General features: G+C 45.0%; 2 protein-coding genes and 1 pseudogene across 5 annotated transcripts; 1 reads left to right on the top strand and 2 right to left on the bottom strand.

The window, feature by feature from the left end:
- The first annotated feature begins 401 nt into the window (after positions 1-401).
- Positions 402-8,176, top strand: Casp6 (caspase 6). 2 transcript variants are annotated; one of them, XM_003468049.4, is made up of 7 exons: positions 402-504; positions 2,354-2,396; positions 3,032-3,182; positions 3,587-3,663; positions 4,844-5,019; positions 6,934-7,093; positions 7,564-8,176. In XM_003468049.4, the coding sequence occupies exons 3-7, from the start codon at positions 3,040-3,042 to the stop codon at positions 7,845-7,847; spliced, it is 840 nt and encodes a 279-aa protein (XP_003468097.1). In that variant the 5' UTR covers positions 402-504; positions 2,354-2,396; positions 3,032-3,039; the 3' UTR covers positions 7,848-8,176. The 2 variants fall into 2 exon arrangements, with proteins under 2 accessions (XP_003468097.1, XP_013006058.1); XM_013150604.3 differs by having other exon boundaries at positions 424-508.
- A 503-nt stretch (positions 8,177-8,679) lies between these two features.
- Positions 8,680-105,430, bottom strand: Mcub (mitochondrial calcium uniporter dominant negative subunit beta). Of its 3 annotated transcripts, none has more exons than XM_063260622.1 (8): positions 105,301-105,430; positions 33,855-33,930; positions 33,431-33,601; positions 28,407-28,511; positions 12,604-12,764; positions 10,898-11,101; positions 10,448-10,564; positions 8,680-9,175 (listed from the first exon to the last, which is right to left on the bottom strand). In XM_063260622.1, the coding sequence occupies exons 1-8, from the start codon at positions 105,352-105,354 to the stop codon at positions 9,116-9,118; spliced, it is 948 nt and encodes a 315-aa protein (XP_063116692.1). In that variant the 5' UTR covers positions 105,355-105,430; the 3' UTR covers positions 8,680-9,115. The 3 variants fall into 3 exon arrangements, with proteins under 3 accessions (XP_063116692.1, XP_063116691.1, XP_063116693.1); XM_063260621.1 differs by having other exon boundaries at positions 8,680-9,120; XM_063260623.1 differs by lacking the exon at positions 105,301-105,430 and adding an exon at positions 61,652-61,904 and having other exon boundaries at positions 8,680-9,120.
- Positions 50,351-52,634, bottom strand: LOC100712819 (pescadillo homolog; annotated as a pseudogene).
- Positions 105,431-119,565: the final 14,135 nt, after the last annotated feature.

The following is a 119,565-nucleotide window of genomic DNA, read 5'->3' as shown; positions in this document are numbered from 1 at the left end:
GGACCCCAACACCCTCCCCAGACCCGCGTGTTAATTCCAACTTCTGCACAGTTTCCTTCCTCAATCAGTGCTCTCTGTGAAAGTCCGATCTCCAGTTTATGCCCCTCGTTGTAGCCCGAATCTCACGCCGCGCTCCTGGGCAGCAGCCAGCGGGTCCTCAGGCCGGATCGCCCCTCCCACCCCGGGCAAGGAAAGAGACCGCGGCCCTGCCCCGGCAGCTGGGTTCCGGGTCCCGGGCTCCGGGGATGCCTGAGGGGGGCGGGGCGGGGCCGGAGCGCGGAGGGGCGTGGCTTGGCTGCCAGGGGGCGTGCCTAGGGCGGTGGGCCGGGGGCGGAGCCCGGGGGGGTGCTGAGCCGGGGGCGGAGCCCGGGGGCGCTGAGCCGGGGGCAGGGCCGGAGGCAGGGCCGGGGCGGGCCGGGGCGGGGTCGCGGGCCAGAGTAGAGGAAGCTCCCCTGCTGCCGCGGCGCGGGGCCGAGCTGGGCGCGAGGCTGCGGTGTCCTGCGGGTAGGTGAGAGCCGGGGTCCCCGGGTAGGGAAGGCTCGGGAGGCGCTCAGGCTGCGGGCAGCGTCGCCTCGGCGCGGGAATCCCCGGCGCCCCCTTCAGAGCGCGGTTCGCAGAGCGCCCAGCCAGGTGCCCGGTGCCGCGGAGGCCGGGCCTGGGCCGCACCGCTGCCGACCCCGGGGCCGCAGCTGCCTTCGCGGACTTCAGGACGCTCTTCCGGTGCCCTGCTGATTATACCGCTTAGAAACTGAGCCCGGCGGCCATTGGCCAAATCCCAGCACTCTGGGAGGCCGAGGCGGGAGGGTGGAAAGTTTGAGCTCAATCGCGGTGGGGGGGGGGCACTTTTACAACTTAGTGGGACCCTGCTTCAGAGAGGGCGTTGAGGACGTAACTCAGTGGCGAGTCCCTAAAGCCTGGTTGCGCTGTTTTTAAAGGTTGAAACGCTGACATTCGGGCGCCTTGATACCCAACCACAGTCCCTGCACCTCGCCCCCACCCTACTGGCCGAGCCTCTTCCTCACCTGCTCCTTTCGCCTTCTCCCCACCGCCTTTCCAGCGTGCACAAGGACTGGGGTGGGTCACCCAGGACAGGGTCACCATATAAGTGGCAGCCTGGGAGTCAGGAGAGGTGTTCACAGAGGCCACCAGGAAAGGTGACAAGACTCTCCAGGGGCTTGGTGACGCAGCGTTCGGGGATTCAAATCCATAGGCAACCTGGCTTTCAGCCCCAGCTCTAGGTCCCTGACCTTGGACAGACCTGGCCCACTTTATCCCTGTCCCCAAGGTGAGACACTGAGATAAGCTATCCAAAGAGCCAGGCTATCCTCAAAGGGTTATCTGGAGCTATCAGGAAATTAGAGTGAGGAGACAAAATGAGTGATAGATTCTGTAGGAATTATACTGATTTAAAGAATAAGGAAATGGAAGTTACATTATAGGGGAACAGAGAAGTGAGAGATATTGAAGAGTTAGGTTGAAGCTGGGCATGGTAGTGTCTAGCTGGGGGCTGAGACAGGAGGATCTCAAGTTTGAGTTCGATCCCCAGTGCCGATTTAAAAAAAGCTTAGACCCACCTGGACAATTTAGCAAGATTCTGTCTGAAAATCAACAGTAATAAATGGCTGGTGATGTAGCTCAGTGTGGTGTAGGGTTCAGTCCCTAGTGGGGGGCATCAGGTTTAATGATCCATACATGTTTGATTAACTACAGGTTGCTATGGTTTGGGTCTAGATGTCCCTCCAAAGCCCACTGCAGTCCTGGGGGCTTTTTCAGAGAGAGCTTGATCTAGAGTGTATGATGCTGAGATTGATTCATGTAAAATTCGAGGATCAAGGGCACTAGGATTAAGGCTGTGTGTGCTACCCGCTGTCCATAACCTGGGTAAGACACCAAGGGCAGAGACAGCTGTGGGGTCCCTCGTTGCTTTGCTCCCTTGGCCCGACGTGGCTGCCTTTGCCCAATGCTCCTCTGCCCTGCCTTCCCTGCTGTGGACCCTATCTCTCCTCCCCAGGATCTCCGTGGCTTCTGTTCGACTCTCACCCACTTCCTGCGTCTCAGAAAGGCTCTGCCATGACATTGTCTGCATCTGAAGCCAGTGTGTGTTTACACTGTGCAGTCGCAGAGCTTTGCAGTGCGTACACTTGTGCATTTTTGTTTCTGTTGACGATTTATTGTCTTGCAGGTGAGAGCTGGGGTGAAAAAGTGCTGATCTGTTACAGTTCCTTGGTTGCCCTGCATTTCCCACATCTTAGAGATGGGGCTGGGAGCCCCTGTGGCGTTTTTGCAGTCATCGGTCAAAAAGTAAAACAGTTCACAAAATCAACTGTTTTGTTTTGTTTTGTTTTTTAAACAGGTGAGGGACAAAGAATAGCAGAAACAGATACTTTCCTGACCAGGTAAGTGTGTGCTCATTTCTCATAAAGGTCTCTCCCTTTGCTGACTATGTCGTCCCTAGGACAGCGAGAAGGGGATGCAGGAGTGAGGGAGGAGCCAAGGAAGTCAGGTCTGACCTTGGAGGAGTGGATTTGTAGGTCGAAGGGCTCCTTCTATCCCAGCAATGTCCAGACACTGTTTTCTGAATTGATGCTGCATCGTGAACTTGGCCATGGGGATATATGGCTGAGACAGCAGAATCACAAGTTCAAGCCCAGCCCGGGCAATTTACGGAGACCCTATCCCAATAAAGAAGGCTGGGTATGAAGCCCAGTGCAAAGGTCCTGGGGTTGATCCTCAGTCCTATAGGTACAAATTCAAACTGATACAACTTGGGCACTATGCCAGGGCTCAGTGGCAGGATCCAGGGGACCAGGGTAATGTGTCTGTGGGGAGTGGCTGGGAAGGGCTCTCCTGTGTAATCTGACCAATTCCACCTGTGGGTGACTCGTGGCCAGCATGGCATTTCCTGACATCTGGGGGAATCGTAGCCCAGTGCCACCGCAAGCAACAGACATGTATATGCCCTGTGCCTAGTGGCCTGGAGGGTACTGTTACCTAATCCCCTCTAAGTGATGGCTCTACAAACCTTCCACAGACACAGAGATGGTTGATCCGGCAGAAGAGTACAGAATGGACCACAAGAAGAGAGGGGTCGCGCTTATCTTCAACCAGGAACACTTCTTTTGGCACCTGAGGCTGCCGGAAAGGCGGGGCACTAACGTTGACAGGGACAACCTGGCTGAGAGGTAGCACTCCTGAGCCCCGGATGACCCACTGATGGCTGCAGACACGGTCCCCGGGACACGCGTGCTCGGCTCTCTCAGTCCCTAGTGGCACAGAACCAAGACCAGCCGCAGCACAGAGCCTCCCTAGAACGCGGCGGCCTCCCCTCCCTTCCATTCTGCATTAACTGCCTCACGCCCTCACTAACGCACTTGTCCTGCCAATGGTGCTTTCTAAATTGAATCAGCGTCATCGTGGCTACTAAACCTTCCTTAGTGTGGGTGATCAATTTTTGTCATTTTTTTTTTCTTTTCTCCTAAAGAAAAGTAGATTTATGGGTCATAAAAATGGGTGTAGATCCTCAAAAGTAAGGATATATGACTTTGGAAAAGCTCATCAGCTAATATTCCATTTACTGTATCACCAGGCTTTCAGAGCTAGGATTTGAAGTGGAATGCTTTAATAATCTTAGAGTGGAAGAGCTGCTGCACAAAATCCATGAGGGTAGGTGGATCCGCCATCCTTCCTTTCCACCCTGGGTCATTGCTGTGGACTCTCTGCACAGACAGGATGCGTAACTACTGCACGGGAAGGCGAGTCAGCAGCGTAGCATGGGTTGCAGGTTTTTGCCAGGCCTGTCTGCTTCTGTTGCCAACCAGAGCTGGAGAGCCAGGCAAACCATTGTGCAAATTTACCGTGTTCCTGTCCACAAGAGGGGACACGAGCTCCACTGCTTCACGGTAGAAGTTGCCAGCATGAACCCCGTCCATGCCGGGCTTCGATAGGCTCATTCTCCCACTGACGCCTTTCATATCACATTTCTTTCTTTTTTTTTTTTTTCATACCACATTTCTTCATTGACTTCAAAGTTGTGATTTGCAGATAACAGAGCTCATTTCTGCACCACCATTGGCACTGGGTACTGCAGTGATGTCTCGAGCTCTGGTCACTCCCACAGGCCCAGCTTAGCAGGCTACTGCTGGGCTACTGTGACCTTCCTGTCAGTACTCTAGACATCTTCTGATTCAGCTGCAGGTCACTTTCCTGGCTGCACCCCAGGCTTCTGCTTTGCTTGTGCGCTGTGCAGGGCCCGAGACCTCGGACGCTCATGTGCTCAGGCCTGCTCAGGGCACCATGCTGGCTCCTTTCTGTCTGCTCCAGGAAGCCTCTTCGATTCAGAGAAACTTAGTTTATTGCCAGACAAGCTTGGCTCTTACAGGAGGCTGCCCAGCACAGTCTCATTCATGTTTGCACATCGTCATGCTAAACGCAGACAAGGGCAGGGATGTTGCTCAGGGGAGGCCAACTGCCTGGGTTGTGTGAGGCCCAGCTTTCGTCCGAGGACTGGGGGTGAAAAGAGCTGGTGAAATTAGGTTAGAGTCTATTACTCTGAACTTTTTTGGGGGGTAGGGATTGTGACAGTCTTGCTGTGTAGTCCAGGATGGCTTCAAACTTGTATAATCCTCTTGCCTTGGCCTCCCAAGTACTGACATAGTCCCATGCTATCTTACTGGGCAATTTTGAACTTTAATAGTTCAGATACTTTGCATTGGTTAAAGGATACTAACTTTCCCACCCAGTCATATGAGAGACTCTTTCTTCTGGTAGCAGCAAACTGAATTTGTCTGTGTAGATGACAAGCATCTTACTTTGTTTCTGTGTCCACTTTTGGGGGCCTCCAAAGTGTCCACTGCGAGCCACGCGGATGCCGACTGCTTCGTGTGCGTCTTCCTGACCCATGGCGAAGATGACCATATCTACGCATTTGACGCCAAGATTCAAATCCAAACCTTGACTGCCCTGTTCAGAGGGGACAAGTGCCAGAGCCTGGTCGGGAAACCCAAGATATTTATTATCCAGGTGAGGCTGGCCAGAGCATCCTGTGCTCATGTGGGCCACAGTGCGGTACGTATGATCAGAAAGGTTGAAAAGCCACTTCTGTGGTGCATAGTTATTTAATCAGCCCATGTTTGCATTGCATAATGGTTCCTCCCTTGTGTGGAGCTGCCACACATCACACACGATCACAGTGACTCAGCTCAGTTCCGTGCCTTCCCCCTCCGTCCATCTCTCAGTCCCCGACCATTTGAGAAGGATCTCTCCCTGTTCCTGTATTCCGTCTTTTGTTTTGCTCCTTACTTGTACTCTCTATAAGGAAATCATGTGCTGTCTAAGCTTGCATGTCCCATTTGTTTCACTTAACATTAATGGCCTTTGGGGGGGGTGCACTCATTTTCTTAGAGTCAGATTTCTCCTGGTAGCAGAGCAGTGCTCGGTGGTGTGCAAGCCACACAAATCCGAGCTGCGTGGTAGCTGTTGGTGATAATTCTGTCTGATGCCGCCAGTCCCTTTATCATGGGAGCCTGTACTGGGCTTAAACTGTGAAGGATGCCAGTACTTGGCACTCCCCAAGCTGGCTTAGGGTAGCGGATGATTTCCCCTGAGCAGCAGCACTTGGCACATGGAGAAGGATTTGAAACAAAACTAGAGAAACTAAAAGCCCCAAGTGCTTTGGTCCAGTGTTTGCAGGGTGGCCTGTGGTGTGAGTCACCCGATGGCACACAGTGCCCCAGAGCAGGGCAGGGACAGTGAAGGGGACAGCTGGGATCAGGCCACATGGCATTCTGGGGCCAGGGGACTTCAAAGCGGGCAGCCTTGACGAACATGGGAGGAGTCTGGAGGTGGCACCATGGGGGAACAGCCTGAGTACCGCAGACCCCTAGTGCCACCAGCGGGTGGGGACAAAGAACTGGAAGCAAGGGGCCCAGAGCAGAATGACTGAGATGGAAAGGACATGGGTCAGTGCTCTGGGAGGCTGAGGCAGGAGGATCACAAGTTTGATGCCAGCCTGAGCAACTTAGTGAGACTGTCTCAAAATTTAAGAAAGTTAAAAAAAAGTGTTGGGCTATCGCTTAGTACAAAGGCCCAGGATTCAATTCCCAGTACCGAAAAAAGAAAGAAAAAGTTGTTTCATGGGAGGGGTTGGGGGGTAGTCAGCTCTGCCAAACCAGAGCAAAGCGGAAGTGGTCCCGAGCGCCTCTTGTGAGGATGCCGCAGGGAAGGAGGTGCTTGGCTGGCTTAACCTCCTTCCCGGCTCGTCTCCATTCCCCAGGCTCCAGCTGCCCTCCTACCTCAGCCTCCCAAGTGGCCGGGACAGGGACACCAGCTTCTGTGCATGGCATGGACTCGGATTCTTTAGCTATGGGCCAGGACAGGATCGACCCCTGCCCCTGGGGATGGCCGTGAGGGTAGAACAGGCTCACAGAACGAAGGAAGCAGCCCAGGCTGGTGTCCAGTGGGTATGGGGCAAGACCCCTCCAGAGCCCGGCTCAGCCCTGACGTGGCTGGCGGGAGACCTCTTCACGCTACAGGTTCTGTGTTACATTGATGGAGCCGAGTGCAAAATAAGACCTGAAAATAAGCCTGATGAATACTGTAGTTAAACTGGCTGTGGTGGCACACACTTCTAATCCCAGCTTTCGGCCGCTGAGGCCAGGCTCAGCTCCATAGCCAGACCTTGTCTTGAAAGAAAAAATGTCTAATGCATCAGCAGTGGTAAAATCACAGTAGCGCTTTCCTCCCCCGGTTTTCCCATTCCATATACTTGGGTGTGCGTTTGTGGATGCCAGTTGTTTAGCATCAGAAAGGGGAATGTAAGTGGGGAAAAAGCTTTGACACCTGCCATCCCTGCAAGGCTGAACTACACTGCATGGCGTGGGTGCCCCACCTCGGGCGGAAAGCGGCAGCACAGCGCTTGTCCCTCTGGCCTCACAGGCTTGTCGGGGTGAGCAGCACGACCCGCCTGTCGTCCCCCTAGACGTGGTAGACAGTCACCCCCCGGAGCCCCCGGAGAACATCACTGAGGTGGACGCAGCCACGGTGCACACCCTCCCCGCGGGGGCCGACTTCCTCATGTGCTACTCGGTGGCGAAAGGTGAGTCCGAGCAGAGCAGCATGCACAGCGACTCCTTTATGTTCGGAGACTTGGTCCCACTCAGGTTGCTACACTGACTGGACTGGTACACACTTTGGATTCTCCTGATTCAGCTTCCCACAGTGCTGGGACTGCCAGCTCATTTTTCACCTTTGATTGAGTTGGACCAGGTCTTTCTGGATTAAATCAGAATGTGTCAACAGAACTCTCTGAATGTACCACTTACTTCCTTAGTCAGGGAGCATGGAGTGAGAAGTGTCAGCTACCATAGAAAACGATTCCCTCACACACCTGTTATCCCAGCACTCAGAAGGCTGAGGCAGGAGGATCACCGTGAGTTCAAGGGTAGCCTGGGCTACACAGGCAGTGCAAGGCCAGTCTCAACTATACAGAAAGAGACCCTACCCTGTCTTAGAGAAAGAAAAATAAGAAAGCAAGAGAACCACCATGCTTTGCTGCTTCCACTCTAGGATATTATTCTCACCGGGAAACGGCCCGTGGCTCATGGTACATTCAAGATTTGTGTGAGCTGCTGAGGAAATACGGATCCACGCTGGAGTTCACGGAGCTGCTCACGCTGGTGAACAGGAAGGTTTCCCAGCGCCGCGTGGGGTACTGCAAGGACCCCAGCGCCATCGGCAAGAAGCAGGTGCCGTGCTTCGCCTCTATGCTGACAAAAAAGCTGCGCTTCTCGCCCAAGCTAGCATCTAGGCCCGGCCCGGCCTCCCCGCGGCCACCCCAGCCCTTACATTAGCCCCAGGGGTGAGGGCCAGCCTTGTATGACGGGCCCAGTGAGAAATGCTTTCCTTTTTCATTCTTTACTTTTCTTTTTTATATTTTCATGTTAAAAAGACTTGAAAAATACTCAGGAAATTACATTCAAATGTACAAGCATTGAGTGATTTTTTTTAATGTAAACCGTAAGGGCCCCCGAAATATCTAGCTGATTGAGCTAGCACTCTGCCTTTTTATAAAAGCTTTCTTACTAATGTTTTTAAAGACTGTCGAAATCCAAGAATTAGATCACAGTTTCCCTTTAGTAAGATATTTGAAGATCATGGCATAATAAACTTTTCTAATTCATACTGGTTTCTGGGCTGCTTTTCGTGGGTCGTACGCATGTTTACTGCTTCTCTGCATTTGAATTTCCATCTCCACACCTTATCTGCGACTTTACTACTTAGCAGAGAACCGTGCGCCCCGCTGGCGCTGCGCTCGTTCTGAGGATGCAGCCTGGAGCAGGGCGGGTGGATGCGGCAGAATCCAGCTTGCAGCATCCTCCAGTAACCATCGCCTTCCGCCAGGCAGCCCAGCGCGGGCCCCTGTAGCAGCTCCATGCTTTTGACACGGATGCGTCTGACAGCTCGCTGATGCCAGCTGGGCTGAGGACAGAGAAACACCTAGGTTCGGAGAACAGCCTCACGCCGCACGCGGGGACTGAGGCCTTTCCTCCCAGCCCTGCCCATGAAGGAGCGCAGCCAGCCGCCAGTCTGCAGGGGGCGCGAGGGGTGATGCTGGGGGACCGGGTCTACAGGAGCGAGCCACCGAACCTGCACCCCGAGTTCCAAGTGAGCCAGCAGCCGATATGTGCTTCACACCGGATTTATTAACCATTAGGAGGGAGCCACAGATTCTAGCCCCGTGCACACAGCAGGACCCCACAGGCCAGGACCAGGGGCTGCTGAGGGGGGTGCAGAGGGCAGGGCGTGGGGACAGAGACCACGCTGTGGCTGAGAGTTTACACTGCACAGACACAGACTTCCCGCAGCTTCCACGAGGCCAGGGCTGCCCGGCTGGAGAGCTAGGCACTAGGTATGCATCCTTGGCGGGAAAAGGCAGGGCTTGGTCTCTCCCAGCCAGGAGGTCTGAAACGAACCGCGAGGCTGATGACATCCAGCTCGCTTAAGACTGCCTCAGAGTGCGCAGAAAAGCCACCGCAGCTAAGCCTCCTCGCTCGGGTCTTCTCGGTGCAGCCCCAGCCGCAGCGAGCGCAGCGAGCGGCGCACACAGGTCAGGGACTCTTCAGCCTGAGGGCGGGGAGGCAGACACAGACCTCCTTACTGTCCGAGAAGATTCCGTGACCTTAAGGCAACAAAAGCTTTAAACCCCTGGGGGCAGATGCCTAAATTATTTCAACTTTGCATCCCTTTTAAAAGATGGATATGGCCCATATTTCATCCTTATGCTTCAACAAAAATTAGTTTAGTCCCTTTATAATGGCTTTTCCAGTTCATATTCTAAAAAAAATAAACCCTCCACGATCCACCACTTTGCTTTCATGTCCTACCCTGTGGAGAGCAGGGAAAATATTCCTCAAATGTATGCGAATCCACAATTTAGAAAACACAAAGGATTACAGTTTTTCTGCTTATATGAAATAAACGATTTTAAAGATTCAATCTGGGGGTTAAAAGTGATTTCTAATCTCTTTAACCTCATAATAGTTTAGACAATGCATGTTAACTGTACATGCATTGAGGAGTGCGGGACATTTGTACTGGAACTTTTTGCTGAAGAAATTACTGACAGAGGAATCCTGCTATGTGCTGCAAGGTTCATGTATTAATTGGGAGCCCACGGCCAGGCCCTGCCTTCGAAGCCCACTCTGACTGTGCTGAGGACCCTGCCGCACCTGAGGCAGGCAGGCAGGCTGCAGCCGGGCCTCTGCTTCCAGCCAGGGCTCCCGGCCGCCTGCACAGGTCGGTGGGGCCATGAGGGCAGCTTCCCCTGCATCTGCAGGGAGGGGAGCAGCGGAGGAGAAGAGAAGTGGGGAGGGGAGGAAAGGAGAGGAAGGAGAGAGGGGACGATACCTTCGTAGATCTACTTCTAGGCAAAGAAATAAATGCCATAGAGTTTAAAACTCCCAGGACTATATTTACCTTACTTGCTTAAGAATAGATTCTTGCTGAACGCATTTTTTACTCTCTATTCTCAAACTCATTCAAAAGGGGCATTTCCAGCTTTGTGTGTTGGTGCACACCTGTAATCTCCGCATTCTGGGAGGCTGAGGCAGGGGGATCACAAGTTAGAGCCCAACTTGGGCAGTTTAAAATAAAAAATTTTAAAACGGCTTGGGGATATAGCTTGATGTGAAGCATTGGGTTCAATCTTCAGTACCAAAAAAAAAAAAGCAAAAAAACCCTTTCCCTTTAAAGAGTACAAACAATGAACATCAAACCAGGATATAAAGTAAATATCCAAAACATCAAGTATTTTTGTGGCTCAAGCTCACAACACGCAGAACTCTCCACAGCCCCGCTGCAGCCCATGAGGAGGAGCCTGTGATTCCAATGTCTCCCATCTCGCTGATGCCAGCGTCTCCCCCCACCAAAGCAGCCCCGAGGACCCAGCTACCTTGGCCAGCTCGTCCTTTAACTTGTTGTACTGCTCCACATCGAAGCGCTGGTGCCAAGACTTCTTGTGGAAGACGTGAAGAAACTGCCGCCTCCTAGCAGTGGGATAAGTGTAGTTCTAAAGAGAGAAGAAATCAGCAAGTCTGGAGGAACAACTCGGCTCTGATGCACACCCTGCATGGCGCCTTTGAGCCGTGCCATGAAGGTGCTATGCTCCGCAGTAGGAATGTGATTACATTTATAACCCGCGGCATGGAGGGCCTGAGTTGGACGAGTTTATGCCCATGGAGGAGCCCCTACTTCTCCTGATTACTCCTCTCTAAAGGCTGGCTGTAGCTACAGAGTTGCCTCTCTCCAGCCTTAGGAGAAACGGCACAGAAACACACAGCCTGAGCTCCTGACCTGGATAAGGCATTCCTAGCCAAGAGGTGTGTCCCGAGCAGTGACCAACCTGCCGTGTGACTATGAAATACGCAAAGAAGACCATGGAGTTGGTGAAGGAGAGGAAACAGGTGACCGGCTCCATGAGGTCCCAGGAGAACACCCACCAGGTGAGCCAGGCCAGCACACCGCCCTGCGTGGACAGCAGAGCCAGCCCAGCCCACAGGAGCCTGCTGGTGCTGGCTTCGGCGCAAGCTTCGATTCTGGCTTTCACCTAGGGGAGGGAGAACCTCTCGGTCAGATCAGCCTGTCATCCCAGCCCTCCGGGAGCTGAGGCAGAAGGGTTGCTCGATGCAAATTCAAGGCCAGCCTGGGCTACACAGCCAGACCCTGTTTCAAAACAAAACTGAAAAAAAATGGTTTACAAATGCAGCAATTTAAGAGGAAAACAAAAAGCAAGAAGAAAAGGAACCTTAAAGCAGCGTGGGTCTGCATTCTTTTAAAGAGGTCAGGTATAGGGAAAGCAATTTATGGAACATACATGAGACTCATTTCCAAATCACGTCACAATAAATCTTTTTTACACTATAAAGGTTATACCTGTTCATGATTTAAAAAAAAAGAACAAGACCAGTACAGAAGGGCACCCAAGGAAAGAGTAAATCACCCTCTGTACACTAGCTAAACATCCAGGCCTGCTTCTTCAGACCCTGCGTCGCGCCGGGAGGCTTCTCCCTGTACACCTGCTCGGATGTGCTTCTCTCCTGTCGCTGTTCAGAGGAGGGTGGCGGATCCACCCGCAGCTGCCAGAGGAAGCGCGGAGCTCCACGGGAAGACCACAAAGCACAGTGATAAGAGGCACACAGAGAATCTAGTGATGAGAGGCCTGAGGCGCACGGTGGCTGGGGGTGCAGGCAAGGAATGGGCTCCAGCACAGGGCTCCGGCTCAGATTTTCAATTTTTTTTTTTGTCTTTTTGTTTTTTATCGGTACCGGGGATTGAACTCATGACTGCCTGCTTGCAAGGCAGGCTCTTATGCCACTGAGCTAAATCCCCAGCCCCAGATTTTCAAACTTTTAACCCAAGTACGTATCAGTTTCTTAAAAGCAGAACAATTAAAATACGGTAATCCAGAAAAACTAAACACAGTCCCTTGCTCTGCCATTCCCTAAACATCCTTCGCAAGTGATCACTATTAGAAATTACAACTTCAACTCGGCAGATGCCTGTAATCCCAGCACTGGAGAGGCTGAGGCAGGAAGATTGCCTAAGGCCAGCCAAACTATATAGTGAAGTCCTGTCTCAAAAAACAAAATAAAAAAAATTTCAATTCACATGGCTGAAGATGTAGCTCAGTGGCATAAACACCTGCCTGGCAAATGCAAGGTCCTGAGTTTGATTCCCAGTACCAAAAAAAAAAAACAACAAAAAACCAACTTTCAATTCATATACAAAGATATACCTGAACCCTCCAATTTTTCCTAAACAAAAAAGCACAAATTAGATTGCAGGCTCAAAGAATAGCTTTTTCCTTAAACAGGCTCCCCACCTCATCCCCCAAAAGGCCAGTTATTTTGTCTCCGGGGCTAATTACCTCAGATTTATGTCTGTAAAACCAGGCAGAAGCAGTGGCCATGGCCCACCAGGTCCCACCTCAGAACTGCTACATAGATGAGGGGGTTTCAGGAGAGAGCGAGTCCCGGGCAGGTGCTCAGGACTCCTAGACGCACAAAATGCAGCTGAGTGTGACCTATGGGACTGGCGTGAAGACCTCACCTGCTCCAGAGGCTGCAACTGTGCCTGCAGGTGGTCGATCCTCACCAGCAATCGGTGCTCCACCTCCTTATGTGCCTCTTCCAGGTGCAGGACCGCAAACAGCCTGTGCACCAAGGAACACAGGTTTTCCATCTCTGTCGTGTGCTTCCTGCTGGCTTTCTCTGAGAAGAGACAAGGGAAATCCAAGGCAGTCACCCTGTTTCTTCCACACATAGCTGATGTGTGTGGTGGGGGCACATGCCTGTAATCTCAGCACTCAGGAGGCTGAGGCAAGAGGATCACTGTGAGTTCAAGGTCAGCCTGGGCTACATAGTGAAGCCCTGTCTCCAAAAAACCAAAACAACAAAATATATAGGAAGAATCCGGGGAATACCCATATAACAGAATTCAGCTGACTACTGCTCCTTACCCTGTCACAGCTGAGTCTGAGGGCTGCCCTCCCACCCCAGCGCACCTCAGAACACACCCTGTCCCTGGTCTTCTCCCAGGACACACAGGGAAAGGAGTGGTGCACAGCCAGGTAGAGGAGTACGACATGTTCAAAAAGCCACTTCCAACAATGGAGTCACATAAACGAAGCACAGGTCAGAAGGCAACGCATGCGTTCATTCAGGACGGGAGGAGACCAGAGCCTGCCACTGCGGCATGAGGACTGCGCTGAGCTCGAGGCTGTCAACAGGCAGGCGAAGAAGTGCTTTCTGGTCCCCTCTCCACGCATTCTCCCGGCTGCCCCTTGCTACAGAGGAGAGCGGAGGGTGGTCACCAGGGCTAGTTGAGGCCCCTGCCAGCCTCGAGAGGTCCCTAAAGCAATCTACGCCACAGATGTTCCCGGCTTTGATCTGCCGTTCATGATCTGCCTTCCTAGTTTGCTGCCCCCAGTGACTCCTTTTCTGTGTCTTGTCACTTCTTTGAAAGTGTGTGTTACGGACTGAAGACACGGAATACATGCAGCTGAATCACTCCTGCCCTGGCTGCCTCCCACTAAGTACGACAAGTCCCCATTAATAAATTCCCCTTTGTCTCTACCAACCCCTCTCCTGCTACCAAGGCTCTGCCGGTGTGTGGAACAGGAGCAGAACCTCTCTCCCCTTACGGGCTGGTCAGTCTCACCTAGCATGTCTGCACAGACGTTCTCCTGAGGACCGTGTCTGTTCCTGGACTTTGTAAGGGGGCTGGAGGTGATGCCCAGAGGTACAGCACCCTGACTTGGCAGGCCGAGCCCCCCGGAACCAGCCTCAGCCCATGGTCCCCTCTCTCTCTGCTGCCCTCAGTTCTTCCAGACTTTGCTGTGCTTCTCAGCTCTGGCCACCCCTGCACTAGGACTCTGCATAAGTGCAGAGCTGGGGCTCCCTGCAGGCGCTGCAATCCCGCAGTCAGAGTCCTTCGAGACCGTGACAAGCCTGGGCCCAATCCCCAGAGCCACAAAGCAGGGAAATGTGGGAGTGTTTAAAAGGTCTGTGTCTACATATGGAGAAAAGGTTTAGGAGAACAGCAAAGAGAAGGCGTGACTCTGACTTGGCAGGGAATTAGTTTTCTTTTCTTCCTTCCTGTTGAGTATTTCTGGCATTCAATTTAAAGCAGCACAGAGAAAATGAGACAGATAAGGAGACAAAGGAGGAGGTTCTGGGGCAGCAGACACAGAGGCTCTCAATAAGAACAAAGAAGTGGGCCTACTTTTATCCATTCTGGCTGGGGGAGGAGTTTGGGAGGTGGGCAAAATGACAGATTAACAGCGGATTTGAAGAAGCATCTGCTTGTGTAAAACAGGAGATAGAAAGACTAACTGGGGGCTGAGAATGGAGGCTTGGGCGGTTGTGGAGTCTTGGGATTAGAGCGGGCTCAGTGGGAGGTTTATCTCTGGAATGAGGAGAACATAGAATTTACTCTTGGAGAGAAAAGTTATTTCTCTGGGTTTGGTACCAAGCTGGGAAGATGTAGCTAAATCTCAGGCTAGCAGAACCTATCATTCCCTTCCTTTTTGATTTATGGGTAAACAGGGGCAGCATTTATCTTAGACTGCTTCCTGCTGGAGAGCGGCGTCACACTGGGGGCTATTGCAGTTGTCAGCATGATGTCTTAGGCCCACATAGATGCTGGTACCAGGGGTCTCAGGCAGGACAAGGAGCTTTCTTCTGGTAGTGAAGGTCTGTATCCTGGATTGAAGATATCTTGGGGAAAAGAAGTTTAAAAAGATAGTGAGCTATAAGTAAAAATATGAGTAGTATGAAAGGTCCCATCACGGGGAGAAGATGGGGACCAATCCCCTCAAAGAAGACCAGATGGAAAAACCTTGTCAGTGATATTAATGTTGCTGGAGGGTCTCAAATGTTTGCTTAAGGAGAGAAGAAATGGAGAGTGGTGGTGTGGGGAGTCCAGGCATGTGGGAGAGAGAGAAAGAGACAATGTCAGAAAAAATACTTAGGAGTGGGGCTTTAATGGGCGTCGAGTGAAATGTGAGACCCCAGGAGGGGCCCACCCTGTCATCAGAGGCATATCTCTGTTTTGTCTAAGCCGTACTGGTAAGAGGAGGTGTTTTGGATGAAGTAATGTGTTCTGTTAGTTGTTATAGTTATGCTTCCTGTTTGTGTGGAGGGGTAAGACTGACAGTATAGGAAAGAAGCAGTGACGGATGTATTGATGGCCGCGTAGTTAATCATTGTGAGGGTATTGCTATCCGTTTTGGAGATGGTGAGGTGAAGGTGGGAGCACTGTGGGAGCTGGTATAAAGGGCAGACAGAGGCTGGGTTTGAGTTGGGGTTATTTGTTGTGTGTTGTATTATTGGAGAATTTTGGTTTGAACTCAGTATTTTAGGTTGGGATGTGTGTGGGAGAGAGGAACAGTGAGGCTGTGGAGCAGGCTGTCAGTACAGTGATGTGTCCTAGGAGAATGAGCAGGAACAGCGGAAGTGGAGGAAGACTGAGAGCTTCATTTTAGGCAGTGTCAGGTGTTTGAACCTAAAGTTGTAATTAAGAATAGGAGAGTTTTGGTGTTGTAGGGAGAGATGGCCTGCACTATGACAGTGAAGATAAGAACCAGCAGGAAAAAATGACAAGGAAGTAAAGAGAACAACAGAACACTGGACTGTGAGTGGGTGATGCAGAAGTGTGTACGTCTTATGATGAAATGTGTAAATCTATTAGTTTTTATGTGGAGAGTGTCCATGAAGTTAGTGGGTTGGCAAAGAAGCAGATGAGTGTCTCTGAGGAGAGGTTTTAGCACAAAGATAACAGCTGTGAGTGACTTGATGAATATATTTTAGAAAGGGATGAGTAGTGACTGTAGTTAGAAGTTTGAAGAAGGCTTGAGTGTTTATATGAAAGCAATTATGTATGGTAGTGATGATGTCTAAGGTTTCTTGACCTGGGAGGAGGAGTTTTGAGTTTAAGTGGGTTTGTGAATTAATTGTGATAGTGTAGGTGAATATTGAGGTAAGTGCAAGGTGTTTGAGATAAGGGGGAGAAGATGATAGAGATATGGCTGTTGTGTAGCTAATTTGGCCTGTGTGTTTGTAAAGATATTATCCTGAGAGCGTCTGACAATGTTTGGTGTCCCTTATAGTAAATGACTGTTGTCTGTGTTGGAAGTTGTGTAGTCTCTAGCAGTTTGAAAATGAGAGGTGTATTAGTGATGGGGGTCTCTTGAGTATTAATTAAATCATTTCCTTCTTTTTTCGGGGGGAGGGGGCTGGAATGACAAGCATGCACCACCATGCCCTGCAGGCCAGGATTTATTGAGGACTTGCAATAGAGAAGAAGGTTCAGTGTGGAATGAATCAAGACTTCTGATTTATGGGAGGTACACAGACGCTTTAAAGGGAGAGAGAGGGATCGGGAGGGGGGAGTGCTGGCTCAGGTGGTGGTCAGTGGACAGCGAAGTCAGAGTGAGCTGGCCTGTGGAGAAATGAGCTTCTTCAGTCTTCACAGAAAAGCCTGAGAAGCTGAGAGGACAGGTTACAGCGGGGCCCCACTGCCTAGATTGAGGCCTGGGATCCCGCACCCCAGGAAGATCTTGAGGAGAGCCGTGCAGGCAAGGGCGGTGGGCAGAGCAAGCCTGGAGCTGCAGGCCTCGAGGTCTGTGCAGCCGGTCCAGGCCCATCTCAGAGGCCAGGGCTTCTACTCCCAGGCTTTGGCGATGCAAGCTCAGTTGCTACGGTGTGCAGCGTTCTGACCGCTCTGGGCCTCGAGTGGCCACGAGCGTGTGCACGCTTGAGTGTGTGCGTGCTCGAGTGTGTGCCCCAGCTGGCTGCGCTCTGAGCCTGTGGCTCATCCATGCTGAGATCGGGGCCTCATGGAGAAGAAGCGCGGGAAGCCTGCTGGAGCCTGGTCTAGCAAGGAGCTAGCTTTCTCTGCCAAAGCTCAAGGACAGGGGCCTCTGGCTGTTCTGCTTCAGAAGCAGGCACCACACGGGACCTGTCAATCACAGAAAGCCCAGACAAGCCCCAGGAAAACAGGTCCAGGCCCAGCACCTAGGACCAATGAGAAAGCGCCTTCAGCTCTTCTGGCACAAAAGCAAGCAGGTTTTTGATTGGATGGCCTGGATATGACATAAAGGCAACACAAAAGACAGCTGTTGAGAATCTCTTTGCCAGTAACGGTATTCTGAAGGGCTCTCACCCTGCAGGGCGGCCTTCTTTCTCCCTTTAATAAACACAAAACCTCAATACCATAGAAAAAAAAAAAGCATAGGTGCCATGGAATTCATAGGTACATAAGCAACCTGATGTTTCAGACAGCTGAGTTGGAAATATTACAGGAAGTCAGACAGGTCTGTACCCTCCGAGGAGCTAGTGCATAAGATGGGATACCTTGCAACCTTGGAAAAGACAGGCGTTGCCCCCCGCCCAGGGCCAGATCTCAAGACAAAAAAGGCAAAACAAATACAATCACTCCCTAAGTGTAAACCTCATGGATTGGTATTCTAAATAGGTACAGATCACCTTGAGGAAGCCAGGAGTCACATACCAACCCCCTACAGGAAGAGTCCCTGCTCTTTAAAGCATGCCCACTTGCTACATGATTCACTTCCCCATCTGTCCCTGACTTGGTCAATTTTACCTGAACAATCAGTCTTACTGGTTGACCACATTTCTTTCCCACTTTATGCTCACCTTGCAAATTTCCATTTTCCTCCAACTTGGATCTTTCTCGCCTCGTGGCTTTACTCCAAAGTCTTTGGCAACCTACTTGGGACCCCTTCTGTCTCTCTCCCAGACAGCAGCTTTCTTCCTCGCAATAAATATATTCTGCTCTTAAGCTTAGTTGTTCCTCAAATTCATGCTTCGATTTTAGAGAACACAAACTCATACTGGACATGGAGCAGGTTGGGAGTTTGTTGCCCCTATATCAATAGAATGTTGGTGGCATCTCCTGGTAAAGCCCAAATATGAGGAAAGTATGCTTTATATCACAGCTATATTTATGTCCCACATGGATTTCATTTTCATACTCTGAATTTTGAAATTCAAATTTGTAATGTTTTAAGAAATACAGTTTAAATATTTTAAACTCCAAATGTGCACATCTGGGAAGATAGTGGAGCAGTACACAGCAGAGAAAACAGCCTCCCTGAGAGTCACCATCCATACACTGGAATAGAGCATCATGAGAAAGATAAGAAGGAAGGAGGTGGGTCGCCTGGGCCAGGAAGAGTCTGAAGTGTGAACTGAAGCCCAAAGAGAGATTAAGAAGAAAAACTTCAAGGAACAAGGTGGTAGCTGGCAGTGCCTTCTCCCTGACGCAGACTGTGAGTGAGAGGTGGTGTTGGAACCTGCGGATGCACAGTCAGGGTGATGGTAACGGTTGACAACCCCAGAGGCTTCTGCAGAGAGATGTGGCAGCCGAGGGGAGCAGCAGACCTGGAGGACTGCACTAGCTGGCGGTGAGTGCCAAGGACTCAGTCCTCCTGCAGGACAGAGTGTTTAGCCAGGAGCCATTTTGGCATCAGGCTGAATAAGCCCAAAACCAGAACTGCTGCTGGCTTCCTCTAGCAGCTCCTAGACCTGGGGAGACTGCTTGGAGGGCAGTGAGCCCAGTGAGTCTGATCTCAGGGCAGGCCTGCTGAGATTATCTACTACTCTGCCATAAAGCAACTGCTGGCTTCCTGGGATAGCCTGGCATGATTCAGCACTCCACAGGCTGTCTGCTAGTGAAACCAGAGAGATACTTGGAAGTGGGCTATTTCTTTTTCTTTTTCATTTCTTTTTTTGTTTTTTTTTTTTTTGTTGTTGTTGTTTTCTCCTTCATTGTTTTTTTTAATGAGTATGGGGCTGGTTCCTCATCTCTTTGTGGGTACAGTCTGTTCTGTTCTTCCTTTTATTTCTTCCATCTCTGTTCCCTCAGTCTTCTGCACCAGTTTCCCCAAGTTGGCATGACCTTTGTCCTCCAACTTTACTTCTAATCTCTTTCTCTTCTAATTCTCTATTTTCTCTTTAAACCATTTTCAATTTTAATCTCAATGGCAAAATTGACACATTACAGACTTATATATTGCATATAATTATCTGATTTGTTTTACATTTTGTTATACAATCACAAATCGAATTCATACAGTTAAAGCTTGCAAATTAAGCATTAGCTCAATTTGTTATTTTATAGGCTGTGTTTGATGCTATTGGTACCATTAGAGCCAAAACTGACATAATTGTTCTAAACAGCTGCTGGTCCTGATAATCCATGACTAAGATTAACTAAGGGTCACAGAAAATAGTGAGGCCCAGTGCCAAAGAACCAAGGACCAGGAAAAACCAGCAACAACTTCTCATCTCCAACAAACTGAAGAGGTAAAATCTTCCAACAGACTCAAAACCCAAAAACTAACTATATCTGGAAGATACCTCAGAGAAGTAATCATCACCTAAGGGTCCTAAATACTACCAACAAAGGAACTCACCATGGGCAACTTATAAGCATCACCCCAGGAATTAAAATAAAAAGGAAAAGAAATGAGAAGACACTTAAGGTACAATCCCAGACATCCAGCTCACCAAAGGCAAACCCAGGGGGCAATGAGGTGAGACAATCTTAAAGTCACCCACCAGGTCTCTCTGAAGTAGAAACAACAAAGTAATTGAACAAGGCTCTGGAAAAAATGAATCAGAAATAATCTCTCATATAACAACAGAGATTACCAAAATACACACCATGCTTAGTGATGTTAGAGAAGACATGGGCAAAAAAATAGACAAGGCTTTAAGCAAATTATGGAAATGCAGCATAGGAAAGAAATGGAATCCATAAAGCAGATTCAAGCAGATATCCAGGAGAATAAAACCTCCACTGAAAATATTCCAAGCAAATTAGGCCAATGTGAGGACAGGATCTCAAATACTGAAGACAGGCTTACAGTTAGTGACCAGGAAAATAAAGATTTCTCAAAAATAGCATGAGAAATCAATACAGCAGCTGCTAGATGATACAAAGAAGAATAATTTAAGACTAACTGGAGTCAATGAAAATCAGGAGATATCACAAATGATATTTTAAAAATGTTCAAGACATCATGACAGAAAACTTTCCTGGTATCAAAAAGAATTTGACATATAGATAAACAAGGCATGTAGCACTCCAATTAGCAATGATTAAAAAAACTACAGCCAAGCATATCATAGTCAAGATTCCAGAAATTCAACACAAGAATACAATATTAAAAGCTGTTACAGTAAAGAAACAAATCATCTATAAAAGAAAGCTTATCAGAATCACAGCTGATTTCTCAGTACAAACTCTCTAGTCAAGGAGAGCTTGGAGCAAAGTACTCCAAGTTCTAATAGGAAACAACTTTCAGCCCACTGATGCATCCCATAAAATTATCTTTCAAAATTGATGGAGAAGTAAGATACTTCCATGACAAAGAGCATCTGAGGAAATTTATCACCACCAAACCAGCACTCCAAAATGTTCTGAAGGGCATTCTAGACAAATAAGGACTACAGCTCCATGAACCCAATAGAAGAAATCCACCAGGGAAGGCAAACAATTAGAGGGAAGGAAAAAAAAGGGAGGGAGCGCCAACAACAGGAAAATAACATGACAAGGGTAAGTCAATACGTATCAGTTATAACCATCAGTGTTAATGGTCTCAATTCACCAATCAAAAGACACAGACTGGCAGAATAGATCAAGAACCAAGATTCAACAATATGTGGTATAAAAGAAACATATGTAATTCAAAAAGAAATGCATAGACTGAAAGTCAAAGGATGGAAAATAATTCTCCATGGGCCTGAAACCCTGAAAAAAGTAGGGGTAGCTAGATGATTTGCAGACAAAGTGGATTTCAAACCAAGATTGATTAAGAGAGACAAAGATGGTCACTGTGTCCTTGTAAAGGGAACAATCCAAGAGGAGAAGATAAGAATTATAAATATATATGCAACAGATACCAGTGAACCCAACTATATAAAACAATTACTAAATGGACATGAAAAATCAAATGAGCCCTAATACAACTGTATTGGGAGACTCAAATACCCAGTGTCACAAAAACACAGATCAACTAGACAAAAAAATCAATAATGAAATAGTACAACTAAATCAAACTTTTGAGCAAATGGATTTAGTAGACGTATGTAGTTTCCACCTCACAACATCAGAGCACACATTCTTCTCAGCTGCACACAGGGCATTCTCCATAACAGACCATATACTGGCTCACAGAACATGCTTACGTAAATGCAAAGAAATTGAAATTATCCCATGCATACTACCAGACCATAGTGCAATGAAATTGGAAATCCTTGCCAAAGGAAACCACAGAATTTTATCAAAACATGGAAATTAAATTAGCACTCTACTGAACAACCAATGGGTCATACATAAAATTAGAAAGTATTTACAGTTGAATGATAGTGATAATACAATATATCAGGATTTGTAGGAAACACTGAAAGCAGTCTTAAGAGGGAAATTTATAGCATTAAATACCCATATCGGGAAAGCAGAGCAAGCACATATAAATAACTTGAACTTTTAGAAAAAGAGCAGGCTAAACCAAAAGCTCATACAAGGAAGGAAATTATACAGATCAGAGCAGAAATTCACACACTGGAGACTAAAAAAAGCAATACAAAGAATCAATGAATCAAAGAGTTGGTTCTTTGAAAGATTAAATAAAATTGACCAACCCTTGGCCAACCTTATCAAAAAATGGAAAGAAAAGACTCAAATCCATGCAGTTCAGAATAAAAAGGGTGAAATCACAACAGACCCTGCAAAAATCCAGAAAATTACCTATACTTACTTTGAAAATTTGTATTCTAATAAGATGAAAAACACAGAAGAAATAGACAGATTCATAGATACATACGAATTACCAAAGTTGAATCAAGAAGTTATAAAAATCCTAAGTAATTGAATATCAATAAATGAAATCAAAGATGTAGTTAAAAACCTATCAACAAAGAAAAGCTCAGGCCCTGATGGATTCACTGCTGAAGAAATTTAGGGAAGACCTAACATCACTAGATCTCAAACTCTTTAATGAAATTGAAAGGGAAGCAATACTTCCAAATTCATCCCTGGAAACAAGCATTACTCTAATTCCAAAACTAGAGAAGGACCCAACTAGGAGAAAAAATTATAAGCCAATCTCCCTAATGAACATCGATGCAAAAATCCTCAATAAGACACTGGCAAACAGACTGCAGCAAATCATTTAAAAAAAATTGTACACCATGATCAAATGGGATTCATCCCAGGGATGCAGGGATAATTCAACAATTTAAATCCATAAATGTAATACACCATGTTAACAGAGCCTAGGACAAAAATCATGATCATCTCAATAGATGCAGAAAAACTTTGACAAAGTCCAGCACCCATTCATGATAAACTTTAAGTGTACAATTTGGTTTTTGAGATTGGTCTCACTATATAGGATAGGCCGGCCAGCAATCCTGCCCCAACCTGCCCAGTACTGAAAATATAGGGGTGAGCTACCATGCTTGGCCAAATTTATAATTTTATAAGTTTCATTTCCAGTTTGTCTGGAATTCATCTTCTGCCAATCATACCTATACATCCCCGTTCATATACACTGTGAGCCTGGACAGGTCACTCCCAGCAGTCTGTCATGCAACTGGTAGCACTGGGGACATCAGCCAGCGACCCTGCGGGCTCATTCCAGTCTATAACCCTTCAGCCAGAATGCTCAGGATGAGCTGTGAAGAACGTGCGCTGACTACTGTGGACTTAATGCTTATCTGGTTGGGACTCGGGGGGAGAGGAGCCTCTAGCACGGATCTTAGAATGATCGGACTGGGACATTAAAACAACTATGTTTAAATCAGTAAAGTTATGCATGAGTAATGTAAACAGAGATGGAAACTAAGCAAGAACCAAATGAATTGTTAAAAGAAAAACCACCATAACAAAAATGAAAATGTCCTTTTTTCTGTGTGTGGCACTGTGGACTGAGCCCAGGGATCACTGAGCTACATGTCTGGCCCTTTTTATTTATTTCATTTTGAGATACAGTCTCACTATGTTTCCCTGGCTGACTTTGAACTTGTGATCCTCCTGCCTCAGTCTCCCGAGTATCTAGAATTACAGGCACGCACCACCATGCTCAACTTGAAAAATATCTTTGACAGATTCATCAGTGGACCAGACTCTGGGAAGGAAGGGGTCAGTGAACTTGAGAATATGGCAACAAAATCTTTCCAAAATGAAAATTAAAAGAGAAAAAAGAATGCAGGTAACATAAATGCCAAATGAGAAGACTACATGGAGTTGACAGAAGGAGAGAGAAGCCGATGCGTGAAGTAATGATCACTGAGAATTTCCCAGTGATTAGTGTATTGATAATCACTAAAATGATTCAGGTTGAGTGTCTCTTACTTAAAATGCTTGGGAGGAAGCCAGATGCAGTGACACACACCTGTAAGTCCTATACTCAGGAGGCTGAGGCAGAAAGATCACAGTGATTTTGAGGCCAGTTTGGGCTACACAGAGTTTTAAGACCAGCCTGGACTATATAGTGAGATCCTGTCTCAAAACAAACAAACAGGAGGGATTTGAGCAAAGATGGTGGATAGATAAAAGCTGGCTACAGAGGCTCCCTGAGATAGTCAACTTAGAATTCAACATAATACAGCACAGGGAGTCCCAAACAGAGGGAGATGAATTCTCTCATCCCAAGAAGAAACTAAGGTGAGAAGAACCAATCAAACATACAGTCCCGGTGCTATCATTGGAACAGTTAAAGGTTCAGTGCTCCTGCCACAGTGGGCAACTTGCTGAGCTATCCAAGGTCCTGCTGCTTTGACTCATTGGAGGCACAGTCACATTGAGGTTGGGGGTCAGCCAGCCAAATGGAGAGCTGAGCTGGTGGGGAGCCTGCATCAACTTGTGGTGAGTGACAGGGGTGGAGCCATTCCACAGAAAGCGGGGCTCTGGTGGACGACATTCTGAGACTGGGCAGGACTGGCAACTGCAAGGGGCAGCAGTGACTTCAGTCAGTTGTTCCCTTCCTGAATGGGACTGGTGGAATGATCTTGGCCTGGGTCATGCGACCTGGCTGAGACCCAACAGGTTATCCAAAATCAATTACCTACAGTGGTGGTGCACACTAACGCAGTGAAGGCCTCAGAAGTTTAATAAACCTATAGGGGAGGAAGCGCACAGTAATACAGTGCAGGCCTCAGCAGCTTCACTGATTCAGATGGGAGGGGCCAACATACGCTGCCCCTGTTTGTAACTCACACTGCAGTGGGAAGGGTCACCTAGCCAGCGTGCTTCAGAAGAATTGTAACCAACAAAGAAAGAAACTGGGGCCTCCTGGAAGAAACAAAGAAGATGGGAAGAGGAAGCAACAAGAAAAAGCCCCCAGGTCCCAACCCTTAGAACATTGACCAAGGACAGGTAAATACAAAGGAGAATGAGAACAGCAAACATGCAGTATCAGACACGGCACCAGTGGACATAAAGAGATATCTTTGGGACCTCATAGACTAGTTCAAAAGTGAAATATTTAGCCAAGATATAAGCAAGATATAAAAAGATTAATAAGAGAGGTGCTAAGCACTCCTCAAGCAGACACACATGGAAGAGAAGAACTCAAGGAGAGAACCATTTGATAGAGAATAAAAGAAAATATAGAATACATAAAAGAGATTACCAGAAAATTTAAAACTCTATGGAAAGATGGCAAATCTGCTTGAAAGAAACTAAGGATAGATTATCCAAACTAGAGGACAGTTTTGCAATGTGGGATTATGAAAGGGAAAAGTTTTTGAAAATAACAAGGAAACAAGCAGTAACAATACAAAGGCTAGAAGACGACAAGAGGATCTATAACTTGAGAATAAAGAATGTGAATGAAGAAGCAGGGTACAAACAAAGGAACTACAAAGGCTATTCACAGAAATAATTAAGGAAAACTTCCCAAACATAGGAAAAGGAAATGATATGCAGATGTATGAGACATACAGAACTCCAGCCACCTACAACCAAAACAGAGCTATACCCAGGAATATAATAATCAAGATCCCAGAAATTCAATATAAGAACAGAATATTAAAAGCTGTTAGAGACAAGAAAGAGATCACCTATAAAGGAAGACCCATCAGAATCACGGCAGACTTCTCGACACAAACCATCAAGTCAAGAAAAGCCTGTACTGAAATATTCCAAGCCCTGAAAGAAAATAACCTCCAGCCCACATTGATACACCCTGCTAAACTGTCTCTAGAAATTAATAGAGAAACAAGATGCTTCCAAGACAAAGAGGAACTTGGGAAATTTGCAACCACCAATCCAACTCTACAGAGAATACTGCAGTGCAATAAATGGAGCAGAAAGAAGAATGAAGAAGATAAGCAGACAACTGATGGCAAAAAAGAGCATAACAGAAGTGAGGCAGAGAAGGTTGGTTATAAATCTCTAATATACATGGCCTTGATACACTAAATTAAAAAAAAAGAACCACACATGAGGTACATCAGGAGTCAGGGTCCACTGAGATGCTCTTTATAAGAAATATATTAACATGAAAAAGAGTATGTGGACTGAAAATCAAATATGAGAAAACAATGCTCTATGTCACAGAGAACCAGAGAGTAATAGGGGCAACTAGACTAGTATTTGTGGATAGGTTGGAAAGACAGGCTTTAATAAGTAAAGGAATACAATTAGAGATCAAGTCCAGGAGAGAGAAGATTCGGAACCACTTAGGTAAATAGCAGGTTGCCCCCACCCCCAACTTGAAACCAAAGGTCCTGGTGAGAGGCAGAAATGCACAGTGTGCCTTGGGGAAGTGAAAGGGGAGGGAGAATATTAAAAAAGATAGCAGAAGATATTTTTAATAGTGTATCAGGATTTAAAACCCACATTACTCCCACTACTCTGCTTAGATAGATTTTATTCTGTCCCAGTTTGTCTATTTGCATTAGATTTGAGGGCACAGACAGTTACCCCAAAAACATCAGGATATAGCACAGTAATCATCTTTAATTTCCTATTAACTTAATCTGGAGCCCTGTATGACTTACACTCTTTTATCATGACTGATCTTAGTTAAATCTGGTTTGTTTGAATGCTGTTTGGTAATGACAGATTTTATTTAAAACTGATATGATTGGTAGTATCAAGTCTGAGATTATAGGCAACTACACTGAAGACAACAAGACTCTATGATACACATTCTGGTTTGATAACTGCTGGTTTTTGAAATTTTATACTATATACAAAGTTGTGCTTTTATTAATACTGTTATGTACTGATATATTCAATTATACTATGTCTGATGATATAACCAATTCTATTGAAGATAACAAGAGACAACACAGGAACTATGGTACAACTCCTTGTACAATGGGACTTACATGTCTTTTTCATTTCATGTGTTTATAGGAATATGTTTTGTTTTGTCTTGCTTTGTTTTGTTTCTCCTTATAATATAGAAAGGATAGAAATACCTGTTAAGACTCATGCATGTGTAGAATCTATAAACAGTTTATGAGAACTGATCTTATGACACATGATGAAATGAACAGATACTTTGAAGAAAACGAGACACTAAAGTGCCCAGTGCTAATCCTGGAGTGTCATAATGTGAAACCCAGCAATCGTATTACTCTTTGTTCAGAGTGATATTGGGTTTATTCAATCTCAACATAATTGAAGAGATGGATAACTGCATATATGTTTCAATGTATAGGATAACCATATTTCTAAGTTTTTGTTGGATAATTGAACAGAACTGATTGCAATCTCACTGTTTTAATCCCTACTTAATATGCTCCACTTTAGTATCTTGAATGACTATTTGTAAGAGGCCAATCTGTAATCATCAACTAGTGATTTCTTACTGTTTATTTTTTTCTTTGAAAGTATGTATGATTTCTACCTGTTTTATGTTTTGTTTAGTCTTTCTTTAGATAAAATTTAAAACAAAATAGATACTAAAGTACCCAGTGCTGATCCTGGAGTGTCATGATGTGAAATCCAGCAATACTATTATTCTTCATTCAGAATGATTTTAGCTTGCTTTAGTCTGTTTAATCTCAACATAAATGAAGATATGGATAACTGCATATATGTTTAAGTGTATAGGATTGACAATCATGTTACTAAGTTTTTGTTGGATAGTTGAACAGAACTGTTTGCTGTCTTGATGTTTGAATTCCCACTTTATATGTTCCACTTTTGTATCTTGAACAACTATTTGTAAGGGGACAGTATGTAAACATCAATTGGTGATTTCTTACTGTTTATTTTTTCTTTGAACATATGTATTATTTCTACCCATTTTCTGTTCTTTTTAGTCTTTCTTTAAATAAAAATTTAAAAAATAAAAATAAAACAAACAAACAAACCCAAAATGCTTGGGAATAGTGTTTCAAATTTTGGATTTTGGAATATTTGCACACACATGACGAGATATCAAACCCTGAACCTCAACAGGCCAGGAAAGTGCTCTAACACTGAGCTCCACCCCAGCTCCTACATAGTATTTTTGTCCACCTGCATTTTGGCTGCAAGCCATCATGGGAGAGCCATGTGGCATTTCCACTGTTTTAATATCAGCCCTCTAAAAGCTGGATTTTAGAACATGTTTGAGTCCAGATTTCCAAACTAGAGATGTTCAACTTATAGTTTGAGGTCAAAAGGAAACCTCTTTTTAAAAAGTTATGACTTCTAATATCTAACTTGGCATGTAAGGAGCTTGAAAGCCCTCACTCCATCCTAACAGTAAATAAATAACTCAACAAACCAAAAACAGTTTACATCTGTAGAAGTGCAGCCACTGGGCAAACCACTATCCCCAACACTGAAGAGAAAGGTATGGAGAGTCACAGACTGGGTACCAGGGTCCAGCACTGGACCAGAACTGCGATTCCTGGGGACTTACATGCCAGGCTTGGGGCCAGGCCCCAACTCCTGGGAGTTTTACCCATGGAAACTACCAGCTTCTGATCAAAACTCAGGGAAATTTCCCTGCATCCTGTGGGGGAAAGGCTGCTGTTTGAGAGCACCCGAAGTACAAAAAGTCAACGAGCAAAATGAAAGACAGACGACAGAAAACAGGTCGACTGATCTTTGGCAAACGGACAGTGACTAAGAGGTGCAGGGAGGGCACAGGGGAGGGGACGGGAAAGAATGGAGCCGTGCTCCGTGCTGGATGCATCTGCTGTGCAGCACAGACGGGAGAGGAGAGAAGAGGAAGGAGGAGGAGGAGCGAGAAGAAGAGGAAGGAGAAGAGGAAGAAGGGGCGGAAGATGCCTTTGTGAACGCAGTCCCAAGCAGGCCCCCTTTGCTCCCCAGAAAAGCTCCCTGCAGAGAAGGACAGCAGCTGGGTATCTTACCTGTTGTGGGACACTGTACGACATAGGCTATTTCATTAATGACAAGTTTAAAATCCTTCATTAGCAAAACGTCCATCATGGTTGAAGCTGGAATCTCACTGCCGTCTGAAAGACAAAACAGGATGGGAAACCTTTACAACAGTAAGAAGCATTTTCAACACACAGGATATCCCTCCGGGGTTCACAGTCTAGGAGTGGACACTCGCTTTGGGGACACCTGCTCAAGCTCAAGCCCATCATCACCAAGGGCATCCTCCCTGGCTGCCCTACCTGCCATCCCACTGGACCAGCAGGATGGCAGGGGTCCAGTGGCCTCACCAGCCGCTGGACTGGAAGCCAGATTAATGTGCCTGGTGACACTGTATGTGCGGGGTCACACACAGATGCAGGGAGATGGCAGCGCCTGAGAGCAGGGTCAGGGAATCTCAGGTCTGGGGGGCCCAGCTTGACCATACTGCAGCATCTTGGACTGTGTCACCATGAGGACCACTGGCCCAGAGGACCACTGCTCTATGTTCCCCATGTAACCTCCTGGCACCCTATGAACAGGCAGGACAGACGATATATGGAGCCTGGCATCCTGGGTCAAACCACTTTTGTCCTGATCATTATAAAAGCCTCCTCCTGACCTAAATTGCAGGATCTGTGATTTTCTGCCACCCAAGACACAGGGCTATACAAGTGCGCAATACACTGTGTGCTGTGCCATCTTGAAACTGACTTGTGCTTTGGTCCCCAAGTTCTCGTCCACTGGGACTGGGACCAGCAGGCGGCCCTGGGCGGATTGGTTGCTATGCTCACCGGTCCTCTTCCTGCTCTTGTTTCCTCTGAGCTCAGCTTCCAGCCACTTCCCACCTAAGAGCCTGGCAACGACTCTTCCGCTTACAACCCGGCACCTGACTGGTCCCTGAAGGCCCCCAGTGAGGATGTTTTTAAAAGCCTGGCTTTTTCTTATTCTTAATCATGGGAGGTAACTGATTTGTGTTAGCTGACATCACTATCACTACACTGGCCTCCTTTACTTCCTACCTTGAGAAAAGTGCGAGGAGGAAAAAATTCCAGGAGACAGGATAAAGGACCAGGGATGTAGCTCTTTCGCACAGCCTCTGGATGTGGCCTTGCATGGGACACCATCATCAGCTCCAAGCCCTCACTGGATCCTTCAGGTCTCCGGCATGCATGCAGACAGACATCTGCACTCTTCTATACCTGACTCTAGGAAGCACTGACTAATACAGGGAGCTCCAGAGCTGCTTCAGAAAGCGGCAAGAATGATGGGTTAAGTTGTATTCTACTTACAACCGGGGCAGGGGGAGTCTAACACTGTGTCTTATACCATAACAAAGTCTTTAAAACTTGAAACACCATATATTTTACTCATTGTATACTTTCCTCCCCCTAATTTTAATTATTCTTAGCAGGTTTTCAGTTTACACTCCTTGGGAGTTGGTGCTTGTGCAGAACACGTCTCCATTCCTTTTTCATCCCTTTACTTCACTCCTTCCACATCTTTTTTTCCTATTAGAGTCTTCATCTCTTGATCCCCTTTGCACTTGAGATAGATCAGTCTTCCTACTTCTTATCTTTTGCTCATTATTTATTATTTGGGTTTCTTATATAAGAGAAACTCACGTCTGACTTATTTCATTTAATATTTGTGGTCCCAAGATGTCTCCATCTCCCTACAAATGACCATGTTTATCCTTTTTTATGGTGGAGCAGTGCTCCACTATGTATCAATACCACATTCTCCATGCCCATTCGCCTGGTGATGGGCAGGTTGCTTCCAAGAGTTAGATATTAAATAATTTGTGGTGCTACAAACATGGGTGTGCAGATATCACAGTACTGTGAGGTCATCAAAAGGGAATAGCTGGTTCAAACGGGACTTGAAGTTTTTGAGGGATCTAACGAATCTAAAGAATTCATAGTGGCTGTACCACTCCACCTTCCCAGCAAAAACGCAGCAGGTTTCCTTTTCCCCCACAGCCTTATTATTTAATTTCTTGATGATGGCCATGGTTTCTGGGGTAAGATGGAATCTCAGTGTTGTTTTAATTTGCATTCCTCTAATGGTCAGTGATGCTGATTATAGGCCATTTGTGTGTCTGTGACGTTTCTATTTCACTTGCCTACTTTTGATTGGGTCTCTTTAGGGTGTCTAATTTTTTGCAGTTCTAGATATCAGCCCTTTGTCTGAGGAATAGCTGACAATCTTTTTCCATTCTATAGGCTTTTTTTTACTCTGTTGATTGTTTCCTTTGCTGTGAAGAAGCCTTTTGATTTGATATGACCCCATCTGTTGAGTCTCAGAACTATTTCCTGTTCAACTAGGGTTCTGTTCAGAATGTCGTTGCCTATGCTCATGACTTCAAGAGTTTTATCTATTTCACCTTCCAGCAGATTAAATGGCTTTAACATTTAGTTCTTCTATGCCTTTTGATTTTAGTTTAGTGCGTGGCCAGAGATGGGGGTCTAGATTCCGTCTTCTGCGTGTGCATAGCCAATTTCCTCAGCTCCACTTAGGCACGAGGCTACCTTTCCTCCAGGGTGTATTTTAGTCCCCTGTCCAAGATCAGACAGCTGGATGTGCATGGGGCTGTGTCCGTGTCCTCTATTCTGTTCCGCTCATTCACATATCTGCTTTTGTGCCAGGACCGTGCTATTTTAACTCCAGTAGCTCTGTAATAGCCAGAATTGCTCTGGCTCTGCTGGTCTCTTCTGGCTCCATATTAATTTTAGGGTCGTCTTCTCAGTTCTGGGAAGAGTACTGGTGATATTCTGACTGGGATTACATTAACTCTCCACATCAGTATTGGAAGTGCGGCCATTTTAACTGTATTGGTGCTGCCTATTCAGGAAGAGAGGTCATCCTTTCGTTTTCTGATGTCCTCTTCAATTTCCTTTTTCAGTGTTATGTAGTTTTCATTGCAGAGATCTTCTTCTTCCTTATGATAATTCCTAAGTTTTAATTTCTCTTGATGCTGTTGTGAATGGGATGTTTTTCCTAATTTCTTTCCAGTGGGCCGTATTTTCTGTATACAGCAACTCTCAGCTCTAGGCCCAACAGAGTTTTCCAAACTGCTACCTGGTCTTGCTGTGGTAGCTGTAGAAACCCGTTCTAACCTGTTCCTTTTCATCACTGGCGTCTGCAGCTGCTCCGTACACCCTTTCACGTTAGAGACCCCTCAGTCTCAAGATTTTGGCTTGAGCACTGGGTATGTTTTAGAAAAAAGTCTCTTGGAAAATTTTTATGTTAGTGTGCTTTGCTTAGTAGCTTCTCATGTAGCCTAGTTTTGTTATTTTTTTTTTTATATGAAACTTCAGGGGCTGGGGATTTATCTCAGTGCCACAAGTGCCTGCCTGGCAGGTGTGAGGTCATGAGTTCGATCCCCAGTATGCCCCCCCTCCCAAAATAAATGAAACTTCAACAAGATTCAATGATAAGAAAGCAAACTGGCTAAACAACAAGCTGAAAATGGGCCTGGGTCTCTCTGCCATTCTCCCGCTCAGTCTGTCCACCTGACACCATGGGGACCATAGTCCAGGGAGGTGCCAGGGTCTGTCTTCTCTCTGCTGGGGACTTGGCCAGGTGCAGTAGCAGTGGGCAGTGAACCAAGAGCTTTAGGGGAAGCCTGGCACCTGCCTGGTTCTGTGCTTCCTCGGTCGCAGAAGGAGCCAGACAGGTCTGCACCTGTTCTCTTCCTAGACTCTGGCTGTCTGGGTTACTGTTTACCAGCTGCGGTGAGATCATTTTCCCCAGAATTGCCAAATAAGTCAACCCACATGATGGGCAACACTGGGATAAGCTCAGGGTATGGTATTTAAGCCCAAATTCACAAAGGAAAATTCTGCCCACAGAGTCACTTACAAAAACATCAGCACACCTCCGATCTGCGTCACTGACATTCTAAGTACCATTCAAAAATTCACTGAAGTGATTTCAGATCGGCTTCTAAGTCATAATACAAAGGACCTGGCCGAATACGGTTCCTCAGCTGAGACACCAATTGCCCCTTATACAAATGCATGAACAGCAGAAATTGGCCTGAAGCTACAAAGACACTGTTAAGGAACTAATGACAGAACTTTTCATGGATTCTTTTCATGGATTCTTCAGCAAGGATTCTTCACTTAAACCAAGGAAGTATTTTCAATCAGTCCAAAAGGCTACTTTTCTCTAACTTTCTTTATCATTTTCTATAGTTTCTTTGAGTTTTGTTTTTGTTTGTTTTGATTTTTGAAACAACGAAGGTCTCACTATGTAGCCCGGGCTGGCCTCAAAGTTGGAGCAGTCCTTCTGCCTCAACCTCCCAAAGTGCTGGGATTCCAGGCATGCACTGCTATGTCTGGCAGTGCAATCTGTTTTCAAAGTTACTCTGCTTTTTAAAAAGTTAGAATAAACACTGACCCTTGCTTTTAGCTCTCCCATTTCATCCATGCAGTGAATACTGAGCATGACCACAGGCAAGCAGAGCTCATCTGCAGCCCAGGTGAGCTCAGGATGTGCTTCTGTCTGCTCCTGGAGCCAGGAAGCCACGCCCGGTCCCAGAGCACTGGTCCAGGGCCTGCGTAGCTTCTCCTGGATGGCGGCTGTCTGAGTCATGATGAGTACGTGTGTGAAGCCCCTGGCAGCTGCAGGCCGACACGACACGCTTGTCCTCTGACCCTCATTTCAGCAGGAAGTCCCCACTAGTGTCATCTAAAGTCCTTCCAGCAGCAAACACCAAGCCTTGCCCTGTCTGCACCTCGACTCCGAGGCAAAGCTATGAAGTCCCCGAAACTTTCATTAAACCTGGCCAACTGATTTCTTCCTTCAGCAGGGCTGCTGTTCTGTACCTGTGCTGACATGTACCATGAAGGAGTCAGTGAAGGGCAGCCACTTTGTAAGTAATGAATTACAGGATGCAATTCTTTTTAGAAAAGAAGAATAAACAAAAGGTCCAGGCGCAGTGGCCTCTGGACCAAGTTGTAAAGCACACGCACATGCACACATGCACACACACACGTGCACACACACGTACCTGCTGTGAAGATGGCCGAGGTCTTGACGCCTTTGTCTTCATGCTGCAGGTCCTGAAGGAAGGACCCCACTGTTGACAACATCGGTTTCACTACAAATCGAAAGCGCTCTTTTCTGGATGGCAAAGTGAGCGTTATCAAGGGAAGGCCGTGTCTGTAACTAACTGTTACCTCTGTTAAGAAAAACAAAAACAGGAATGGAAGCAGTTTTTAAAAAATAAGAACTCTACAAAGAAAAGGCTTCAATCCAAGGCCCCGGCTCTGAACGCCCACAGCACTTTGCACTGGCGCCCTGGGCCTGCGCGCTTCTCGGACATTTCATTCCAGCCTACACCACACTGCAGCATGGTGACCTGGTCAGTGTCTTCGCAGGTGTACTAGGAGAGCAGAAACACATTAAGGCAAGGTGTGACAGGAAAAGCTTACCATCGGGGGGCACCATGGTGCTAGAGAGGTGTGACCGAGGGTATTTCGGATTTCCACAGGGCCTTACACACCAAACCTGCAAAAAAAAAGATGATTTCTTTTACTTAAGAAGAGGAAAGTTGTATGTAGAAGATTTCTTTTAACCTTATATGACAAGCACAGTAAAAATTCAATCTCCCACATATGCAGTGTGATCAAAAAATACAGTCAGTAGTAAACTTTTAAAAAAAAAGTATAATAGTAAAGGACACATTGCCAGCCGGGCACAGTGGTGAACACCTATAATCCCAGCACTCCAGAGGCTGAGGCAGGAGGATCCTTGTGAGTTTGAGACCAGCTTGGGCTACAAAGTGAGCCCAAGGCCAGCCTAAAGCAAGACCCTGTGTCAAAAAGAAAAAGCCACATTGCCATGTATCTCCCTCAAAATATCCCCTCTCTGTGCTTTGAACACACTTATTTTTTCTTTCTCGCCAATTTCTGAAGCCCTCTGGAGTGCTCTTTCCTGAGGGTCTGTAGTTGCACTGTTGTGACTGCCTTGATGTCCTGGATCAATGCAAAACATTTCCCTTTCCTGGTCACTTTGAATGTGAGGAAGAGCGGGAACTCACACAGTGCCAGATCTAGGGAATAAGGCAGACAGGGACACACCACGCTATTTTTATTTCACAGAAATTCCCATAAACATTTGACCAGTATGGAGTGATCCAAAAACAGTAAATGTTTATATTTAAAGTTTAGAACTTCCAGGAATATGGCAGAGCGGTGAGCAGCAAAGAAAGAGCCTCTCCAAGATGTGGTGACACTGGAACAGTGTGAGGAACGTAAGGAGGAGAAGGAGTGAAACGGCTCCCCGGGACTCAGGAAGGACCTGAAACAAGAACCGCAGCCTGGGAAGCAGAGACTTGGATGAAGAAGGAGGCGGCAGCGGGAACTTTCTCCCAGCGGCTGGAGAACGGTGGCAGTGGAGGCAGCTTGCATCCGCAGTGCACGGTGATTCCTGGTCACCTCGGAGGCATCCATGGAGAAACAAACCAGTGTAACAGAGCAATGGCTACAGCGGACTACAATGGCTGCTGAGTTATTCTGGGTTTCAGACACCACCCCAAGAGGAGCAATTTGCCAACAGCCACGTTGGAGAGGGGCCAGCTGAACTCAGAACGCAGATCAGCTGCAGCCTGTCGCCATCTTGTGGCTCCCAGTGACAGGGTCAGGGAGCCAAGCCAAAGCTGGAAGGAGGCCCACACAGCCCTGCGGGCTGAGCAGATCTGGTTCTAGTCTCATAGCCAGAAACCAGCCTGAACATCAGCGGAACTTGTGGGAGACCACTCTGAAGTGGCTCTGAGCAGGATTTAAAATTGACTAATTGGCTTTCTGTGTTTATCTGTGGGTCTGTCCTAGGCCTCGGCCCCTTGCCTGGCGATGGAAGCTGATTCACAGTAAGATGGAAGCTGATTCACAGTAAGTGAACCTCTATGAATCACTGGTCCTGGCTGAGGCTGGTAGTGGCCTGTGAGGCCAGAGACACCTCAAAGGGCAAGATAAGGGCACAGCTGCGGACACTTGGCTCAAACATCAATTAAGTAGACAGAGACTCCTACAGTCTCACTTCTACCATGTCTTCATAAGACAGTTCTACTAAATTTACTTGATTCACTACTTGGAGATGTCCTTGAAGTGACTCTGAAGGTCCTGCTCATTGCCTGCGTTTTCCTCAATTTCCCCTTGTTGGAACTAATAAAGTGAGTGATCCAGGGAAGTCTGTCTTAGTCCTCAGAGTCTCGAGCTCAGCTAAAGGGTTTTGACCCTCCTGGAGCCCTAAAATCATACCACTTGTCTCATTTTACCTAAGCCTTCACCATACACTCGTTTGGAGCCTGGGGATCTAGGTCAGAACCCGATAGGAACTAAAGCTGCAGGCTCCCTGGGATCACACACCAGCCCACCGTAAAGCTACATCGACTCAGATCTAGAGCCTGTCTGCCCACACTGTCCACCAGTAACCGCAGACTCACCTTGAAGTGGACATTTTTTTCTTTTCTTTTTAGTTTTATATATATATATATATATATATTTTATCTTTTTCCTTTTTATTGGTACCGGGGATCAAACTCACGACTGCCTGCTTGCAAGGCAGGCGCTTATGCCGCTGAGTTAAATCCCCAGCCCCTTCTTTTTAGTTTTTTAAAAACTGTTTGTTCTTATTCTCAGATGAGTGTGAACACTGTTTCTGGTTTGTTGTTGTTGTTCCATTCTGTGCTTGTTTTTCCTTTGGTCTTTTTCGTTTCCTTGTGTCCTTACCAATTTCCTGAAGTTTGTGTGATCTTCCTTTGTCCTCCAGCCTTTCTTCTAGTCTTTTCTTCTTCGATTTCTCCATTTCTTTCTCCCTAACTGCTTTTAAATTTTCTCCCCAAGGGATGGGGATGTAGGTCTGTGACACAGTGCCTGCCTGGCAAGCGTGAGGTCATGAGTTTGATCCCTGTTATCTAAACTAATTTATTAACTAGTTACTTTTCTCCCCAAAAGGTAAAATTGTTGTATTCAAGGCTTATTTACTGCATATAATTTTCTGGTTCATTTTTGTTTTTTCTATAAACCACAAATTAATAGTTACTTCAGTTTGTCATTTTCTACACTGTTTGATGCTATTGTTGTTACTGATTATACCACTTTAGCCAAAGTGATACAATTGCTCCAATCACTTGTTCTTCCTGGTATACCAAAACTGAGATTGTCTAAGGGTAATAAACAACACTATAGGCCAGTGCCAAAGAACCCAGGGTGGGCCCAAGTAAACAGCAACTTCTCTTTCCAGTGAGATGAATATGTAGGATCTTGCAACAGACTCAAAATCCAAAAGCCAGCTACATCTGGAAGACCTCTCTGAAAAGAGTCATTTCCTAAGGGCTCTAAAAACTAGCAAAAAGTTACTACAGGTAATTACAGACCTCCACCCAGGAATTAAACTAAAACACAAAATGAGAAGAGACTTAACCCAGATGTAGTCCCTGACTTTCAGCTTACCAAAGGCAAGCACGGGGGACAGTGGGGTGGAACAATCTGAAAGCCACCAACCTGGACTTGGAAGTGATAACAGCGCAAGTAACAAAGCAGATGAATGAGGACCTAGAAAAAATCAAGTTAGAAATAATTTCCCAGATAACTGTAGAGATGGTGATGATAGTGAAAGCCATGCTATAACAGATACAGATACAGATAAAAAAATTACAAGAGCACAGGAAAATAGTGGAAACTATGAATGCCCAACATAGGAAAGATATGAAATCCATGAAACAGATTAAATCAGATACTTGAGAGATTACAAATTGCACTGAAAGTATATATACTGGCAGAATGAGCCAATGTGAGGACAGAATTTCAAAGACAGAAAAATAGCATTGCAATTAGCAATCATAAAAAGAAAGATTTCTTTAAAATAGTGAATTTCTTAAAAATAGTAAAAAAATCCAATCCATCTGCTAGATGATACAAAGAAGAATACAAATTGATTGGAGTAAATGAAAAAGCAGAAGATAGAATGACATATATAACCTGTTCACAGAACTAATGGCAGGGAGAAAAAAATGGTGGCTTGCTGGGGGGCTGGGTGCAGAGTCTCTGCGGAGAAATCAGATCAGATGCTAGAATATGACAACATGGAAAGGGCCAGATGAATGGATAACAATTCTTATTAACTAAGGCAGTAACCAAAGGGAAAAAATAAAACTAGGAAGAGGAAGGAAAAGCACGGGTGGAGAGCTGAAGCCCAGCATGCTCACTGAGCCCCGTTCTGCACTGTACCAGGCCCACCTGGACATCTAAGGTCGCGCTGAGACCCTGGCTGCTGATAATGGGAGTTGGCAAATCCCAGACCCTTAATGGGAGAACGCTGCACAGTGAACAGTGGATCCAAGGGAAAAAGATATATTGGCTCTCTGCAACTGCTGGAAATTGAGACCTGGGGCCCCGCAAAGCAGCCAAAGCCACCTGGCCATGCCAGAGGAGACTGTGTGAAGCTCCTGGGCTCCAAAGCTGGACACCGCGGTTTTCTGACCCATCCACAATGTGCTGGGAATGCAGTGAAGACACATGGCACAGTGTGCAGTGAACCCAAGACGAAGACCTGCATTGAGTCCCAGTGAGTACTAGGGACTGGGTCCCACGGCTGCTATTGCTGGCTGGAGGGTATCTTGGAACTGGGCAGATCTTGGCACCATGGCAGCATCAGTGACACAGAGAGGACTGGACATCTTGGAGTTGGGCAGAGCTCAGTGCCACGGTGACATCAGTCAGCTGCCCCTGGTGCAAAGAGAACTGACAGGGTCTGCTGGGGCTGAGCCACACCTCTGGTTGGGACCCAATAAGCAGATACAAAATTGTCAAGACTCTGTGACGTCCACAAGGTATAGCCTTACGGATTGACTGGCACAGAGGCTGGAGCCTAGCCTGCACCGTCCCTGCATCCCTGCCTACCTCAGATAACAGCAAATTGGAGAGGGCAGCAAAACCCCAGTTAGCACACTTTGGAAAGACCCTAAGCAATATAGAGAGGGCCAGAGACCCCTAGGACACGCCAGTCTGAAAGAAACCAGAAACATGACAAGAGATAGAAATTTAAAAAATCTCCAGCTGCCAAACCTGGGAAAATAAGCCCAGCAGAAGTAAACACAGAAGAGAACCAGCATAGTAACTATCCAATACTAGACACAGCATTGGCCTATATAAAGAAATACCTTCATGGGGCTGGGGATTTAGCTCAGCAGCGTAAGTGCCTGCCTTGCAAGCAGGTAGTTGTGAGTTTGATCCCTGCTACCAATAAAAATGAAAAAAAAAAAAAAAAGAAATACTTTCATGATCTCATAGATAAATTTAAAACTGTACTTCTGATCCAAGTGAGGCAAGATATAAAGAGATTAATTAAATAAATAATAAGCTAATAAGCCCCTCCCAAGAGAACACAGATGGAAGAATGGAGGAAATCAGAAAAGAAAGAGGAACCTCTGATGAAGAATTTAAACATAACCTAGAATACATGAAATAGAGCCAAAGAGATTACCAGGAAAGTAAAAACTCCATTGAAAACTGGCAAAATGCCTTGACAGAAACTAAAGTTAGGCTTTTGAAACTTGAAGAGAGATTTATGATATATGATCGCAAAAGAAAAGACCTCTTAAAAATAACGAGGAACCAGAAAGAAACAATTCAAAGGCTAGAAGATGATAAAAGGATACATAATTTAAGAATAAAGCATGTGAGTGAAGAAGCAGGAGCAACCAAAAATGAACTACAAAGAATATTCACAGATATATTAAAGGAAAACTTCCCAAGCATAGGAAAAAGAAATGATATCCAGATAAATGAGGCATACAGAACTCCAGCCACCTACAAGCAAAACAGATCTACACCCAGACATATAATAATCAAGATTCCAGGAATTCACCAAAAGAACAGAATACTAAAAGCATCCAGGGAAAAGAAGCAGATTACCTACAATGGGAAAATTATCAAAATAACAACAGACTTACCAACACAAATTCTCAAACTGAGAAGAGCCTGGGGGGGGGGTGGAATATTCCAAGCCCTAAAAGAAAATAATTTGCAACCAAGACTGTTGTACTCAGAAAAACTCTCTCTCAAAATTAAAGGAGAAATAAGATGCTTCCAAGACAAGGAGAAACTGGGAGTTCATGGCCACCAACCCAACCCAACCCTACAGAGAGTGGTGAAGGACATTCCAGAGAGAGAGGGGAAAGGGTACTAGGATTCCAGCAACAGTGGCAGAGAGGCCTCAATGAATGGGGCAGACAGTAGAGAGGGAGTAAGGTGGACAAATTATAGCAGTAAAGTGGAGGAGCAGACATGAGGCAGAGACAGTAAGCTATAATCTTTAATATGGATAGCCTTGATACACTAAAAAATAAGGCAGAGGTCATTGTTAATTGTGTTATCAGGATTTAAAAGTCACAGTAGTCTTATTGCTCTGTTTAGTCTGAATTTATTTTGTTCCGGTCTGTCCACTCATATTAGATTTGAGGGCATAGACATCTAACCCCAAAATAGCAGGTTATACCATGGTAACTATCCTTAATTTCCTATTAACTTAAACTGAAACCATGTATTACTTACATTGTCTTACTATGACTGATCTTATTTGAATCTGATTTGTTGGACCACGGTTTTGTCTTGGCTGATTTTATTTGAATTTGGTGTGCTTGATAGTATCAAGTCTAAGAGTAGAGGCAACTACTCTGAAGATGACAAGGTGTAAAAGATATCCGTATTAGTTTTGATTATTAACAGCTCTCAAGTCCTACAATATTTTCAAAGTTGTGTTTTTATAAAAATAGCTATGTAATACTAAGTTTAACTATATTAAGCCTGATGATGTGGACAAGTCTATTGCAAATAACAAGAGAAAGTATAGTAACTATGATAAATGGCCCAATATTGTGGTCTTATGTGTCTTTTTCATTGCATATTTTTCTAGGAATTTGTTTTGCTGTCTTGTTATGATTTGTTTTTCCCTATAATATAGAGAGAGGATTGATATACATGTAGAAATTCACACATGGGAAGAATTTTTAAACTATTTATGGGAATATTATATAATGTAAGATGTAAGGAACAGATACTCTGAAGAAGAAGAGACACTAAGAAACTCAATGCTAATTCTGTAGCATTATGATATAGAATCTAGCAATTCTATTATTCACTGTTCTTTCAGCATGCATAAAGATAAGGACAGGTACTACAAAGAGAATGAGAGACATTATGGTAGTCATTAGTGTCTTCCCCAATGTCAGATCTTGAAGACCTAAAAAGCCTTCATCATCCTGTAATGACTTGATTAGTTATATATATGCAGTATGTATTCAATGTGTGTGAAGATAGGGACAACTATTTGGAAGAAAACTAAAGACAATAAGATAGATAGTGAAGATCTCCAGTGGACTTGCTTTGAAATCTCTATTTCTTTTTGAACTGTTTTGTTCTGTTTTGATATGTTTAATCTTACCCTCTTTAAGAGAAAAAACAAGTGTGTAGGACTGATAACCATATTACTAAGTTTTTGTTGGATCACTGAGCAGAACTGTTGGCAGTGTCACTAATTGAATGTCACTTTACATACTTTAATTTTGTAACCTGAACAACTATTTATAAGATGACAATATGTAACTTATCAACTGATGATTTATTACTGTTTATTTTTCTGTAATTCTGTATTATTTCTACCCTTTTTTCTCCATTTTTTGTTTCTTTCTCTTTAAGTTAAAAAAAGAACTAATGACAGAAAACTTTATAAGCATGGAAAATGAATTGGACATAGAGATAAATGAGGCATGTAGAACTCCAGTTAGCCACGCCCCCTCCCTAGAAAAAAACAAAAGAAGAAAATCTATAATAAGGCATATAATAGTGAAGATTCCATAAATTCAGCACAACAACAGAATATTAAAGGCTGTTAGGGAAAAGAAACAAATCACCAATCAAGGAAAGCCCATCAGAATCACTGCTGACTTCTCAACACAAACCCTCAAGGCAAAGAGAGCTTGGAGTGAAGTGTTTCAAGTTCTTAAAAAAAAAACCCTCTAAACCAGATTGATGTACACTGCAAAACTACCTTCCAAATTTGCTGAAGAAATAAGAAAATTCCATGACAAAGAACACCTGAAGAAATTTATGGTCACAAAACTATCACTCCAAAATATTCTGAAGGATATTCTAAATACGTAACAAAAATTACAACTCTATGAGCCCCAACAGAATGTATCCACCAGATAAGGCAAATAATTAAAAAGGGAGTTTGGGGGAAGTCAACAACAGGAAAATAACATGACAAGAATAAGTCAATACGTATGAGTTATGATCATTAATGTTAATGGTCTCAATTTACCAATCAAAGATCCAGACTGGCAGAATAGATCAAGAGCCAAGATCCACAAATATGTGGCTTAAAGAAACATATTTAATTCAAAAAGAAATGCATAGACTGAAAGTCAAAGGTGGAAAACAATTCTCAATGGTACAGAAACTGTGAAAAAAAAGTAGGGATAGCTAGTTGATTTGCAGGCAAAGTGGATTTCAAACCAGGACTGATTAAGAGAGACAAAGATGGTCACTGTATCCTTGTAAAGGGAACAATCCAAGAGGAAGAAGATAACAATCATAAATATGTATGTGAGAAATGCCAGTGAACCCAACTATATAAAACAAATAGTAAAAGACAGAAACAATAAATAGGTACTAATACAATTATAGTTAGGGACATCAATACCCCACTGTTGTAATAGATCAACTAGACCAAAAAAATCAACAAAGAAATAACATAACTGAACCAAACTATTGAATAAATGGATTTAGTAGATGTCTATTGAGTGTTCTACACTACATGATATTACATATTCTTCTCAGTTGCATATGGGATGCTCTTCAACATAGAACACATACTAACTCCCAGAACATGCTTAATTATATGCAAAGGAATTGAAATTATCCCATGCATATTATTAGACCATAGTATAATGAAATTTGAAATGGCAAAAGAAATCACAAAAACTTCACAAACCCATGTAAATTAAACAACATCCTTCTGAACAACCAATGGATCACAGATGAAATTAAAGAAGAAATTAAGAGGGCCAGGGCCCTCAGCAGCCCCCAGCTTAGCAGTATAAGTGCTTGCTTGGCAAATGTGAGGCCATAAATTCAAACCTGGGTACCAAAAAAGAGAAAAGAAGCAGGAGGGGGAGGGGGAGGGGGAGGGGGAGGAGGAGGAGGAGGAGAAATAATAGTGTTTCTTCAATTAAAAAATAATGCCAATACAATATACCAGAACTTATGGGACATAATGAAAGCAATCCTATGAGGGAAATTTACAGTGGTGAATTACCATTAAAACAGTGAGCTCAAATAAATTGCTGTACACTAGCAAAAAGAGCTTCGTTATGCATGCGTTATGCCTAATACCTGTAACGCAGCCCTACTGTTCTTGTATGCATTTTCCCCCCTCTGGGTGACCTATCAATTTGTCACCCAGAGGGGGGGATCTAATTGATTGTTAATCAATGCTCCCCCTGTAAAGAATTGTAAATCCCTGGAAACCTAACCTAATTGATATGTTAACCATTGTTGCCCTCTACAAATAACAGATGTGGTGCTAAAATAAGCTGACAAAGGATTGTTAAGATTTGAGGGCTCCTCTGGGGCTACTGAGGGACCCCCCCCCCAAATTATTTTTTCACTGATGGATTGGCTAAACATCTGTAAGTATCTGGAGGTTTTTTTTTTTTTGCCTGTTTATAATTTGAGTGTGCACCTTTGTAACTGCAGATAAAATGAGACAACTTCCGTGGGTTTTTTTTTTTTTGCACGTATTGTAATTTAGGGTTTTGGGGCCCATTTGTAACTTTGGGCTTTGGCCCATTTGCTGGTTTGTAATTTGGATGCGCGCAGTGACTGCAGACAAGCCCCCAAAATCTAAATCTTGTAATCCACAAACGAGCCTCCCCAGAGCCCCCAAACTCGAGTTCAAAAAAATGGGGCAGGGCATGTTTTTTTTTTTAAAAAAGCACCACTGATTTTTTTTATCCTGGGCCCAGTGACACAGTGCAGTTTGAGTTTGAAAAGCTGTGTGTCCCCCTCAAAACTTGCCTGACTTTTTGTAGAGAGCACAGTTTACAATTAAGGGGTTATGGGCATGGGTCAGGAAATCTGCTAAATTTCCTTAGCAGAGGATAGAGTAGGCTAACAGTAATTAATAATCCTTTGTCAGCTTATTTTAGCACCACATCTGTTATTTGTAGAGGGCAACAATGGTTAACATATCAATTAGGTTAGGTTCCCAAGGATTTACAATTCTTTACAGAGGGGAGCATTGATTAACACATCAATTAGGTCACCCAGAGGGGAAAAATGCATACAGAACAGTAGGGCGGGCGTTACAGGTACTTAGGCATAACACAAACATAACGAAGCTCATTTTGCTAGTGTACAGCATAAACAACTTAATGGTGAACCTTAAGCTTCTAAAAAAAGAGCAGGCTAAGTGTAGAACTCAAGGAGGGAGGAAACTGTAAAGATAAGAGCAGAAATCAATGCAATGGAAACTAAGAAAACGATACAAAGAATCAATGAATGCAAGAGTTGGTTCTTTGAAAACATAAATAAAATCAACAAACCCTTAGCTAGTCTTACCAAAAAAAGGGAAAGAAAAAAATTCATGTAATTAGGAATGCAAAGGGTAAAATCACAATGGATCTTGCAAAAATTCAGGAGACCATCTACACCTCCTTTGAGAACTTGTACTTTCATAAGATGTAAAGTGCAGAAGAAATGGAGATTCCTAGATATGTACAAATTACCAAAGATAAATCAAGATGATATAAAAAACTAAATAAACCAATATCAATCAATAAAATAGAAGATGCCAATAAAGAGAAGCCCAAACCCTGATGGAGCCACAGCTGAATTCCACAGGAAATTTAGAGAAGACCTAACACCACTACTTCTCAAACTCTGTAATGAAGTTGAAAGGAAAACAATACTTTCAAGTTTATTCCTTGAAGCAAGCATTATCCTGACAATAAACCAGAGAAGGACTTAACTAAGAAAGAGGACTACAGGCCAAGCTCCATAATGAACTTAGAAGCAAAAATTCTCAATAATGTACTGACAAACAGAATGTAGCAAATTATCAAGAATTATATACCATGACCAAATAGAATTCATCTCAGAGATGCAGGGATGGTTCAACATACAGAAATCAATAATTTAATATACCATATTAACAGAGCCAAGGACAAAAACCGTAAGATCATCTCATTGAATAAAGAAAAAACCTTTGACAAAGTTCAATACCCACTCATGATAAAAACTGACAAAATTGGAATAGCTGGTCTTTATCTCCATCTGATAAAAGCCATCTATGCAAACCAACAACAGCATCATACTAACTGGACAAAAACTGAAAGCTTTTACTCTAAAATCAGGAACAAGTCAAGGGTGTCCATTGTCACCACTCTTATGTCTGGAAACTTTCGCCATATCAACTAGACAAGAGAAAGAAATAAAATAATAATAGAGAAGGAAGAAATCAAACTATCATTATTTGTGCATCACATGATACATAGGAGTCCCCAAAAATTCCACCAGATTTCCAGATTTAATAATCAAATCCAGCAGTGTAGCTGGATACAAAGAAACACTCAAAAATCAGTAACAGTCCTGTACACAAATAACAAGCTCACTAAGCAAAAAATTAGGGAAATAACACTTTTCATAATAGCATCCAAAAAATGAAATACCTAGGAATCAATCTAATGAAGGATACAAAAGACCTTTACATTGAAAACTATAGTACTCTGAAAAAGAAGTATGAACAGGATATCAGAAAATAGAAAGAAATCCTTTGCTCTTGGGTAGGAGAATCAATATAGTGAAAATGGCGATATTAGAATAGCTATAATAAACTTGTTATACAAATGTAATGCAATCCCAATCAAAATTCCAATAGCGTATCTCAGTAAATTGTTTTAGAAAAAACAATTCTAAAATTTATTTGGAACCAGAAGAGACCTAGAACAGCAAAGGCAATTCTGAGCAACAAAGGCAAGGTAGGAGGCATCACAATCCAAGACTTGAAATTATACTACAAAGCTATCATTATAAAAATGGCATACTGCTTACAAACAAACCAGACCTGTGGGTCAATGGAACAGACTACAAGATGCAGAAACAACTCTAAACATACCTAATCACCTTATCTTTGACAAAGGTGCCAAACACTGGAAGACAGACAGCCTCTTTAATAAATGGAGAAACTGGCTCTACATATACCAAAGATTAAAATTAGACCAGTATCTCACCACACAGAAAACCAACAGTGAAATGGATTAAAGATCTAAATATTAAAACAGAAACATTACATTTTCTGGAAGACAGAATAGGGAGAACTCTTGAAGACATTGGTTGGGCAAAGATTTTATGAACAAAACCCTGATCATATAGAACTGTCACAAAGAACCAACAACTGGGATCTAATCTTACTAAAAAGTTTCTGCACAGCAAGATAAACTACCAATAGAGTAAAAAATACCCACACTGTGGGGAAAAAATGTTTGCCAGCCACTCTTCAGACAATGGATTACTATCAAGAATATTTAAAGAACTCAAAAAATCAGACCCCCTCCAAAGTTAACAGCCCCATCCAAAACGGGCATCTGAAATGAATAGATACTTCTATTCAAATGAAGAAGTACAAACAGAAATATATGGGAAAATGTTCAACATCACTGTTCATTCAAGAGATGCAAATGAAAACAACACTGAGATTCCCTATCACTGAACAAAGAATGGCTGAATCAAGAAATCAATCAGTAACAAATGCTGCGGGGCTGTGGTTAAAAAGGAACCCTTCTTCACTGTTGGTGGGAGTGTGAACTGGTGCAACAACTATGGAAAGCAGTGTGGAAATTCCCCAGGAAACTAGAACTAGAGGTTCCATTTGACCCAGCTATTCCCCTTCTGATATCTTCCTGAAAGAATTAAAAGCATCACACCACAGCAATATATTCCCCTCCATGTTAACAGTGGCACACTGTGTAATAGTGAAACCTGGACACAGCCCAAATGCCGATCAACTGAAGAATGGGAAAGGAGAGTGGGGTTTTTATGCAGTGCACGCTACTCTGCCATAGAGAAGGCTAACTGGACATACTGCTAGCTAAATGGATGCAACTTAAGACCATACTCTTAAGGAAAATAAACTGGACACACACGTTTAAATATCGCGTGGATTCTCTGGTGTGAGAAACTGAAAGTGTAAATAAGAAACAAATGTATAATACATAGTGTAAAATAGGAAGAACATGTTCAGATGGGAAGGGGAAGGAGGGAGAGGGTAGAGAAAACGGAAGGGAGGGAAAAGGAAAAAATAACAGAACGAAAAACCAGAAACCAACCTTTTATAAATAAGGCGAGGAAGAGGGGCTGAAGAGAGGAGCGGAGCATGGGGAAAAAAGAATTAAGACATATCACGTACAGGTACAAATTTCATATGATGAATGTGACCATTGGGTATATCTAAAATGTACCCAAAAATTAATTTAAAAAATAAAAAGTTATTATAGTAAAAGAGACTTTGCTATGAAACCCCCTCAGAATATTCAAAATACTCCCCTTTGCTTCAGGGAGCGTGCAGAACAGCGCGGGGGCATCCACACTGGCATGGGGCTGTTGCCAGGGCTCTCACTAGGGTCTGGCTTTACAGCTGCAACGGCGCCTAGCGATGGTCAAGGACATCATGCTGGTGCAGTGAGCAAAACCACTGGATGGGTGAACAGGAAAGACACTCGGGAGACGATTCCCAGGCCCGCGGACCTGACGGACCCATGCCAGGTCTCAGCAGCCTAGTGACCACGTGGAGGCTGTCTCACGTCCATCCGGTTTCCTCAGTGCATCCCCTCCCCGTGGTTTATAATCAGTACTCTTGCAAATCATGCTACAATCAAGCACTGTTATGTACTGCATTCTCCAAATACTCAGGATTTGTGGGTGCATAATTCAACTGATAAAGTAATGGTCACAAAAGTATCCTCTGTTATCAAAAATAAAGACAGTGACAATGACTCCCACAATGGCCCATCATGTTCAGCACCCAAAGCCTCATCAACAAAAGAAATGAAACACTCAAATACATAGTTCTAGTGTTAAACACATGCATTAGTTGCAACAAAACACCAGCTGTCATATTAGTTGAAAGCTGTTCCTTTGAATCTTATTTCTAAACTTGTAATTCATCAAGATGAGAAACAAAGAAGCTAATCATTTCTTAACCCATTTATGCCTAAGATTAACATTTTTAAATTTTTACATGAAATTCATATATGTTACCTAGAAAAACTCAAGGAATAAGAATACAAAGAGAACACAGTGTCATTGTGAGTGTCCCAAAAATGGATCAAAGACATCAAAGGGTTAAAACAAATACAACTTTAATGAATACATGCACTTAAGTTTTGATAATGACTATCATATTACTATTCCTTTTTATTTGTTGATTTATTTAGGAAAGGATTTTGCCCTAATATAAATTACTGGACATAATGGTGGTGGTCTTACGTGGCAGAAGGTCAAAGTGACAACCACTTCCTCCCCTTTCCCCTTCCGCCCTGATTGCAGCTTCCTCTTTCCTTTCCCATGCACGTGAAGAGAATTCCAATCAGTTCCTCACGTATCATCTATGCCCACCCAAGCACCGCTTCCGGTCAGAGGTCACACAACCCTCAGCCACCCCGTTCCTGCAGAGGAGAAATGCCCAACCCCATGAGTGGTTCACTCCTCTCCACATCCTCAATATAGGCTGCCTCTTTTCCCCTTTTGCTTCTCTGCTGCACCAGAAAACCCTAAAAATTGATTTCTTTACTTATTTATGAGACAGAACCTTGCTATGCAGTGCAGGCTAGCCTTGAACTCACAGTGACCCTCCTGCCTTGGCCTCCTGGACACTAGGATCACAGGTGTGCACAATCATGACTGGCTACAATGCTTTTCCTTTTAATGAAACAGAAACATGTATCCATTGCAAGCACATCAGAATTCACTCTCTATCAAAATATTTCTTTTTAAATGTTCAGTAGAAATGGTTCTGCATGTACGAAAGTCCCAGACCTAAGTGCAGGGTGTGAAGGTTAAAGCCTTTCCCTCTGCACTACAATCCACAGCATCCCTGGAAGTGGCCACTGTCCCCGCTTTGAGCCTCCGATTGGGCTTCTTTCTACACGTTATTACCTGTATCTGACTACAATTCTATGCCAAAGTCTGCGTCATGCTAAAGGCTGTGTTCAAGCCACGTTCCTAGGCACTGAGTTCATCAACCCTTGATCAGGAGGCACTTAGCACTTAGCTGGTGTTTCTGTGTGGGACAGAGGAAGTCATGTTCAAGAGGCACCTGCTTGACCATAGGAAATGCTCAAAGGAGGCAGAGTGGCCACGGGAAAACAGGCGGGCTTTTGAAGCATTTGCACATCTAGGGGTTACACAGAAGACTTGTTAAAAACACTGTCCTGTGCCCCAGGCACAGAGAGTTCATACAGTAGATTGAGGTAGCAACAAATCTGCATTTTTATGTTTTTTTTTTTTAATCGGTACCAGGGATCACAACTCATGACTGCCTGCTTGCAAGGCAGGCACTTATGCTATTGAGCTAAATCTCCAGTCCCTCAAATCTGAATTTTAATAAGTTCAAGGTTATACTGAAGTTGCAGTGTGAGGCCCACACTGAGTAGCTGAGCTCTAGTGGCACCCTGCCACACCCTTCAGGGTATTTGCTAAACTTCTGCTCTTGCGCAAGGACACTTGCCTGAAACTAGGTGACTCCACAGATGAGCGGATGCCAACGCCTGCGACAAGCCCAGACTTCTGGTCCGACGCCTTGGGATATGACTGGTGTCAGCTGTAACACACATATCCGGACTGCAATTCCATGTAGTCCTGAACACACTCTCTAGGGACTTGGCCTCTTTGTCATCATTTTAGGTCGACACAGGCGTTAATAGAGACACACACTGATCACATATTGGGGCTGGTTAACAAGAATTCAGCTGGCTTCCCTGTTCCTTCAGATTCAGCAGCTTTTCATGAAAGATACGATCTCCACTCAGCATACTGGGCTAGGTGCATACTTAAAGGTCTCCTCCGCTCCATATTCAGAAAAAACTAGTATGTTTCTCCCTGCTCCAAAATGAGCAAGAAACATGGTGTGAAAAGGAGCATCAGCTGGGGACTGGGTGCTACAGAAAAGAGACCGTTTCCATGGAAATTAAATGTTGCGTACAGCAGCTTTCCCAGTGACTACATCCCGCCCTGCTCCTTAGCTTGTGCCCTCCTGCCAGGGCTCTGTAGGAGCAGGTGACGGACAGGTGTGCAGTGCTGTCCCCCTGCAGGCTCCCCAGCCCACTGCTCCCTTGGGTGGAAACACCACTTTTGCTTCTACACAGATTGCACCTTAAAATCCTCATCTCCGCATAAATTTAAACTGCTTTTCTCCTTTTAACTGAATGTAATGTCCGCCTGGTTCCTCTAGGTCACAAGAGGAAAGTCTACAGAATGTATTCATTTTTCAATCTGTGTGGCACAATAAAAGCAACACCTCTGATCTTTATCTTCAGTTCCTGGTAAAGAATTCGTAAGCCTCTCTCTGGTCACTTCCCGAGTGATGTGCTCACACACGCACATGCTCGCACACACGCATGAATGCACGCACACACATGGTGTCTCCTGGCAGCCATCACGTGGTCGCCCCTCACCTCCCCCTCTGCTCTTCCTGCCAAGCTCTACCTGCACCTCTGCCTTCCTCCACTCCACTGGAACACAGTGCTTCCTCCTCGGTGCTCCCAGCTGGTATCTCAGGCCTCCCCAAACTTCACCCCTTTATCGGTGGCTGTCACCCAGGGCAACCTCGCACATAACACACAAGCTCAAGACAGTGGCACGCAAACAGGCTTTAAGCTGCACATATTTTATTTTTTTTCAGATGGCTGCCTAAGTGCAGCCATTTAATAACAAAAGCTTCCTCACTCTCACCCCATCACAGCACCCTGACAACCACGGGTCCAGTCGTGCGAGTGAGGGCTCAGAAAGCCAGGGTGAATGTAGGTAGAGAGTGAGAAGGTCTGTCAGGTGCCTGACTCCTGAGAATGCAGAAGGCCTCTCTGCTCAGCCCCCAGCAGGGAGCTCCATCCACAGGACCCTGGACAGCTCACACACCCAGAGAGCATGACGGTGCCAGGGCTGGCCAGGGGAAGCAGGGTGACCAGAACAAATGTGACTGGTCTGCTACCACGCTGAGGTCCGCTGGCCTGTCTCTGCCATGTCCAGCTGCCAGGAGGGCCCCGAGCCTCACACAGGCCTTGCCTTCTTTGCTTTCTTCTCAGACCTCAGAGCCTCATCATGAGCTTCCCGTTTCTGTGCCAGTTTGTTGGCCTCCCAGATTTTGCGCCTCTTGCCAAACATGATCTTCTGGTAAAGGTACCTCTCCCGCTTCTTCCTCATCATGATGGCCAGGCACTTGGCCTCACGCTCCTCCTCCTGTTTTCCAGCTTCACAGTGCCTGCCATCACTCTGGGTTTCTTTTCCTCCAACCTCTGCTCCTCCAGGGCTGCCAGGTGGGCCTCTCCATTCTTCTCCAAACCAGCCTCTACATCTTTCTCCTCCTCTTCATCACCATCACCTTTGTCATCTTCTTCTTTTTCTTCTTCCTCGTCCTCCTCATCTTCTGACTCTTTCAAGTTTCCTGGATCCTCTCCTCGCTTAAGAGCCAGCAGCTTCAGCTTCTCTGGTGGAATGTAATCCCCTTTCTTCTCAGACACGAAGGGTGAAAGGTGCGGGGGTAGCTGCACCCCTGGAAAGTACTCTGCCACAAGGAGGAGGAGCCGGGCATTGACACAGTCAAATACCATTGGGGCTGCACACAGTACCTGCTGATGACAGGGGTTTGCTGTCCAGGCCGATCCACAATCCGGTGGGTAATGCAGGGGTCAGTGACATCATAGGTGGCCCCAATGCACAAAGATTTGTCCCAGGACATGTCCCCCCCGAAACTTCTGATGATAAAGGTCAGGGCCTCTTGGGGCACCTCACGGTTCAGGAAGAACTTTAGGCCTTCAAAGAGCTTCTTGTGTTTTTCTTGAGCCAACAGCTCTTTCCTGCGATTTTCTTCCTGAACTGCCATTTCGCCATCAGCAGGAAACTCGTCTGCCTCAGCTTCCTCCTCTGCTGCAGGCACCACCACACGGGCCAGGATGGCACTGAGAGCCGCCAGTTTCTCCATGGCGCTCTCAGAGTCCAATGCATAGGTGTCTTCCCTCGCCTTCACCTCTGTTTGGGCTGACTCTCGAGCTTTGGTGGATAGTGGAGGTTGAGCGACTGGTAGAGGTGGAAGTTGACAAAGCCCCAGTAAGATGGTGTAGAACTCAGTGAAGGTGGCCATGACCCTGTAGTCCACATCTGTCGGGCGATCATGGGAGAAGGCATAGGGTGTGATCCACACAATGGGCTGCCCCAGCACCTCGGCCAGGCAGTAAATGCCTTTGATGGACAGGAAGACCTTTCGCAGGGCATGGGCAGCAATGATGTAATGCAGAAACTCCACAGTAAGCCGGTGGCACAGGTAGATGATCTGCACGTGGCACTTGCCTGTCCGTGGGAAGGTGGAAAAGAGGAAGCACCTGGACAGGACGTCATCCAGGTCCCGCAGAGCATCGATGAATGTAGGGTACTGCTCCTTGATGATATGGTCAAGTTTCTGGTTAGGCTTATTGTCCTTCAGACGCCCCACAGTGTTCCACTCGCTTTTCCCATAGGCCTTCCGGAGCTTCCGAACAAACACCTTGTATTCCCGAAATTTGTTAACAATGGGTTCACGGAGGAGAAACTTGATGTCTTTAATGAGATAAAAAGTTCGGGGTGCTGTGGAGCCCTTGTTAACTTTCTTCTTATGTTTGGGTTCATGGGGATAAATGCCCTTCAGGATGCACAGTCGCCTGAAGTGTGCCAGGCTCAGCTGCAGCTTCTTGCGGGCTTTGTTTCGGGTGATATAGTTGGTGGCAGAGCTCGTTCATACTTCTTCTTCTCCAAGCCTCCCGTGACTCCACGTCCAAGATTCTATCAGGTCCGTGCGGACCTAAGCTGCACATCTTAACGAGCTCTGAAATCTCCATTAGCTTCATAGCCCCCCACGAGCAGCTGCCCTTGACCAAACTTTTCACGGTGGCTTCTCACCCTCATTTCCTGTCCACTCCCCACCTGGCCTCTGCCCTCTCCCAGACACTCCCAAGGCGTCCACAAGCTAACATCTCCCCTTACTAATTCACCCAGAATGGCACCAAGGATTTCCCTGTGGAACCTCTCGTCCTGCCCCCAGCCTCGTCCCAGCTGCTTGGCATCAAATCCAGAGCTGTCCCTGGCCCTGTCCTTCCCATCATGCTTTCATCTCTCCTGGTCTCTCCCCCACTTGTCACTGTTCCCACTGTCAACACTGTTGTCCAGGCCACTGTCATCTACTGTCCAGCTTCCAAGCAAGTCCACTTGGTTCGACCCGTGCCATCCTCACAAAAGCAGAAGGCCTCCCTTAAACTGGGAGTGGAGGGGCTGGGGATTTAGCTCAGCGGCATAAGCGCCTGCCTTGCAAGCAGGCAGTCATGAGTTCGATCCCTGGTACCGATAAAAAGGAAAAAGACAAAAAAAAAAGTGGGAGTGGAGTCACCCCAGTTCTTTGGCTGAGAGCACTTCGATGGGTTCCCTCACACCCAGTAAAGCCCTGGCATGGCTGTGAAGGATGCACATGCCTGCACCTCTGAAAACCATACTGCAGTTTAGTCCCCTCTCTTGAGATATTAAGAGTGTAGAAACTTAATTGGACTGCAAGTTCCTGGAGGAGACAGGGATTTGACAGTCAACCAAGTTCTCAACTGAAGGCCAGTGGCTCCATAAGAAGCGGGAAAAGCTGGGTGCAGTGGTGCAGGCCAGTACTCTCAGGCTTCTGGAATGCAAAGGCTGGAGGACTGCATGCTGCAGGCCAGCCTGGATAATTCAGCAAGACTCTGTCTCAAAACACACAACAGACAGACAAACAGATGGAGCTCAGTGTGAAGGCACTGGCTACAATACCCAGTGCAGCCAAAATAAACAAACAGGAAGGGACCAGAAGCGATATTCATATACATGTGTGTGCTCTACCCCTTGTTACATGGTGCCCGGCTCCACATTGGGACCCTGCCAGCTAGAAAGCCACTGCCAGATGCAGCACCTTGATTCCAAACCTCCAGAACCAAAGTAAGCCCCTTTTATTTATTTATTTTTATTTTGAAAGTAATGTAAGACAACAGAACAAGACAGAACAAACCCAATTGAGACAAAGCAGTGAAATTAGTACAGAACTTGACACCAGGTTACCGGGATAACAGCGGTAGGTGCCCTAGTATATTTCGTTATCTTCACTGTAGTTGTCCTTTCAATCAGGTATAGCAAAACCAAACCAAATGCAGAACAGCATAAAACCAAAAGAGAGTACTGAATAGAGCAATACAATCTATCAAAAGAGAGTACTGAATAGAGCAATACAATTAATCAGAACAAAGCAAAACAGTGATAACAATATTGGCCTTCAAAGAGATGGTAGAAGGAAAGCCCCATATTTGCTATATTGCATACAGTCATCCTCCCAAGAGATGCTCAGACCTCTGGCTCCCACTGGCTGGCTGGGGGCAGGGAGTGGAGGATGTTTGATTCTCAGCCTGCATGCCAGTAGGCTCATGGCTGCTTACCAGGCAGGTAAGCGGGTTCCTTTGCTGTCCAGCACCCTAAGTTCCAACATGGTGTGGATCTTGGGAGATGCTGGCTGCTGGTACTCTACCTGGGTCACCCACCACTCTCTCAAGCCACGGCTGCTTACCCTGGCCATCCATCAGTTTGTAGAGGTTCCATTCCATAGCTGGTTGGCACTAAGGCATGGAAGCTTGGCAGAGGAGCATTACAGAGGAAAAACGGCTGATGGTGTGGCAGAACAGGGAGAAGCAACAAAGCAGCAAGCCATAGTAAACTTCTTTTCTGTAAAACTTGCCCAGCATGTGCTGGTGCTGTCAGCGCAGAAAATGGACCAACACAGCAGCAATGGAGCCACGCATCTCAGGCCCGGGTACGCGCACCAACCTCGCCTTATTCCCGCCTCCTCCCTGCTCACCATTCTCTGCTCCTACTGGCTCTCCCTCTATTCAGAGAAGCCCTCCCAGACCCCAGGGACATAACTACACCTCCTTTTGTCTAGAACTTTCTTCTTCTCTGTGTCCCTAAGAGCTCTGCACACCGTGTCTTCTTTAATCTTCATAACAGCCATATGAAGTGTACTGTTATTTCCCATACTTTTTTCATTTTAATCTATTTCTATATCATTTGAATTCTTTAAAGAAAAATAGCTGAGCACCAATTTACTAGGCAGTAATTATAGACTGGAACCCGGTTAAAGACAGCCCAAGGGACAATCCAGCACTCCTCCCTCACCTATAGTTTAAATGTTTTCTTTTTCAGAGCAGTTTTCAGCTTTCAGCAAAACTGAGCAGAAAGAACGAAGATATTCCACCATCACACACCCACATTGCCAGGGCTCAGCATGATCAACACCCTGGGCCAGTGGTGTGTGCTTATTACAACCGGTAAACCTGCAGTGCTTACACAACTGTCCCCAGTGTCCAGGGTTCCATGAGGATTCTGTCTTGGTGCTGGGTACTCCTCAGATTGGGACAAACATCTAATGACAAGTATCCACCAGCACAGTGTCAGACACAGCAGTTCCCTATCCCCATGTCAGGGTCCTCCTACTCATCTCCGTCTCTCCTGTAGCCCTGGCAAGCAGAGGTCTGTTACTGTGCCGTACTTGGGCCTTTTCTAGACTGTCCTGTAGTTGGAATCTGAGCGCACACAGCCTTTCAGATCGGCTTCTTTCACTTGGAAGTACAACAGCCGGTCTTCCCATGTGTGGGCAACTCACTTCTGTGTGTTGGATAATATTCTGCCACCTGCAGTGTTCTAACCATTTATGTGCAGTTGATTTCCTGTATCTTAGTGGCTGGAATATGAGAGTACGGATGCGGGGGATGAAGTAATCTGAAGTCACGCAGTTCCAGAGTGGCCACAGCGCAGCACTGCGGCTAGGAGCCTCTCATCTGTATAAAGGCTTCGCTTGCTGCCACCCTGTGGTAACAGGATGAGAGCTGCACCTGGCCCAGGTGCTCCACCACTGCCCACACCTGACGAAGCAGTGGGCTCCATGATGAGTCCAGCAGAAGAGACAGGAAGGGTACTGGGCAGACAGAAATAGAAAAGCAGCTCCCATGCTACTGAAAGCCCTGAGAAAGAGCTTCTGGGCAAAGCCATGTGGACTAAAGGAAAAACAGTAGACACTTTTGTTACAAGCAAATTTTAAGGACAAGCACTGACCCAGTGATGTGGGAACCAACTGATTAACCAAATAATATCCTTTCATGCCAATATACTATTTCAGAATGTATTCTAACCGGACACAGTGGGACAGGAAAATTAATATCGCCTCTCTGTGACCATTATTTGTGTTCTAAAACATTTCCCTGCTGAATGGAGGGAGAGAGGGAAGAAGACACATTCACACGGTAATTGAGTTTCAGGAGTCCTGCTGAGGTCAGTGAGGACGGCTGATTAAAGACTGGAGGGACAGGAACACGGCCTGGCAGACAGGAAGGTGTCTGAAACACCATGTAAGTTAGCGTGGGCTACTGCCAAGGGCTGTCTACATTACTTCTGTTCCACTTATGGCATGAACTGCCAGACAAAAAAGAAAAATTCATTTTAACACTGAAGATTCATGTGGTTCTTGAGAGACATTACAAGATTAAGATAATTGCATAGTGTGTACTACAAAATGCATCTTTCAGACAGATTTAAAATTCACATCTAGAAGACTATAAGAACAGTTTAATCAAAAGAGAGCTGTACTAAAGCAATGTGGCTTTCTTTTATACAGTGAAGCAAAAAAAAAAATCATGAAAGCTTGGGGCTCAGTGTGAAGTTCTACAAAAAATCATGGTGCACCACAGGGTAGAAAACTAACGAATCCAAGGATAGGCTTCAAAGCCAAACACTTACCTCCCAGGGGCTTACGAAGCAGATGCCCCTGCAGCACAGTGCTGCTTGCTTCTCATGTTCCACAGAAGTGAGCCCCGGGACGTGCAAGGACAGCAGGGTTTTAAGCCACAGTTTCTGTTTACTGCTGTGTATGTATTTCCCAAGTTCTTTATTCAGGATTTTTTCTGTATTCTTTCTCCTTCCTTCTGTGTAAGACTTTGCTCATGACTCTGAGTAGTGCCTTCAGCGAGTCTTTGGGCAGCAAACCTTCAGTCTGTCTCACCACACCCTCAGCCATTCCTGTCCTTTTAACACCTGGGTTTAATCTGTTTATATTTATTGTGATTTCAGATATATTTGGTTATCTGTCAGCTTATTGTAGACTTCCTATTTAGCCTGTTTTCTTTGCTTCTTTTGTTTCTCCTTTTTCTAAAAATTTGACTTTTTAAAAATATCCACATATTAGATTTCTTCTTGCAAAGACAAAATGTGTAATATCCACAATTTAAAGTGAGAGCCTTATTTGGTTTGTGGTTTCAGGGCATTCAATCCATGGTAAGCTGGCTCCACGACAGGAACATCATGGCGGGAGGGGCTGGTGGAGCACTGCTGCTTAGGTCATGGTGACCAGGAAGCACAGCAGAGAAAAAGTGGCTGGGGTCAAGGGGCCAAGGGCTAAGTACGGATCCACGTCTGCCTCCACGACCCCACAGATAACCCAGATGCATGCTGTACTAATCCTTCAGGTGGCTCTCAAGCCGATCAAGCCGACGATCCTGCTTAATTGTAATAGCCCTTTTATTTCTATCGGATTTCAGGTATACATTTTCCCCCCACACTTCAATGCTTTGCCCTTGACATCCCAAGACATTCTTACTTGTCTTGGACTATAAAGTTAGCTTCTATACTCGGCTACGGGAAGAGTAATAAGTTTTAGAATACGTCAGTCACAATTAAGAAGGTATTATCTCTGTATTTCTTTTGTAATTCTTTAATCTAGTTTTTAATTGTCATATTCCCGTATCCATCATTATTTTTAGAACTATCAAATTATCATGACTATTATTTTATATAGAAATTGTCTCCTAAATTCTGCAAGTTTTCTAACTTTTTGCTCTCCATTCTTCAGACCTCTTATTTACTGATGTGTTCAGTTTCATTATTCCTTGAGAGAGCTTTAGAAAGGATCTTTTAGCTTCTCAATCTTTGTTTTCCTGAAATTGCTCATTTACTTGGCTAGAGACTCCCAAGTTGCTTGGCATTTTCCCTTAGAACTTTGAAGATTTTCTTTGCCTCTGGCCTCTGTCAACTCACCTTGCATGGATCTAATTGTTCTTCCCCTGTATATAATCCTCCTTTCCTTGGGAATTTCAAGGAGTTTTGCTATTGGAGTTCTGCAGTTTCATCAGAGTGTGTCAGGCACAGATCTGATTTCAGTCTTCCTTAGGACCCGTACCTCTTAAGTCTCAGGCTTCACACTGCAGAAGATGTACATGGCAGGCACAGCTGTTGGAACCCCAATGCAGCACAGGGCTGCCTGCAGGGATGCCAGACCCTAAGGCAGGAGGACAGCGGCCTCAATGTGGAAGGGCAGAGCCTGCCTGGGAGACAAGGAGGTGGCTGGGAACAAGGCGTTGGAGACCAGAGAGAGGAAGGCAGTATGAGTGCAAGGGAGACAGGGATGCTTACACACAAGAAGAATGGCTAATAAGGAGGGAAGTCTAGAACAATGAATGCTGAACTAATCCTGTGAAAGATGGGGGCCACATATGGAAGGCGAAAAACTAGAATGAGCCTTGGGGTGCTAGATTGGCACTGCAAGTATTGGTGTGAACTCATGGGCTTTAATATATAAAAATATAAAGAAATATAAGGAAATTAAAATATAACTTTGAGGGTCGGGGATTTAGCTCAGCACCTGCCTTGCAAGCATGCAGTCATGAGTTTGATCCCCGGTATCCCCCCCCCCCAAAATATATATATTAAAACTTTAAAAAATGCAATGTTAAACCTAGTGTGGTAGTGTATGTCTGGAATCCCAGCACTCTGGAGGCTGAGGTAGGAGAACTGCCATGAATTCTAAACCAGTCTGGGCTAGAATGAATGGGGCCAGTAATGAATTCAAGGCCAAACTGAACTATATAGCAAGCCTCTGTCTCAAAAAAATGCAAATTGTTCAAAGTGTATATAAATATAAAACTTTTATTTTTGTATATTCTATGTGTATGTATGTGCATATACATGTACATGCATATTCTCTATCTCTAAGGGTCACATACCCCAGTAATAAGTGTACCTTCCATCCAGATCTCCCCAGAAAATACTACTCAAGAGGAACCAGGGCTCCCTGGAGAAAAGCTAATCCCTGCTGTACTAGACAGCAGGGAAATGCCCAGCCAATGGTGGGAAATGTATTAAAGTCACCTGTCACTGTTGGGAAATGAAACCCAACTTAAAAGAGTTTCACATTGCTATCTACTCAATATGGGGTAGGGGTGGTAGTTGAATAGAAAAACAAATTCCTAGCATCCTTAGGTAATGCTCATAAATGAGGAATGTGCTGTTTGTCATCAAAAGCCACGTCAGCTGGGTGCAGTGGCACATGCCTGTAATCTCAACTATACTTGGGAGGCTGAGGCTAGAAGATCATGAGTTCAAGTGCAGCCTGAGCACCATGTGGAGACCCCATCTCGAGCAAAAGAAGACACAAATCAAGTGCCTCACTACGTGCAGCAAGTGTTAAACATGATGCTGACAGAACTCTACACATCCGGCTGTCAGTCAGTTCATGTGCAGAAATTATTTCCACAGCTGCTTCCTCTGAATGTGTATGCCCCAATATGAAAGACATCGGTTTGGTCCTAGCTGGTGACTGAGTATCAGGGCAGGAAGCAGGAAAAACAGAATAAGCTCTCCTATAAAGAATAAAAGAAATCCTCCGCAGTGTGAAGTCTGTGACACAGTAACACTCCAGAGCTCCAGAGCTCGTGCAGCTCTGGACAGCTGAGCCCAGGAAGGGTGCCAGCCACAGCTCAGGGAGAGCGGGCCAGCTGGGACCTGTGCCACTGACGGAAAACAACTGCCAAGAATGAGATCATTTAGAGTGCTCTTTTTCAATCTGATTAAAGAAATCAAATCTGATTCCTAGTGAACAGTCTCAGCTGGAGAAAAGCTCTCATTTAAACTCTTAGATGCCCTAAGCTATCACAGTAAATCCCATTAGTTTGTATAATCAATATGTATTAATGAAAAAAAAACAGTTCTCAGAACAGAGCGAATTTCAACTTAGGGACACCAAGAAGTAAACACAATCCTAGCTGCCCTAGGATCCTACCTAACAGGGCCCACAAATAACTCTCCAGCAACAAGTCCCCGATCACTGCCCCAAATGTCTCACACCCTGTTGGCTCCCCACTTCTGCCCGCTGCCTTTGTTGAGGAAGTCTTCCTCCTGGACTGGCACTTGGTATAATCCTCACCAGGAGCCCAGGAGAAAGCGCAGTTCAGAGCAGCCAGTGTGCGCTCCTGACTCCCCTTGAGGACCTGTGCTTAACCTTTCTGAACCTCACTTTCCTTAGGAAAGGAGATTGCGTCAACAGTGTACACAGGAGCACATTCAGAAGACCAGGTTGAACCAGGCAGCCCATGCACTTGGGAGGCTGAGGCAGGAGGATTGCACTGAGTCTGAGGCCAGCCTAGGCTGCATAGTGAGACTACTCCTGCCCCAAAAGCCAGCATGCTGGGGAACAGAGAGCAGAGCAAGAAAATCCCATTTAGTAAAACAATCAACAACAGGACACAAGGAGATAGGTCTTTCGCCAATGGGAAGAGAGCTGTGGGTTTGTGTCCTGAAGTCCCCCCCCCCCACACCAATTCTCAAGTGGTCATAGGTGGGGCTTTTCTGTGGTGGCTGGATCTGGAGTGAGTGACTCTGGGATGAAGGGTGTGTGATTACTAAAGCAGCCCACTGCCTGGCTTGGCCTAGTTCTGGGGGGGACTAAGGGTGCCCCATCCTGGGTGTGTAGGCTGGATGAGATACAAGGGACAGGAAGAAGGTCACTGCTGTCACTCATCACTTGCTGCTCACAGCTCTGCTCCTTCCTGCCTTCCACGCATGAACTGTTTTCCCCTGTGCAGTGCCTCTCTGCCCCGTCACCCTGCTTTAGAGGGTGACCATTATGGGCTGAGAACTCTACAAAATGAGCTGACATATTCCTTCCCTCCTTTAACTTTGGGCATCAGGTATTTGTCTTAGCAAAGAGAAAAGTAATGAAGACAAGGACCAAGAGATGAATGGTGGTGGAGGGAGGGGAAGGCAATGGGCACCAGCTCCCCACCGGGGGTGGACTGCAAATGTGGACCCATAAGAAAAATTTTTTAAAAAAACAAAATCCCATTTAGCAGAAGGCCGAAAGTTATCTTTCCTCCCACACCACTCCTTCACCTCCCGGCCCCATTTCAGGAAAGGGCACCGCCGTCCACAGAGCTGATCAGACTAAAAGCCAAGGACTCCTCCACCACCCCTCATCCAAACAGGCAACCCCTCAGCAAGTGCCACCAGCTCTGCTTCCAAAGCTAACTCCAAGGCCCTCTGCCTGCCATTTCCATCTCCCTCCAGCCACTCTCATCACCTCCCTCCTGGCTTCCTGCTGTCCACTTTTCCCTCTCCACCATGTTCTCCACACAACAGCTGATGAGATCTTCTTTTTTTTTTTTTTTTTTTTTTTTTGTCTTTTTAAGCAGGGTCTCGCTGTGCAGTTCAGGCTGGCCTTGAGCTCACTTTGTAGCCTAGGCTGGTCTCAAACTCGCAACGATTCTCCTGCCTCAGCCTCCCGAGTGCTGGGATTACAGGTGTGAGCCATCACGCCTGGCTATGATGGGATCTTCTGAAGGTGACAGATCTTGTTGCTCCTGGGCTGAAAATCTCCTGTGCTGTGAGAACCCCTTCCTCTGCAATCTGTTCCCCAGCATGCTGGCTTTTGGGGCAGGAGTAGTCTCACTATGCAGCCTAGGCTGGCCTCAGAATCAATGCAATCCTCCTGCCTCAGCCTCCCAAGTGCATGGGCTGCCCGGTTCAACCTGGTCTTCTAAATGTGCTCCTGTGTACACTGCTGACACAATCTCCTTCCTGCCTGGGGACCCCACACTCACCACGACCTCTGCCCAGGATGGAACCCTCTTCTCTTAAGTCCTTGCAACAGCGACTTCGTGTCAATGGCCACGCATGTGTGGCCTTTCTCCCAAAGGCCCCGGCCTGCAGATACTATTCCACGCTGCTCCTGCCAGTCTGGTTTTCACTTCTGCTTTTTAGCTCAGACTGAAATTAAACTAGGTCCCCTTCTTCCTGGGCTCCTCCCCACTGCACCTGGGACCAGGCCAGGCACACGGTGATATTCACAAAAACATGTGAAGTCAGATGTGGTGGTGTACACTGAATGGCCTATAATTCCAGCACTCAGGAGAATGAGGCAGAAGGATCACTTCAAGTTCCAGGCCAGCCTGAGCTACATAATGAGCTCAAGAACAGCTTGAACTCTCTCAAAAAACCGAAGCTGAATTTATCAAACAGAATAGTTTGTACTGTCATTGTTTGTCTGTCCACTTTTTATGCTGATTTTGAAACTTGAACAACTGCTTCCAAGATAACAATATGTAATTTGTCAACTAGTGATTTCTTACTGTTATTTTTTGAAATCCTGTATTATCTCTATGCTTTTTTGTTTTGTTTTTTAATAAAAAAAAACAAACCCCGAAGCTGAATGAACACTGGACATCTCCAATGTAATGTGGCAGATGGAGAAAGGCTGCAGAAGCTCAAAAGGAAGCCACCCTTTCCTACGCCGCTGATGGACACATTGGGGTGAACCCTCGCTCTGAGCTCCACCGAACCTTCACTTTGTACTCATTATTGATTACTTGACTCTTTTTGACAACAAAAAAATTATACTAATCGGGGCTGGAGGTTTAGCTCAGTGGCATAAGCACCCACCTTGCAAACAGGCAGTCGTGAGTTCGATCCCCAGTACCAATAAAAAGGAAAAAGACAAAAAAAAAATTATACTACTCCTTCATTCCTTACAAATTTCTTCCAGATACCCGCCCATAAATACTGTTCATCCTCCATCAGTCACAGAATACTTTGAATTAAGACTGGCAGTAAATTTAGTACTTTAGGAAAACTTTTACAATAACAAAACCGAAGTTTAGAAATAATGGTCAGTAAATCAGAATTGAAAACTATGAATCTTGAGTTATGTTAATTTTATGTAGAAAACTAGTCTCCCCAGCAAAAGTCCACAGTGGAACCACTTATTACTTCGACATGTATCATTGGCATCTTTTACCTATTAACATACATCATACTTCCTTTATTTTATCCCAATTAATATATATAATATATATTCCCAAATAAAATTTGTTTTGTGGTAGAAGGAGAACACCCCATTTTAATCTTAATATAATAAAATGCTGTAAGCACAATTCAGCTTGTTCAGTCCGATCCTGTAAGCAGGAATGCTGCCCACACTGCCTGAAAACAGAATTCCCCTTGGAAACACAAATAATTAACATTAAACCCCTAATACTTCTCTACTTCACTTTAAAGACCAGTTTTAACTCCTAGCAACAGCATCCTCTGCTTTTTTCTTTGAATCTACAAAGACCAAACAAATGAAATGCAAATCAGTCCAGCAAAGGAAAAGACACACTTTAGGAGCAAAATTAAGTCTGAGTGAATGAACTGGTAACTACGTATCTGCTTGGTAAGTGCCTAAGTTACTTTTCTCTCACAGCTGACACAAAATACCTGATACCCAGAGTTAGAGGGGCAAAGGTTTATTTGGCTCAGGGTACATAGAGGTTCCCCAAGGCAGAGGGATGCTGGAAAGGACAGTCCATGGCACCCACAAGGCAGCAAAAGCAAAAGAGGCCTTCCACAGCACCTTTCTCCCCTTTTATCTTACCTAGACTGTTGGGATTAGGACAGTGCTAACCCAGTCAGGGGTCTGATTTAGCAATCACACACTCTTGATCCCAGCATCACACACTACGGATTCAGCCACCTCTGAAAAACTCCCACCTATAACCACATGAGCCTTTGGGGGACAGGCAGACACAAGCCATAGTATAACAGAATATCATACACCACAGCTGTGACTTGTTAAAGAAAATATCAAGTCTTAAGATTAAAGTTTTTATTAGTGAACCAAAATGGGCTGGTCCTTTAATGACAGCAAAGTACGGCAAAGTGGGTTCTGGTGTCTGTGGTAACTGGAGCCTTTGTGGATACCCAAATGTGGAGCTGTACAATTCCCTCATATGTATAAAATCAGAATGGTTTTATCATGATTACCAAGACATGTCTCATGGACCAAAGTCGTCTTCTGAGTACTTACGACACTGTAGTGTGAATGCTGTGCAAGTCATAGTTATACTACATTGTTTGGGGAATAACAACATGCAAAAGTATACAGGTTCTCTTAGACAATTTCTTTTCAAATATTTTCCATCTGTGTTTGAATTCTGGATGCAGGATCCAAAGGAACAAAGAACAAGTTGTGGCTGGGCATGATGGTAAATGCCTATAATCTCAGCACTCAGGAGGCAGGAGGATTTGCTTTGAGTTTGAGGTCAGCCTGGACTATAGGGAGATCCTACCTCAACAAAACCAGGGAGACCCTATCTCAACAAAACAAAACAGCCAGTTGTATCAGCATTTTCCCACAGAAACTAACTGAGTAGCTACCCATTATTATTTATATCTAGATGCTCCCCACTCTCAGGGGCTTTTGAAAGGTGACTGGATCATGGGTGTGATACTGGATTAGTCCACTGCCTGGTATAACACAGGCAGGGTGTAGATAACAGATTCAGGGTGTAGATAACAGATTTACTGAAGAGGGAAGACCCACTCTGGGTGTGGTCAGCATCAACCAATAGGCTCATAGCCTGGATGGGATAAAAAGGGAAAGGAGGGACGTCTCACTGCTTCTGCCTGCCAGGTCCCTCTGCAGCACACCACCCTTCCTCGGAGCCAGCCAACTATGGACTGAAACCGCTATAAACTGTGAGCCAAAATAAACCTCTCCTCCTTTAAATTGTGGGTTTTGTCCAGCAATGAGAAAGTAGTAATGACAATGCCATTCCTGGGGCTGGGGATTTAGCTCAGCGGCATAAGTGTGTGCCTTGCAAGCAGGCAGTCGTGAGTTCGATCCCTGGTACCGATAAAAAGGAAAAAGACAATGTCATTCCTTCCATTTTAGAGCCTTCCATTTATGCACCACATATTATTATACCAACCTATCTGAGACATGTTGTTGGAATGTAGCTCACTTATTGTAGTGCACCTGCCTAGCATTCACAGAGCCCTGGATTTAATTCCCCAAACCAGGAAAAAGAATTATTAGAGCATATTTCATAAAAATTACTGTCCAGGTGACTGGCTTTCAAAGGGGTTCAGATGACTCTCAACTTTGAGTCATACTGACATTTCTATGAGAAATGAAGGGGCTGGATACTAAACTCAGTGGCACAACACCTCTCTGGCAAGTGTGAGGTCCTGAGTTCAATTCCAGTATCAAAAAAGAAAGGAAGAAAGATCCTTCAAGTCCCAGAATTGCTTTCCAAATTCCTAGAATTCTTTTAGAATCTTTCTTAAACTTTTAGCTCCTACCCGCTTAAAACTCTTTGCCAGTACTTTTTACAAGTCTTATCCTGAATTTTTGAAATGTTATTTTTGATATTCTCTATTTTAAACATCTTTTTACATAAAAACATACTTGATGAGTTACCACAGAGTGTATGAAAGGAGAGGGACATACAGAAAGGTTTTTGTGGTTGTGTTTTCACATTCTAATACTGTCATACTAAGATTTCAAAAAATAAACACGCATTCCTTTTGTAATTGATAAACACATACTTAATGTTATGAAATCTATACATGCTCAAGTTTTTTGTGGGTCAACAACAGATATGCAAGCATACTATTATGACATATACCTGGATGTGCTCCCCAAAATCTCACATCTTCCACAGGCAGGGCTTTTGGAAGTGGCTGGCTCATGAGTGTGATAAATCGATTAGTCCACTGATTGGTTTAGCATAGTTTTGGGTGTGGATGATAAAAAGCCCTGCCCTGAGTGTGGGAGGTACCAAACAATGGACTTATATCCTAAATGGAATAAGAAAGGAAAGGGAGGCTCTCTGCTTTTTGCCTGCCCAGCCATGGACTGTTTTTCCTCTCCCATGCTTTGGTATCAGCTGACCAATGTTTGGAACCTTAGAAACTTGAAACCCTATGCCATCTACAAACTATGAGCTATAGCTTTTCCTCCTTTAACTTGTGGATATCAGGTATTTTGTCCCAGAAATGAAAAAGTAACCAAGACATGGACTAAATCACTTTATAGGGATTCATACATTGGGTAATAATTCTGGTAGTGACATTACAATTTTGTGACTTGGCATTAAGCAGGCACAAGTAAAAAATGGTAATCCTCTAATATATTCTTCCCCTTATTTTATGATAGTACAAAACCCTGAGGGATAAAATGTGCCATGAGCAGCCAATGGTGAACATTATGTTTCTTTCTCCCAGGGCATTGTAACTCAATGCTGCCAGCTTAAATTCATGTACTTTTCCTTCTCAGCACTTCAAAGTGTTATACAGCCTTTATTTTACTTACGTTGTTATATTTCCCCATGGTATCTTAAAAAGAACTAGAGTAATCACTATCTCTGAAATCTGCAGGGTAAAGATGGAGAATGAATAATAAAACATTTATACCAACCAGAGCTTAAGTAACTTTGGAATTTAAGACAGTTATGGTATCAAATCCACTCTTTGTAGTCTTCTCATCCTTCCTCTTCACCCTATTCATCCTTTCCAACCAATTCAGTCTATTAATATTCATGAAAAATACAAAGGAAACAAACATCTAAACTGGTAAGCCATTTACAATGGCTTACACTGGCAAGTTTTATCACCACCTAGAGTGGTGGTGAACCTATGGCCCACTGGCTGCAGCGAGCTGTTTGTACCACTGAAATCTCTAAACAGTTCACCACTACTGGTCTATATGGTAAGGATAACTCTGACTCTTCACAAACCAGAGTTCTCAAAGGTTCAGAGGAAAAGGCTGTAATTACAAACCATCATCAACACAACACAGCATTAATAAAATAAATGTTGTTTATTCATAATTAACTCCAGTCTATTCAGATCAATAAGAAAGAGAAAAACACAGTGGTTGCCATAAAATCACTGGTGCATAGAGTCAGCTCTGATAAACATCAAATGCCTATGCCCACAGATGACTGCACCCAGCTCTCAGCAGACAAAACCTTCTTCCTCCAAACCACTTCCTCTTGTTATACTGAGTTTCTTCAAAATGGACTCATTGGGGTATACACACAATAAATTGCAGGGGAAAGGAGGACTGTTATGGCTTGTATATATGTCCCCCCAAACCTCATGCAGTCATAGGGTTTTTCACACATGCTAAATGTAGCATGTTGACTGATTTGTCCTGTAATGTTGGGATAAAGGGTGCTGAGATTAAGAGTGGGTGACTGCCAGATCAGTGTACTGATTGCACTGGCAACGCCCTAATCCTGGTGTACTGGATACAATAGAAAGTACACAAAGAGGCTTATCTGGTGCTTTCTTGTTGCTTTCGCTGTCTTCTGCCACCAGGAATAGTTGTCCCTTTGCCATGTGCCACCCTGCCTTGCAGCCAGCTGATGATACACTGAAACCTCTACAAACTGTGAGCTAAATAAACCTTTCCCCTGTTAACTTTGGGTGTTGCTATCACTCAGTCAGTAGCTATGGACGAGGTGCATTATTAACCTCCCTACCTCAGTGTCCTTATCCAGACAATGGAAATAACAGGATCTACGTGACACAGCTGGCAGAGCATCAGAGATGAGCAAGTGTGCAAAGTACTTTCACGCCCAGTGCCGCAACATCATATTATTGTAACCAGTGTTACTCTTACTGCTAAGTTCTCAGGCAGAAGCAACATGGCCCCAAAACACTACACACTAACTCACTGATTACATGAAACACTACACAGCTACAGACTAACTCGCTGATTACCTAAACGCTTTGTTATTTTTTGTTTTGTTTTGTTTTGCCTGTGTTGCTGGGGTTTGAATATCTTTGGGAAGCGCCTGACCGTACAAGCTACAATCCCAGCCCAAAGTTCATTATGTGTAAGAAGAGCAAATATCGGGGCTGGGGATTTAGCTCAGCGGCATAAGCGCCTGCCTTGCAAGCAGGCAGTCGTGAGTTCGATCCCTGGTACCGATAAAAAGGAAAAAGACAAAAAAGAAAAAGAAGAGCAAATATCACAGAGATTTAGAGCTGAAAGGATGTGAAGTCACTTAGGATTTTCACAAGTTTGAGAAAGGTAGTAAGCTCACCTGCTAGGAAACCTAATAATGATGATGACAATTTTCTATGTTACGTGCAAATATCAAGCAAGAAAGGGCCTATTTAAAGAGATCATTGCTTGAAAGTACAGTTTAGATTTTGCAACTATTTAAAGACTAATGGTATTAGGTCATATGATATTTTATTTCCCCTAACAATCCTTAGCTTTCCCCAGGGGGCAGGTGCTGCTAATCACAATTACTGGACTATTCATGTACCTGCCATATAGATGAAAGTGCATCACATATGAGAAGCAAGGGAAATAAAAAAGTCACAATTACATGAGTCTTCATTTAGGTTTCCTCCACTGAGAAGCCTGAAGCAAGGACTGAGTATAATTAATTTGGGAGGAGATTCTATGATGCAGGAGAGTGAACAGGAGGGAAAAAAGGCCCTGAGAAGACATCACCGAGGTCACTGCACAGGCAGCAGGGTGCCAGCTCTGCCACCATTAGGAAAAGCACTCAAGCTGAGTATATGCCTATAGTCCCAGCACTTAGGGGGAAGGCTGAAGCAGGAGGATCACAGTAAGTTCTCATACAATATAACAAACAAAACAAAACAACAACAAAAATAACAACAAAACAAGCACTTGGAAGTCTTCCAGGATTGTCTGAGCAGCAGGACATTGGGGGTTTATTCAGCCAGAGACTAGCTGTGATACGCAACTGACACAACTACCAGGGGTGTAAGGTGAGCCTGACTTTGCAAGAATCTCTCCACCAGCATCACAACCAAACCAGAGCCTAGCAGGGTGGGGGTGCACAAGGACTGAAGGGATTTGCCATCAGAAAATGCCAAAAGGGCTCATGGAAATCTTCCCAAGAAACCAAGGGGGCTGATGCTTCTCCTAATCTCTGAAAATGATCTGGAGAGCATACTCTTCTACAGTAGACATAAAAATACAGCAAAAGCAGGGGAAATAAAGTCATCGCATATTGCTTGTTGTGAGCGCAATAAAAATCTAAATAGATTTTATCTCTGCAAAGTGGTTAAATGCAACATAATTTATAACAGAAAAAAAGCAAAAACTGGTAACAATCCAACTGTTTGACAGTAGTTGAAGGGTTAACTTGCGAATCTATAAGATATAATTATTATGAAGCAACTGAAATTGTTTTCAAAGGGCTGGAGGAGTAGCTCAGAGGTACAGCACTTGCCAAGCACACGTATAAGACCCTGGTCCAAACCACAGCATCACACACACACACACACACACACACACACACACACACACACACACAAAACATTAATGATGTGAGAAAGACTCATGATGATGATGCTCTTTATCAAAGATTCAAAAGTATACTGTTACTTTAATTGGGTAAAAGCCTAAAGAGACAGCCTTCGATTTCTTACATATCAGAATCAGTCTTTCATAATTGTATACTTTCTCTTTTAAACTTCTTTTCACAGCACTTGGAATTTAATGCATCACTAGGCAGCCATGGTCCAGGTAGAGGTGTGCAGGTGTGGTGCAGGGACTGCTCTGCTGTCCATGATCAGTGCCACAAACACATGGTACCCAATGCCAGGATGACCAGCCCCTGCTATGCATAAACAGGGGGAGCTGCCCCGACAGGATGCCCAAGTCCACAAGGAACTGCAGGCGCAGGGAAGAAGATGGAGGATGAGCCAGCACTGGCCCCCGCTCAGTACGGAGGCAGCTACACCAGAGCTGGGGCAACTGAGACCACTGACTTGCATATGTCACTATTACTGCATTGAACTGAGTGAGGATGAGCAAACCAGATGCTGGTAGTGGCACAAAGCAGACAGGAGACATCACCACAGTTGGACAAAATAATCAAGAGAGATGCAAGGAAGGCTAAATAGTTAATATGAAACTGGAGGTTCAGGATTTGGTCAAAATGAAAATGCCTGTCTCTGCTATAAACTGAAAAAGCTAAAGCCTTCCTTTAAAATCCTCAAAACCCATAATTACAAATTGTCTCAAGAAGGGGGAGGTACCATTTACTGTTGGAGACCACTACACAGCGGCTCTGAGCGGAATTTAAATTTTACTAATTGGCTTTCTACATTTATCTGTGAGTCTGTCCTAAGCCTTGGCCCCTCAACGGGAGCTGATTCATAGTAAGTGAACCTCTATGAATCACTGTTCCTGGCTGAGCCTGTAGTGGCCTGTGAGGCCAGAGATACCTCAAAGGGCAAGAAGGCCACAGCTGTGGACACTCGGGCTCCAATCCCAATTAACAAGGTAGAGACTGCAGCTGCAAAGTTTACTCCTACAATCTCACTTCTACCATGTCTTCACGATAAGACAGTGCTACTAAGTGACTTGATTCATGACTTGGACACATCCTTGAAGTGACTCCCAAGGTCCTGCTCACTGCCTGCACTTTCCTCAGTTTCTCCGCCCTTTGTCCTTGGTCCTAATATAAGTGGACTGATCCAGAAAATCCTTTGTCTTTACCCTGCAAGCCTCAAGCTTAATTTAAAGGGTTTTGACCCTCCCGGAGCCCTACAAATCATACAATTTCTTGTTTTTTATTTAACCTCTGCCGTACACTCGTTTGGGAGATCAAGGATCTAGGACAGAACCCGATAATTTACAAATGTTTAACAGGTTCCTGCTTTCCTGGAGAAAGAAACATCCACTTATATAGATTTTTATACTTCTGGACCTTGGTACATGTTTTTAAAGCACACTATATATAAAAATAATTTTACACAAAGAGAAGGAAAAACACCAAATAATAACAGTTACTTCTAAGAGGCAGAATGATCAGAGGGGCTCTCTTTCTTCTTTACTGAGATTTCAATGGCTTAAAAGAAAGACATCATCTGCAGCTCTCTCAAAGGAATGAACCCATCAGCAAGGTAGGCTGAGTCACACGCATTTTAGCTGTGAGGTCTGAAGCAAAGCAAAATAATACAGGGTTGGCTGAATGGGAAGAGGACCCAGCACAGGCAGCACTGCTCCTCAGAGCTGGTAATGCTGCTGATTAATAAGCAGCTCTGGCCACAGACTCTATGGCCCACTCCGAATCTGACAGAGGTGAGGCACATGAAAATGCTCTCTGCATCCCTGTCAGGCTGCAGAAGGACTTCTGTCAGAACAGCATGCATAACACAGGCATAAGTCTGCACCATAGAGATAAAGCAGAAAGAGTAACATGGAGAATTCTCCAACAGGAGGTGGTTACTATTTAAACAAAGCTGATACTGAGACTAGAAATAATTAAAGGCAATTCATAAATATTCACTAAGTGGAAAGACAGGTGGCAAAATATTCATGCATCTATTCAGCCCACAAATGATGAAGGAGAACTGCCAGGCCTCACACACCTGCCGCTCATCAGTGGACACACCATGACCCTTGTGAACAGCTTTGCTGACCCAGGACGTTTGTGACCACGAGGATCATGAATTACTTCTCACCACCTGGGAGGCCCTTTCTTTTCTTGTCCTAAGTGGGAATTCAGTTGCACAGATAATGCCACTTGTCACTCAGTGATCACCAGCACTGATAGCCTGAACGTGTCATTCAAGAGTCCCTCTCCCTCAGCAATGGTGGTGACCTTCTCAGGTATGACCTTAGAAGAAACCCCCAGTTCCTCACCAACAAAGAAGAGGCTTCTGCTCTGACAATAATTGTCTTGACCGCACCCTCTTCAAATTAATCTTTGCTTAATCTGTTGTGACCCTGTTGTGGCCATGGTTTGGACCCAAAATGTCAGTTTTTCCAGCACTGTTTATTAAAGAGGCTATTTTTCTTCCAGTGAATTTGTCCCCTTTGTCAAAGATAAGGTAGCTGACTATACATGGAATTGTTTCTGCATCTTCTAGTTCTACTAATCCTCTAGTTTGTGTTTTTGCCAGTAGCATGCTGTTATTATCATAGTAGCTTTATAGTATAATTTCAAGTCAGGGATTGTGATGCCTCCTACTTTGGCCTCTGTTGCCACTCTGGGTCTCTTCTGGTTCCAAATGAATTTTAGGATTGTTTTTCCTAATTCTGTGACTTAGCTGTTGGAATATTGATTGTACAACAATTTTGGAAGTATGGCCATATTCACTATGTTGTTTCTTCCTGCCTGAGAACAACGGCTATCTTTCCATATACTGATATCCTCTTCAATCTTCTTTTCCAGGTAAGGGAATTTTCAGTGCAGAGGTCTTTTATTTCCTGCATTAAATTGATTCATAAGTATTTCATTTTTGGGGTGCTATTGTGAAACATATCATTTCCTAATTTCTCTTTCTGTGTGTTTGCCTTTTATGTACAGGAATGCTATTGATTTTTGAGTGTTGACTTTATATCCAGCTACATTACTGAATTTGGTTATTGAATCTAGAAGTCTGTTGGTGGAGTTGAGGTTTTCTATGTACGGTATCATATCATCCAAAAATAATAATTTAACTTATTCTTTTCCTATGTTTAGTTATTTTACTTATTTGTCTTGTCTAATTGCTATGGCTCATGTTCCCAGAACTATATGAAATTAAAAGTGGTGGTAGTGGAGATCGTTGTCAAGACAAGTTCCTGACTTTAGAGTGAAAGCTTTCAGTTTTTGTCCATTTATTATAATGTTGGCTGTTGGTTTGTCATAAAGATAGCTTTTATCAGATTGAGATAAACACTATTTCAATTTTCTGTAGTTTTCTTTTAATCATGAATGAGTGTTAAACTTTGTCAAATGCTTTTTCTGCTTCTGTTGAGTTGATCACGTGGATTTTGCCCTTTGCTCCATTAATATGGTGTCTTATATTTATTAATTCACATATGTTGAACCATCCCGGCATCCCTGGGATGAATCCTAACTGGTCATGGTGTATAATCATCTTGACATTTTGTTGCATTCTCTTTCCAGTATCTTACTGATCCTTTTTGTTTCTGTGGTCTTTAGAGAGATTGACCTGTAGTTTGGTTGGTTCTTTCTCTGGTTTTGGTATCAGAATAATGCTTGTTTCCAGGAATGACTTTGAGAGTATTATTTCCCTTTCATTTCATTATAGAGTTCAAGAAGTAGCAGTATTAGAACTCCTCTAAATTTGTAGTAGAATTCACCAATAATCCATTAGGACTTGATCTTTTCTTTGTTAGTAGATTTTTAATTATATCTTACATTTCATTGACTATATTGATTTATTTAGAATTTTAGTATCATGATTCAACTTTGGTAATTCATATGTATCTAGGAATCTGTCCATTTCTTCTGTGTTTTCCATATTTATTGAAATAGTTTCTTGAAATAGGTATTAATGATCTTCTGGATTTCTGTAGGATTTATTGTGATTTCACTCTTTTCTTTCCTAATTGCCTTAATTTGAGTCTTTCCTTTTTTAAATAATATTAGCTGAGGCTTTCAATTTTATTTAGTCTTTCAAAGAACTCTTCAATTCATTGATTCTTTGTATTGTTTTCTTAGACTCAGTTTAATTAATTTCTACTCTGATCTTTATAATTTTCTCCCTCATATGAGCTTTGGGCTTGACTTGCTCTTCTTTTTCTGGAAGATGTTCAATTTTAGTTTATTTATTTGATCTTCTTCTCTTTTTTGATGTGGGAATTCACTTCTATATAGGACTGCTTTCATTGCATCCCATAAGTTTCAGTGTATTGTACTGGCATTATCATTTAATTGTATGAATTGTCTAATTTCTTCTTTAATTTCATCTGTGACACACTGGTTATTCAGGAGGGTGTTATTTAACTTCCATGTGTTTATAAAGTTCTTCTGAGGGTTTTTTTGCCATTGATTTCCAATTTCACTATATTATGTTCAGTAATATGCATGGAATCATTTCAGTTCTTTGTATTTAATTAAGCATGTTCTATGAGCTATTGTGTAGTCTGTTTTGGAGAACATCCTGAGTACAGCTGAGGAGGATATATATTCTGATGTTGTGGGGTGGAACACTCTATAGACATTTACTAAGTTCATTTGTTCAGAAGTTTGGTTCAGTTCTAATATTTCATTGTTGATTTTTTTTTTGTCTAGTTGATCGATCTGTGACAGTGGGATATTAAGGTCCCTCATGACAGTTTGCATTAGTGCCTATTTGATTGTTCCTGTCTGTTAGTATTTGTTTTACATAGTTAAGTGTATTGCTATTTGGTGCATAAAATTTGATTGTTCTCTTGGACTGTTCACTTAACAAGAATGTAATGACCTTCTTTATCTATCTCTCTTAGTCTTGGCTTGAAATCCACTTTGTCTGCAAATAGCTACTCCTACTTATTGCGTGGTTCTTGTCATATGAAGTATCATTTTCTGTTCTTTGACTTTCATCTACTCTTTCATCTGTTCTTTGACTTTCATCTTTCAGTTAGATCAGTTTCTTTTTGAGTTAAATGTTTCTTGCACACAGATCTTTTTTCTTGAACCATTCTGCCAGTCTGTTTCTTTTGATTGGTGAACTGAGTTCATTTACATTGATGATTATAACAGATATGTACTGACTTATTCTTGTTGTGCAATCTTTCTGTTTTTTTCTTTCTTTCCCTTTTGTTTAACTTTTCTTGCCTGCTGGATTCATTGTGGTGGGCTTCATGGAGCTGCAGTCTTTGTTATCACTTTGTACAGTGTCCTTCGGCACATTTTATAATGCTGGGTTGGTGTTCATAAATTTCTTCAGGTGTTATTTGTCATGGAAGTTTCTTATTTCTCCATCAATTTCAACACGTAGTTTGTTGAGGTACATCAGTTTGGGTTGGAGGTTGTTTAGGCTTGAAATACTTCACTCCAAATTCTCCGTGACTTAAGGGTTTGTGTTGAGAAGTCTGCTGTAATTAAGATGGGCTTCCTTTAGTCTTACAGATTTTAATGTGTTAAATTTCTAGAATCCTGAATATATGCCTTAGGATAGATGGTTTTTGACCAAGGTTAATTGGAGTTCTATATGCCTCACTTGTCTGAATGTCAGGTTCTTTTTCCAGGCTTGGGATATTTTCTGCCATGACTTCATGAACAGAATTTTTATGTCAGTTGCACACCTGCTTTTTCATTGACTCCCATCAATCTTACATTATTCTTCTTTGCGCCATCTAATAGCTATTAGATTGATTTTTCATGGCCCATTGCTATTTTTAAGAAATCTTTCTTTTCATGATCACTAATTGCAATCCTGTCTTCTATATCTGATATTGTATCCTCACATTGGCTCATTCTGCTGCAAAAACTTATCTTCTGGATATCTGATAAAATCTGTTCCATGGATTCCTTTTCATTCTGTATTGGACATTCATAGTTTCAATCATTTTCCTAAGCTCTTCTATTTTTTTTTCTTGTATTCTCTCTAGATTCACTAATCATATCCTGTATTATAGTTGTCATCTCTGAAGTTATCTTAGATATTATTTCTGACTTGGTTTTTGTTCTAGAGCCTCATTCATTTGTTTTGTTTTGTTTTGTTCTGAGATAGGGTTTCACTATGCAGGTCAGTCTGGACTTGAACTCACTATGTAGCCCATGTTGGCTTCGATCTTGCAGCACTCCTCCTGCCTCAGCCTCTCAAGTGCTGGTTTATAGGCCTGGTTGTTTTGTAACTTCTGATGTTACCACTTCAGAGTCCACATGGATGGCTTTCAAATTGATTCACCCATTGCCCCCTGGGTTTGCCTTTGATGAGTTGGAAGTTTGGGGTTGTATCTTGCTTCCATGTCTACTCACTTTATTTCTTTCAATTTAATTCCTATCTTGATGCTTGTAAACTGTTATTCATTGGCAAAGGGAGCAGACAGAGCCCAGGTCCTTGTTGACTGATCCTAGCAAGCCAGCAGTAGAATAATGGAAATGGTTGATAACCCAAGCAAACCTGGGCCTTTAATCCCGATATAGAACAGGCTGCTTCTGGTTTCTATCTGTGAGGCTGGGACTAAGTTTTTCATTCTTCAGCACTCTGGGTGACCCCTTCCATCCGTTCTACCTCACCTTGATACCTGGAGTGACTGGAGGGAGTCAACCCACGGCTGCTCTGAGTTCTGACTTTCAGTGAGTCCTTTGCAAGATGACTCCCAGCCAGGCACCATCTCTGTGGGACATCTGAACCCACCGTCACTATAGTCCACTACATCCACTGCTCAGTTCCACTGATGTTTCTATGTGGAGGATTCTGGGATCACCAGTATCACTGTGCCTTTGCAGGTTCAAACCACCCCTCCCTATGGAGAGCCAGGGTCAGGGAGAAAGTGCCACTTGCCACCTCCCTCCTCCCCATGGGGTCTCTCTCTTCACTCTCCCTGTGAGCTCCGTTTCTCACTTCAGATCCTTGCTGGGCTGCCAGGGATCCACTTCCCTCCTCCTTCCCTTATTCATGTTATATTCCAGCATCTGAATTCCAAATATTGAAGATTCTGTTTCTCTGCTGCTGTCTTGGTTACTTGCTTCTCATTGCTGAGACAAAAAACCTGGTGCCCACAATTAGGGAAAGAGAGGTTTATTTAGATTATAGTCTTGGAGGGTTTCAGTCCATACTCAGCTGGATCTAAGCCAGAGTGGCATGACTGAGGGGCAACATAGTGGCTGCAGTAGATGCCAGAAGCAACAACAGCAAAAGGGCAAAAAGGGCAAAAGGGAAAGCACACCTCCTTCCCTCCCTTATATTGTATGCCACCTCCCTGCCCCAGGGGGTGCAGCACTCATACTGCCAATCGCAGCACTAGACAATAAACCAATCACCAATCTAGATTCAGTTGCCTCCATGACTGCATGAGGCTTTGAGGGGACGTTTAAACCCAAATCATAACTGCTCACCATTCAGCCATCTTCCCAGAAATCTCTCATTTTTGCTTTCTTGAATAAACTTTGTCCCTACTTTTTGCTTATTTTGTTCAAGTCTTTGTAAGAGGTGAGAAGAACCTGGACTTCAACTCCAGAAGGAGAAGTGAGCTATCCAGAACCCAGTAATGTTAGCTGGTGAGCCACATGTTAGAAATGAGCTGCTGGATAACACCAGGGCTGGATTCTGCTGCACTCCTCATGCTTTCTATCAGCCTTCACACTTTTGACAAGAGAATAGCCCCACTGGGGAAGCCCCACTGGAAAGAACTGAGGACAACCTTGTTTTGACAGCCAGCAAGAAGGAAGCTGTCCCTGAGAGGAAATGACTCCTGCCAACAACCACAGCTCCAGAGACACCATGGCCCCAGCTGTGGGTCTGTGAAACATGCCTGGCTTCCTAGCCTTCACTCGTGGCTGTCTATTATGTTATAATAAATATGTATTGTTATGAAGTCACTGAATTGTAGTGTTTTGTTAGGCAGTGATGAATGAGTCACAGAGTATTTATCTCTCTGGTTTTTGTGCCAATAGCTTTTGCTGTTGTCTCTTTCACCACTCTCCTTTCCTTGTAGACTTGTCTTGCTTTTATTTGTATAGCATTGTCTTGTTAGGACTTCAGGAAGGACAGTGTTGAGTACTTGTTGAAATGGCCATCTTTCATCGGAAATCATCTTCAAGTCCTCTGTTATGGATTGAATGGTTGTGTTCCGGGCCCCTCCCTGACACACACATTTATATAGTTAAGCCCTGAGTCGCAATGGGATGGTACTGGCAGGAGACCTTTAAATGATCATGAGACTTAGATGAGATCATGGCACAGAAAGTCCATGCTCAGAGTAGAAAAGGAGGAAACACCCAGGTTCCCTCTCTTGCCATGTCACAAAGTGGCCATCTGCAAGCTGAGAGCACTCACAAGGCACCGGCTCACCAGCACCTTGACTTTGACCTTCTGAGCCCCCAGAATCAGGAGAAACTGTCACTTTCTGGCTAACCCTTCTATGCTACTCTATTACGGCAGACTAATTAAATCACAAGACCAATCGTACTAATGAGAGCAAAAGTTAATGCACAGTCTCTTTTCAATGAGTTATTCTAAAATTTCTATGCTCCAAGTATAGTCAAGGAGATTAAGAGAAATTCTATTTTACAGAATGTTCTTTCCTCTTAATTATTGGATCAATGCAGCATAATCACAGGGCTTTATTTTCTTCTTATATTCTAGCTAGCAATAGAATTGAAAACGTCCCAGTTTTCCATCTGCTCCATTTTTACAAGCCTGAGCCACACCAATAAAAGTCATAGCCTTCTAATCAGCAGCCTCTTTGGAACAGAGATAAAAAGAAGTATAGGCCTAGACCACAGCTCTGATTAGAATCACTGTGAGGTTTGGCCATAATTTAGAGAAATTCTCACTCGTATTTTATCTAGGCAATTGAATTACTCCTTTTCACTCTGAAGTCACTAGTTTTTTTTTTTTTTTTTAAATAATAAGGACTGTCACTTACAAGAATTTATAAGTATCCTTAGTAGATGTGGGAAAATAAAATTTCTCTGGAGTTCTCTGTGCCCTGTAAAAGGCCACAGTAGACGGCTGGAGGAACAAATCCTGAGGTGCACAGCCATTTGTCCAGTAACTGCTTTTACCGTGGAAAAAGAAGGTGAAACTTATCTTAACAAGTCATCAAAAGGTTACCACAAGATCACCTCGGGCCAAGCTCCAGGATCAGGGAGAGTTGTGTCTGCAGAATCCAGAATGGACAGACTCTGCTGGTTGTGACCTCTCCCCTCTGCCCCTCCGGAAAAGGTGTGGTTTCATTCTAAGAGGTGAGTAGGACTGGGACCCTTTTCAGCCAATCCCAAAGGAGCAAAAGCTTCTCACTCCTTTGGGTTCTGCCTCTCTTCTGTAGAGAAAGGAGCAAAACCTATTCTTCCTGTCTCCTATTCTGAGAGGAACCCTGCCCCTGCACTGAGAATCTCCACTAATTTCCATCTCAGTGCCTGTGCATCTTGGTATGGGAAATATTTGCATTACAGGGGGCTCACTTGGCAGACCCTATGCAGGGAGACAGAATGGTGGGAAGGAACATCAGGCTCAGAGTGAAATAAGCCTGCAAGGCAGGGAACGTCCACTGGGAAGCAGTGCGAGCCCTCAGTGTGTTTAGGTTAGTACCGGGGAAAGAGGCACCTTAGAGGGGAGGTATTCTCTGCTCACGGGACCCTAAATAAAGAGACAGTGAAGATGCAGCTTACAGTTCCCCGGGGAGGGACTGAGGGCCTCTCCCTTTCAGTCCATCTCAGTGAGTCCTATTCTCAAAGCTAAGTTGAGGACAAAAAGCCTTCCTCAAAGAACTCCTAGAGCGAATACAGTGTGAGGAGTCGCGAACAGAGGGAGATGAATTCTCTTGTCCCAAAAAGAAACTAAGGTAAGAAGAACCAATCAAACATACAGTTCCAGTGCTATTATTGGAACAGCTAAAAGTTCAGTGCTCTCACCACAGCGGGCAACTTGCTGAGCCGTCCGAGGTCCATCTCAGGTCCTGCCATTTGAATCACTGGAGGCACAGTCACACTGAGATTGGGGGTCGGCCAGCCAAAGGGAGAGCTGAGCTATCGGGGACCCTGCATGGATCTGTGGTAAGTGATAGGAGTGGAGCCATTCCACAGAATGGGGGGCTCCAGTGGATGACATTCTGGGACTGGGCAGGACTGCCAAATACAAGGGGCAGCAATGACTTCAGTCAGTTGTTCCCTTTCCAAATGGGATTGGTGGAATGAGTGTGGCCTGGATCACGCAACCTGGTTGAGACCATTTAGGGTATCCAAAATCAATGTCCTATGGCAGCTGCGCACACTAACACAGCGAAGGCCTCAGCAGGTCGACTGACCCAGAGGGGAGGTGGCGAACGGTAATACAGTGAAAGCTTCAGCAGCTTGACTGATCTGGAGGGGAGGGGCCAGCATACTGCCCCTGTTTGCAACTAACTAGCACACTGCAGTGGGAAGAGTCACCTAGCCAGCATGCTTCAGAAGAATTGTAACCAACAAAGAAAGATACTGGGGCCTCCTGGAAGAAACAAAAAAGATGAGAAGAGGAAGCAACAACAAAAAGTCCCCAGATCCCAACCCTGAGAACATTGGCCCAGGATAGGTAAATACAAAGGAGAATGAGGACAGCAAACAAGCAATATCAGACATGGCACCAGTGGACATAAAGAGATATCTTCAGGACCTCATAGATGAGTTCAAAAGTGAAATATTTAGCCAAGTAAAGCAAGATATAAGAAGGTTAATGAAAGAAATGCTAAGCACTCCTCAAGTAGACACAGATGGAAGAAGACAGGAACTCAAACAAAGGAGAGGACCATTTGATAGAGAATATAAAGAAAATATAGAATACATGAAACAGATTCAAAGAGATTACCAGAAAATTAAAAACTCTATGGAAAGGTGGCAAATCTGCTTGAAAGAAACTAAGGATAGATTATCCAAACTAGAGGACAGTTTTGCAATGTGGGATTATGAAAGGGAAAACTTTCTAAAAATAACAAGGAAACAAGCAGTAACAATACAAAGGCTAGAAGATGACAAGAGGATCTATAATTTAAGAATAAAGAATGTGAATGAAGAAGCAGGGGTACAAACAAATGAACTACAAAGGCTATTGACAGAAATAATTAAGGAAAACTTTCCAAACATAGGAAAAGGAAATGATATGCAGATGTATGAGGCATACAGAACTCCAGCCTCCTACAACCAAAACAGCTACACCCAGGCATATAATAATCAAGATCCCAGAAATTCAATATAAGAACAGAATATTAAAAGTGGTTAGAGACAAGAAGCTGATCACCTATAAAGGAAGGCCCATCAGAATCATGGCAGACTTCTCAACACAAACCATCAAGACAAAAAGAGCCTGGAGTGAAATATTCCAAGCTCTTAAAGAAAATAACCTCCAGCCCAGATTGATATACCCTGCTAAACTGTCTCTAGAAATTAATGAAGAAACAAGATGCTTCCAAGACAAAGAGGAACTTGAGAGATTCACATCCACCAATCCAACTCTACAGAGAATACTGCAGGGCATTCTAGAGAGAAACAAAACTACTAGCATTCCAGGAACAGTGGCTGAGAAGCCTCAATGAATGGAGCAGAAAACAGAATGAAGAAGACAAACAGACAACTGATGGCAAAAAAAAAGAGCATAACAGAAATGAGGCAGAGAAGGTTGGTTATAATCCCTAATATAGATGGCCTTGATACACTAAATATATATAAAAAAAAAGAACCACATGTGGAGTAGATCAGGAGGCAGGGTCCACTGAGATGCTATTTATAGGAAATATAATTAACTTGAAAAAGAGTACATGGACTGAAACTCAAATACGAGAAAACAATCCTTTATTTGACAGAGAACCAGAGAGTAATAGGGGCAACTAGACCAGTATTTGTGGACAGGTTAGGAAGACAGGCTTTAATAGGTGAAGGAATACAATTAGAGATCAAGTCCAGGAGAGAGAAGGTTCGGAACCACTTAGGTAAGTAGCAGGTCACCCCCCTCCCCATTTAAAACCAAGGTCTTGGTCAGATCCAAAAATGCACAGTGTACCCTGGGGAAGTGAAAGGGGAGGGAGAATCTTTAAAAAGATGGCAGAAGATATTGTCAGGATTTAAAACCCACATTATTCAGAGTACTCTGCTTAGATAGATTTTATTCTGTCCCAGTTTGTCTACTTGATTAGATTTGAGGGCACAGGCAGCTATCCCAAAAACATCAGGATAGCACAGTAATCATCTTTAATTTCCTATTAACTTAATCTGGAGCTCTGTATGACTTATACTGTTTTATCATGAATGGTCTTAGTTAAATCTGGCTTGTTTGATTGCTGTTTGGTATTGGCAGATTTTATTCAAAACTGATATGATTGATGGTATCAAGTCTGAGAGTGTAGGCAACTACACTGAAGATGACAAGACTCAAGATACATATTCTGGTTTGGTAACTGCCTGTTTTTTGAAGTTTTATACTATATACAAAGTTGTGTTGTTATTAATACTGTTGTTACTGATATATTCAATTATACTATGTCTGATGATATAGCCAATTCTATTGAAGATAACAAGAGACAACACAGGAACTATGGTAGAACTCCTTGTACAATAGTCTTATATATCTTTTTTATTTCGTGTGTTTATAGGAATATGTTTTGTTTTGTCTTGCTTTGTTTTGTTTTTCCCTCTAATATAGAAAGGATAGAACTACATGTTAAGACTTGTGTATGTGTAGAATCTATAAACAGTTTATGAGAACTGATCTTATGACACATGATGAAATGAACAGATACTTTGAAGAAAAAGTGACACTAAAATACCCAGTGCTGATCCTGGAGTTTCATAATGTGTAACCCAGCAATAGTATTATTCTTTGTTCAGAGTGATATTAGCCTGCTTGGGTTTGTTCAATCTCAACATAATTGAAGAGATGGATAACTGCATATATGTTTCAGTGTATAGGATTGATAACCATATTTCTAAGTTTTTGTGGGATAGTTGAACAGAACTGGTTGCAGTCTCACTGTTTGAATCCCCACTTTATATGATCCACTTTAGTATCTTGAATAACTATTTGTAAGAGGACAATCTGTAATCATCAACTAGTGATTTCCTACTGTTTATTTTTTTCTTTGAAAGTATGTATTATTTCCACCTGTTTTTTGTCTTTTTTAGTCTTTCTTTAAATAAAATTTTTAAAAAAATAGATACTAAGGGGCTTAGCTCAGCGGCATAAGCGCCTGCCTTGCAAGCAGGCAGTCGTGAGTTCAATCCCTGGTACCAGTAAAAAGGAAAAAGACAAAAAAAAAAAGATTAAAAAAAAAATAGATACTAAAGTACCCAGTGCTGATCCTGGAGTGTCATGATGTGAAATCCAGCAATACCATTATTCTTTGTTCAGAATGATTTTAGCCTGCTTTAGTTTGTTTAATCTCAACATAATTGAAGATATGGATAACTGCATGTATGTTTAAGTGTATGAGATTGACAACCATATTACTAAGTTTTTGTTGGATAATTGAACAGAACTGTTTGCAGTTTCGCTGTTTGAATTCCCACTTGATATGTTCTACTTTTGTATCTTGAACAACTATTTGTAAGAGGACAGTATATAAACATGAACTACTGATTTCTTACTGTTTATTTTTTTCTTTGAACATATGTATTATTTCTACCCATTTTCTGTTTTATTTAGTCTTTCTTTAAATAAAATTTTAAAAAAAGAACTCCTAGAGCCACTCCATCACTGGCTGATGGGGGCCTGGGATGTCTGATGCCCTAAATCCCCACTTTAGCTCTAAGGCAACTACATGTGAGTTGGGAGGGCTCCCCACACCCCATATGGGAGAGTGGATTCAGCTGATCTTCACGAGGTGTTTTACCTGTGAATCTATGAATTTACTGACACAATGCAGAAGAACAGCAAATGGAAAATGCAGGCCCCACTGTGCCAGGGAGTTGGGGCTTTGTGAGGCACCTGGGTGCCAAAGACTCACGGGCTTTGCACATTCCAGATGAGGTAAATACAGTCCCAAAAGCCAAAAAGCCAGTGTTTCTATTGAAATAAAATACATGCATCATCATCAAAAATCTCTATCTCCCTCCAGGGAAGTGGGCTGCTTATCACTGTGTAGACATCCTGCCCAGCAAGCACCTTTCTGACTGATTGGTATCTGCAGGATCCCTCCATCCTAAGAACCCTCTATCTTCCATGTGACAATGCATGGCTGTCATCCAGCCCGGTGTGCAGGTGTGCATCTGAAATCTCAGCTCTCTGGGAAGCTGAGGCAGAAAGACCACAAGATCAGGCCCAGCCTGGGAAATTTAATGAGACCTTGTCTCAAAATCAAAAGAGCTGGGGCCATAGCTCAGTTTTTAAGGGCCCAGGTTTTAGCCTCAATACTGGGGAAAGGAAAAATGCTATAATGCACAGTAATATGTTAACAAGAAGTACGAGTTTGGCCAATACAGCTGAGGCCTCCAGGGCTGAGCCCCCCATGGCTGGTGACGGAGTGGACCTTTGGAATCCTCACAATCACTCAGAGGACCCCGCAGACAGGTGTCTAAGGCAGAGCCACCACAAAGGCCTTTGGGGCCACCTCCATCCACGCACCAGCACCTGGGCCTGGGACCTCACATCCACATGCTTCCAGGTGCAGAGTATTTCACTTTAGGAGGAAGAAGCAAGGCTTCCTAGGGTGTGAGAGTCCTCCAGGATCTGGGGCTGGGATGCAATCCCCGAAGGAGGGAGGGAGGGAGGCATTGAAGGTGCACTCAGGTGGGTCACCCAGAGGTGCACAGCTCCTCCATGCAGGACAGGGGTTAACGTGTGACTCTGAGAGGAGTCTGCGACAAAGCCAGTGTGCCTGTTGCGAGTCCTTTTGTCCCTGTGCAGAGCCCCCACCAGTAAGTGAGCCTGTCTACTTCCACAATTAGCTGAATCAACCTCTTTCTTTACAAGTCACTGGCTCAGCCACAGGGTTGAGCTACAGCAACTGAAAGCAGGACACTAAGGCAGGACGCTTGCTGGTCCTGAGCTCCCAAGTCGTGTGCAGCTCCCTAAGGCATTCAGACAGAAGGGGCCAAAGAGGCGGCTCCCACCAGGCGGGGGCAGAGAAGGGACTGCACGACAGCCTCCCTGCTGTGACGCTTGGAGCCCACACAGCTCTGCCCTGGACAGGCTGCAGATGCTGCTGTATACCTTGGCACCCAATTCTGCTCTTGGACCACAGAGCATAGCTAAACACTCACCGATAAGAGACTTCCACCTTCACATCATCCCCAACGAAGTAGTAGTCTGGGTTTTTGTTTTTTCTTAATGTATTACATGCCAAGGACATTCAATCATTTTTCATACAAAAGATAAAATTTCAGCACACTTCAGACTTAGATAGGCACAACAATCCAAAGAAAACAAAATCTTAAAAATTAAATTTTTTTCAATTCTTTGCTCGAGTCTCTAAATTTTAAAAAGCAACCAAATTTTTAAAACCCCATAAGACAATCAGATAAGACATGAAAACTGCATTAAATATAGTTTTTCACTTGCTTAAATCAAACAGTATTTTAAAGCTGGAGTAGAAAGACTGTAATTATAAACAAAAGTGAGAATAGGCCAGTTATAGAGCAAAAACAAATGTAACTGCCTAGCTGCTCTAAGGTATTTTCAAACACACTTCAATTTTCATACATCTCCAAGGATTTTTTTATAGGTAAAGACATTGACTTTGGTTTTTGGGTTAGGCATGTTTAAATGGTAAAGTCCATGTAAATATGCTAAAGTTCCAAAAACTCTGAAGTCTAAAACAACGATATATTTCAAATAAGTGATACTCAACCAACATCTTTTACAAAGCATATATTTACTCAAAGATTTAGGGAACTTAACATGAGAACCTGGAATGTAACTGGAAACTGTTGTATAAACAATGGTACTACCACATTAGGGAATATTGTATAACCATTAAAAATAGTAAGTTTTACTAGAGCTGGGTGTAGAAGACTACATGGGCACCTCTCCTTGAATGCACAATGCTGCAACATTAGTTAAATCAAGTCTTATTTCCATATACTGATATGGACAGAGCTGGCTATGGTATTTCTTTCCCTCATCAACAAGCAATGCAAATAAGGCCAGCTGAAGTACTGATACGAAATCTTTGGGGCCATTCAGACAGTCTCTTGTCTCCTCACATAGTGTTCTCTGTAAAAGAGATGAGCACAGAGGGATGATAGAGCCAGACAGCTCCAGGAATGTCAACCACGTATGAGCCTCAAAATAAAGAGGCTATGAGTCCCCAGGCCACAAAAGTTTACATATCAGAAACTGAAGCAACAGCCTCCTAAAACCATTCAGTTGCTACCTTAATTGAATTATGCAGATTGATCTGCACATCATCCTCCCTGCACCTGGCTGGCCAGCTCAAGTGACTCAGGGAGTTCCCGCCATCCTCACTGTCACTCATCCTCCAGCCACTCCCTCCTTCATAAGATAATAAACGCTGGGAGAGGCCTAGGATCAAGGTCTTTGTCCTCACTTGGATGGGGTTTAGGACCCGTAGGCTGCCCTTAACTTTGAAAATGTTTAGGTATATTTAGACTCACTGTGGGTTGCATTGGAGGCGACAGATTGGAATTAACTTGCCAGAATTCCAATAATGTCTCAGTGGGATTACAAATATAACTTCTGGATTGCTAGAAAGGTTAAAAAAGGGATTATAGTACTTGGTTTACAATATTTGATACTGGCATTACAACAGCTGGGGATATTGCTCAATGATAGTGTTTGCCTGGCATCCATGAGGCCCTGGGTTTGATCCCTAGCATTGAAAAAAAAAACCTAAAATATAGACTATTATCAATATACTAATAATTGCAAAAATATTTCTGATGTATTTGGTATAATAAGTTTAATATGAATTTGATAACTATTTATTTTATAGCTTCTACTTCTACAGTTTTCATATTGAGCTCTCCAAACCATATGAAATCTTGTGAATGCGTGAAATAAAAATTTACACTTCTCTTTCTCCAAATGGAGACTATATTTCAAAACCACTGACTGGGTTTCCCTTTCCTTGCCAATCTGAATGCTGCTTTTAGAACACACTGACTCCTGTTAACACGCAATCTGATTCCCACCCCATCTCCAGGTCCTTCTGGTACCCTTCTCTGACACTGAGCAGAACTACAGGCTACAGCACGACTGCCCTCTGTAACACTAATTTGCACAAATCCCTTCCCACTGTTTTTCAAAATGTTCTGGACTGTTCTCTTTCCTGAAGGTTTCAAAATCAGATTATGTCCAGCCCCACTGCCCTTGACTCTGTAGGTTGATTTATCAATCACTCTTCAAACCCCACTCAGTCCCTGCCAAACTAGGGAGACTCAACAGATGGGGCCAAACAGCAGAGCCAGAGTCTGGTGGCATGCAAGGTGACAGCTGCCCAAGAGACACAGCACCTGGCTATGGGTGGCCAAGAGCAGAAGGAGTAGCTGACCACGTTACCCTGTCTGTGCAGCAGGATGCTGTCCCAGCTTGGGACAGGAGTTCTGGCTGGTATTGAACTAAGCCATGTAAACGCAGCAGGAAGCATTCTTACAGCCTGAAACACAGCTTTGTAAATGAGTCGCTTCATGACTGTTTCTTATTAAAAGCCAGCTTTTTTAAAAGAGTATTTTGGGAACTAGCTCAGTGGTAGTGTGTGCACCCGAGACTGACTCCCACCCAAATAAAATCAAAACATTTTTAAAAATCTCATTTCAGGCTGGGTGCAATTTTGTAAAGTTTTCTTTCTTCATGAGGATTTGCTCAGCATTTCTTCTCTCCTTCAATTCCTATTTTCACTTTAGTTCTTTCCTTTTTTTTTTTTTTTCTGATGCATCCTCTGAATACACTTAAAAGTTCATTACAACACACAAACCTTTCTCATTTGAGTGATTAGGGGTTTGCTCTACCCACAGGTGTGTCAGTGAACTCACAAGTCCATGTCCCCCAAGTCCATGTCCCTCCCTTGGGGACAATGTGACTGGTCATTTGCCAGAAAAGCATCACAGATGCACCAAGCAAAGGTGCAAACCCACTCAGGCTCACAGCTGAGCCAAGCAGGTGCGGTCCTGTCTTGAGTGTGAGATTTCATCAGCATTTGCACAGCTTAAACACACTACAGAGGGGAAAATCCAGTCCGTGAACTTTGGGTTTCAAATCCAGAAGTATGCATTTTCCACGTAGAAACAACCTTGCCACACTCCCTGAAGTCGGGCCAGATTTAGTCTAACTGCATGAACCAAAACTACGGGCACAAAAGTAAATGCTTCCCCTGCAGGCAGGAGCCAGAGCAGGATCCGGTCTGGAATGAGGACCCAGGACAGGAATGAACATGGAGGGAAATGAGATTGTGAAGATGCTCCGCAACAGCTTGAGACCGTCCTCATTAGTGAAATAAATCAATCTCGCATGTGTGAATACCGAGTAGTTTCCCTAATGTAAGTGATGACTCAAATATATAAAAATATGTGGTAATCATGATTCCCCATTAGGTGGCCTTGGAGCCTTATAAAGTTTTCACTCATTAATTAGAAAGGCTTTATTCTGGGCTTCTTGATATGAAAATATTTGAAGCTAGAGTATATGAAGTTTTACCCAAATATTTCAAGGAAAAAGACACTATGGTAACTACTATTAAGTCAGGTTATAAGGTGGTGAAGTACTAGGTTATTGAAACAGTCATGCTGTGGCCTCTATTGTTATATTGTTATGTCCTGTTTTATCTCAATCTCCCCCTTATTGTTTCAAAAAAAATTATTTAGTCATTTCTTATGTTTGTCTTAATTAAAGAAAAAATTCAAAAAAATTAGGATATATAAATAGTAACTCTTTTCGATTTCCTATTAACTTGTTTTGAAGTCCTGTAGTACTCCCACGATCTTGTTTTGACTGATTAGACTCTGTTCCATTCTATATGATAGTATCAAGTTTGAAGACATAGGCAACTACTTTGAAGACAATAAGATTCACTAAGATACCCATTCTGGTTTGACTATTGTCTTCTTTGGAAGTCCTGTAATGTTTACAATGCCTAAGTTTTATTGGTCTTGTTCTCTACTGTTTTGTCCAACTTTATAATATCTAATGAGATAGACAATTCTTTTTAAGGAAACAAGGGACAACGTTGATAACCATTGTTGATAAACTTGTACTCTGTTCTACACCATGTGCTATGTCTATCCTTGGTATTGACTGACAGCTTTGTTTTGCCATATTTGACTGTATTCTTCCCCCCCCCCCAAAAAAGTAATAAGCACTAAGGAATAATAAAATCCAAAATGTGTAAATTTTGTTGTAAAAAAGAGAGGGAAAAAAAAAAAAAGAAAAAGAGCTCTAACGGATATAACAGCAAGTGTGTTTAGGGGTGTTAAATAGCTGACTATATCAATGTTTTTGGATCATTGAACACAGCTGTTTGCAGTCTCCCTGTTTGAATGTCCACCTTGTATTCTTTGATACTGTGATTTGAGGAACTATTTTCAAGATGATAATATGTAATCTACTAACAGGTGATTTCTTACTGTTATTTTGTTTGTTTGTTTTGTTTTGTTTTTTTGTAGTTCTGTATTACGTGTACCCTTACACTGCTTTGGTTTGTTTTGTGTTTTTCTCTTTTTCCTCTTAAATAAAAAAAAAAAAAAAAGAAAGAAAATGCTCCGCAAACAAGACGGGACCAAAGGCTGGGGGGAGGAGAACAGGAGGGAACCAGGAAAGCCCCGAGATGTGTGACCTGCGTGGACCAACTCTGCACACAGCGGTGGGACCCACAAAAACGTTTAAAAAGCGTAATTAGCAAGCTGCTCATTCTTACTACCTGTTTGGTTCACTTTTTCCCCTCCAAGAACTAAATGGTTTCCTTCACGGAATAATCTCGAGTTTGCCCAAGTCTAGCTTATTATTTCTGTGCTCCATAAGATAGGGAAGAGAAAAGAGGTGATATAATTTACTAGAAATAAGAATTTATTATGAAAACTTGGGGTCAAGTCCTGGTTCCACAACTTACTAATGTGCAAATGATTTATTTAATCTTCCAAGGCTTCAATTTTCCCATCTATAAAAGATAAATACTGGTGTAACAAGACACATGAGCCTGTGTGTACAAAGTAATTCACAGTAGGTTATTAACACGTTATTGAATTTTCACACATAAACCTATCATTCAGCTCTCAAGAACTACATCATTATGTATTTGCATATGTATTTGTTTGTGTGCACTAAGAGAAAAGCTTTAGATTTTAAGACACGGGGCTGTTTGGGAAAGGGGAAGAGAGTGATTAACTTTAATCAAATTAAGTGGAAGCAGCTGGGTATGTTTAAATACACTCTTACACAGAGAGGAGATTGACACAAACCATGTTCTGAAGCTCCCTGGCCAATGTTCTCCGATGATCTGGAGTCATACCTCACCTCTGGCTTTGCAAAGAAAGTCTCCTTTAATTAACTGAAGGTAATTAAGTTAATTTCCTCTTTTGTAAAGCCAACTGCATGTCTCGGGGTGGGAGGAAAAGTGCAGTTTCTTGGAATTTTATCCAGCAATTTATTCAAATGCTCTACCCTGAGCTATACCCCCAGCTCCATTCAGCAATTTATTTAACTGCTTATTTGGAAATCTTTAAAAGAGGTTTTAGGAAATGCTCTACTTTATGTCCTAAACATGCAATGAATAAGGCGAGGTAATCCTCGCAGGACCTTTTAAAATTGAATTGCATGGCTCCCGTAGCATTCAAACTCTGTCTAAGACTAAAACAGTCCAGGTTTGGACATGTTGCAGGTTCTACTTCAGTTAAGGTAATCAAAGCCTGAAAGATACTGTTTGTTTGTTTGTCTGTTTGTTTTCAAAGAAAGAAACAGACCTCTGGAAGAAACCAGACTAGTGCTTGGGGTATAAGTCTTAAAGATAAGGGGCCAGGCTGGAGCTTAGCAGTTGGTCAGTACAGGTGTGCATATGTCTGCATGTATGCATCAGTGTGTGTGTGTTTGTGTGTGTGTGTGTGTGTGAGAGAGAGAGAGAGAGAGAGAGAGAGAGATCATCGCATCTCTCCCAGGGCTCCAAGATGAGAAACAGCTTTTGGCTGTGTCTGGCAGAGGTGAAGCATGACCTATCATTACATGTTGTTATTAATCAAGCACAAGGACTGCTGAGCCCAATAGCTGCTGTTGCAAAACATGCCCAGGCTTGATTCTGAACTATTGCTTCTTTACTAAGCACCTGGTCTCTTAACTTGGACTGAGAACCTTGCAATTTCAGTTTGACTGGGTATTAGGGTTTAAGGGGCCTCGTCTCAGGCTTGGGACCATGGCTGTGTCTGTGCCCCTCCCCGCTCAGCACACAGACCCGGTTACCACCCCACAAGCAGCTCTCGAGTGATCCTTTGAACATAAACTCTCCTCCGACTGCCTTCATCAGAGTGGGCCATCTGTTTCCTGCGGGGCCATCAATTATACAACCACTCACCCTCTAGCCATCCAGAGTTTCCATACCACGCTGTACTTTATGCTGGCTCTGAGTAGTACCTTTCTTTTCCCTTGCTGGTTTGATGGAATGAAACAAAAGCAGAAGAAGAAACTGCAAATGTTTTCTCTTTGTCCTGTTGTCTTTGCATTTGACTGCCAGTAGCCTGGCTCTTTTTCATGTTTATTCAAGGGTGGGTCGCGGGCTTTGCCCATTTCTGCACTAAGCTCTTAGTGTGTTTCTTCCAAGTCTGAAGGAACATTTCATATGTATTTATTATTTGGATGACAGGAACAAGCATTTGCTTGACTGAGCTTGAGTGAGAATGGAAATTGAAAGACGCAGGGCTGCGTCTTGGAGCCTAAATGCTGCACAGGCTCAGGAGTGGACTGGAGTCGGAGGCTGGGTTCGGAAGCTGGGAACTCCTCCTGATAAAACTTCATTCCCCTTCTCCGTACAAACACACTGTTCTTTCTATCACTGTTCGATGCTTCTCCTTTGCCCCAGCTGCCATGGTAGAAACTGTTTCATGACCTCGCAGCTCCCCCAAGTAAAGCTCCACTGTTCTAAACCTTAGACTCAAATCCAAGGCCCTGGGTCAGTGACCAGTTGAACAAAGGTCATGTACTACGATGGCCAGTTCTGCTAAACCGTGTATTTAAGAGTAAGGTAGTTCTCAGAGAAGTAAGGTGATAACTATACACTGTGAGACCTTCCTAAATTTTAAAACCAAGACCATTACTATGCTAATATGTCATGAACAATTTTAATGGTCACTGTTGTACCTATGAAAGACCTTTTCTAACATCTAATAACTTTAAGCAAATAGCCATAAAAATTAGGATATTCCCTCCTAACTCAGAACCAAACGTGCATTCAGACAGGATGACTTCAAAGCAGGTTCGACTTTGATATTTTCACACAATAGCACGTATAACAAGTGCCGTTGATTTTAATGCTTATTCTCTGGCACACGGTCCGACTCTACTGCTTAAATGGCAGCATGTCTCACTGAATAGAATAAGCTAATTAAAAGGATCTTCAGGACTCATTATGAAGTGAATTTCGTATATCAACAAGGCTGTAGAAGCTTCCAGCAGAGCAGCCAAGCTTAAGCAACACCTGTGATAAGCAATGTGCCTGTCACTTTGGGCAAAACCTCGCAAGGAGCATTCTAAACCTCAGCCTTTTACAGAAAGGTGAATCGTTTCCTCAAAATAAAAAGCCAGCAAAACAGTGATGACACTGTGGGCAGCCCAGAGCCTTCCCTGGGAGGCCAGGCGGATGGTAAGGAGTGGGCAGAGGTAGGGCAATGGCTATTGGCTCACTTCTAGCTTAGCATCTGAGCTTATTGATCTCCAATCATCACAGCTGAATGTCTATCAAAGCTGGGTGCTTAAGGGAATGCAGAGAACATCAGAGATGAAAGGACCAGCCTCTTCCTGTGGCCTCTGCCTGCCCTCCTACACACCTGGCACCACGTACCTGTTCGGGTTGGACAGTCCTACCCAGGCCACGCTGGGCTGGATTCTGTTCTGGACCAGCCTTGAGCTGCTTGCTGCATCGCTGTCTGGTCACTCGTCCTTCCTCTCCTGACCTGTACCAGTCTGGTGCTGAGCTCTGTCCTGCCTTGGCCTACCCAGTCCTGTCCTGCATGGCTGCTCCCGGGAGGGCAGCTGCTGTCTCCTGCTGTGGTGCTGGCCAGGGATAGCCTGTCCATTCTAAATTTGTCCTTTGTTCCTGCTCTCTGAAAATGGATCTGGGCCCTGTCACACTTTGCTCCTGCTGACCACAGGCAGGACTATGGATGGAGGGTGCTGGAGAGAGGCTGAGGGAGGGGCCGGTTCCACTTCCTGAGTCTGGAGCCTTGGCTCTGTCAGTCTGGTCAGTCCAAGGTGTTGCAGCAGGTGGCTCTGTGAGTGCCGGTGGCCTCCCCAGCCTCAGCCCAGCGACAACACAGTGTCCCTCACGAGGCCTGGCAAAGCAGGAAGCCTGCCTACTTTGCTCAGGGTGCCTCAGGACCTTCATTCACCCAGAGGAGGTACCCGGGTTCTGGACCCCTACATTGTGGAGCCCCAGATCCCTTGTGGACCCCGACCAAGGCAGGATCTGCGTAACCTCTGCTTCTCTCCCCCACTGAGAAAACTGCCCTTCCCTGATGTGGCCAAGTTGATTTCTCCCTACTATCCTTAAAGCCAGGGTCAGGAAGGTGCCTGTGACACCCAGGCTTGGCTGCCGCTGTGCTCAGTGAGGGTGACAAGCCTTTGGCAGCCTGCAGGACCTGCATTTCCTCAGTGTATGCTCGCACTACACAGTGATGCACTTGCAGCAGAGCGTGGTATGTTGACCCTTTCTACTTCCCCTTCCCCTCTCTCCCTTTATCTCTCCCAAGTTTTAATGCTGTGAAACAGCCAAGCAAACAACAGATCATCACTTATTTACATAAGTAATAATACATTCTTCCTGTACTACAGACATATTCATATTTCACAAGCAGTAGCTCTTGAGGGCAATACTATAATGAAGCTTTACTGATACATCAATTATGGAGCATCAGAATACAGGGATGTGTAAGTAGGAATGGGCCATCTGGCCACCTCATTATACAGACACACTGAATGCTGTGACAAGCAGCAGGGCTGGGCGTGGCAGCATACACATGGAACCCCAGTACTCAGCAGGCTGAGGCAGAAACAGTCTCCCTGGCTCAAGGCTGGCCCAAACTACATAGGAAGACCTTGTCTCAAAAAAACTGAAAAACCAAAACCAAAATGAAATCTTCCTCCAAAACAAACCAGGAAAAGAAAACATTCCTAATACCTCCCAGTCACATATTTAAGACCAGTAGTGATATCTAAGTGTTATGGTTTGTGTCTAGGTGGCCCCCTAAGCCTCATGCAGCTGAATCTAGTGTTTGTGATTGGTTCATTGCTGTGATTGGCAGTGTGAGTGCTGCACCTGCCCAGGGGTGGAGCTGACATACAGTGTAAGGCAGGAAAGAGGCTTGTTTCTTCCTTTTTTCTGCCTTTTAGCTCTTGTCATGTGAGGCCACCATGAATGGCTGTCCCACAGCAATGCCACGCTGCCTGGGGGCCAGCTGCGTATGGACTGAAACCTCCAAAACTGTGAGAAATAAACCTTTCCTTCCTTCATGTTGGGTGTCAGGTATTTTGTCTCAGCAACTAAAGAAAAGTAACCAAGACCCTAAGCCTAGCAAATTAAAATGAAAAAAGCATGTGTGTAAGCCAAAAACATATGATTACACAAGGAATGTGGGAAGGAAATACAATACAAAGTCATGCTAATAAATCTGTTTCTGAATATACCCTGGACTATAGATTAGTTCTAGTTTATAGTATATAATAAGATATAATTTCTTCTTAAGACAGTCTTTCAATATCCTAGGTGTGTCGGATTTCCTTAGATGATATTTCTAAGAAGCCAGCTGGTAGTATATCATTAGATTCCCATCGTAGATGTGCCTGACACTTCTGCAACTTTACCATTGCTCATTTAGCTGAGCGCAATCCCTCCCCAGGAAGTTCCCCCAAAACCACACCGTCAGCACTTTTTCTCTACTTCTTTTCTCTTATATCAGGTGTCACTGCATAAGATTTCATCCTGGCCTCCTCTTCTGACTTAATTCCTTTTTTCTGTCTTCTTGGCTCAGTGAACAAATGAGACCACACAGCTGTGGATTAAGTAACAGCCCAGAGGGCAGCTTATAATGATCCCGCCAAGTGTCATGCATTTCCATTCAGCCCAACCTGAAAATGCCAAAACTCCAGCACCTCCTTTTGACACATTTTAGGAAGAGATAAAGTTTCTGTGTAAATATCTATTACTGAAGAACACTTACAAGTGGGGATCATGGTGGCTTAGAAATTCAGTGAGCCCCAAAACAAAGTCAACTTGTGTCTGGCCCTAAGGATGCAAATAGCACTAAATGTGCCCTGACCGCCATTCTTTCTGCTTCGGGGTGCGATCAGTCCAGCTGGACCTGAGGCCTGGTTAGAACTGCATCCTCTGCCACTTACAGCTCACACAGCCAAGTGCCACAGTCAATGAAATATTCAACAGAACCTGAGCGGGAGTGACATGTGACACCTCCAGGCTGGGCCCTCAGGACCTCAAAAGACTTTTTAAAAGCACACAAAAAACCCCTCCAACGCTTTGACTTTGGGAGTTGGGTATGAAAAGGGCGACAGGACAGTGCAGGTCAGCTCAGGTCCCCGAATGACTGTGGAACAGAGTCGCTGACCGTCATGCCAAGCTGACCTCAGATGCATTTCCCAGGAGAGAAAAACCTTGGGCTAAGAACACAGACGGCTCATTGCCGCCGTTAGATCTTTGTCTCAGCAGCGTAGCTTCTTCTAAACAATAGAAAGTTCATTTTAAAAGCATGTTTGGAGAAGCAAAAGGGAAGAAAGACACAGAGTCCTGACCACAGTCCCAGTGTCAGGCCCAGTGGAAGACAAGGGACACCATGGATTAACGCTGATTCCCAAGAGAAATGCACCCCGGGGATAAACACAGAGCAGGCACCTGCACCCTCAGCCCACACCCCAGAGTCAGTCTCCCCAAGCTCCCGGGACTCCGGCTCTTACCCCACACAGGTAGTGAGCCTGCCCACAGGAGACTGCCGTGGGCTGGCCTCATCTCCCGCCCGCTCCTCCTCTTTTCCAGTCCTGTCCATTCCCCTCCTCCAGCTGCAAGCGGGAGACGGCACTCGGGATTTAACACGGTTCCCTCTCCCCGGTGCACATTCGCTGGATGGTGGATCTCCAGCTTCACTTACCATCCAGCACAGCATCTCCATTACCCCCACCAAAATCTCTATGTGGAGCTCAGGACTGGCAAAGGGCGAGCTGTCAGTCCAATCTCATCTGTTGCCACATTTGAGAATAAAGTTTACCGGAATCCAGCTACACCCGCTGGCTGCTGTACTGTGCACACTGCTCTCTCAAGGCCTGGGCAGATTTGAGTAGCTGGGACCAAGGCCACAGGCAGAGGTGTTGTCAAAGCCAGACTTTTAACCAGAAATGAATGAGTAAGTGATGAGCCAAGTGATGTGCACCAGACTGTCACTCCTACTAAAATCTCCTACAAATAGACGGGAAAATGGAAACAAACTTTTGTAAATGGAGAAGGGAAGAAGGGGTGAACAGCATGGGAAAAGAAAGAATCAAGATGTATAATGAACGGGTCCACAATCCCTACGATGAATGTAATCGGTACATATTACAGATATGTACTAATAAAAATATGGAGTTAAACAGTTATGTTACATGTGTGCATTGGTGGTCTCACTGCTGTCTTTCGGGGTTTACCCTGATACCCAATAGTTTCCACTCGAGGCTCAGTCCCTCCACCTAGAGACTGCTGGCTGGCTCTGTTGGCCAGTGGACTAGGCAAATCTGATGTGACGCATGCCCCCAAATACCACAGGTCTCAGACAGAAGAGACGCTTGCTTTTCTACAGGCAGGCAGGTGGGAGCTACCTTGAGATCATCTGACTACTGGAGCCCCTCCTGCGGAGTGTGACGAGCTGCTTCCCCCACCACATCTGTGTCCCAGCCCAGGAAGAGGAAGGGGAAATGAGCCTTCCAGTTAAAGATCTGCATGGGAAGTTGGAGCCATTACTTCTTGGTCACTGGGAAATCCAGAATTTGAAGGCTGAAGACTGTCACTTTGGGGAGAGGCCCAACAGGTCAGGGTAAGGGTGACGATATTAGTTACCCCGGAGAAAACAGGCACAGACGACATGGGCTGGCCTGCATTTCCTGACATAACCTGTCTCGGGCTAATTTTCGAACGCAGTGTTTCTCCAACTGAAATCCTACGAGCCACTGCTCTGGGAAGAGTGACTGAGACTCTGGGACCTGAAGAGGCCTGCAGGCAGGTTCCTACCTATTCCCAGTCTGCCCCGTGTGTGGGAGCAACACGAAGGTCTCCGAGGTCCACCATAGAGGGGCACCTTCCACGTGTACAGTGTAGCTGTGGGTTCTTCAGGCTTCCCCGCACAGAGGATTTGCTTTTCTGGGATATCTGTTAGCAACCTAGGAAACATTCTGCAGAGTCTCAGCTTCTGACACAGAGTTTAATAAACGTTATTTCAGGATCGCAGTGTTTTAGTGTGGTGTTTAAACACTCATGGACGGCTAGCCAAGGGCTGTACTTGCCCGGGAACTGCATCTGCTCCCAGTCTCCATTCTCCGGGGTTCTGCACTTTCTGAGTATAACTCCGAATCTGTCTGTTAAACCCCAGCATCCTCAGAGCTTACTCAGATCTCACCTCTTCCCAGCACCGCAATTTCTGATGATGTTCCTTGTCCAGGAAACTCCTCTAGGCTTTATTGGTTCTAATATGCATAAATCAACTGAAGAAAGAACACATCTTTCTTAGGCACCTTCTTGTCTTCCGTGAAACTTTTAAGGTCTTGCATGCAAGCTGACACGCTTGATGTAAATCATCAAACTCCTTCACTGACATCCCACAGCTTGAGTAAAAGTCAAAACCCAGCAGGGCATGCCGGGGCACACCTATAATCTCAGTACCAGGAGGCTGAGACAGAAGACAGAAAGTTGGAGTCAAACCTGAGTCAAACCTTAGAGACTTATTAGACCTTATCTCAAAATAAAACATAGAAAGGCCTGCGGATGTAGCCCAGTATCAGGCCCTGGATTCAAACCCCAGCACACACACACACACACACAAAAAGAGCAAAACTCATCCTAGGGCAAGGGAAATAAAGGCTGGGCGTGATGGTGCACCCCTGTAATCCCAGCATTTGGGAGACTGAGGCAGGAGGATCGCCAAGAGTTTGAGGTCAGCCTGAGCTACACAGTGAGTTCAAGGCCAGTCTGAACGACATAGTGAGACCCTGTCTCAAAATACCAACAGATTAATTAATTAATATTAAAAAGGAAGATTTGGAATTAAGTACAAAAGGTCAGAAGCATGAGAAGCTGGACCAACTCATGGCCATCTTAATCAACTTGAGGAAGCACACTAGCCTTTAGCTAAGGCATTTTTAGGAACTGAGGCAGGACCAGGCATCTCAGAGTAGGTCAGGGGTGGCAGCACCACAGCAGGCAACAATCTGGGAAGAGCTGGAAGCTCAGCTGCCAAACCCCTACTTACTCATGCTGGCCCCAACGTATAGGAAGATGTCTGTGCAAGGTCCCTGTGGCCCCACTGGACTCAGATAGGTGTGAACTTTCTGTGTGCACTCAGACTCTGACTCTGGGCTGTGTGGGAAATGGCGCTGCAAATGCATGGCACCAACAGGGGGGCCTGGGCTGAGATTCTGCTTCGGGAACCGCAGGGGAAGGAGGTCCCAAAGGGCTCCACATACCCCCAACACCCAAAGTCAGATTGCTCTTTTCTAGATCTACTCTATTTTCCAAAAGGTCAATTTTGTGTTTTATGCAGGAGTTATATTTTACAAACAACTTTTTACAATTTTTTAAAGTAATAGCCTAAATTATTTAACCAGTAAACTTTAGTGCTAATGCTAGTAATTTACGGCAATTGCAAAGCACATTACATCATTTAAAACAAATAGGACCCAGTACTCTGAGGATCCCAGTAAGAAAAGCTCCTTGGCTGTGGGGAACAGGGGCACTAACCCCACATGTCCACACTTATGCTAAGGACACAGCACACTGGAACACTGGCTCCGGACCTTCTGTAGCTTATATTTTAAAACATGTCTGCCTTGGTTTCAACAGTAACAAAGCCAGAACAAGTATGTATGAGGTCCAAAGAAACTTAACATTCTCCTGGAAAGTGAAAATGGTTTTATTGTGCGTAATCCAAAATGTTTCCACAGCAGAGCTGCAGAAATGAGTGATCTGGCTGTAAAACAGTACCACAGATCTTCTCTATCAAGGGTTTAGAGAGCTAATGCCATGATAACCTGTTTGCAAAACAGTTATTAAAACTAAGAAAATTCCTCGTTTTATGGTCACATTCCCATCAGTATTCACCAAGAACACTTTTTTGGTGGTGGTGGTATCTTTGGTGGTGTTGGTCCTAGGGATTGAACCCAGGCTCTCCACCCTGAACTATGCCTGTAGTCCTTTCTTATATTTTGCGACAGGGTTGGATTTAAATCCATGAGCTTCCTGCTTCAGCCTCCCAGACTACTGGGAATACAGGTGTGTGATACCGTTTAAAATGCCTTCTTTGGCTGGGTATGGTAGTACACACCTGTAGTCCCACCACTCGAGGCTGAGGCAGGAGGACTGTCGTAAGTTGGAAGCCAGCCTGGACTACATAGTGACCTTAAGGCCAGCCTGAACTACATAGGTAAACCCTGTCTCAAAAAGACAATAAATAAATAAATACCCTCTTCACATATTCCATGCAGTCTATTGATATACCAAAATCCATTCAGCACTGATATACCAAAATTAAAATATTTAACAAAGGAGAGAAACTCACATGAACACATATACAGTGAGAAAACAAAAAGATATATCAAAAAGAGTGATTCCCTCTTCCTTCCTCCAGCCAGGTTTGGGACACTACTTACTGCTGTGCCCAGACATTAAAAATGAGCTAATTTGGTTCCTGTGAGCTCTCTTGATGGCCTGTTCTCCCTCGGAGAAATGTATTTCTTTTACTCCATTTAATATCTTTAATAAATGTAAAACCTCAGTACCTTGCGTACTTGTCTTGACCAGTTCTTTGCTCAGGACACCAAGAACCTGGAAAGCATCCCTGGGAAAAGCATCTCCGACCCCAGTAACACAGTTTTGGCGAGCCAGCCGGGAGGCCCCATCCTGCACAACGTGAATCACCCTGCAGATCCCCCACTCCAGATCTCTCTCCACCACCACGCTGCATCCTTCAGTTGATCCCGAAAGAGTCACAGCCCAACACGATACTGCCTGAATCTGGTATGAACTAAGAAACTGAGATCTAGGTACAGAACAGCAGTCTAAATATGACACTGCTCTGCAGTTTGATTTTTCTTTTGCAAAGGATAAAGCATTTAAGCTCCACTTAAACTGTCTGAGGAAAAGGACTATCCAAAGAAGAAAGCTACTCTGGAAGCCCTAAGATCTCTCTTCAAAAAGCAGCACTCCACTACTGCTCCAAGTGCAGGTTGGAGTCCAGTCCATGAGCTACAACATCTCAAGGTGGCCGGAGAGCGCATAATCCTGGGCAGGTAGGCCCTACAGCCCTTTCAGACACATGAAAACAGAGACTGTCACACCCTCAGCAACCCATAAACATTATGGAGATTTATGTCTCCTGGGAAATGAGGCAGGAGATCAGGGCATGGCTAGCTGGCATGGACATGTGGATGTGACCTGTCAGTCATAGAATTCTAGAACACAGGTACCCATGCTCTGCACTTGGGACTAATCAAAGAAAAGTCCCAATTCTTCTGGCATGAAATTAAGGAGGTTTCTGATAGGATGGCCTAGATCTGATGCCAGCCTGAGGACACAAAAACAGCCACCATTAGCTTCATTGCTACAATAAGCTTCCTCGGTGCCCATTCTGCAGAATGTGGTGTTTCTACTTTTAATTAGCCTGCAGTCACTCTTCAGAGCATACTTCTTTTCCCACACTTAATAAATATAAAACCTGGCCAAAAACTCATCGTAGGCCCCCAAAATGCAATCTGAGCAAGGCATTCAAGTTATACACATGGTTGAATACAATACGATATCATCTGTGTCTGCAGCAGCTCAAAACAGAAAGGATGTCCAATGTCGTGCACACGCCTGTAATCCCAGCACTCAGAAGGCAGAGGCAGGAGGATGGCCATGAGTTCAAGACCAGCTGAGGCTACATAGTGAGACTGTCTGAAAAAGGAGGAGGAGGAGGAGGAGGAGGAGATGATGAAAAGGAGGAGAAAGAAGAAAAAGGAAAAACAACCAAAGTAAGTGATGTACTCAGTCTAATACAGTAGTACCTCAGTTTACAAAGGCTTTTATTTGCAAACAATTTGGAATTGCAAACAATTCACAAATAGAAGCACTTGACAAAATTTTTGGTGTCATTTTCTGACTCTGCATTGAGTGACAAACATGACGGCAGCCATGGTTCCCACACAAACACGACCTTGGTCATCCTCTCCAGAATCGTGGAATGAATTAAGTTCATGAACCAAGATACCACTGTAAATACCACAAGAACCTCAGGAAGAATCCACCTTTGCCACCTGAAGTCTGCCACACCAAAGCTCTGTGACCCAGCGTGTCTATTTCTTGATCTAAGGCTCAATGTTTTCTATCTCTCATTGCTGCCCAGAAGCTATGGAAATTTCAGCTCGAGCCCCGTAGCCTGCTTCTCTTTTGCGATGACCTATTTCTTCCTTTTACATCTAGTCACAGAAATTGTCTTCAGTGGACATTGTTCGTAAGCACAGAATTTATGCATCATTTCTCATCATTACTGTGAGTCCTAGATAGAAATCTAATTATTCCATAGGAACTGCAAAAGATAAAGGAAAAAGAAAAAACCCACAAACCTTAGGCTGCAATGCTTTCTCTTACCGTTGGGTAAAATTTTGTAAAATCAACACCAAGGAGGAGCTGAAGAAACTGGAAAGTCTTGCAGTAAAGGGATTCATAGCTCTTGATAGCTGAGCAGAACTTTCTAACTCAGGACTGGTCCGTGACACTTCCACAATTTACTACTGAGAACACACACTATCTGTTTAAGCATCAAATTGCTTAAGGCTTTTCACACATGACTTTTTCCCATTAAAAGATAATCATGGAAACCTGGATGACGTTATGAATGGAAAATCCCCAGAAGTCCTGAAGTTAAAGCCACACGCGCCACCGAGACATGAATGCTTGGGTCTCCTGCACCCTGCAGTGGTGGTGGGCTCTGGCCCAGCTCCCAGCGGTCAGCGTGTGGAGATGACAGCAGAAGCTGTCACTTCATTGTCTGTATCATAAACCTGACATCAACCCCAAAGAAACCCACCTGTTCGGAGCCAAGCCTGGGTAGCAGTTTTCTCCCTGGTCCTCCAGGGGATATCTTTGAACTGACTCAGTGTTTCCCAGATCCAAGCATTTGGATAGGGGATCTGGTTCACCATGTTTAATACACAGCCCAGAGAGCTGGCTATACTTTAAAAACCAAGCAAAACAAATCCTGGTAAATTCAATGGGGTCAAAAAACATTCTTCTAGAATACAATTGAATTTTTCAACTGTTTCATATCTTATGTACAAACAATACAATGTTATGTTTGCAACCTACAGATCGGTCTAAAACATCCAGTAAGGGCTTAGGATCCTAATGCTAAATACTCTTGAATAAGTAACATTTCAGAGACAAAAACATTGGTAATGGTAGAATGTCCTAAAAGAATCTATTTCATTAAAACATACTAACCTTATCAAATAAATTTCAGTATCTTTTGAAAGAGAAAATAGCTATTACAACTGATATGTAAAAGTGCCAATTGATTGACTGTCTAGTAGCTTAAGAAATGTTTTTAATCCTTAAGACCACAATTTCAATATTGGCAGCAGTTCCAAAGTATATTTACGCCCTCTGGTAAAACAACAAAATAACAATTTTCAAGACAGAAAGGGCTTTTAAGACCAACTAGACAAATCCCTTTGTTTTGAAAAGATGTTTAAAAGAAGAAAAGGCCCAAATAAACAGGATGACTGCTAAAGTCACAGAGCTACATGATAGTACAGCCAGGCTGATGGCACTCAGATGTCCCAAGCACCTGGGGCTGGAGATTTAGCTCAGTGGAATAAGCATCTGCCTGGCAAGCACAAGGTTGTGAGTTTGATCCCCGGTATCAAAAAAAAGAATCTGTTCAAGATGTCCCAAGCAGCTGTCTAATCCCACCTGATGTCAGAGGTCACCCACATCCACATCTGGTTAGAGACCAGAGACCAGATGTTAGATCAGCCAACTCACCTGCAGGCTTCTACCTGCGTTTCATGGGTACCTCATGAAACAAATATGTATCTGCTGAGACACAAAACCGTCTCCTGGCTTAGAGTTTGCTATGAGACAGTACAAGCATCATTTAACTGAAGTGAATAAAAAATAAATTCTTTTTTTTTAAAAGCACTAATCCCTTAGGGCTGGGAAGGTGGCACTGCCTAACGTTTAGTAGACAAACTGGTCCAGAATTACTTGGAGATCAAAGCATCAACGTCTTTTGTGTGGTGCAAGTTACAGTCCCAACACAGCCAGCTGCTCTCTTTTGGGTAGAGCACTGAACCCAGGTTTACAGAATACAATGCACCACTTGTAAGCACGAGGGGTAGAGACACAGGAAAGTATCAAACAAGATCCATTCAACAACACTAAGTTTAGCATTTTGGGATTTAAGATACCCATATGCTTTGTCTCTGTGGGTTTAAAAAAGCATACTGGATTCTTAAGCCTCTCCGCAGAATACACTTGACTTGTGCATTTCAAACATAGTTTATGGGAGGACTGAAATGCTGTATCAGGAGGACAAAATCTTCTCACTGGGGATTCTCAATCTAAGTAGCCGAAATCTCAGTTAAGAAAGGTACAGCCAGGCAAGAGATTTTTCTGTTTGGATGTGGTTCACCAGGCACCAGAGTTGCTTGAAGCAGAGTCGTGGCACACAGAGAGGCAGCAGGAGCCCCCAGTGGCCTCGGAGCACTCAGCCAGAGTGCTGACCCTGAGACCTGGTGCAGGCCAGGCCTCGGCCAGGGTGACTCAGTGAGCACCGGCTTTCTTACCTTATGACTAAATGTGTTCAGAACAGTTCTGCCACTAAACACAGCCATGTCAATAAACTGGGTTCCTTCCCCCAACCCACAAAACAGAGAATTATCCACCTACCATGGAAGAAGAACAGTATATGTTTCAGAGTTTTTTAATGCTTTTATGAAGCACACTCATAATCTCAAAAAACACCAATTACAACGGGGAAGCTTATTTGAGATGCTACTAAAGACAAGTCCTTGCAAGCATTTCATAGTAGTCAGGCCACAAACCACTTCTTTTTTTCCTAGCTGCTTTCAAAGGCATCAGGACTCTGAATGATTATAGGACGAAAATGCATAAAATAAATTACATTAAATAATACTCATCTTGAGCCACAGGACGTTTTCTATCAAGCGGGAAGACCACACAGACAGGAAGATCTCGGAATGAAAAATGTCCCTCCAGCAAGGTAAATTGATTAGCAGAAAATGGTTTAGTAGCTTGAGCTGAACCTCCTAAAAGGTAAAGATAATGTTCTGGTTTCTTCACAGTAAGATTTCAGAGCTCCATATAAACAGGCAAAGTAAAGGGCTTGCTTTGGGGGTTGGGGGTGCACATCACCTGAGGGGGAAAAAACATCCTGCCTCTCAGGAGTGCGGATTGCTGACTTAAAACCCTGCAAATCACAAACTCCTCGAGCTTGCAGTGACTCACTGGAGCTGGGCTCTCACTGCTGTACCCTATTATTAGCCTGCAGAGCCCCATCTTCTCTCCCCGTCAGGGCAGGTGGTGCGATGGCTCCCTGCACAGCGCCAGGAGCGGCATGAGGACAGACTAGCAGCTGGCGGCCGTGCAGGCAGGAGAAGGCCACGCTGAGGCCGCGGGCTCCTTCCCAGCAGCTCGAACTGCCACGCAGCAGGCTGCAGGGAAAGCAATCACTGCTTGTGTTTAAACGCGTGCGGTGCAGGGTCCCCAGGGCCGGGGATGCCTGTGACCCTAGAATGCAACTCGGTCCGTAAAAGTACAATTCTTAAAGAGCCTCTCTCCCCAAAGACTTGAAATCCACCATGCTACATTTTCAGGAGTTTTCCCGGATTGAAGTCAGGGTTTTGCCCAGTCCTGTCCCACCCCAGAGCCTGCAGCCTGGGCGGGAAGGCGCGGGCGCCTGCACCCAGCAGAGCAGGGTAGAGGCTGCGCGCGGGCCCGGGCACCCGGGGTGCGCTGGGTGCGGGAGACGCGAGTGAGTTAGAGCCATCCCTGGCTTCCGATCCACGGGGACCATCCCAGGGTCTCCGAAAGCCGCTACACGGCCCCAGCCGGCCTGGAGGGGAGGGCTCGGCCTCCTATCCCAGCCTCCCCGCCCTGGTGGGCACCGCGCCTGCCTCTCCTTAGGGACCGGTAACCAAACAGCCTTCCTCCGCTTTCAAAGGCTTGGGGAAAGCATTTAAAAATTCATTTAAATATTCCCTGCATGGATCCAAACGGGGACGCTGGAGGGGAAAAAATGAGGGAAAAAAACCAGAGCAAGGAAACTCCCAAAGAAATAGGAAGTGAAACTGCAGGGCGATCTCCGCTTACTTTTCACACTGCAGAGCTCAGAGATCCACGTTCTAACAATCTGAAAGTAATCTAACCGGCGGGCAGGCTCGGAGGCCAGGCTCTGCGCTCGGCACGCGTGTGCGCGCACACACACACACACACAGAGCGCACACACACAGAGCGCACACGCGTGACTCATCGTCGCAAGCCCACGCGAGTTTCTCTCCCCTCCTTAATTCGGGGAGGGCTCTTAGTGCAGGCGGGTCGCCGGCCCTCACCCCGCTTGGACCCACGAAGTGGACCCCGACGCGGGGCCCACGCCGCACCCCGCCCCGCCCCCGTTACCTGCGCCCGGGCTCCCGGGGTCGCGGGCAGCCGCAGCCCCCTGCGCGCCAGCATCTCGTGGGGTCTCCGCAGGTCAGCTAGGAGCCTGCGGGCCCGAGGGCGTGTCCACCGGAGCGCTCCCCGAGGCCGCGCCCTCCCGCTCGGGTCCGCCCCCTGCACTCGTGGGTGGGGACCGCGCCCGGGACGGGGCTGCTGGCCGCGGCGGGAAGGCTGAGACGGGAGGGTCTCTGCAGGCTCCACGCGTTGCACCGGCAGCACCCGGGCCGCAGGTGTGCAAGTGGCCCGACTGGCTCCGGGAAACCTCTCCGGCGGTAGAACCGGCTTCTCCTTTGAAACGGGTTTTAGCTGGGAGAGCTACAGAACCGGAACTGGATCTTCCCAACAAAGGGAAAGCTGACGGTTTTCTCGGAGACTTCTTGTCTCTAAAAACAAACACGAGACAACGAATGAAGAATAGCGTGGACGAGCTTTCACCCTGCTCCTCCGCTACCGCACTGTGAGGTGAGATCCAAGTGCCAGTTAATTTCAGTCCCGGGAGAGCAGCGCAGCCTGTGTGCAGATCACACTCGGGGCGGGGGAGCCTTGGCGCTCAGCTGGGTTCCAGCCCTTTTCTGTTGATTTCGCTAAAATACGATTCGTTTTTATCCGAAATGCAGATTTTACTGGGCATCCTGGCTTCCTGTTTGCTCACTGTGCTAGAAGCTTGGGAAGCAAAGTTGGCAAACAGCGCAACACGTGGAAAATCTCTCCTCGCGGTGGCCCCTCCCTGACCAAAGACAGAAGGGACAGAAGTCTCGGTGAGGGGAAGAATTCAGGGAACCCTGGGCAGAGCCTCCGGCTTCCTGGCTCCGCCTCGCTGTTCCTTGGCTGTAGGCAAGCTCCTCTCCTCTTTCAGGGAGTGGCACACGGCCTGTCCTGAAGCATTGCCACCACAGTCCCAGGGACACGCCCGGTACAATGCACCTGTCATCGCTGGGGAGGCTGCAGCATGTGAGTGCAAGTTCAAGCCCAGCCTGGGGAACTAGGTGACTTAGCCAGATCTCATCTCAAAATAAGTAAGAATTTTTAAAGGGAAGGGGGTGGGGCTGCAGCTCAGTGCAAAGGTCCCCGGCTCAGTGCCTACTGCGACAAAAAATAAAAATAAAAACAGGGGCCGATTGACAGATGTCCACTAGCACCAGTGTTGCAGAAAGCAGTTGCCTGGTCAGGCAGTAGCAGTTTATTAGACATGAAGTTCGCATGGGAAGGAAAGTCCAGCGAGTCCCCCCTTCTGTGAGCAATGGCTCCAAAGGACAGAGAAGCATTGAGCGAGGTGACGCTGTCTCCACAAAGGCTGGGCTGCCAGAGCTCTGTGAGAGCTGCTGGACAGGCACATGGAAGAGATGCTGCTTACAGGGCTAGGCGTGGCGGCACATGTCTGTAATCCCAGGACTCCCAAGGCTGAGGCAGGAAGATGACCATGAGATCAAGGCCAGCCTAAACTACATAGCAAGACACTGCCTTGAAAAACCAATAAATAATACTTATACATTCCAAGCTTTCACATTTAAATCTGATTTCACTTTTTTAAAAGTTTTATTGAGGTATAATTTACATAACCGTGGCACATTAAAAATGTACACAATTCTTAGCATGTACAGTTACACCATGTCAGCCCATTCAGGGGGCCCAAGGGACGTTTTTGAGGGTGACATCCCCAGATTAACAATCATGAGCGTGCAAGACATCAGCAGCGCCAGCAGGCAGCACAGAGCAGAGCAGAGCATAAGAGTGAGAGCTGCTGCATCCTTAGTGTATAGTTCTTATACAGCTTGTTATCCCATATTTACATTCTTACATGGTACTGTAACCAGCACAGGCGTGTTTGCCTGTGCTAAGTCACAGCTATACAACTGCATCCCACTGCGCGCTTGTGCTGGACAAACAGGGTCACATCTTCAGGTGTCTTTAGATCCCCTGTGCTTTGAAGCAGTTTGAATCATTTCACACACACCATGAACAACGCAATCCAATTTAGAACCTTACCCATCACCCCAAAAAGCCTCCTTGGGGTTGCTTTGCATGTGCCTGGTCTCATCTCCTGTCCCTCTAGGTTGGCTTCTCTGGGCACCACCCACAAACTGAATCACGCTGCTTCTTTTAAGCCCCTTCCCACACCTGCTCCACATTTCCCCTTGGTCCTGCACCCCCAGTCCCCACTTGGAAAGCATCGTCACCACCTGCCTGGCTCTGACTTGACCCAGCCTCGTCCACTGTGCATTCCTTGAGGCCTCCTGCCCACTGGTAGACTTCATTTCCACTGTTGATGGAAAGCATGTGCTGCTCAGGGGACCCTTAACATTTGCAAAGACCAGCACCTGCCCTTGGCCATCTGTGCCACTGAGATAGTGAGGCCACTGAATAGAAGAGGCCACGCTGAGGGCTCAAGCAGGCAGGCACAGGGTGCTGGGCAGAGCTCTGCACCCCAGGAGCTTTCCCTGAGAATGGCAGGCAGTGCTGTAGATTTGCCATGCGGCACATGGAGTTTCAGCCTCAGGGTCCTCTGTGCCACCAGAAGACAAAGGAAAATGCGCTCTCTGGAAACCACATTTATGATGTTTCTAAAAACAGTAGGAAAACCGCTGTCTCCTCCCCTCCAGCCAGCCTCTGTCACAGGCTTTCAGAGCAGGAAGCTCTGGAGCTGTGGCCTTGCAGAGAGCAGCCAGGGTAGGCTGGGTTGGAGCCATATTGGGGTGAGGCCGTGGGGCATTTTCCTGCAGTTTACGGTCTTTGTAGTGTCTGATTGTTGCCACCTGTGCCCGCTCTGTTACTGCTGGACCAGCTTACTCCATGGGTGTTACCAAGTACAGGGCCACAAGTTGGGGTGTGATGTGAAGGTCTTCTTCAGAGTTTGCTTAGAGATGAGGGTGCCTCACATAGGGACCATGGGGTGCAGAAACCATCACCATCCACGTGTTCCAGCTCCTAGAGGAAGAGCAAAGACAACACTCAGAACTGACACTCCATTACCAATTGTGAGCTGCAGAGCCTGGGTCCTTTGATAGGAAGCTGATCCATGCTGACAGAGGAAGGACAATTGTCCTTTTTATTTTCTAGAAAGCATCAAAAAATTGTTGTATGAAGAGGAAGTTAAACAGAATGTGGCCAAGAAATGTAGGAAGTGCCACAGTGACATTTATTGATTTTTCTGGGTCTTGTGCTTTAAAAAAATGTTTGTTTCTTCCCTACCATGTCAATTTTGTATTCCCAGTTTTTTTTTTCTCTCCTTAAAACAAGGTACCCCAGATTAGGCTCACCCAAACCTGGATCTGCCTCTGTGGTTCCAAGATCTTTTTAGGTCATTACAAAACATTATGGGGCACATGTGTGCGCCTGGTGACATCAAAGAGCCTGAAGATCACGGGTTCTATAACCTTCCGCAGGTCACAAGGCCAGAGCTCAAGTCCAGAGGTCGGTAGCTTCTGACCCTGAGCTTGTCACCTTGCCCTTGGATTGCTGGTGTTCCCTGATGCCGTCTGGCTTCTGGTAGTCACTGACGCCCTCGAACAGCCTGGATTGGGCACTGATTTGTGGCAGCAAATCTTTGTCTTTCGTTGAAAATTCTGGTCATCATGGATTTCTTGCATAATGTTTTGGTTTGTGTCTGGATGTCCCCCAAAGCCTCATGTACTCATGGAGGCAGCTGAGTCTGGCGTTTGTGATTGGTTTGCTATCCAGCGCTGAGATTGGCAGTGTGAGTGCTGCATCCTCCCAAGGGTGGGTAGCTGGCATACAATATAAGGGAGGGAAGGAGGTGTGTTTTTCCCATTTTGCTCTTGTCAAAAGGGCTCCACAGCCATGCCACCCTGCCTTGGAGCCAATTGAGTCTGGACTGAAACCTCCAAAAACTGTAAGCTAAATAAACGTTTCCTTCCTTCATTTTGGGCATCAGGTATTTTGTCTCAGCAATGAGAAAAAGTAACCAAGGCACATAAATTCTGATTTTTAGGAATATTGTTTCACAGTGTTATGTATCTTAACGCACGAGGGTTTGGGCACTCACTTTCTCACTCTACACTGTATCTTCGCTTGCACTGTTGTGCTTTCAGGGCTGGGCGAGCCGTCCTCAGGAACCTGACATTTGGATTTGTGCTTTAGCTTCTAATAAAAGCAGTCTGCAGATTTCATCCCTTGACTTCTATAGGCTTGCTCTATAGTCTGGGCTGGCCTCAAATTCACTATGTAGGCCAAAATGGCCTTCTCTCAGTAATCCTCTACCTGCCTCAGCCTCCTGAGTGCTGGGATTGCAGGTTTGCCCCACCATGCCCAGTCTGGGCACCATTCTTACTAGGAGTCAGCCTGGGCTCCATAGTGAGCTCAAGGGCAGCCTGAACTAGAGAGACCCTGTCTCAGACTACAACAACAAAATAACCCAAAACAAAATAAACCACAAACAATCCCCCTCCAAAATTAAATATGAACAATGGCTCTTAATATTAAAACCTCACTAGTCAAGAAAATGCACAGTCTTTAGTGCATTTATTAGAAAGCAGAAGTGGTTGAAAATAAACTAAACTTATAATCTAAGGATTATAAGAAAAATACAGCAAAAATAAACCTAAAGTGAACAGAGAGAAGAAATGGTAAAGGCAGAAACAGATACCAAATCAGTTTTCCTCCACTTTTCCACAGTACGAACTGCTCTTTCCCCTCTAAAAAGTACAGCAAAATCCCAGTGGTTGGTTCTATTCTTTTAAGCATAAAATAGGAAAACCTGAAACAAGATGGGGGAGGGGGTAAAAATAACAGAAAAGATCAAAAAAGATAACTCTCTCCGGCCCCCAGTAGCAGGGATTGAGCCCAGGGCGCTATCCCAGGCCTTTTTATTTTTTATTTTGAGACGGGGTCTCAGTAAGTCAGCAAGTTGCCCAGGCTGGATCTGAACTTGCGATCCTCCTGCCTTAGCGGCAGATCCTAATAGGTGCTTGTATCAATCAAGATAAAAATGCCCCAAACTGGAGATCCTGAACAGATGAGCAGTCACAGAGTGAAAGCAATCATCCTGGAGAAAGGCACAGTCTTACTAGGTTAGTTACAAAAAAACCTTGAAAGATAGGTAAGACCTATTTCATGCAGCAGCATTTAGCTATTTCACACAGACTTTTCCGAAGCATCAAAATGGAAGGGAAGCTGTCCAACTCACTTAGTAAAACTAGCATGCTAGTAGCAAAATTAAGCAAATATAATGAAAGCAAACTAGTGATCACTCTAATTACAGCAGCTAAAACAGATCCTCAGGACAGCATGAGCAGGGAGAGCTCAGCACCGTAATAAACAGGGATCCTTCGCGCAGGCAGGCATCTCCCTGAGCTGTGCCACAGGGCTGGTTCTGCTGTGGCCCAGCGCCCACCTGTCCCCTCCCCGGGAACAAAGCCTCCCTGCTTTATTTACAGCCAAGCTCAAAGCATCGCCACAGCTGTGCTGAGCCTCCTCCCTGCCTGCCAGCCTGTCCTCCATCCTCTCTTCCTAGCATTTAATTCCAATCACCACCTCTGCGTTGGGTTCTAACTGTGTGAGCTGCACATGCTCGGGTGCACAGGTTTGTCCTGGAGTTTGAGAACAGGGTCACACGTGTGAGATCCAAGTCCTCTGGCCCTGAGCCCACTGAACTCCATCCTCATCCCTCTGTTTATTTATCTGCCTCCCTCCAATCGGAAGACCAGCTCTAAGACAGAAGGGACGCTGTGTTGTCGCCAACATGCTGAGGCTGAGGCAGGAGGACAGCTATGAGTCCAGCCAGCCCGAACTATAGAGTGAGACTTTGTCTCAAATAAAAATGACAGCAAATCGGAAAGAAGCAGCACCCATCCTTCAGTTGTAAGCACAGGGACACCAGCCGGGAAGGAAGAAAGGAGCCAGACAAATGGGAAGGGAAGGTGCTTTCCTAGCAGCAGCAACAGCCTGTTCAAAGGCTGAGAGGTGTCAGAGCTCACAATAGGGAGACACCAGAGCCAGGCCCGTGGGGTGCGCCTGTGTTTCTTGTAGTCTGGGAGGCTGGGGCAGGAGGATTCCAAGTTTCATCCCAACCTGGACATCCCTGAGACCTAGCCAAACCCTGTCTAAAAATAAAAAATAAATTTTTTAAAAAAGGGCCGGGGAAGGAGCTCAGTGCAAAATCCCAGGTGAGCAGGGAGGACAGATGCAGTTAGCTCGGAGCAGGCGGCGGCCTCCCTTCCATGGCCGTCAGCAGTGCACGGTGACAAGTAGTTGATAAATCAGTCCTAAGAACCAGGGAGTGAAAACAGCAGTGGCCAGCAAGGGAATGTTTGTTCCTAAGCTGGGAGGAATCTCAGGACAAGGCTGAAGTCAGAGAGGGACTTCGCCATCCACGCAGGGACAGAAGGCCCGAGAAGCACAGGGACAGCCCGGGGACACAGCTAGGAGAGGGGCAGCCTCCACCTTTTATTGTGTGGCTCCTGCTGCGTGAGACTGGGCCCGACACTGATAATAACATGGCTGTGCTGAGCAGGAATTTCTTCTCGTTCAGGCTGCACCCCACTTCTCACCAGTGTGGCAAGGACTGCCGTGGGTACCCCTTACCTCACTGGGGATTCTGAGCTTCGTTTTGGAAAGGTTCGATCACAGGGCATCTGTCCCTGTATTGATTGTGGTTTGCGGCTGATGTTTAGTGTAGAACACAGAAGCACTAAGGGGAAAATGCTCTAGGTCCCCAGACGGTCCCCCCTTCCTCACGGAGGCAGCAGGTCAGTTCTTCTTCAGCACCTGCGCCAGCCCCTGGCTGGCAGGGGTCACCAGGAGCTCCCAGCCCAGCTGGCTGTAGCCCCCGCCCTCCCTGTCAGCGGGCACAGGGTGTGTGTTTGGAACCAAGATTCTAGGGTTTGGGAACCTCAGATCAGGGGCACGCGCTTCCTGTTCCTGGCTACAGAGTAGTGTTTTGTTGCGGATTCAAACCCTGTCCCACACGCTGGCTGTCTCTGGAGCTGGCTCTGAAGGTGCCACCTTCTTGCCGGGCTCACTGTGTCAGGGTCAGGCTGCCATGGATGCGTGAATCTCCATCGCCACAGCTCCTGAGTACAAAATGAGTCCTTAGGTCAGAAGTGATGTGTGGAGGTCGCACAGGCACCATGACAGAGGACATCGTGGGACTGCAGGGCCGGGGACATCGGTGGAAGCGCAGGCAGAGCGGGCTGATCGGTAGCCGGCTGTGGTCTGTCTGTCCAGGAAACTGCTCCATGACCCGGGGTGCGGAGTCACTAGCATGCCATTCCTGCTTTCCTCAGGGCGTGTGGTGCCAGGGTGACGGAGGCAGGTGCTCCTGCTGGGACTGGGCTCCAGGGGCAGGCTTCCAGGGACTCGGTCACAGCATAGCACGGCACACTGATGTATCCCTGCGTGCAGCCACCATACAGGCAGGCAGCACTGTAGAGTGGCACAGCCCTCATCTTCTACGTTCCAGGTGCTCTTGTGGCTGTGCTGTCCACTAGTCATTGAGAAGCTCGGTGGACAGCTTCCATCCACTGCTGCTGTCCCTGTTCTGTTCAATTTTCTCTCACTTTCTATCTAGTACAATGCAGGTGTTATTTTCTCATCCAAGAGACTATGTTTTGACCGGCGCAGCTCCAATGAAACAGGAGACAGGAGACGCTTTTGTGGACGACAGTTAACTGCTGCTTTATTTACGCGGGCTCTGGTTTATATATTTGGCCGTGACCAATCACAGGCTGCCACGAGAAAGCAGGGCGGGAATGGGACGCAGGCTCCGGCTACTATATCCAGCTGTGGCCAATCAGGAGTTGCCACAGAGTACTGAGTGAGCACGAAGTGCGCATGGGTTGGCTAATTTAAAGAGGGACTTAGCGCATTGCGGAAGCTGGCATGGTCCTTAGTCCCGGGTGGGGTATGGTATGTTGAGCGCCTGCGCCCAACAATGTTTAGTTTTGTTTTTGTTTTTTTGGGGCGCTTATGCTGCTGATCCAAATCCCCAGCCCCTCAAAAGACTACATTTAGAGCTGGGTAAGTGGCACGGCCTGGCATCCCAGCACACAGGAGGCTGAGGCAGGAGGACCACTGTGACTTCGGGGCCAGTCCGGGCTACACAGTGAGATCCTGTCTCAAAAATAAAGAGGAGCCACATGTTTTCCTTTGGTTGCAGGTTGAACTCACTTCCTAACTGGGAATTACTGAACACCAGTTCAGCAGACTTTACTGAATGCCTGCTGAGGGGAGGTGGGTGGGGTGTTAAACCCGAGGGATTAGTCTCTGTTTACAGGACAACCGCAGGAGGAGGGCAGGAGATCAGATGGAGGCAAAGCACAGGGAGGTCTGGGTCTGTATCCTACACTGGCGCTCACTGCTGTAAATTCTCTGAATGCAAATTCAGCTCACTCACTGCGTTTAGGAGGACAACCTTTCTCCAGACCACTGGGGTGTGCATACAGTGCACGAGGCCTCAGTGATTAAGTGTCTCAGCTCTTTTTTGGTACCGGGGATGGAACTCAGGAGCTCGTGCCTGCCAGGCCAGTGCTGTTTAGCTACATCCCTAGCTAAACATCTCACACATGTATTTTGACAAGCGGCCCTGCCAGTCCTGATTCTGCAAATAATTGCTTATCAGCATTTGATAATTAATAAGAGACAGTCTAGAAAGAGTGCCTTGCGTTCCATTACAAGATCTCAGGTCTCTAGAAGCAAGCAAGTCATAAACCAAAGTCCCAAAGAAGCAGAACCTGGAAGAAACTGAATACAGGAAAAAATTCATTAAAAGTCATTAAATATGGGAGGTTTCATTAAAAATGAGGCAGTCCTGGCTAGCAGTTTTCCCTTTCCCAAGGGTCCCTAAGAAACGACATGATTATAAGCAAAGACAGTAAGTCTTCCTAGTCACTCAATGAAATAAAATGAACCCGCTCCTTCGTATTCTGCCAGGGGATATAACAATGGGGTAAATTAAAAAAGGTCCCTGGGGGGGCTGGGGATTTAGCTCAGCGGCATAAGCACCTGCCTTGCCAGCAGGCGGTTGTGAGTTCGATCCCTGGTACCGATAAAAATGAAAAGACAAAAAAAAAAAAAAAAAAAAAAGGTCCCTGTGGTTGGGCATAGCTCAGTGGTGGTTGCTTGCCTACTAAGTGTGAGGGCCTGGGTTCGACCCTCAAATTCCCACTGATACAGAACTGAGAGGAATATATAAAAGTTGCTTAAATACAGGATTCAAAATGCTAAAACTATTAACTTTAAAAAGAATCCAGTTATTATACTGTATTTGCCTTAATTGTATTTATAAGCTACGTCAATTGGGAGGTATTCATTGGCCACATCATCATTAAAGTGTTAAAAGGAAAGTGAGACCAGGCATGATGGTGCACACATTTAATCTCAGCACTTGAGACACTGAGGCAGAAGGAGATCGGTGTAAGTACAAGACCAGCCTGGGCTACAAAGTGAGCTCAAGGTCAGCCTGGACTGCACAGTGAGACCCTGTTTCAAAAAGGCAAAAAAAAAAAAAAAAAAAAAAGGAAAGTGAAAGGTTTATACATACTTCTGTTTCAGCAACAAGGGCATAAGGATTTCATTTCTGAGGATAATATTTAAGCTCTTACAGAAAACTGGTGTAAACGTATGCACCGCAGTAATCAGCTGACGGCCAGATGGGGCAGGAATCTGCACCCATAAGCAAAAACAGCAGCGAAGCCCTCAGGCAGCTCGCAGTGCTGAGGACACTCGTGAGGACATGCTCCTGGGATGCGGGGTCCTTCCTGTCACTCTCCTGGCACCAGCCGTGGATAAGATCTGAATAATTACTTCTGGGCATCCTTGTAAAATGATAAACCTCATGGGGGAACCAAGTTCTTAGGAGGGGAGTCCCCAGTAAACCCACAAACACTGACCTTCACTTGCGAGGCCAGGCAAGCCATAGACATCTCTGTAACTGACCTGGTGTGTTACTAGGAAGCAGTGCTCACGCACATCTCCAGAACTGCATGGCCCCCTATCGGGCACTAAGAAGTGAACTTTAAGTTTTGGGTCAGCTCACAACCCGACTGAAGGCAACATATCAACAGTTCTCATGTCCCTTGATTGTGCCCACCTGTTCCCTGCTGAGTCACTTACACATTTCCCAGCTACATCAAGCAGATCTCGGTTTTCTAGTGGGCAGAGAGCCTATGTCCGAATTTAGAGACAAAAAGTGAATTATAAAATATCTTCCCAGTGTAAAGGAAATTTTATAGTCTGTTACTATATTCAAGCATAGGAAAGGCAGGAAGAGCCTGTTCCCATAGAGAGTAGCCCTGGCATTCTGACGCCAGCTGCAGCATGTCAGATAAACATAACTCAGACCAAAGCATGTCTTGTTCTGTTAATCCGTTCCACGATTTCAAGGAGTTACCATTCAGAGACAGCTTGGCTCAGTCTAAGACAGAGAGTCTCCTTCTGCTCACCCCAGCCCCGATCTTCCTATAGAATAGAAAATCCCCACCTAACTTGCCTGAAATAAATCTAACAATGTATGACAAGATAATATGTAATCCACTCTAGAAAGTCCTGTTATCAGGCTTTTGTACTCCCTGCTAGCCTTTGTTATTTCCTATTATCAACCTATGTAAGTGTTCGATTGACCCCAAAGTGGGGCTGATGATTTGGAACCGAGATTCCCGTCAGCCTGCCCGTGTAAATAAAGCTGTTTGCCTTCTGATTGCCTCTGTGCTGCGTCTTTCATCTGGCTCAGTCCCATTTTCTGCAATACTATCATACTGTTTTTTCAGGTCTTTTATGTGCCAAACGAGGCTTGAGTATTTCTTTTCTCCTTTGACTTATGTTTACTTTAGGTTATCTGTAATCCTGTCTGATGATACCTGCAGTTATTTTTAACTCTGTTGTAAGTTTTCAAGTTTCCCTGTGTCCTCAGTAGTGTAGAGGAGGATACTCTGAACAGGAGGCTCATATTTAGTGCATCTGTGAGCTGCCTGGCCTCACCAGTTGATGCTGTCACCTCCACAGACAGCTGCCACACAGTACTCTAAGCACACAGGTACACGCGCAGACAGACACGCGCTTCTCTGAACACAGCAGGTGACTCTGTCAGGCCCTACCCCAGGTGGCACAAATCACACATGGGCATGGCAGTTTCACCAAAAAGCTGCTCTTCTCCATCCGCAGCACCAACACTAGGAGCCACTGTTTGGATGAGTTTCAACCAGGTGCAAAGGGAGCTCCTAGCAAGCATCCTTACCCTCACCCACACTTGCTGCTCACAGAGCAAATGCCCAGATATTTGCCCCATCTGCCTCCACTGCACTGGCCCTGAAGACTGTGCCACTCTCCACACGAGATCCTAAAATCCATTTTCTGATGACACCACCACCCCAAAAGGCTTCTGAACAGTAGCTACTGCCAGGATCCCGAGCCCTGGGGAAGATCTGCGGCTGCTCACCAGAAGGATCCTCATTTCTCTCTCTGAGGTTGTGGCGCCCAGCCACAGCATGTCCCTGGCATTCCTTGCTATAGTCCCTCGCAGTCCGTGTATTGCTACCACGCCCTCATCTGTTGGTGGCAACTTTAGAATCAAAGGCTCCACCGAAACCCCAGGCTGTGGCCTCTGACCTCCTCTCCGGTAACTTTGTCAGCTGCCTACCTCCACCACCATCCTCTACGGGTCTAACTCCCACGATTTCACCTTCTCCTAAATTTCAGTCCCGAGCAACCTGTCCTGACCACACCTTGTCTTTCTAGCTCATTCCTTTTAGAACCCGCGTGTTAACAGCTCTGGGACCTCTGCAGGACCTGCATACTGAGTTGACCACGGCCTTGTCTGCTTCCTGTTTTGTGTCCTTCTAGCTTGCATGCAAGTCACTCCCTGTTGGGCTTCCTCCATCCCTTGCTATTTCTTGAACCCAGCTCTGATGAAATCCACCTTTCCACAAGTGCTGACGGATGCTGGAGGGAGAGATGCAGGGTGCTGAATGCTTTCTCTTTAATTCTGGACTCACATTCCATGAAGACCGCCCCGGAACCCTCTACTGCTCCTTCCCACCCTTCTTGAAGTGCTGACACAGGGAACACAGGCAGCCTGCAGGGAACTGTGGGGAGCAACTGCTGGAGCGCCATCACACACAGGGCTCTCACAGCAAGGCTGGCCCAAGAACTCAGTGCACTTGAGGTGAGCCAGGTGAACAAGCTGTTAGGCAGAGCTGTCTCACCTGACACCAACCTTCCGCGTATATAAATAAATGCACTGCAGCTGTTGGGCAGTTCCTTTCCTCCCACCAGGAACGGTGGCCCACCTGACCTCAGCTTTCTGCATTCTGACTCTTGGCCTCATTTCTCCATTCAACACTGGCCCCACCCTGGGAAACTCAAGACCTGCGCTGGGTGCAGCAGGTAATCAACACGATGGCCAGCTCCAGCACCCACTTGTGGTTCTCCTGCACCAGGCCTCGGTGAGCTCAGTGCTGACTGTTCACCAGGTGAACGCAGGCTCAGCCCATGGTCAGCTTCAGCTTCGCCACTGCGTTTGCCGCACCTGACACCAACTCGCAGCAGAAAATGCCCCTCCACTGTACTTCAGTTGTCGGCTGTCCAGGAGCCCTCCAGTTTAGGTCAGTTCCTGTTTTTCCTCTTAGAAACAGCTGGTCACTGTGACTCATTGTGGCCACTATGATACACACTGCAAGAACCAAACCAGAACCAAATAATAATACTCTGCACCTCTTGCTTGCAAACCCCATGAAAACCTGTCTGTGAGCCCTGAGGCCTGACACTTTTGACTTGAGGTCAGTGCCCATCGATGTTACATGAATTGCCTCCAGATCCTAGGTGATGTTTCTGTTTGCCACTGTATTCTGCAGTCTCGCACGTTCTTGCGCTAGAGCAGTGGTGGTGAATTTGTGGCACGGGCTGCAGCAGGCTGTGTCCTGGGAAGCTCCAATAGGTCAGCATCCCTGCTCTTCAGCGCAGGCTAGTTGGAAGCAGGGACTTAGTTTTGCGCCTGGAACTACCTGGCAAGCATTAAGGGCCTTGTGCTTACTGAATGACAGATGGAAAGGCAGGTGAGTAGTGTTTGTGATAAGAGGGCAGTGTCCAGCTGCCCTTGGAGAATGCACTTTACTAAGATGCCCTCACTGGGGACAAGTCCTGGAGGTGGGAGTGGGGAAGGCTTGGCTCTGTTGTCAACTCTGCCACTAATTAGGAAGTAGTGTTAGGGTGAGTCACGTAACCTCCCATTCCCACCATGGGTAGGAGACAGCACTTCTATTTTTACCTAAAGAAAAGAGATCGCCAAAGCACAGAACCAGCCCAAACCCCTCAGCCCACACACCCATTTCCTCCCAAATTCCACTGATAAGGAAATGCCACCCCACAGCCTAATGGATCACTGATTTTACAGTTAATACGCTGCCAGTAGATGAGATCCTTTCTTTTTTTCCTCTTTCTGTGGTGCAGAGAATGAACCAAGTATATGGCCAATCCTAGTGAAGCCTCCACTGCCAAGCTGTAACATCAGCCCCAGTTCTCCCCTTTCTCTGATGGCCCTGCTGATGGAGGTCAGGGGCTCTACCACTCTGCTATATCCTAGTCTTCTAAAACATCTTTTATTTTGAGGCAGCATCTTACTAAGTTGCACAGGCTGATACTGAACTTGCAATCCTCCTGCCTCAGCCCTCCAGGTAGTGAGGTTTACAGGCGTGAGCCACTGCAGTAGCCAGAGGGATTTCTTTTTTGGTGTTACTGGGGACTGAACCCAGGCCTTTGCACTGAGCCCTTTATTTCTAATTTTGAGATAGGATTTTACTAATTGTATAAACTGCCCAGCTAGACTCAGTCTTGTGATTCTCCTGCATCAGTCTCTCAAGAGTGCTGGGATTACAGGTGTGTTACCTCATTTTGTCTCTGGGAGATTTCTTGATAAGAATAAAGGACAGTCACACAGGCCACAAACATCTTCCTGTTCTAAATATGCAGGAATCCAAGTGTGGTGGCACTCACCTCTAACCCCAAGCCATGCTGGGGCTGAGGCAGGAGGTCATAAGTTTGGAATCAGCTTGGGGAACTCAGTGCAACACTGCCTAAAACACAAAAGGGCTGGGAACATAGCTCATTTGTACTTCCATGCATAGGGAGGGCCCTAGGCTCTCCCCTAGCAACAGACAGACAGACAGACAGACAGACACACACACACACACACACACACACTCAGGCATGCACACACGCATGTGGTATGCAGGAAAGATGCTTCACTTAAAAGAGAAAGACAATTTAAGATATTTAGTA

Source organism: Cavia porcellus, unplaced genomic scaffold (assembly GCF_034190915.1).
Source record: "Cavia porcellus strain 051 isolate PalLab524CR breed Dunkin Hartley unplaced genomic scaffold, mCavPor4.1 scaffold_14, whole genome shotgun sequence".
Taxonomy (NCBI): Eukaryota; Metazoa; Chordata; class Mammalia; order Rodentia; family Caviidae; genus Cavia; species Cavia porcellus.
Note: the sequence above shows the minus strand (reverse complement) of the source record. Positions and strands in the feature narration are given on the sequence as shown.

Coding starts and splice junctions, on each gene's coding strand:
- Casp6 (XM_003468049.4), top strand. CDS start 3,040: ATGGTTGATCCGGCAGAAGAGTACAGAATGGACCACAAGAAGAGAGGG. Junction 5,020..6,933: donor CCAAGATATTTATTATCCAG/GTGAGGCTGGCC, acceptor CTGGCCTCACAG/GCTTGTCGGGGTGAGCAGCA. Junction 7,094..7,563: donor GTGCTACTCGGTGGCGAAAG/GTGAGTCCGAGC, acceptor CTTCCACTCTAG/GATATTATTCTCACCGGGAA.
- Mcub (XM_063260621.1), bottom strand. CDS start 105,354: ATGCTGGCGCGCAGGGGGCTGCGGCTGCCCGCGACCCCGGGAGCCCGG. Junction 28,512..33,430: donor CTCGGCCATCTTCACAGCAG/GTACGTGTGTGT, acceptor TTTGTCTTTCAG/ACGGCAGTGAGATTCCAGCT. Junction 10,565..10,897: donor ATTTCATAGTCACACGGCAG/GTTGGTCACTGC, acceptor TTCTCTCTTTAG/AACTACACTTATCCCACTGC.